Source organism: Hyperolius riggenbachi, chromosome 11 (genome assembly GCF_040937935.1).
Source record: "Hyperolius riggenbachi isolate aHypRig1 chromosome 11, aHypRig1.pri, whole genome shotgun sequence".
NCBI lineage: Eukaryota > Metazoa > Chordata > Amphibia > Anura > Hyperoliidae > Hyperolius > Hyperolius riggenbachi.
In genome coordinates this window covers 164273828-164418006 of record NC_090656.1, presented here as the reverse complement: position 1 = coordinate 164418006, position 144179 = coordinate 164273828, and the positions used below count along the sequence as shown (strand labels likewise).

The 144179-nt window shown below is 44.3% G+C and overlaps 1 pseudogene; it reads right to left on the bottom strand.

Moving 5' to 3' along the window:
- Window positions 1-127355: 127355 nt before the first annotated feature.
- On the bottom strand, window positions 127356-128113 carry LOC137537779 (proteasome subunit beta type-5 pseudogene; annotated as a pseudogene).
- Window positions 128114-144179: the final 16066 nt, after the last annotated feature.

The window sequence follows — 144179 nt, the reverse complement described above, 5'->3', positions numbered from 1 at the left end:
TCAGCCTACAGTTTCGAAAATCGTATGCAACAGAGCAAAGTTCTCCTCCCATTCATTATAACTATATCGCTACTTATCACAATTAATTGATCTATATCTTGTTTTTTCCACCACTAATTAAGCTTTCTTTGGGTGGTACATTTTGCTAAGAATTTCTTTTTTCTAAATCCATTTTAACAGGAAGATGAACAAAGAAATGGAAAAAATTCATTATTTCTCAGTTTTTGGCCATAATTAAAATTGATGTGTTTTATTTGCCCATTTGTCCCAGTTATTACACTGTTTAAATTATGTCCCTATCACAATTTATGGCGCCAATATTTTATTTAGAAATAAAGGTGCATTTTTTCAATTTGCGTCCATCACTATTTACAAGCTTATAATGTAAAAAAATATAATAAGATACTCTCTTGACATGTATATTTAAAAAGTTCAGACCCCTAGGTAACTATTTGTTTTTTTTATTGTAATTTTTTTTATTTTATTTTTTTATTTGGGTAAATTTTGGTGTGGGAGGGAAACAGGTAATTTTAAATGTAAAATATTGTAATGTAATGTAAAAAATGTATGTGGGGGTAGTTTACTATTTGGCCACAAGATGGCCACAGTCAAAAAAGTCCTGGAGCATATGATCATGCTACCAGGAAGTATAAGGAGGCTGTAATTTTTTTTTGTTTGCAGAAATACTGTGCTCTCTGATTAGAAAGCGTCAGTTTTTCCGTGGGAGAGTTAGATCGGTGAATGGGAATTATATTCCCAATCAGGAAATAATCATGCCACCAGAATGCCAGCAGCAGCCCCAGCGCTGCAATTTTACCTTTGTCCTTTGGGTGGCACTGTAACTCTTTGGAGAGATCAATGACAGCGATCTCACCAGAGTGGTTCAGAGCCTCCGAGGACAGGAAGGAGAACAGCCACCGATGTCTGGACCCCCGGGAGGTGAGTAAAAACTCCCACTGTGCGCTATACTCTTCATAGAGCTCCCGGCGGCTAGTCCAAGTTTTTCTCGGGATTACTGCCAGGGAGGTCAAGGAAGCCCCCGGTATGAATGGTACCTGAGATGATTTTCGTCTCAGGTTCTCTTTATGGGCCGATCCAAACAGCTTTGAGAGGACAGTATGAAATATGGACGGCTGCTGATATTTGTTTTTCTTATGTAAATGACTACAGTTTTTAGTTTTTTTTTGTAAATAAAGACTTTTTTTTAATATATTGTTTGGTCTGAGGGACATTTATGTTGATGCTGAAAAGGAGGTAGTGGAATCCTGAGGATGGCTTATGAGGGATCTCAATATTATGAATGATAGCAGGTTGGGAGGTCTGAGCTAACTGCTTGCTTAGCTGTTCTGTAATGAAACAGCGTTAGGGTGGAGCACGGTGTTTGAAGGTTATGCTACTGGTGCACACAAATAATTTATTTAATAGGCTCTCAAAAAGCCCCCTTAATGGGGCACAATCAGGGGTCGAGTCCTGGGAAAAGAAGTGCGTGGACTCACCTTGAAAAAATGGGCGTGGTCAAGCATAATGTGGGCGTGGTCATGGGTGGGGCCAAATGTACATGACCTTAGCAGTGGTGTAAAAGGTCTGCCGGAGAAGTTTGAGTTCTGCCGTAGTGTATCCCCCCAAAATAGATGCAATCTGACAGCATTTCACCAAAAAGACACATAATCTGGTAGAAGTTCCTCCAAAATACAGATAATATGGCAGTGGTTCCCCCAAAATAGACAATGTGGCCGCAGCAGTTCCTCCAACATACACATAATTTGGAAGCAGTTCCCCAAAATACGCAAAACCTGGCAGCGGATCACCCAAAATACACGTAACACCCAACATACATATAATCTGGCAGCAGTGGTCCCCCAAACATACACAATCTGGCATCAGTTCCCCAAAATATGCGTAATCTGGCAGCAGACGTCCCCCTAACATACACACAATCTGGCAGCTGTTCCCCAAAATACATAACAGCGGTTCCACAAAAATGCAGATAATCTGACAGCAGTTCCCCCAAAATAGGTACCCCCAGCATAGGTAGCCAGGTCTATAGGTGTCCCCATTATAAGTAGCCATGAGTATAGTAGTCCCAGTATATGTAGCCAGAGGTATATGTGCCTAGTATATGTAGCCAGAAGTATATGTCCCCAGTATATGTAGCCAGGGGTATACGTGCCCAGTATATGTAGCCAGGGGTATATGTGCCAGTATATGTAGTCAGGGGTATATGTCCCAGTATATGTAGCCAGGGGTATATGTGCCCAGTATATGTAGCCAGGGGTATGTGTCCCCAGTATATGTAGCCAGGGATGTATGTGTCCCCAGTATATGTAGCCAGGGGTATATGTGCCCCAGTATATGTAGCCAGGGGTATATGTGCCCCAGTATATGTAGGCAGGTGTATATGTGCCCAGTATATGTAGTCAGGGGGTATATGTGCCCAGTATATGTAGTCAGGGGTATATGTGCCCAGTATATGTAGTCAGGGGTAAATGTGCCCAGTATATGTAGGCAGAGCAGGTGTATATGTCCCCAGTATATGTAGGCAGGGGTATATGTGCCCAGTATATGTAGTCAGGGGTATATGTGCCCAGTATATGTAGTCAGGGGTATATGTGCCCAGTATATGTAGCCAGGGGTATATGTGCCCAGTATATGTAGCCAGGGGGTATATGTGCCCAGTATATGTAGTCAGGGGGTATATGTGCCCAGTATATGTAGTCAGGGGGTATATGTGCCCAAAATATGTAGCCAGAGGTATATGTGCCCAGTATATGTAGCCAGGGGGTATATGTGCCCAGTATATGTAGTCAGGGGGTATATGTGCCCAGTATATGTAGCCAGAGGTATATGTGCCCAGTATATGTAGCCAGGGGGTATATGTGCCCAGTATATGTAGGCAGGGGTACATGTGCCCACTATATGTAGTCAGGGGATATATGTGCCCAGTGTATCTATCTAGCCAGGGGGTATATGTGCCCAGTATATGTAGTCAGGGGGTATATGTGCCCAGTATATGTAGTCAGGGGTATATGTCCCCAGAATAAGTAGTCATGTGTCCCCCCAGCATGAGGGGAGCAGCGGAGTGGAAGGAGAGCTGTGAGCAGCGGTGGGGGAGGGCGGACGTCTCCCCCCTCCCTCACCTTGGGGCTCTCCTTCCCTCGCTCTCCCCTCCAGAAGTAATGTGCGGGCAGCCGGCAGCGGGCGGGACTTACCTCTCCTCGTCGTCGGAACACCGGATCTGTGTGCCGCAAGTCTGGTCTGGTCCAGACCAGAGCAGCGGCACGCAGATCCGGCACCGGAACGAGGAGAGGTAAGTCCCGCCCGCTGCCGGCTGCCCGCACATTACTTCTGGAGGGGAGAGCAAGGGAAGGAGAGCCCCAAGGTGAGGGAGGGGGCAAACATAGACAAATAAGTACGTTCTTTCCAGAGTAAAATGAGCCATAAATTACTTTTCTCCTATGTTGCTGTCACTTACAGTGGGTAGTAGAAATCTGACAAAAGCGACAGGTTTTAGATTAGTCCATCTCTTCATAGAGGATTCTCAGCAAGGTTTTTATTCTTTATAAAGAGATTCCCTAAAAAAGATTTAAACAAAGATGCTGGCCAGCCTCCATGCTCGCTACACAGTTTTTTGGTATTTGGATAGAGCAACTGCCATTCACTAAGTGCTTTTGAAAATACATAAATCCCTAAGAATCCCCCCATGAAGAGATGGACTAGTCCATGACCTGTGACTTTTGTTAGATTTGTACTATGTACTGTTAGTGACAGCAACATAGGAGAAAAGTAATTTATGGCTCATTTTACTCTGGAGAAAATGTACTTCTTATTTGCTTATGTTTGCACATATTTTACATTTTACATTTTTTGCCATAGTGCCCCTTTAATTATTATAACAACCCCATATATTAAAATGGTCACAACAGACCATGGTACAAGACACAACAGGATTGCTTGGACATATGTAGGAACATATCCTTGAAAGGCCTCTCCAGTTAATAGCAAACATTTGCTATAGCCAATCCGATGGGATAATGGTAAAGTGCTATGCAGAAACACTTATTTTTTTTTATGAAGTTCATCTTTAATAGCGCAATAATTGAATCTTTTTTTACACATTTCTAAAACGTGTGCAGACATTTGTTGAAGAAAGGTTGATAATCCTTATTAACAGAAGTATATTTCTTTTATGAGAAAAAAAAATAAGCTGAATAAAAATAATTACAGATTATACATTTTAAATCCTTAGTATCCTTTGACTGAATCTGGATTTACTTTGAGGGCTGCAGCACCCCTCCTAAATTTCCACTGCACAATCAAAAACACAACCATTCACCCTACCTCCCAGGCCTGTTGTCTTGGCGTCACCCCGGACTCTGCCCTCTCCTTCATGCCCTACATCCAAAACGTCACTAGGGCCTGCAATTTCCACCTCCGTAATATCTCCAAGATCCACCCCTTCTTGACCATGGACATGACCAAGCTGCTCATCCATGCCCTCATTATCTCCCACCTTGATTACTGCAACTCCCTCCTGTCCGGCCTCCCCTTGAAATGCATTGCCCCCCTTCAATCAGTTATGAACGTGGCTGCTAGACTCATCCATTCTTTTCACCGCTCCGCTTCCACATCTCCCCTCTGTAAAGCCCTGCACTGGCTCCCTATCTGATTCAGGATAAGTTTCAAGATTCTATGCCTGGTCTATAAATCTGTGCACAAAACCTGCCCTACCTACATCTCAAAGCTTGTTCACAGGTATACACGAGGTCATCCCCTCCAGTCCTCCAACGACCTTCGTCTAACTGCCACATGCATTTCCCACTCCCATGCGCCCCTGCAGGATTTCCTAAGAGCTGCTCCCACCCTGTGGAACTCCCGTCCACTGCCCATGAGACTTGCCTGGAGGAAACCCACACAGACACAGCTGTCCACCCTGAGATTTTTTTTTTCAACCACTTCACCTCACAGGCCATTTTACCCTTAATGCCAGAGCCATTTTCCCATCAGCGCTCCTCCCATTCATTTGGCCATAACTTTATCACTGCTATTCATTCACACCTGAGTTATTTATATTTTGTTTGTTCGCCACAAAATAGGCTTTTTGTGGATGATACTTGTTTTCAATAATTACGGTACTTAATTTTTCTATGCATTTTATAGGGAAAAACAAGAAAAAAAAAAGACACAATTTTTTCAATTCTATCCCTGATAGTTTTTAAATAAGCAATGCTGCTATAAATAAAACCCACCCATGTTATTTACCCATTTGTCCCGGTTATCACAACATTTAAATTATGTTCCTAGTACAATGTATGGTGACAATATATTATTTGGAAATAACGGTGTATTTTTTTTCCATCCACCCAATATTTACATGCTTATTTACCAATATAACAGTAATATTTCCCCCCTTAGGAGTCTTAGGGTTAGGCACCACCTGGGGGGCTAAACTTTTTCCATACCAAATTTATCGATTACAATAACCCACTATTTAACGAATACGGTAATTTCTAAAACTGTATAATTGTTTCTAAAACTGTTCCCTTTGGTTTCTCTGAAAAAAATAATTTACATTTCAACTTTTCGCATGAAAAGGAGCAGCTTCCGCAATTCTGGCCTATGTTACAAATTATCATTTGTCAACAAACTTACTTAACCAGTTCGCATTCAGTCGTTTTTCGCTTCATGCATCCGAACAATGTTCACCTCCCATTCATTAGCCTATAACTTTATTACTACTTATCACAATGAACTGATCTATATCTTGTTTTTTCCGCCACCAATTAGGCTTTCTTTGGGGGGTACATTTTACTAAGAGCCACTTTACTGTAAATGCATTTTAAAAGGAAGAATAAGAAGAAAACGGAAACAAATCATTATTTCTCACTTTTCGGCAATTATAGTTTTAAAATAATACATGCCTCCATAATTAAAACCCACGTATTGTATATGCCCATTTGTCCCGTTTATTACACTATTTAAATTATGTCCCTATCACAATGTATGGCGACAATATTTTATTTGGAAATAAAAGTGCATTTTTTCCGTTTTGCATTCATCACTATTTACAAGCTTATAATAAAAAAAAAAAAGAAATATTTCATCTTTACATAGATATTTAAAAAGTTTAGACCCTTAGGTAAATATTTGTGTTTTTTTTTTTTTTTAATTGTAATGTTTTTTTTTTTTTTAATTAAACATTTTATGTGAGTATTTTTGGGAGGGTGGGATTGAAATTGTATTTTTTTTGTAAATATATGTGTATTTTTATTTTTATTTAACATTTAGATGTAGTTTACTTTTTGGCCACAAGATGGCAGCCATGAGTTGTTTACAGTGACGTCACTCTAAGCGTACCACGTACGCTTAGAGCGACATAGGAAGCAGAAAAAGCGTAGCTTCCGAGAGAAGCTGTCGCTTTTTCTGCGGGGGAGAGGAATCAGTGATCGGGCACCGTTGCCCGATTCACTGATTCACTGACTAACAAACCGCCGGCCGATCGCGCGCGTGCACGCGCGCGATCGGCCGCGTGGACGCGCAGGAGCGCACATGGCTTCCTGGACGTGAGTTTCACGTCCAGGAATGTGAAATAGTTAAAGGGACACTGTAGGGGGGTCGGGGGAAAATGAGTTGAACTTACCCGGGGCTTCTAATGGTCCCCCGCAGACATCCTGTGCCCGCACAGCCACTCACCGATGCTCCGGCCCCGCCTCTGGTTCACTTCTGGAATTTCAGACTTTAAAGTCTGAAAACCACTGCGCCTGCGTAGCCTTGTCCTCGATCCCGCTGATGTAACCAGGAGCATACTGTGCAGGCCCAGTATGGTCTGTGTCTGCACAGTACGCTCCTGGTGACATCAGTGGGATTGAGGACATGGCAATGCAGGCGCAGTGGTTTTCAGACTTTAAAGTCTGAAATTCCAGAAGTGAACCGGAGGCGGGGTGGGAGGGAGCATCGGTGAGTGGCTGCGCGGGCACAGGATGTCTGCGGGGGACCGTTAGAAGCCCTGGGTAAGTTCAACTCATTTTCCCCCGCCCCCCCCCCCCCCCCTACAGTATCCCTTTAAACTCGGGCTCTTGAAGACTGCCGAGGCCTCCCGCAGTGGAAGAAAGGGCAGTCTCTGACTCATCAGTCGGCAACTGCTAACAGGTAAGCCAGCGGTGGAACGCAGGGATCGTAGGAGGAATGGGAAGGCTCTATAGGACCCAGAGCCTTCCCTCTCCTTAGGTGAGTATCTTTTTTTTGTATTTGCTTCAGACTCCCTTTAAAGAGGAAGTGTCACGAAAATCTTAAAATGTAAAACACATACAAATAAGAAGTACGTTTCTTCCTGAGTGAAATGAGCCATAAATTACTTTTCTCCTATGTTGCTGTCACTTATAGTAGGAAGTAGAAATCTGACATTACCGACAGGGTTGGGTTAGTCCATCTCTTCATGGAGGGTTCTTGGCATGGCCTTTATTGTTTATAAAGACATTCCCTGAAAAACATTTATACAAAGATACTGACCAGCCTCCCCGCTCACTGTTCATTTTTTTGGCAGTTGGACGGAGAAACTGCTATTCACTAAGTGCTTTCAAAAAATAAAGAAAACCCTGAGAACCCCCCATGAGAAGATTGGCTAGTTCAAAATCTGTCGGTAATGTCAAATTTCTACTACTTACTGTAAGTGACAGCAACATAGGAGAAAAGTAATTTATGGCTCATTATACTCTGGAAGAAATGTACTTCTTATTTGTATATGTTTACATGTATTTTACATTTTAAGATTTTCTTGACAGAGGTCCTTTAAGGTTAGGCAACCTCCAGGGGGGATTAAGGTTAGGCACCACCAAAAAGGGTTAATGTTAGGCACCACCAGGGGGGTCTTAGGGTTAGGCACCACCTGAGGGGTTAAGGTTAGGCACTGTCAGGGGCATCTTAAGGTTAACAACAACCATGAAGGTTAAGGTTAGGCACCACCAGGGGGTTTAAGGTTAGGCACCAACAGGTGAAGGTTCTTTGTGAGAGTAGGGAAAGATTAGGCTATAGTAAAATATCAGTAAGTATTAAAGATATTTTACTATATGAATGAAGTAGTACAATATCGGTAAATAAAACAACATTTTATCACTTTTAATGGTGCTTATTTTAGTAACATAAAAATAGATGTTACAGTGGGGAATAGTAGAATAACAGTATTATAAACAATATTTTATGGCATATCCTGGTGCCTATTTTACTAAAAAATTTGAATGTCGTTTATATATGGAGCCCTTTTTAACCAGATCCTTTATTACATGCAGATATATTTTTTTGCGGTAGAAGCACAATGTCCTTATTGCTTGGGCAGACCTGACACCTCTTTCTTTTAGAATAAGATGGCCTCAATGGTGTTGTACTCTTTGCGTTGTTGATGTTATGGATGGAGTGCTTGTTCAACTCTACATTGTCTGATCCAGGCCACTGCTATTGGACCTCAGGACACCCATTACCTTTGCACAAAGTGTGCCTTGACAAGGGAACTTCCTAGTTCCTCACATATTCTCCACTTGTTACTATTTGTTGAGTTTCATCCTGGTGCATTTTGGTCCATAACACAAATGCATCATATGCAGACACATCAAGGATGTTATAACACACAACCATCGGTCCTCTTTTGGTAATTTGCTGACAAGTGTAGGTAGCAGTCAACTTGTCCAGGCTATCCACTCCTGCTTTGTTTTTATTTTAATCCAGGATAATTGTGGGCTTTTTGTCACTTTTAGATGTAGCAGACTATTTTTGGGACAATATGAAACAGTAGTGGGGTCTGTAAAAGCGAATTATGAAGAAAGTAGAGCCCTGTCCTCCACCTGCAAAGTTTCAGTGGGCAGCTCAGGTTTTTTTTTTATTATTATTATTGGGCCTACAATGGTGAGTTTCCTCTTGAGAAGTGTTTGTCGTAGCTGGTAAAAAAAATAAAAATTGTCACACGTGATATTGTGACAGGTGGTCCAGTAGTCATATCAAAGACTACACGTTTTCTTGTTTTTTTTTCATGAATGCCACTTGCAGGTTTGCCTGTGTGAATCTGTAGCTTCCATGCATAGCTTGTTTTAGCATCACAGGCTGCCCAGATTTATGCAGCATTGCCTGGCTTACTGGGGATATCAGGGGCATTGCTAGCCCCAAAGATCAGTGGCACATGCCCCAGATCTATTCTGGAGTGCCCCGGATGTCACCCAGGCAGAGTCAGCTGTGTTACCTCAATGGTAGGTATGCTGGGAGCTGTGGTGCAACAATAGGGGGTATGCTGGGTGCTGTGGTGCTTCTATGTGGGCATATGGGTGCTGTGGTGCAATGCAGGCTGCTGTGATACCTTAATGTGGGCATGCAGGGAGCTGTGGTGCATCAATCGGGGGTATGCTGGGTGCTGTGGTGCCTCTATGTGGGCATACTGGGTGCTGTGGTGTCATGCTATGCACTGTAATGCCTTTATGGGGTATGCAGGGAGCTGTCATTCTCCTATGGGGGCATGCTGGGAGTTGTGGTGCCTGAATGAGAGGCTCATTGGAGCATAGGAGGGGGTCCACTAGAAGGTCAGGGAACGCTATGGGGGGACGGGCAGCAGGTCAGCCTGCCCAGCAGAAAGCCAGACTAGCCTGCACAGAAGCCAAGTAACTTTGCCTGCCTAGTTATGTTTAAGTGACACTGCCTATTCACATATGATGTGCTTCTTTTTTTTCTTTGTATTAGTGGAGAGGAGGGGGCTTCATCCAACATTTTGCTGGGCAGGCCTACTTAGACCGCTGTTAACTTCATGTAAATTTGGCCCCACCCATGACCACACCCACATTCTGGTGCATGGCAGCACCCATTTTCTAGCTGGAGTGCCCAAAAGTGCCCCAGATTTTTTTGGATCCTAGCAACGCCCCTGGGGGATATACTGCTGGAAGGGGCAATTTCCATGTAAAGAGACAAAACTTTCATCTACTGTTACCTAAAGCCCAGGGTGAAACATCAGTAGAAGGAGCTACAGCAGGAAAAGGAGCAGATTCAGCACTCTTGGCTTCCTCATCATACTCATCAAATGTGTCTGTGTATTCTATACTCTACTTCCTCTTCCTCCTCAGAAACCTGCTCATCCATATTACTATGCGGCTCTGTGTCCTCTGCCTCATTTTCATCCAAGATTAAATCCAGTATTTGGCTTCCTGTAAATCTTTGCAAGTCAGCAACTCTAAAATGTATTGGTCCAAATGCTTTACATGTCCATCTTTGTTTACTTTGTTTGTTCAAGCAAGGAGACAAGCAGGTAAAGATATAAGCCCCTCCCTTAGGCCACATACACACTGACAACTCATGTTGCCTGTATCGGATCAGGACCTGATCCCCTTAGGCAACATTGCTGGGCCGGGCTGCACACATGCATGTCAGCTGTGTAGATGACGATGTGCTGTGTTGCTATGTGGGGACGATGGAGGGACGATGAGCGGCACATCTGTGACATCACGCAGTGGGTGGAGGAGCGGTGCTAGCAATTGGATCAGTGGGGGGATCAGCATCACTGGGGTTGAGTAGATCCCCTCTGTGAATTGCTCGCAGGTTGGGGGTGGGGGGTTGCTGGGTACTGTACACAGGCCTGATTGTCTGCTGAGGTGGTCGATATTGGCCACCTCAGCCAATTTAAGTCAGTCATGTGTACGAGGCTTAACTATCGGGCATGGGGTTGAGAGTGGATTTGGATGTCAGTGGGATGTTGTCTGACAGTGTTACTGAGTTGAGAATGTGTTTATGATTTTAGTTTTGGCACTTATTATTGTCCTATAATCCTATATTATAACTTGGTCGGAATTGACCCTAACAACACAAAGGTCATAATTTTCAACATAGCTTTTTATAATGTAGTTAAAATGATGCTTTTTTTATGATTTTGTTTCAATAGAGGTTTGTGACAAAGTAAAAAAAACCTTGATGCAATAAACAAATATATGTGGTACTTATAGTCAGGACCGCCTAACACCGATTGGCGTAAGGTTCTGCAGGCCTGTTTTTCAGGAGATCACGCACGCTTATGTGCGCATTCCTGCTTGGATGGTGGAGTGGAGCTGTCCCCCAGGGACACAGAAGAGCGATCAGCTCTCATAGGCTGAAGCCTGTGACAGCCGATCGCCGTGATTGGCTGGCTGGGGGGAGGGAGTTTTTTTTCAAAATAATAAAGAACATAACGTAAATATTTATAAAAAACAAACAAACAAAAAAAAACAAACACTGGGGGAGCAATTTGACCCCAGCAACAGAAAGCTCTGTTGGTGGAGAATAAAAGGGGGTGGGGGTAGGGGGGGGGATCACTTGTGTGCTGAGTTGTGCGGCCTTAACGCTGCAATGGCCAATTTAGCAAAAAATGGCCTGGTCTTTACGCGGGTTTAACACTACAGTCCTCAAGTGGTTAACTACAATATAATGTATTTTTTTTTTTTGCATGATGAAGATGCATGCGCCATTTTAAGGTTCTTTGAGGAAGTGACTTAAAGGGACCCTGAGCAGGTTTTAAAATCACAATTTGAACTTTCCAGGGGCTTTCTCCACCCCACCGTAGTCAGCAAATCCCCCTGGCATCCTCATGGCTTCTCTCCCGGTCCCACTGGTGGCTCTGTTAATTGGCGACTTCTGTCTGAAGTTGCCAGTATGAGTCCTCACTGCAAACGTTATGTGGCATAACACCGGCTGGCGTGAGAGTCCTGCGCATGCGTGGTGACATGTTATGATGAGTAGCAGTTGGCGCTGGGAAGGGGAGGGCGAAGAAGAGCCAGGCAGATGTGAGTAGCACAAGGACACTTTTTTTCCTGCAGAAGAAGAGGTTTTTTTTCAGTTACACTTCCAGGCTTCTTCCCAGAAGCCTGCTAGTGCTAGCAGCCAGTGACTCATTCGCCCAGCCCCCCCTTAACAACACTGGAGAGTGGAGACCAGAGAGGATCAGCTTGTAATTAGCTGCTTGTAACTAGCAGCGCTGTCCCTGTCAGAGCTGAGAGAGGATTAGCCGGGAGTTTTAAATGCTGCATTCTCTAGCCAGCATGGACTACGGATAGAAGGCTGCCAGGCAGGGGCGTAACTAGAAATCACTGGGCCCCCCTGCGAATATTTGGATGGGGCCCCCCCCATAGGTGCCAAATAATCGTAATGGGGCAGCGTTTCACTGTAAATTAATTGTAAAGTGGGCAGCATTTTACCAGACAATCGTAATGTGGGCCAGAAAATCGTAATGTGGGCAGAGTTCACCAGAAAATCGTAATGTGGGCCTTTAGAAAATCGTAATGTGGGCAGAGTTCACCAGAAAATCGTAATGTGGGCACCAGTCACCATAAAATCGTAATGTGGGCAGAGTTCACCAGAAAATCGTAATGTGGGCACCAGTCACCAGAAAATCGTAACGCAAGCAGCAGTCACCAGAAAATTGTAACGTGGACAGCATTCACCAGACAATCGTAATGTGGGCAGTGTTCACCAGAATATCGTAATGTGGGACAGAAAATCGTAATGTGGGCAGAGTTCACCAGAAAATCGTAATGTGGGCAGCGTTCACCAGAAAATTGTAACATGGACAGCATTCACCAGACAATCGTAACGTGGGCAGTGTTCACCAGAAAATCGTAATGTGGGCCAGAAAATCGTAATGTGGGCAGCGTTCACCAGAAAATCGTAATGTGGACAGCATTCATCAGACAATCGTAACGTGGGCAGTGTTCACCAGAAAATCGTAATGTGGGACAGAAAATCGTAATGTGGGCAGAGTTCACCAGAAAATCGTAATGTGGGCAGCGTTCACCAGAAAATCGTAACGTGGACAGCATTCATCAGACAATCGTAACGTGGGCAGTGTTCACCAGAAAATCGTAATGTGGGCCAGAAAATCCTAATGTGGGCAGCAGTCACCAGAAAATCGCAATGTGGGCAGCAGTCACCAGAAAATCGCAATGTGGGCAGCAGTCACCAGAAAATCCTAATGTGGGCAGCATACACCAGAAAATCGCAATGTGGGCAGCAGTCACCAGAAAATCGCAATGTGGGCAGCAGTCACCAGAAAATCCTAATGTGGGCAGCAGACACCAGAAAATCGCAATGTGGGCAGCAGACACCTGAAAATCGCAATGTGGGCAGCAGACACCTGAAAATCGCAATGTGGGCAGCAGTCACCAGAAAATCGCAATGTGGGCAGCAGTGACCAGAAAATCGTAATGTGGGCAGCAGTCACCTGAAAATCGTAATGTGGGCAGCAGTCACCTGAAAATCCTAATGTGGGCAGCAGTCACCAGAAAATCGCAATGTGGGCAGCAGACACCAGAAAATAGTAATGTGGGCAGCAGACACCTGAAAATCCTAATGTGGGCAGCAGTGACCAGAAAATTGTAATGTGGGCAGCAGACACCTGAAAATCACAATGTAGGCAGCAGACACTAGAAAAAAAAATGCACCTGTGAAAAAAAAAACAATTCACTTACCTGACAGAAGTCTTCTCCTCTCCCGGCATCTGGCTCGCAGCTCCCCGAGTCCTCCTGCAGCACATCTCCCGCGCTGACAGGCAGAGTGCAGGGCTACGGCAAGATGGCTGCCGAAGCCCTGTACTAGAGACACAAATAGTCTCCAGAGCAGGGCTTCTTCGGCGGCCATCTTGCCGTAGCCCTGCTCTGCCTGCCGGAGACTATGCAGGCTACTGGAGCAGGGCTGCAGTGCGGGGAATGAACTGGCGTAGCGGCCAGTTGAGCACCTTGCTGGGGGGTCCAGAGCAGCGCTCCCCCCACGCACAGTGAGCGTGCCCCAGAGCAGCTCCGGGCCCCCCCTGCGGCTGAGGGGGTCGCATCCCCGGTAGGTACGCCGGTGCTGCCAGGTACTACACATAACATCCTCCAAACGGCTGTGATCTACTGAGTCAGTGTGCTATCTCCCATCTGCTCACACATGCTGTGCCTGCTGCCCCATCTCCCTGCATAAACACACAGCCTAGTCACAAATCCCCTCCACCCAGCTCCTTCACTTAGCTTTAACCACCCTCCAGCATTCACTTTACACTAGGTAGCATACAGTTTGCCCTTGCTCTCTCTGCACTACCAGTTATTTGCTTACTCACTCCCCAGCCTATCAGCGTCCTCAATTATAAGCTCCCTACATCCCTCCCCCCCCTACACACACGCACGCACGCACGCACGCACGCACACACACACACACACACACACAAACACACACGCTGGGGCCCTTTCCCACTTGCAATCTGCTTCAAATAGTGAATTACAGCCATTTTGCTGATTTACATTGCACTTTACATGTCTATTGCAGTGTGCTCTTTTCCTACTAGTGCGTGGCATTTTTTCCCAGAACGCAGATTGCCGGCTTGCGCATTGCTATATCCGCACGCTATTTGTCCTCATGCAAGGCCTGGGTTGCGTCTCAAAAAGCGTGGCCTTCTCCTCCTGCGCCTCCTCCTGTTCCATCACGTGTGCTGCTGCTGCTGCTGCTGGGTTAGCGTTGCCGGTCCCTGTTTATTGAACCTCTCATCTTTATTACATTTATGACTGCATGGCGGCAAAAAGCATTGCTATATCCGCACGCTATTTGTCCTCATGCAAGGCCTGGGATGTTGTGTCTCAAAAAGCGTGGTCTTCTCCTCCTGCGCCTCCTCCTGTTCCATTACGTGTTCTGCTGCTTGTGCTGGGTTAGCGTTACCGGTCCCTTTTCCTGGAACCTCTTCTCTGTATTACATTTATGACTGCATGGCGACAAAAAGCATGTTACCTGTGCAAAGAAACATGACATTTTCCACATTTAAAAGACAGTTTTTCCTTTGAAACTTTACAATCAATTTTCTCAAAAACTATAATCTCTTTTTCAAATATTTTTTTCCTCTTGTACCCACTCCCAAGGTGCACATACCCTGCAAATTTGGGGTATGTAGCATGTAAGGAAGCTTTACAAAGCACGAAAGTTCGGGTCCCCAATGACTTCCATTATGTTCGGAGTTCGGCGCGAACACCCGAACATCGCGGCGATGTTCGGCGAACATTCGCGAACCCGAACATCTAGGTGTTCGCCCAACACTACTTACAAACTGCTCATACAAAAGCGATTGCGATTAGTCATAGCGTTTTGTCGTGAGTTCCAGGCCTCAATCATGTGTTCACTCCCTCCCAGCACATCACTTCCCCCCAGCACCTACAATTATGTGCTTACTCCCTGTTCAGCCCACTACCACAGCACCTAAAATCATGTGCACAATATATAAGGCAATGTGAAGCACTAGGCTGGTTGAGGGAAATAAATGTACAATTTGATGGCAAGCTGGTAAATGTACACAGCATGATGCAGAAGAGAGGCTTGCCTCCTACAGTGTCCTTAGAAAAAAACTATGTCTGCTTTCTCATCATTGTAAAGACTGCAGGTGGTCAGCTAGATAAGGTATTACGCAGGTTGAAAAGTTTTCGACAGTCCCTAGACTCCATGTGGCTGCTGCAACCTTGTGTGAGAGACAGGCAGGACAGGAGTCACATTACAGGCAAGTCGCCTCTGTGTTATGTGGCTGCAATACAGATAAGTTCTCTGCTCCATGTCAGGCTATTCTCAGTCTCTCTCCACTCCTCCTTAGAGTTGGGCCGAACCTCCGATTTTAGGTTCGCGAACCGGGTTCGCGAACTTCCGCGGAAGGTTCGGTTCGCGTTAAAGTTCGCGAACCGCAATAGACTTCAATGGGGATGCGAACTTTAAAAAAAAAAAAATAATTATGCTGGCCACAAAAGTGATGGAAAAGATGTTTCAAGGGGTCTAACACCTGGAGGGGGGCATGGCGGAGTGGGATACACGCCAAAAGTCCCCGGGAAAAATCTGGATTTGACGAAAAGCAGCGTTTTAAGGGCAGAAATCACATTGAATGCTAAATGACAGGCCTAAAGTGCTTTAAAACATCTTGCATGTGTATACATCAATCAGGTAGTGTAATTAAGGTACTGCTTCACACTGACACATCAAACTCCACTGAACAGAACAGGTATGCAGTGGCGGGTTCACTAAACAGGTATACAGTGGCGGGTCCACTGAACAGAACAGGTATGCAGTGGCAGGTTCACTGAACAGGTATGCAGTGGTGGGTTCACAGAACAGGTATGCAGTGGTGGGTTCACAGAACAGGTATGCAGTGGCAGCAGGATCACTGAACAGGTATGCAGTGGTGGGTGGGTTCACAGAACAGGTATGCAGTGGTGGGTTCACAGAACAGGTATGCAGTGGCAGCAGGATCACTGAACAGGTATGCAGTGGTGGGTGGGTTCACAGAACAAGTATGCAGTGGTGGGTTCACAGAACAGGTATGCAGTGGCAGCAGGATCACTGAACAGGTATGCAGTGGTGGGTGTGTTCACAGAACAGGTATGCAGTGGCAGGATCACTGAACAGGTATGCAGTGGTGGTGGGTGGGTTCACAGAACAGGTATGCAGTGGCAGGATCACTGAACAGGTATGCAGTGGCAGGATCACAGTACAGGTATGCAGTGGGCTGAGGGCTCACTGAACAGAACAGGTATGCAGCCAGGAAGAAGTTAAGCCTAACTAATCTTTCCCTATATGAGAGACTGCAGCAGCTCGCCCTACTCTCACTAATGCAGGCACACGAGTGGCCGTAATGGCCGCCGCTGCCTGCCTTATATAAGGGGGGTGGGGCTCCAGGGGCTAGTGTAGCCTAATTGGCTACACTGGGCCTGCTGACTGTGATGTAGAGGGTCAAAGTTGACCCTCAGGTGCATTATGGGGCGAACCTAACTTCTTCCGCAAAACGTTCGCGTGCGGTACCCGCACGCGAACCACCTAAGTTCGCGCGAACCACGTTCGCCGGCGAACCGTTCGGCCCAACTCTACTCCTCCTCTCTCCCTCATTCACCTTTGTTTCCCCCCCTTCCCCTAGTGCTGGCTGTCTTTTCCTCCTCTCAAATCAAATCAAATCAAATCAAAGATAGCTTTATTGGCATGACCAAGATTAATTACAGTTATTGCCAAGCAAGGGGAAAAGGGGGACATGGAAGGGGGTGGGGTAGGGGGACAATGGCTAAGCAGTATGTGGACATTTTTTAGGTTTACAGTTCCGTTATGCTCCTCTCAGTCTGTGGCATGCGGTGACATAGTGTGCAGTGGTTGTCACTGTGGATTCCTCTTCTCCCAGTAGGATATATGTTTTTCTCTCATCTTCTAATGTGAGAAAGTCTGGGAATAGTTCCAACAATTTCTTAAAGTAAATGTCCCTGGTTGCGGTATATATTTGGGGCAGTGCAGCAGGAAGTGGCTTTAATCCTCAAGGGTCTTCTGCTCACAGTGTTGGCATAGTCTCTCCTCCCTGGGTTTGTACGTCTGTCTGTGTCTCCCAGACTCTATTTCGAGGTTGTGAGCACTCAATCTGTAGACACTCAGGATTTTCCTCTCTTGAGAGTTTTGGAGCTTTTCCAGGTATGGGGCCATTTTATATTCTCTTTGTAGAGACTGGTATATGGCTAGCTTTTGTGACTGTTTTATTTCACGCCTCCATTTTTCCACATAGTCCTCTTTGCTCTTGGCTTTCCTTGCCTTGCTTAGGTTTCCTTGCCTTGCTTAGGTTTCCTTGCCTGGAGTGACAAAATGGCCAGAGGCGCCCCTGTCACGGCCTATAGCCTACGGTGGGCTAGAGGAAGCCCGAGGTAAACTCAAATTGTTATTTTAAAACCTGCCCAGGGTCATTTTACATGTCTGACTGCTTGAACAGATAGGGAAAGGAATTTAGCCTAAGAACATAAGTAGCCAAAGGATCAGTCTTCATCTTATCAGTCACATGTCTCTATTCCAGACTGGCTACAGATGGAGGAAGACTAATTTTGGAAGATGAGGGGTTTGTAGGTGAAGGAGAAGAATATAAAGAGGAGAAGGCTAATCAAGGAATCACCACCACCAAATTTCTATGGGTGGGAGGAGCAAGCAAAGGAATCTGTAGTGCTTATTGGCCCACAGGAATTCAGGTCCTGGTCATTGTCAGCTTTGAGTACTTAGAGCTACATGAGTGGCTTCATGTTGTAGTGCTTCAAGAAGGAGTCGGATATCCGAGTTCAAAATTTTCCGATCAGAATTAGAATCGAATATCCAACCGCAGTATCCGGCGGATTCGGATATCCAGATAGAAAACCGGAAGTGGCCTTTAAATTGCTTTAAAAATGTTTTATTAGGGTATATGAGGCATGTAGCATCATTATTTTGTAAAGGGGAACACTAATTGATGATGTTGGGACTTAAAATCCCCCCCCCCAACAAAAAAAAACAAATGGTTGTCAATTAACATCAGGACAAGGTTCCAGGAAGCGTATTGCCGCAGTTGGGGCCTCCCCACAACTTGGACAGCACAGACACCTCCAAATAAATTACACAGCTATTGTGTTCATAGAATCGCTATGGCACCTAGTGTTGGTAGTACCACGGCACAGGTAAAACATTAAAAAAGGAGAGGTTCCAAGAAGCGGTCGTACTGCCGCAGTTGGGGCCTCCCCACAACTTGGACAGCACAGACACCTCCCAAAAAATTACACAGCTATTGTGTTCATAGAATCGCTATGGCATCTAGTGTTGGTAGTACCATGGCACAGGTAAAACATTAAAAAAGGAGAGGTTCCAGGAAGCGGTCGTACTGCCACAGTTGGGGCCTCCCCACAACTTGGACAGCACAGACACCTCCCCAAAAATTACACAGCTATTGTGTTCATAGAATCGCTATGGCACCTAGTGTTGGTAGTACCACGGCACAGGTAAAACATTAAAAAAGAAGAGGTTCCAGGAAGCGGTCATACTGCCGCAGTTGGGGCCTCCCCACAACTTGGACAGCACAGACACCTCCCAAAAATTACACAGCTATTGTGTTCATAGAATCGATATGGCACCTAGTGTTGGTAGTACCACGGCACAGGTAAAACATGAAAAAAGGAGAGGTTTCAGGAAGCGGTCATACTGCCGCAGTTGGGGCCTCCCCACAACTTGGACAGCACAGACACCTCCCAAAAAATTACACAGCTATCGTGTTCATAGAATTGCTATGGCACCTAGTGTTGGTAGTACCATGGCATAGGTAAAACATTAAAAAAGGAGAGGTTCCATGAAGAGGTCGTACTGCCGCAGTTGGGGCCTCCCCACAACTTGGACAGCACAGGCACCTCCCCAAAAATTACACAGCTATTGTGTTCATAGAATCGCTATGGCACCTAGTGTTGGTAGTACCACGGCACAGGTAAAACATTAAAAAAGAAAAGGTTCCAGGAAGCGGTCGTACTGCCGTAGTTGCCCACAACTTGGACAGCACAGACACCTCCAAAATAATTACACAGCTATTGTGTTCAGAGAATCGCTATGGCACCGAGTGTTGGTACACGGCTGTAAAAAAAATTTGAACCTGGCTTAATGAAGATGGAGCCAGGAAGTTATGGTGGTAAAGGGTGGTGAGGCAAGCATAGTGATTCCCACTCAGCTACTTCATTTCCCCCTCTTGCCAAAAACAGGGATCAGGAACTCACCAACCGCCCAAGCCTGGTTCATTTTTAGAAAAGTCAGTCTGTCCACAGACTGGGGGGACAGACAAGAGCGCTTCTCGGTGACCACGCCACCGGCCGCACTGAAGCACCTTTCTGACAGTACGCTGGAAGGCGGGCAGGAAAGCACTTCCAGGGGGTACTGTGCCAGCTCGCTCCAGATATCCAGGTGCTTGACCCAGTAATCCAAGGGGTCCACAGGGGTGTCGGTGTCAAGCTGTAGGACCCCATGTAGTCGGCCACCATCCGGGTCAGGTGCTGGTTCTGGCTTTGATAGCCAGATGCTGCTGCAGGCACCTTCTCAGTCGGCAGCGGTACTGGCGTGGTGTAGAGCGCCTTTGTCAGGGACAGCAGGTTTATTGGTTGCATGCTGCTTCTGGATGCAGGCACCTGCGGCTGTGGTGGCTGGACTGTGACAGCAGGGGCGTGGGAGTCTGGGGGAAGGCTTCCTCCAAGCGCCGAACCAGAATCTGCTGCAAGTCCCTCATTTGGTGCACACGGTCTCCTCCTACAGACAGGAACTGTGTCAGCTTCCCCTTCAGCTGTAGGTTCAACATCAGGGTGATCCAGATGTCCTCCCGAGCACGCATCTGCTTCACCTTTGGGTCTTTGCACAGGCACTGCAGCATGTGCACTGCCATGAGGAAGAAGGCTGCCATCTCTGCTGACACATACTCGTCTTCATCACCCCCAGTGCTGTCCTCCTCCTCTGATTCCTGCTCCTGCTCTCTCCACCCCCGCACCACTGCAGCTGCACTCCGCTGTGCCCCCTCCTCTTTAAGGTCATGGACCTCCAACTACTCCAAGTCCTCAAAATCCTCCTCCTGCCACACAAAGGTGGACTGTGAAGGTTGCTGCTGCTGCTCCTGCTGGATCAAGGCTCACCCAGTATATAAGTCAGGTGAAACTGGTAAGAAGCACACACCTCTGTTTCTCCCTTTGCAATGCAGAGTGTTCTTTTTTCTTGGGGGTGTTGTGTGCGGGGGGGGGCGCGGATGGGTCCCCCGGCAGTAGTGTTGCACCGGGGTGTGTGTCTGTGCTCCCCCCCCTCGCCCCTTTTGGTGTTTTTGCTCCCAGGATGCGCATGTGCACCACAGGTAAGCAAAATTCGCAAGATTAGGGCATCTATCCTTTGGGGGGCAGCATGGATGGTTCTCTCCGGGCGTAGGTCGCGTCTGGGGAGTATACCGTTCATGTGTTCTCGCCCCCCCCCCCTGTGGGGGGATGTTGCGGTGCTCCCGGGCAGTGGATGCTTTGTGGGGGCGTTTGGGCCCTTCATTTCCTGGGGGGTACAAGGAGGCCTACACGTGGCGCCCCTGTTGAGATGCAAGTATTTGCGTGGGCCAACTCCTGCAGGAATGTCAGGGAGTTAGCCTTAGATCCTGCATAATCTGGTAGGCGGTTGCAGTTTGCAACGCTTTGCCATTTTAATTAGACGAGAGTCAGTTAATATTCAAATTTGAATGAGTCAGTAGACTTGAGGCAGCCAGTATATAAGTCAGGTGAAACTGGTCAGAAGCACACACCTCTGTTTCTCCCTTTGCAATGCAGTGTGTTCTTTTTTCTTGGGGGTGTTGTGTGGGGGGGCGCGGATGGGTCTCCCGGCAGTAGTGTTGCACCGGGGGGTGTGTCTGTGCGCCCCCCCTCGCCCCTTTTGGTGTGTTTGCTCCCAGGATGCGCATATGCACCACAGGTAAGCAAAATTCGCAAGATTAGGGCATCTATCCTTTGGGGGGCAGCATGGATGGTTCTCTCCGGGCGTAGGTCGCGTCTGGGGAGTATACCGTTCATGCGTTCTCGCCCCCCCCCCTGTGGGGGGCAGTTGCGGCGCTCCCGAGCAGTGGATGCTTTGTGGGGGCGTTTGCGCTGCCCTTCATTTCCTGGGGGTACAAGGAGGCCTACACGCGGCGCCCCTGTTGAGATGCAAGTATTTGCGTGGGCCAACTCCTGCAGGAATGTCAGGGAGTTAGCCTTAGATCCTGTATAATCTGGTAGGCGATTGCAGTTTGCAACGCTTTGCCATTTTAATTAGACGAGAGTCAGTTAATATTCAAATTTGAATGAGTCAATAGACTTGAGGCAGCCAGTATATAAGTCAGGTGAAACTGGTCAGAAGCACACACCTCTGTTTCTCCCTTTGCAATGCAGTGTGTTCTTTTTTCTTGGGGGTGTTGTGTGTGTGGGGGCGCGGATGGGTCCCCCGGCAGTAGTGTTGCACCGGGGGGTGTGTCTGTGCTCCCCCCCACTTGCCCCTTTTGGTGTGTTTGCTCCCAGGATGCGCATATGCACCACAGGTAAGCAAAATTCGCAAGATTAGGGCATCTATCCTTTGGGGGGCAGCATGGATGGTTCTCTCTGGGTGTAGGTCGTGTCTGGGGAGTATACCATTCATGCGTTCTCGCCCCCCCTTTGGGGGGTAGTTGCGGCGCTCCCGGGCAGTGGATGCTTTGTGGGGGCGTTTGCGCTGCCCTTCATTTCCTGGGGGTACAAGGAGGGCTACACGCGGCGCCCCTGTTGAGATGCAAGTATTTGCGTGGGCCAACTCCTGCAGGAATGTCAGGGAGTTAGCCTTAGATCCTGCATAATCTGGTAGGCGATTGCAGTTTGCAACGCTTTGCCATTTTAATTAGACGAGAGTCAGTTAATATTCAAATTTGAATGAGTCAATAGACTTGAGGCAACCCGTATATAAGTCAGGTGAAACTGGTGAGAAGCACACACCTCTGTTTCTCCCTTTGCAATACAGTGTGTTCTTTCTTTTTTCTTGGGGGCGTTGTGTGTGTGTGTGTGTGTGTGTGTGGGGGGGGGGGGGGGCGCAGATGGGTCCCCCGGCAGTAGTATTGCACCGGGGGGTGTGTCTGTGCTCCCCCCCTCGCCCCTTTTGGTGTGTTTGCTCCCAGGATGCGCATATGCACCACAGGTAAGCAAAATTCGCAAGATTAGGGCATCTATCCTTTGGGGGGCAGCATGGATGGTTCTCTCCGGGCGTAGGTCGCGTCTGGGGAGTATACCGTTCATGCGTTCTCGCCCCCCCCCCCCCTGTGGGGGGCAGTTGCGGCGCTCCCGGGCAGTGGATGCTTTGTGGGGGCGTTTGGGCCCTTCATTTCCTGGGGGTACAAGGAGGCCTACATGTGGCGCCCCTGTTGAGATGCAAGTATTTGCGTGGGCCAACTCCTGCAGGAATGTCAGGGAGTTAGCCTTAGATCCTGCATAATCTGGTAGGCGATTGCAGTTTGCAATGCTTTGCCATTTTAATTAGACGAGAGTCAGTTAATATTCAAATTTGAATGAGTCAATAGACTTGAGGCAGCCAGTATATAAGTCAGGTGAAACTGGTCAGAAGCACACACCTCTGTTTCTCCCTTTGCAATGCAGTGTGCTCTTTTTTCTTGGGGGTGTTGTGTGTGTGGGGGCGCGGATGGGTCCCCCGGCAGTAGTGTTGCACCGGGGGGTGTGTCTGTGCTCCCCCCCCACTTGCCCCTTTTGGTGTGTTTGCTCCCAGGATGCGCATATGCACCACAGGTAAGCAAAATTCGCAAGATTAGGGCATCTATCCTTTGGGGGGCAGCATGGATGGTTCTCTCTGGGTGTAGGTCGTGTCTGGGGAGTATACCGTTCATGCGTTCTCGCCCCCCCTTTGGGGGGTAGTTGCGGCGCTCCCGGGCAGTGGATGCTTTGTGGGGGCGTTTGCGCTGCCCTTCATTTCCTGGGGGTACAAGAAGGGCTACACGCGGCGCCCCTGTTGAGATGCAAGTATTTGCGTGGGCCAACTCCTGCAGGAATGTCAGGGAGTTAGCCTTAGATCCTGCATAATCTGGTAGGCGATTGCAGTTTGCAACGCTTTGCCATTTTAATTAGACGAGAGTCAGTTAATATTCAAATTTGAATGAGTCAATAGACTTGAGGCAACCAGTATATAAGTCAGGTGAAACTGGTCAGAAGCACACACCTCTGTTTCTCCCTTTGCAATGCAGTGTGTTCTTTCTTTTTTCTTGGGGGCGTTGTGTGTGTGTGTGTGTGGGGGGGGGGCGCGGATGGGTCCCCCGGCAGTAGTATTGCACCGGGGTGTGTGTCTGTGCTCCCCCCCCTCGCCCCTTTTGGTGTGTTTGCTCCCAGGATGCGCATATGCACCACAGGTAAGCAAAATTCGCAAGATTAAGGCATCTATCCTTTGGGGGGCAGCATGGATGGTTCTCTCCGGGCGTAGGTCGCGTCTGGGGAGTATACCGTTCATGCGTTCTTGCCCCCCCTTTGGGGGGCAGTTGCGGCGCTCCCGGGCAGTGGATGCTTTGTGGGGGCGTTTGCGCTGCCCTTCATTTCCTGGGGGTACAAGGAGGCCTACACGCGGCGCCCCTGTTAAGATGCAAGTATTTGCGTGGGCCAACTCCTGCAGGAATGTCAGGGAGTTAGCCTTAGATCCTGCATAATCTGGTAGGCGATTGCAGTTTGCAACGCTTTGCCATTTTAATTAGACGAGAGTCAGTTAATATTCAAATTTGAATGAGTCAATAGACTTGAGGGGGCAGTTGTGGCAGTTGTGGCAGTTGCGGCGCTCCCGGGCAGTGGATGCTTTGTGGGGCCCTTCATTTCCTGGGGGTACAAGGAGGCCTACACGTGGCGCCCCTGTTGAGATGCAAGTATTTGCGTGGGCCAACTCCTGCAGGAATGTCAGGGAGTTAGCCTTAGATCCTGCATAATCTGGTAGGCGGTTGCAGTTTGCAACGCTTTGCCATTTTAATTAGACGAGAGTCAGTTAATATTCAAATTTGAATGAGTCAGTAGACTTGAGGCAGCCAGTATATAAGTCAGGTGAAACTGGTCAGAAGCACACACCTCTGTTTCTCCCTTTGCAATGCAGTGTGTTCTTTTTTCTTGGGGGTGTTGTGTGGGGGGCGCGGATGGGTCTCCCGGCAGTAGTGTTGCACCGGGGGGTGTGTCTGTGCTCCCCCCCTCGCCCCTTTTGGTGTGTTTGCTCCCAGGATGCGCATATGCACCACAGGTAAGCAAAATTCGCAAGATTAGGGCATCTATCCTTTGGGGGGCAGCATGGATGGTTCTCTCCGGGCGTAGGTCGCGTCTGGGGAGTATACCGTTCATGCGTTCTCGCCCCCCCCCCTGTGGGGGGCAGTTGCGGCGCTCCTGGGCAGTGGATGCTTTGTGGGGGCGTTTGCGCTGCCCTTCATTTCCTGGGGGTACAAGGAGGCCTACACGTGGCGCCCCTGTTGAGATGCAAGTATTTGCGTGGGCCAACTCCTGCAGGAATGTCAGGGAGTTAGCCTTAGATCCTGCATAATCTGGTAGGCGGTTGCAGTTTGCAACGCTTTGCCATTTTAATTAGACGAGAGTCAGTTAATATTCAAATTTGAATGAGTCAGTAGACTTGAGGCAGCCAGTATATAAGTCAGGTGAAACTGGTGAGAAGCACACACCTCTGTTTCTCCCTTTGCAATGCAGTGTGTTCTTTTTTCTTGGGGGTGTTGTGTGGGGGGGGCGCGGATGGATCTCCCGGCAGTAGTGTTGCACCGGGGGGTGTGTCTGTGCTCCCCCCCTCGCCCCTTTTGGTGTGTTTGCTCCCAGGATGCGCATATGCACCACGAAGGGTGCCAGCACCAAGCATTGTTCCCCACTCAGCAGGGCGGAGGATGTCCAGGAGGTAGGCGGTGCCGGTCCCGGAAAAGTTGGCCTTCATGGTGGCTTTGGCCAGGTAGCGGTTGACAACCTCTGTTCAACCAGATATTCCAACATTGCTAGGGGGGAAGTCCAGCGTGTTGGAACGTCTATGATGAGCCTGTGCCGTGGGAGGTTCAGCTCCAGCTGCACGGCTTCCAGGGACACTGTGGCACCACCCGAGCGGCGAAAATGACCCACGGTTTTCCTTGCTGCTCCCAAAAGAGTTTCCATCCCCTGGCAGGTGCGCAGGAATTTCTGCACCACCAGGTTCAGGACGTGGTCCAGACAGGGAATGTGGGTGAGGTTTCCCCAGTGGATGGCGGCAACCAGGTTTGCCCCATTGTCGGCCACCACCTCTCCAACTTTCAGGCCTCTGGGGGTCAGCCAACTCCTCTCCTGCTCTCGGAGCTTGGCCAGGACGTGGTCTGCCGACAGTCTATTCTTCCCCAGAGTGACCATCTGCAGCAGCGCTTGGCAGTGGCAGGCCTTCACGCTGCTGCTGAGGCGGGGCTGTTTGGCGGCGGGTTTGCCGAGGATGGAACCGGATCAGAGGTGGAACCTGCTGCACTTCCCCGACCCTGCTGTGGGGTTACACCAGCCACTGGGGTGATGATGCTGCTGTCCCCTCCTCACCCCCTTCCACCAAACTGACCCAGTGTGCTGTGAAGGACAGATAGCGGCCTGTCCCGAACCTGCTGCTCCAGGAGTCCATGGTAACATGGACCCTCTCACCCACCGCATGATCCAGCCCACGCTCCACGTTGGCCTTCACAAAGCAGTGCAGTGCTGGGATGGCCATGCATGCGAGGTAGTGCCAGCTGGGGATTGGCCAAACCGGCACTGCGCATTGCAGGAGCGCCCGCATCTGGCTCCCCCCCTGCACAAACATGTACGGGAGAGCTGGGAGGACATAGCCCGTGCAAGCAAGCCGTTCAGCTGGCGTATGCGATGGCTGCCGGGAGGCTGAGCCCTGAAAACAAATGAGTCACTCAGCAGGGTCTGGTGGTGGTGGTGGCATTTTTGGCTTGCACGGGAAGCCGAGGAGGGAGCAGAGGAGACCACTGAGGAGGACTGGCTGCCTGAACAGGTCTCAGTGTCGGCAGGAGTGGCAAAGTGGGTTATGGTGCTCTGACCACTGCAAGGGCCAGCGCCAGCTCCCTTCAGCCTCTTGAATTCCTCGTACTCTGTTTGGTGTTTATTGGCCAGATGGTTGATGAAGCTGGAGGTGCTATAATTGGAGGAGTTGGACCATCTGCTCATCTTCACATGGCACACATTACAAGTTACAAACTTGCTATCAAGTGAGGGCAGAACTGAAAAAAGTGAGGGCAGAGTGAAAAAACTGCCATATTGGGGATTGCAGCTTGCCCTTAAGTCACTCAGAATGGGATGCTGCTGCTGCTTTTCTCCCAGTGGTGGTTGGGGCCTGGGATTGAGTGGTGCAGCTGGTGGTAGTAGTGGCAGATGGAGCAGCAGGCTGTGGGTCACGCATTCCATGCCCACTGCTGCTCCTGCCAATCCCTGCAATGCTGATCCTCCGTGCCAGACCCACTGAATCATCCTCTTCCTCAGAGTCAGAGCTGACATGATCCCCCTCCTATGGATGGTAGTCCTGGTCCTTCATCTCGTCATCATCAACATCAAACTCCCCCTCCTCGAACAACTGCTGGGATGATGAGCCCGCCCCAAACTCCTCTTCTGCTGACACATCATGGACAATGGACTCCCCCCCCCCAACAATTACTGTCACCATCTCAGACTCTTCCACAAAGCCCATTGTGTCCAGAATGTGTTTTGTAGGGCTGGTGGTGGCCTGCTCGTCATTCACCATTAGCTGCATCACAGGCACGGTGTCTTTCTCCCCCAATTTGCACCGCTTACCCTGCTTGAAAATGGCCACTACACGCTGCTGCGTCTCTGCAGTGTGACTCCCCCTAACAGCTGGATGGCCAGTGGGTAGCGGCGGAATGGAGACTGATGCGGCAGAACTGCTGACGGAGGCCGCAATGTTGCTTCCTCTCTTCTTGGACTTGCTGCCCCTCCCCCGGCTGCCAGTGCCAGACATAGTACAAGATAATGTGATGTCACAGATGATGTGTGGGGTACTTGTCCTTTATTAGCGGGCTTGGACTGTGAATCAGCATAGAGTGACAGACAGCAGAGTACAACAAGACACACTGACACTGCTCACTGCTCAGTCAGCAGCACAGCAGCACTGCAATAATCTGTAGTAGCTAACACAGTACTACTCTCACTCTCTGACAACTATAGCACTGCACTAAATACACAATATAACACAGTAATCCTACCTACCTATACTGTAACTACTAGCTAGCTAAGGCTAATAGCAGGCCGGCCAGCAGCAGGAGGCCTAGACTGTGTACAGCACACACAGACACAGACACAGGACCTAGCAGGCAGCTGCTGCAGCTCAAAGTCTGACTGTCTGACACTAACAAATTATACAGACTAGTTAACTACAACACAATATAACAGTAGTGTAGTGAAGGTGTTTATGTGTAAAAACGCTGGGTTTATCACTGAGCTAATGCACTTGCTTTAGCCAAACACACTGGAGTTGTCTCTCAGTGTGCAGTCACAAAGCAAGGACGAGATTCTCATCATGGCCCCCCTCCTTATATACAGGAGGGACTGGCCAAGGTTCCCCTCTGTGATTGGTTGCTTGGGCTTAGGCTGGGAGCCCTCTGATTGGCTCAATGACGTCATGGATATCATCTCCATGGTAACAGTACCCGGATTAGGATATCGGACCGGTATCTGCGGATATCCGGGTATGCAACCAAATATCTGCGGTTTGCTATCCGGATTTTGGCCCAGGTATCCGGAATCCGAATCCGGTCGGATAGCGTAAAAAAGTTCGGACATCCGGGTTACCCGGATATCCGGAATCCTGATGAGCAGCCCTGCTGCCACGCAACTGATAGGAAAAAAGGAAATTAAAAAAAAAGGAAATACCGGTAAATACAGCAGCCCCCATATCCCATCTCTTTTCAGGACTCCTATAACAGTGTCCACAAGAAGTAAGGGACTTAGTTGAAGAAAGACCATATTGGTGTTTAAAACAAATCTGAAGCGAAAATAAACTTATGAGATAATAAATTGTATGTGTAGTACAAATACCAAATAGAACATTAGTATCAAAGAAAAAAATTGCATGTTGTTTTCCAGTACAGAAAAGTTAAAACACTTGAGTTATCTATGCAGAAGAACTTCTCTGAGCTATTCCAGCAACTCCAGTTTGGTTGAACACAGTCCTGTTTTCTAAATAGCTTAAACAGCCAAGAAATAGTGAGAGACAGCTTGAGATAAGGTTTTACTGCATGAAAGTTCAAAGGGTCATTCGTTCTGCTCAGTTTTACAGCTTAAAATACAGAAACTGCAAATATGACAGAATGGATGCAATGTTATAAATAAAGCTGTATAACTGAACATAAAAATATGACACTCTTTTCTTTGCTACTAATGTTCTATTTATTATCGATACTACACATACAATTCATTATCTCATAAGTTTATTTTTGTTTCAGTGTCACTTTAAGTCATAGAAAATTCCCCTCCAAAGGGATATAAGGAAACCACACACTTTTATTGCACAGTGTTCTGCACACATGTGAATGTCTTTCCACGCCTCTATTTTTTTATTTGGTTGCACAGTGTTCTGCACACACGTGAAAGTCTTCCCACGCCTCTATGTTTTTTTTATTTGGCTGCTGTACAAGTTCTCCAAAGGCCAGAACATGTACCAAAATCTTTCCCCTACTGGCATTGTGAGCAAATCAGGAAAACTGCTGTAAAAATGAACTGTGGCATATTCATTCAAGGCTATCAATCAGTACCTGGCAGTGGCATAGCTAGAGATGAAGGGTCCCATAGCAAAACTTTCATGGGGCCCTCAGATATAGGCACTCTTAAGCAATGCCACCTGCCCTTACGCTATAGATATGAGTTAATTGGGCAATTTACATTCTCATGCAATCAACACTGCACATAGTTCATGGGCACTGAGACAAATTCATTGGGTAAAGAAAGACAAGAAAGTTAATGGTGAATACATTAAGTACCACCTGGGCCCCCTATGCTCATGGGCCCCATAGCAGCTGCTATATCTGCTATGGCTATTGCTACGCCCCTGGTACCTGGGAAGAATATTATATTTGTAAATACATGTTGCCATTATAATGGGCCTGATCCAATTTACTTTTTCTCCTAGGTAAAATTTTCATATCTTAGCAATAAAATGGCTTTTAACCACTAATTGAATTTACGATAGTATATCTACGCACTGAGGGAGGACTGTTTCAGCTCCCGTGGCATTGATATACGTACCTCGCTGCATTGCCGTTTTGTGCACTGAAGGTCCTTTCTGACAGGACACTTTAGGCAGGACAAGACAGAAGTTGGATGGCAAATTGTGACAGCTCTGGCCACAGGTCAAGCCTGCGCACCCAGTAGTCCAGGGGTTCATCGCTGCTCAGAGTGTCTATATCCGCACTTATGGCCAGGTAGTCGGCTACCTGCCGGTCGAGGCGTTGGTTAAGGGTGGATCCGGAAGGGCTAAGGTGAGGCATTGGACTAAAGAATGTCCGCATGTCCGATATTACCACGAGATCGCTAGAGCATCCTATCCTTGCCTGCATGGACATGGGAGGAGGAGAAAGATTACTGGCAGTTGCACCTTTATTCCGTTGTGCTGTGACATCACCCTTAAACGCACTGTAAAGAATACTCGCCAGCTTGTTGTGCAAGTGCTGCATCCTTTCTGCCTTATGGTAGTTCGCACTTTGTGCTTATACCGAGGGTCTAGTAGCGTTGCCACCCAGTACAGGTCATTCCCCTTGAGTTTTTTTATACGGGGTTCCCTAAACGGGCTGGATAGCAGGAAAGACCCCATCTGCACAAAGTTGAATGCCAACCTACTAGCCATCTCCTCTTGCTCTTCCTCAGTGATGTCAGGTAAGTTCTCCTCCCCCCAGCCATGAACAATACCACAGGAAAGGTGAGCAGCACAAGCACCCTGCGTCATCTGCTGTGGTTGTTCTTCCGCCTCCTCCTCAAAAAAAACACCTTCCTCATCTGACTCCTCTTCCCCAGACAACTCCTCTGTGCTGCCGCAGTTGTTGACGAAACATCTGGTTCAGGTCGTGATGGCTCCAACAACTCTTCCTCCTCTTCCTGTTCATGCTCCTCTATGGCTTGATCCACCACTCTACGCATGGCATGCTCCAGGAAGGAAGCATATGGGGTCAAGTCGCTGATGGCGCCTTCACTGTGACTCACCAGGTTTGTCACCTCTCCTCAAATGGACGCATGAGCCTGCAGGCATTACATGAGTGTCCAGTACTTCGGCCAGAAAATGCCCTGCTCCCTAGAGCCTGTCCTTTGACCATAGCTGTACAGATACTCATTGACGGCGTTCTCCTGTTGTAGCAGGCTGTCAAACATGAGGAACATTGAATTCCAGCGAGTCGGGCTATCGCAAATCAAGCACCTCACCGGCAAGTTGTTTCCCTACTGAATATTGACCAAGCGTGCCATGGCCGTGTAGGAAGGCCTGAAATGCCCACGCACCTTCCTGGACTGCTTCAGGACCTCCTGTAAACCTGGGTACTTACACAAAAATCTTTGGATTATAGGATTCAGCACATGTGCCATGCAGGGTACTTGTGTCAATTTTCCCAAACTCAAAGCTGAAATGAGATTGCTGCCATTGTCATACACCACGTTGCCAATCTCCAGTTGGTGCGGGGTCAGCCACTGATCCACCTGTTTGTTCAGTGCAGCCAGGAGAGCTGCTCCAGTGTGACTCTCGGCTTTGAGGCAAGACACGTCCAAGATGGCGTGACACCGTCGTATCTGGCATGCAGCATAGGCCCTGGGGAGCTGGGGGTGTGCAGTTGGAGAGGATATCGCAGCATCAGTAGAGTAGCACTGCAACTTAGCCGAGGAGGAGGAGGAGGATGACAGTGAAGAGAATGTAGCAGGAGGAGTAGGAGGAGAAGGAGAGGAGGTGGCAGCAGGCCTGCCTGCAAGCCGTGGAGTTGTCACAACTAGGTCCGCTGCACAGCCACGTACTCCCTGCTTGCCAACGGTCACCAGGTTGATCCAATGTGCTGTATAAGTAATGTACCTGCCCTGACCGTGCTTTGCAGACCAGGCATCCATGGTCAGATGAACCCTTGACCCAACGCTGTGTGCCAGAGATGACACCACTTGTCTTTCAACTTTACGGTACAGTTTGGGTATCGCCTTTTTAGAAAAATAATTGCGGCCTTGTTTCTTCCACTGCGGTGTTCCAATCACCACAAATCTTTGGAGGCCTCACAGTCCACCAGCTGGTATGGTAACAGCTGGCGAGCTAACACTTCCACCAAGCCAGCTGTCAGATGCCGGGCAAGGGGGTGACTGGCAGACATTAGCTTCTTCCGCTCAAAGATTTCCTTAACAGACACGTGGCTGCTGTGGGCAGAGGAGCAGGAACCGCTCAAGGTCAGAGGCGGAGTGGAGGAGGGTGTCTGTGAAGGTGCAAGGGATAAAGCAACTGAGGGTGGCTTTGCGTTTGTGTGCTGCTTTTCCTCAGGTGCTCATCCCATTGCTGTTTGTGCTTTTTCATCATGTGCCTTCGTAAGGCAATTGTCCCTGCGTGGGTCTTGGTCTTTCCACGACATAATTTTTGGAGGCAGAGAGTACAGATGGCTCCGCTGTCATCTGATGCAGACACACAAAAAAATGTCCACACTGCTGAGCCCTGGGATGATGGCACTATGGTGGTGGCGGCAGCAGCTGACCTTGAAGGGCATGTTGGCTGGCTGTCCATAAGTGGCGATACATGCCGCCGGACACTGCCAAGAGCTGTTTCTGATGACGAGCTCCCCCTGCTTCTTTCAGCAACTCGTCCCCTCCTACTCCTCTCTGACTCCCCCTGTGAACTGTCCCCCTGTTCATCTCGTCTATTGGGTACCCACGTGACATCCATGGCATGATCATCATCATCATCATCATAATCATCCTCCACAGCTTCGCTTGTATCAGACACGTCCAAAACTGCACCAACAGTCACAGATGCAGTGAAATGTATGCACTGGTATCATACAGTGTGCAATCACACAGATGCAGTGAAAGGTATGCATTGACTGGTTTAATGCAATTTGCAGTCACACAGATGCAGTGAAAGGTATGCACTGACTGATATAATACAATGTGCAGTCATATAGATGCAGTGAAAGGTATGCACTGACTGGTATAATACAATGTGCAGTCACAGATGCAGTGAAAGGTATGCACTGGTATATTACAGTGTGCAGTCACACAGATGCAGTGAAAGGTATGCACTGACTGGTACAATACAGTGTGCAGTCACACAGATGCAGTGAAAGGTATGCCCTGACTAGTATAATACAATGTGCAGTCACAGAGATGCTGTGAAAGGTAAGTACTGACTGGTATAGTACAGTGTGCAGTCACAGAGATGCTGTGAAAGGTAAGTACTGACTGGTATAGTACAGTGTGCAGTCACACAGATGCAGTGAAAGGTATGCACTGACTGGTATAATACAATGTGCAGTCACACAGATGCAGTGAAAAAGTATGCAGTGACTGGTATAATACAATGTGCAGTCACACAGATGCAGTGAAAGGTGTGCACTGACTGTGCTGGGCCTGACACAGTATAGCAAGGGCCAGCTGTGACAGACAGGGCTGTATATGCAGTGTCAGTGGCGCACACACACACACACACACACACACACACACACACACACACACACACACACACACACACACACACACACCACATCACAAGAACATTAGCTCTCAAAAGAGCTTTTTTGTGGTGCTTTTCAGCAACAAATATCAGCAAGGAGCAAGCTCTTCCTTCTCTCACTAAGCAGGAAGCAAACAGAGTGAGAAATTTGCTGACGCAGCAGCGTTTTTATAGGAGGGGTGGGGTTCCAGGAGGGAGTGCAGGGATGTGTCTGCTGACTGTGATGTAGAGGATCAAAGTTTAGCCCATTGATGCGGTATAGGGGGCGGGTCAACCTCGCTATGTGTTCGCGGTTCGCTGCGAACACGAACCCCAAGGGTCCGCGCGAACAAGTTCCCCGGTGAACCGTTCGGGCCATCTCTAGAGGCCTGCGCACCTGACTATGCCTGTCTCCATTTAGGCCAGTAGGAGTTCCAGGACGTGTACCCTCTTCCGGAATTTAAATGGCATGTCCAGCTTTAGATATGTTTTATTGATGATGTGCTAGTGGTGTGGAGATTTTAGTGAACTAAGTTGTAATGAACACAACATTACAGGGGAATGTTTTGCATACTACCACATTCCGCAAGCCCACTACAGGCAACACCCTACTCCACGCCACGAGCCATCATCCTAAACATTTGAAAAATGGGATGCCATATGGTCAGTTGCAAATACATTCATTGGAGACTGATTTTAACAATGGAGCATTGTATGACCGATTTCGGGATACCAACATGAGGTATTGTGCTTGGGGTACGAGAAAGCCAAAAAATGCCCATGGGAGGAGCTGTTGGAGAAGAAGAAAAAACAAAACAAAAGGATAAGATGGTGAAGGGGAGTTTCCCTGCTTTATAACCCCTTTCAATTAAAATTGGGGGAAAATATGTGAGATTTTAGCCAAAAATTGACCCATACTACAAACGGATCCTATTTTGAGCCAGATTGTGGGTAGTTGACCCCTATTAGTGGCAAAACAGGCCCCAAACTTATGAAATGTATTGGTTCACTTACAATACGTTCCCACTGAAAAGACAACCTGGTTAGGCAAAAGTAAAACAGTGGGAATGTTTAGATGTGGTAGATGTGTAGCTTGTGACATGTTTGTACCCTCTAAAGTTTTCAGCGATGTTCATGGGGGAAAGGAGTGGAAAATAAAAAGTTTCATTAAGGTTGGAATGCCCCTGTCATAAAATTTATGTTGGGATGACAACTTGAAAATTGAAGACTTGGGTGATGTAACCATGGAGCGTGTCTCCAATATAAAAAGTGGATTGCAGGAGAATAGGGAATATATGAGTTCTGTAGCCGAACACTTCTGTATGTAACATAATGGTACACTATATTCTGCAAAGATAGGGAGCCATGGGTATAAACATATGCAAAATTTATTTACCAATAACAACATTCCATAATGTTGTTATTGGTGAATAAATTTTGCATATGTTTATACCCATGGCTCCCTATCTTTGCAGAATATAGTGTTTAATTAATCATAGGTGAGACGGGCTGATCTATTTAGAAAAGGTAGATATCCTGGGTTGTAGTATTTTTACGGTAACATAATGGTAACCTAGGAGGCTTGAAGATTATGGGTATATCACAGATCCTGAACAATAAGAACTCAAGTTAATGAAACAACAGGAAAGCAGATGGATTTATCTGTTGGGGGCTATGAGCCCAGATGGGATGAACAATGATTTAAATTACGCTCCTTTTTTGCCATAAAAAACAGTGTGGTATTATAAGGGACCTGCCTGTTGTAAATGGGGTTTCCGCCGAGACCTGGGCGGAATCCGTTGCTTCCGGGTCTTGGCGTTTGTTCCCCGCTGATGACGCTGCTGCTGATACACAGGCCGCACATTCTGTTAGGCGGAGGACGCGTTCCCAGTACGCCCTCTGGAGATGTAAACAATAGTCAGCTGACTACGTCAGGTTCCAGGCGAACTTCCGGTGGTTCGCGTTCACCATGTAAGGCGAACTTTCCCGGAAGTTCGGTTCGCCCCCATAGTGCACCATTAGGATCAACTTTGACCCTCTACATCACAGTCAGCAGGCACATTGTAGCCAATCAGGCTACACTCCCTCATGGAGCCACTCCCCCCCTTATAAAAGGCAGGCTCCACCAGCCATTACACTCACTCGTGTGCCTGCATTAATTAGAGAAGGGACAGCTGCATCAGACTCTCTCATAGGGAAAGATTAGTTAGGCTGTTGTAGGCTTGTTAGCTTGCTCCTTGCTTATTCTTATTGCTAAAATAGCACCCCACAACAGCTCTTTTGAGAGCTAATCTTGTTTTTGTGATAATTTTTTCTTTCTGTGTGTCCCACTGACACTTGTGTTGCATAGACAGCCTTGCTAATTCATCCTGTGTGTGTGCCACTGCCAGCCAGGCCCAGCACATTCAGTGACTACCTGTGTGTGTGACAGGTGCACATTGTATTACCCAGTACTGCATATACCTACTTGTTGTGTTCAGTGAACTCACCTCATCACTGCATATACCTACCTGTTGTGTTCAGTGAACCCACCTCATCACTGCATATACCTACCTGTTGTGTTCAGTGCACCCATATCATCACTGCATATACCTACCTGTTGTGTTCAGTGAACCCATCTCATCACTGCATATACCTACCTGTTGTGTGCAGTGGCATGCTTTGCGGACATTCAGTGGAGAAACAACTTGCCGGTGAGACGCTTGATATGTGATAGCCCGACTCGCTGGGATTCAACCCTGGTCCCCTCCACAAACGGCCTTCCTTGATGTGTGGTGGTAGCCGTTTCTTAGGCTCCAACTCCGGACCAGTTTTTAACTGATTTTTTTTAATGAGTGTTTTTTTTTAACTGGGGGGGGGGGGCTTTGGTAATGCAAGTTATTAATTTTATTAGTATTGGTTAAGTATGTATGTGTCTGTGTGTGTACTTTTACCATTAAAGAAAGTGAACACTTTACCATTAAAGAAAGTGTTAACTTTTTTTTTCTACATTTAAATACAATGTAAAAGCTTCCTGTTTTATGAATGGACGTGGCCGCTGATCGACGTCACGTCCATTCAGTCCAGGCATTGCTATTGGGTAGAAGACCTCTTCCCCAATCGCTCAACATGGAGTCCCGATGGAAACGGCGACGGGAGTGGCGCGCACATGTGCGGAGCGGTGTCGGGAATGTGCAACGTATTAAAATGTCATGTTGCCATTAACAGGCTAAAACATGACGTTTTAATACGTTAGAATGCTGGTAAATGGTTAAATGCACCAGGAGGCTCTACCTGCAGCCACTTCTAAGATAGGTGCTCTTTGTCAAGGTGCACTTAGCAGTCATGCATGCTGAGACACTTGGTTTTGGGCCTTGCAATATCTGATAATGCAAAAGTCCCTGCACGTGCTGTTGCTTTAAATGTATCAGGAGGCTCTTCCTGCAGCCACTTCTAAGACAGGTGCTCTATGTCAAAGTGCACTTAGGGGTCATGCATGCTGAGACACTTGGTTTTGGGCCTTCCAATATCTGATAATGAAAAGGTACCTGCTAGTGCTGTCACTTTAAATGTATCAGGAGGCTCTGGACTGGAACACAATTTTGAGAACGGTCAAATTTCAGTGTTAAACACAAAATTCTTATTTGTTTGTGTTACATAAACGATTGGAATTACGAAAAACAATCTTAACCACTTTACCCCCGCGCGTACGTATTTCTCGGCCCCTTTTTCCATCCTTTAAAAAACAGGGACGGAGAAACACGTACTTTCCGCGTTCCCGACGCTGCCCGCGCTCCCGCTCGTAAACACGCCGCCCACCGCTAGTAAACACGCCGCCGCCCGCTCGCCCAGAGATCAATGAACGGGAAAATCCATTCCCGTTCGTTGATCTAAGCCCTGCAATGATCAGCTGCTCTCCTATGGGCAGCGCGATCATTGTGAGAAAAAACTCACGTGTCCAGCCTCCTTATTCTTCCTCCAAGCTTCCGGAAGGAAGCTTGGAGGTCGCATTAAAACAAAAAGTTACTGTGGCCATCTTGTGGCCAAATAGTAAACTACACCCTACACATTTTTCACATACAAATAAATGACTTTTACACATAAAATTAACTCATTACCTCCCACACTCCCCATTTTTTTTTTTTTTTTGTAATTAAAAAAAATTAAAAAATTTACAATTAAAAAAAATACATAAATAGTTACCTTAGGGACTAAACTTTTTAAATATTTATGTCAAGAGGGTATAACACTGTTACTTTATAAACTATGGGCTTGTAATTAGGGATGGACGCAAAACTGAAAAAAATGCACCTTTATGTCCAAATAAAATATTGGCGCCAAACATTGTGATAGGGACATAATTTAAATGGTTTTATAACCGGGACAAAAGGGCAAATACGTTTCATGGGTTTTAATTACAGTAGCATGCATTATTTAAAAACTATAATGGCCGAAAACTGAAAAATAATTATTTTTTTTCCCACATTTTTCCTATTTTCCCATTAAAACACATTTAGAAAAAAATAATTCTTGGCATAATGTCCCACCTAAAGAAAGCCTAATTGGTGGCGAAAAAAACAAGATATACCGTATATACTCGCAAGCAAGCCGACCCGCATGTAAGCCGACCCCCCCACTTTTACCCCAAAAAAAGGGAAAAAATGATTGACCCTCATGTAAGCCGGGGGTAGGAAACGCTGGCCGCGTGATCCCCCCAGTATGTCCCAGTATAGCTAGTATAGTGCCCAGTATAGGTAGGTAGTGCTCAGTATAGCTAGTAAAATGCCCCAGTATAGCTAGTATAGTGCTCAGTATAGCTAGTATAGTGCTCAGTATAGCTAGTATAGTGCTCAGTATAGCTAGTATAGTGCTCAGTATAGCTAGTATAGTGCTCAGTATAGCTAGTATAGTGCTCAGTATAGCCAGTATAGTGCTCAGTATAGCCAGTATAGTGCTCAGTATAGCCAGTATAGTGCTCAGTATAGCTAGTATAGTGCTCAGTATAGCTAGTATAGTGCCCCAGTTTAGCTAGTATAGTGCCCCATTATAGCTAGTATAGTGCCCCATTATAGCTAGCATAGTGCCCCATTATAGCTAGTATAGTGCCCCATTATAGCTAGTATAGTGCCCCATTATAGCTAGTATAGTGCCCCATTATAGCTAGTATAGTGCCCCATTATAGCTAGCATAGTGCCCCATATAGCTAGCATAGTGCCCCAGTATGGGTGGGTAGGTGGGTGGGTAGGTGCTGTCCCTCCCCGCGGCTGCCGCTGCTATTACCTTAAGCGGCGCCGCTTCCTCTATCCCCGTCCTCCTCCGGTAAGTAACTCATTCACAGCAGCGCGCCTCTCGCTGCTGTGATGACGAGGAAACCATAGAGAGCGGCTTCCTGTAGCGGCGATGCCGTTACTATGGGAACCGCTCTCTATGGTTTCCTGCGTCATCACAGCAGCGGGGGGCGCGCTGCTGTGAATGAGTTACTTACCGGAGGAGGACGGGGATAGAGGAAGCGGCGCCGCTTAAGGTAATAGCAGCGGCAGCCGCGGGGGGAGCGGGGAGGGACAGCACCTATCCACCCATGACTCGCAAGCAAGCCGACCCCCCAACTTTTGGCCCACTTTTGGGGGGTCAAAAATTCGGCTTGCTTGCGAGTATATACGGTAGTTCATTTCATTGCGATAAGTAATAATAAAGTTATAGACGAATGAATGGAAGGAGCGCTGAAAGGTGAAAATTGCTCTGGTGCTCAGGGGGTAAAACCCCTCAGTGGTGAAGTAGTTAATTAAGAAATTCCCCATAAACACGAAATTTAGCATAATTTCATGAAATTCGCAAAATTTCGATTACAGCCATAATAGTAATTTCAGGAATTACGCAAAATTTTGTGTAATCGTAATTAGGTCATTACGCTCATCACCAGAATAGATGCACATTACCCTAAGAAAATGCTTTGCTGTTTGAAATGCAGTTCGCAGGGTTATGTCCAGAAGGAGGATGGAGGGAGTAAGTGTGTAGAGCAACCCTCCTCCCAGTACTGGAAGTAGGATAAAGAGGGCAGCCCAGTCAATCCCAAGCCGCGCATATCCTGACGAAGCTCGCAAGTGGGTGGGCGTAACGCGTAGGTGGGCGGGTTCAAGTTACGTGGCCTGGAGGAGGTTTGTCTGCACGCAGTGCCAGCTTCTGCTCCCTGGTATAGATGCAACATACAGGACGGGTTGAGCTAGCGTCTGCGGCGCTGAATACCGGATGAGTATGGTGCTAATCTCAAGGACATACGTGTAAATGGAGTTACCCTGAAGTGGGCGAATCTGGACAGCGTCTGTGCCACCATCTCCAGGAGGCGATATATGGGTGGTTGGATCTACACATATTTGTATGCAAATCCCTTATGCTTGTAAGCTGAAGAAAATGTTGCTACCTTGATTATCTGAATCTGCACTGCAGCCCTCTCCCCCTCTCTGAAGATCTGGAAATATTGGTACCGGTACCAGAAGAGGTGTATGAGTGCGGGTGTGTGTGGTGACAAGTGAGGTGTGTGAGAGTGCTCATAGATGGCCCATTTTAATTGTTTTAACTGGTTGGTCTGCATGTCTATATTTTCCCTAATAAAGCTGTTTTGTAACTTTGATATTCCTATGAGCGACCATGTTATATTTATTTATGGATACCTTTACAAGTTTTGTATGTAGTCTCTCCCTCAGTAATAGTGAGGTGTGGGTGTTTTGAAGAAGGTGGTGGTTGAGTCAGGCAATCCTTTCTTTATATATGATGGTGGATGGCAGTGTTGCCGATAGTGATATGCATATCTGAGAGGGGTGCAGTGGGGCGGGAATATCAGGCGCTCAGTCTTGTACAAATTAGAGCTTCAGGAATCTGGTGGCCATCCATGAGGAAATGGATGTGAGGCAGGAGGGGACAATGTCCATGGTGGAGCAGAAGAGATCTGGGTTGTGGAGGTATATCTGGGTGTCGTCAGCATACAGATGGTAGTCGAAGCCCATGGAGGATGATTTTCCCAATTGAGGCAGTGTAGAGTGAGAAGAGTAAAGGTCCTAGGACAGAACTTTGGGGAACACCAACTGAGAGGGGCATGGGAGTGGATGAGGAGCCAAGGATGTTGTGAAGGAGCGGTTGGAGAGCTAGGAGGAGATCCAGGCTAAGGCTAGGTCCATTGACTGCAAGAAGTGGAGGAGGAGGAGGGAGCGGTCAACAGTGTCAAATGCAGTGGAGAGGTCCAGGAGGAGTAGGATGGAGTATTTTTCTTCGGCTTTGGCAAGGGATAGGCCATTGACCACTTTGGTGAGGGCTGTTTCTGTAGAACGCCCTGGACAAAAAACAGATTGCAGTGGATTGAGAAGGGAGTTGGAACTGAGGAAGTGGGTCAAGTGTTGGTGGGCCAGGCATTCCAGAATTTTCAAGGCAAAGGGGAGGAGGGAGATTGGGTGGTAGTTGGATGGCAGTTTGGGGGTCGAGTGAAGGTGTCTTCAGCAGTGGAAGCAAAGTGGCCTGTATGAATATGGACGGGAAGGTGCTGGTGGAGAAGGAGAGGTTGAACAGGTGGGTGAAGACAGGTGCCAGATCAAGAAAATGTGGGCAAAGGGAATAGGATGGGACCAGATCTAGGGGGCAGGAAGTGGTGGGTGAAATTGCCAGCAGCTCGTTGATTTCCTCCACTGTGACAGGAGTGAGTGAGGTAAGTTGGAGGAAAGAAGCAGGAGTAGGGTGGGGGGAGGAGGAGGGGTTGATGGAGTGGAAGAGGGAGATATTCCTCGGATGGTAGTCATTTTTTTGATAAAGTAGTTTGATAGGTCAGTATCGTTTTCCGAAGGGGATAGCAGGCGCCCGTGTAGTGTATTAGGTGTTCTCTTTATACAAAGAGACTCCACTTGGTAAAGGTTTAAGAGGGTTTATTTAGCACAATAGACAACGCGTTTCGCGGTCCAAGCCACTTCCTCAGGTCAATGACAGGTGCTTAAGATAGAGTCTGGAGAGCCTGAGCGCTCAGGCTCTCCAGACTCTATCTTAAGCACCTGTCATTGACCTGAGGAAGCGGCTTGGACCGCGAAACGCGTTGTCTATTGTGCTAAATAAACCCTCTTAAACCTTTACCAAGTGGAGTCTCTTTGTATAAAGATCACACTTAATACACTACACGGGCGCCTCCTATCCCCTTCGGAAAACGATCTTGTATTACCCCATTCGTGGGGTTCTTCGTGACTTACGAGAAGCGAAGCCTTTTTCTAAGGAGCAGCGACCAACGATCATAAAGACCGAGTGGGGACGGGACTTCCCTACACGCCTATACAAGTGGTTGCCTTAAAGCAACCTACACTTGTGAGTATACTTACTCTTAATTTTAATTTCCTTATCTGAAGATAATACACCATAAGGGCTCCTGGTACCCCTGCTGTTTTTTCTTTTCATTTCTCTATACTGACCAGATTGATAGGTCAGTGGCTGAGAGGGTGGAAGTTGGGGAGAGGGGGGTGTTGGGTTGAGTAGGGCATTGAAGGTGGCAAAAAGACGACATGGGTTGGAGGCTTGGGTAGCAGACCAGTGAAGTATTTCTGTTTGCTATCAGCGAGGGCAGTATGGTACATCTGCAACTTGGTTTTTGTTTTCTGCAGCTCATGTCTCTTTATGTAGTTTTTTTTAGTGAGGGTAGCAAGCTAAGGTTGGGGGTTGGGTACGATGGTTCATATGAAAGGTCAAGAGAGTAACATGATCTAAGGCTGCTGAGTGGTTGCGATTGTATTGAGCTGCCGCTTGGTTGGGGCAGGTTAGCCTGGTGTCATTAACCACTTTTCTGATGCCAAACATCACCTTCCCCCTGAACATTAATGCTTTTTTACACTATCGCCCCTGCAAGGGATGCAGCCATGGGGGGTGGGGGTGGGGGGGGGTTGGATTTATTGGGGCATGGGGGAGAAGCCAAGCCTGTGGGGGGCCCTGGGCCATTTTTAAAGGCAGGAGGTTGGGGCATTACACAGGAGAGGGAGCAGCGGGCACACAACAGCGGGGAGGGAGGCCTGGCTCCCCACCTCCCTCACCTCGGCCCTCCTTAAGAGCTCCTCCCTCCAGCAATTAGCGCAGCAGGGTGGACAGGCAGGAGATGCTAACTCACCTCTTCCTGGCTCCAGACGACAGAGCTCAGCGTGCATCTTCTATGTCTCTGTAATGCCGCTGAGTTTCTCTACTTCCTGATTAGTGGTAATCAGGAAGTAGCATAAGTGGCATTGGGGAGACGTAGAAGATGCATGCAGTGCTCAGTCACCTCGAGCCAGGAAGAGGCTAGTTAATGTCCCCTGCCTTCCCGCACCACTCCACTAATGACTGGAGGGGGGAGCGCTGAAGTTTTGCATGGGGGCCCAGTGATTTCTAGTTATGCCCCCGTCTGATACCTAGCTTTATCCTTCCCATTTAATAGCTACTCCTACCAACTGTAACACTTAGCCTTAACCTACTAACAACCAAAGAAAATATCCCCCTGCTCTATCCTGTGACACCAAACCTATCCCTAATCCTAACCAATTCTCACCTTTCATCTTAAATTTGGATATATCTGGCTATATAATCCCCCCAGCAAAGTAGAAAGGAAGACTGGGTCTCTATCTGGATTTGTGCAACTATAGCAAAACATTTATTTTGATAAAGGCCTCTGGTCAAAACATTGTGTTTCTAGCTGCTATGGCACAATAAAAGTTTTGCTATAATTGTACATATCCAGGTAGAGACCCAGTCTTCCTTTCTACTTTGCTTGGCTATTCATGTACCTTGCTGGATCCAGGTGCTGACTGGTTGACTCCCTGGTGCTGATTTATGGCTCAGCAGTTGAGCTACTGGACTTTTCTTCGACTAAATAATCCCCGTCACCTGATTCCAAAATTAACCCCATAGGACCAATTGTGTGCTGTGAATTTTTGCTACATAAGTGAATTGCCTGATATCACTACCCCCGGCAGCCAAAATCAGCATTTAGCAAATATACAGCTGAATACCAGTTGCTTTGCCAATGTACTGACACTAAAATTACCCATTGCCATTTTCAAATGTTCCGGTTCAAAATTTCTCAGATCTCACATCTTAGTGACACCAAATCATTTATAATTGTATCACTGGTCAGAGAAAATCTGAGTGATGCATTACAAGTTTAAAGTACACTTAAAGGACTTACGAGGCCAGATTTGTAAAAAATACATAAAAAAAGTTAGATACCTGTGTGTGTTTGCAAGGCACGGAGGACGCCGTCCGCGCGCTCCGTGCCGTTCCGCCTGGTCCATGCTGCTTAATATGCCCCCCAACGGTCCCCGACCGCGCGTCCCGGGTCGTGCTCCCCAGCCTGTACCAAGATGGCCGCCGGAGCTGGCCGCGGCTGCGCAGTCCGCATAGCCGCGAGTGCGGCTGCGCAGCTCTAAGGCCAACCCCCCGATCCACGTAACAGTAGCGTGGATCGGGGAGTTGGCCTTAGAGCTGCGCAGCCGCACTCGCGGCTATGCGGACTGCGCAGCCGCGGCCAGCTCCGGCGGCCATCTTTGTGAAGGCTGGAGAGCCCGACCCGGGCCGTGCGGTCGGGGGTCGTTCGGGGGCATATTAAGCAGCGGGGACCAGGCGGAACGGCACGGAGGGCGCGGACGGCGTCCTCCGTGCCTTGCAAACACACACAGGTATCTAACTTTTTTTATGTATTTTTTACAAATCTGGCCTCGTAAGTCCTTTAACCACTACAATTCTTTTTACAGCAAGTTGCATAAAATTGCAAGTAGAAGGAGCTCCCAACATTGCTGTCTGCCTGGACAGAAAATCACCAATCCCAAAGCAAAATGTGTATTGCATTATAACATTAATCTGAACAGTGACAGATTCGGAAGAAACATTCTGGCTTAATTAGTGAGCAGCAGCATGTGCAAGCACTATTTTGCTAGTGAGACTACATTTTAGCTTGTGAAATGTCAGATAAACAGTCCCCCCCTTCTTTAGGGTAACATAATATACTGGTTTTCCATTTTCAACCTGAATAGGAGTTGTGAGCTGAAAACCAACATAAATTTGGTGTGGAAATGTATATATTTCAATCACTGTATACTATTTGCGGGCTAAAATATATATGTTTTGTGATCTATTTTGACTACAATGGAAAAATAATAACATGACAATGATGAAAGAGTCTTCACTGTCAGGCATCTCTGGAGGGCAAAGTGTTAAGTCCTTGCTTAGCTTGCTTCTGTGCTGATCACATCAGCCATTTGAAATCACTTTGAATTATTGGTAAAAAAGAAATAAATAATGATGAGAGCTATTAGCAGGGGTGGACCCCCACAATCATTAGCCATACCCACTGTGCACTCTCTGTCTGACTAAGTGATTAATGATCCGAGAGGAAGAGACGATTGCATTAAGGAAATGAAGGCATATTTCAAGCAGAGGTCTTGTTTAATTTTATTTTTAAACACACAACATTTTATTGTAGCAAATTATTACCAATATTAACAATGAAGCATTGTGCTTGCTGTTCTAATTATAAGGCTTAGCCAATGATATATTCACCACGGCATACAAATTGAAGTAGATTATAAATATTGAACTATAATTATTATAAATGGAATAATTTATTTTGTGTGTAATAGGGTGACATAATATGTATCTGTATTGCCAACTCTGTACTATCAATGTTATTAATTACAGAATTGCCTTTTTTCCTGAAGGGTTAATTTGAACCGTACAGTCATAACAGCTTTTGGAGAGGCAGGAAGAGAACCTTCTAACGTAAAATCAATAGAAACTGTCCTTTGTCAGACATAAGAAGCTGAATGGATTTTGTGTAAGATGGAATAATTTACTAAAAACATCTCTTAACATCAGGGTAGCTATTTGCAGGGATATGAAATGAGTGCTCAGCACAGTGGATTATTTAAAGCACTGCATGTGTCTATAATCGTGTAAATATATATATAAATATATATACACATTATTATATATTGAAAAACTGTCTACTTTACTCATCAGCTTCTTCTAATCTATGGCGGTAGGACACTTAGGGGTTCCCTTGTGGAAATTTAGCAAAGAAAAATTAGTAATGCGCTTAGATTTAAACAATAAATCCTGAACTTATTTGCAAGCACATTTAATTAAATATTTTGAAAAGAAAACCCCAGGTGATTGATTTGCCCAGTGTATTGATCTACTATTGATCTCCGCTAACCCAGCTGTGGTATGCCTTAAACAACACTGCTGTGTTCCAGATGCCTGCCTGTTAATTCTGTTTCAAAATGCTGGCTGCAAATGAAGTAATCTTAAGTGTTTTACACTTTTCTGTGTGAAAAAAAAACATCCTCACAGCTACCAGTGCTCTACAGTATTCAAGGTATTTTCGCAATAAAAGGTGGGAAATATTATATCCTACTTTAACTTAATTCAATGACAGACTGGTTCAAAGTTACGTGTTGCCATAATTGTTTATTGAAAGTTGGGTTTAGCTTGACATTTGTATTTTAACAATTTTTACAATCCTCTAGATGAAAATTGCCAGTTTGTTTAGTGCGAAACTTCCCAAATTAGTATTTTGTTCATACCTAATAATAATAACAACAACATATCTATTGGTCTTTTTGTAATTATGAAATGATATTTCAAAACCACAAGAATGACTACAAATAAAAATAATATGTTGTATATTCTTGCTATATAGATTACTTTCAATGTATTCAAAAATTCTGAATAAACAATAAATTCCGTATACTCCAGTCAAGCAATTAGCAAAAATAAACAACAACATGTATCTCTAGATTTGTGTATTTAACCCTAAACTAAAATAGTTTTCCAATCCCTGAAGCAGAGTTAATGAGACGTAGATGAAACACCGCCATTTGAATCTGAGCCCTGCATTGCATTTGAGAAAATAAAAATAAGCAATGCATTGAAACACAGCTAGCTCTGTCTTTTGTGTATGAAGTCACCAAACAGTAAATTTAAACTGTTCCATATAAGATTGGGTAATGTTTCCAAAAGGCATATAGCAATTTGTTTAACCTACATACTGCAATGCACAACGTGCATTCATCAGGCAAGCTGTGCAGCTCTTTGTTTATTAGAATATATTGTTTTATTTCAGCACTATCAAAGCAGCATAAATCAAATAACTGATGAACTCCTTTGTGTATTATTTTCAGTCTTAACTCCTTACCTGACTGAAGGCCTGTTAAACACATGGTTTTTCTAAAAACAATGTTCCTTACCATTGCAGCAATAGCCCAAGAGGACCAGTCAGTAAATGTTTTTTTTTTATTCTTTTTTTTTTTGCCAAAACCCTTTCTGTCTTCTATTTACAGAATAAAAGCCTTGATAAACTCAGTGGCTTCAGGGATTCAGATTCCTATCAAGGTTTTATCAATCCTATTTTAGTGCTGCATTGATCCTTACTGAGAATCTAATCTAAACTATGAAGACCAAATAACAACTTCATTACCTGTGTGGTTCTGATTGGAGATCTCTAATGCCAAGATTAGTGGCAGTCAGCCTAACCTGCCACCATTGATTTGCTCTGTGAAATCACTTGTTAAAAAAAGAAGAAGAAAAGGCATGTTTGCTTGGTAATTGAACAATTTTCATTTTTCCTCCTTTTTTCAGGGCACTCTTCAAAGCAATGATTAAATGTCTGCATCTCGGGAAAAAATAAGCTTAGATATATATATATTTTTTATTTCAAATCTTTTGTACGGGCAGCGGTGTGAGAAAAGAAAAATCAATGTCTCTTTTCTATTTTAGCCCTGAAAAATGCTGCCTGTTGTGGGCAAGGAATGATGGTTTCACAGCTAGTTAGCTGAAAGTAAAAGATACATTAAGCCTATCCTGCAAGAATAGACAGCTCATTTATATAGTTTTTCAGTGCAGATTACCCAGGTTAAATAAATGAAACAGACTCTTATGCTTGGCCATCACAAACAGGCAGAGAAATGGATGAATCCATTTTGCTTAATGCATACATGAATGTTACACCAGTTCCCCCCATGGTAAGGTGAGAGGTTAATGAAATGCTCATTTCACTGAGCCATATTGTTTTGTTTTCCTGCAAAGTTCTGATAAGTAGCTAACCAACCAAGCTTGTAATTACAATCTTACAGAAACCAGGCAGATCTGTATATAAATCTCACCATCCAATTACAAGATGTAATAATTTTGCACTCAAGCTGGTAATGAGGTCTAATACGCGAGCATTTGATAATCCCTACTGGATGCTGCCTTGATCAGATGTTGGCTTTGTAATTAGACTGGCAGAAAATCATTATTTCATGTTCAAATAGAAAATGAGGTTGGTGGGAAGTTAATTTCTCTACGCTCTGCGAAGCGTAGACAAGAATTTAATGATTTAATTACAATTGTAAGCTCTTTGCATGAGACTTAAATTGAGCTAAGAATTTTTTTTTCACACTGTGTCATGTTAGTAAGTGGCCGTATGAAAGCTTTTGACATCGCTTTGTAATGACAAGGCTGCCCAGTATTTTGACTTGACGACAAAAAAAAAAATCCTCTCTTGTCTGCGTTTCACAGGTACTACAGAAACATTCGTGAGAGAGACATACGACCTGACTACCTACATAACAATAGCTATTACTCTGTGTTCCTGGGGATAATTTATTGCTTCCTCATATTTCATCATTTGGTTATCCATTTTTTTCTTAATTTACAAAGGATTGAATTGATAATCTCACACTAAGCACTCATAAATTTATATTCCATAGGAATGTATTATTTAAATTGATTCACATACCATTCTCAGCCGCTTGTGCATAACTCTCAATAGATACACATGTCATCATAAGGTGTACTGGGTGTTTTAAAGTTTTTTTCCCTCCTTCTCCCCCCCCCCCCCCCTCCTCCCAACTCCTCACATAAGGTAACCAGGTATCTGATATCATGATGATAATCCAAGTAAGTTCTTTGTTGTTCAAAAACTACTATTTAAATTTAACACAATTTTTCTTTTCCAAAGCTGAAGGTGTAAGTGTACTGAATTATCTCTGTTTTTCCACAGCTATTTACAAAGCTCTGTTCTCTGCATAATTGTGATGCGGATTTATCAGATGCACATGGTAAGCAGTAAAGAGAATTTTTAGGCAAAAAACAGCACCGACCTATACATCCATTCTTGTAAAGTGCATCAAAAACAGGCGAAAGAAGAATGTGGATCAGGAAGCACCAAAGAAGACACTCATACATCAATGTGTGCATTACAGAATATAATTAAGTTAATAATCCTACTTAATAATAGGCATGTGTCCCTGCGTCTGTCCGTGTGTCAGTGCTTTTTAGCACTGCGCATGTGCAGGGACAAGACGCAGAGACACTGCCGAGAACCTGAGGAGGAAGGGGTGGGACATCTAGCTAACTGGGGGGGGAGGGGGGATTGTATAATAGTAAGGCACATCTGGTTACCTTGGGGGGGGGGGAATCTAGTACCGGGGGCATATTTGGCTATGATGGGGGGCCGGTGCTAATCCTGGAGGCATATCTGGCTAAAATGGGGGATTTCTGATCCCAGGGGCACATCTGGCTATAATTAAGGGCACTATTCTTAGGGGCGCATCTGACGATCTATGCTGGGGGTGGCAAATGCAGGGGTCACATCTGACTATACTGAGGGGGCTTATATTGGGGACATATCTGACTATCTGGGGGGGGGGCTGATACTGGGGACACATCTGGCTATCTATTCTGGGGGACATAATACTAGTAGCATGGTTTTTATGACAGTAGCACTTTTTATTTTTAAGCTGGAACCGATAAAAACTGAGAAATCATGCATTTTTATTTTTTTTCCTCTTTTTTTCCAATTAAAATGAATAGAAAACAACTATTTTCTTAGTACAAAATACCCCCCAATGAAAGCCTTGTTTGTCTTGAAAAAAAAGGTATATAGATCATTTAAGTGTCATGAGTAGGGATAAAGTTATTGCTGATTAACTAGGGTCATGGCTAAAACATCAAAACGGCTCTGGTCCATAAGGGGGAAACAAGGTCTGGATGCAAAGTGGTTAATTGTCAAAGATGGTGTCTGTTGTATATTAGTTTTTCAAGGAAAAAAAAACAACCAGCAAGAACATACAGTCATGGCCAAAACTATTGGCACCCTGGCATTTATGTCAGAAAACACAACTCTTCTCTTGTATGTCTATTAAGTTCAAACACAAAATATGGTACAGCTCTAGCCTCCACCCTTAGGGCTCATTTCCACTATGTATGGATACACAGCATTTCCCTGCATCTGAGCCAGATGGGGAAATACTACATATTCCCTACAATAGTATGCCATCCAGTTTGCATGCCGTTGAAATTCTGGATTATGCAGAAAAAGAGTTTGCCCCATACAAAGTAGCACCACTCATTGGTATGGTCAAAGATATAATAATACTTTAATATTAAATTTGCAACTACAATATATCTTCCAATTAAAAACATCCCTAAATGGCTGTTCTATTAGCAAAACTATCAGGTTTTGATTGCACATTGATTTGTATGCACTTTATTGCATTCAGTGATTTTCATAATAGCACTTGCACTTTGCTTTAATTTAATTCGCAAAAAGTTCACCGGCAGAAAGTTCCCGGTGAACTTGGGTTGTTTGCCATTCGTGTTTAACGTGAATTTTTTTGAAAATAATTTGCTTTCGTATTTAACATTAAAGTCAATGGCCGCAGACTTTAGCAGTTTTTCAAAAAGACCTTATAGTTTTTGAGAAAATAGATTTTAAAGTTCTCGTTCTGAGTGTAGGAAATATTTCAACAGCTTCCAACTTTAGCCGTTAATAGTAAAGCCCCCTTACATGCTAGAAACACCAAATTTGCAGGGTATATTGAAGAAGGCAGTGGGAATAAGAGTAAAAAAAATCCAAAAAGACGCTATAGTTTTTAAGAAAACTGATGTTAAAGTTAGAGGAAAAAAGTAGCAGAGTTACTGCAGTAAAATGACAGATAATGTATTAACCCCCCCCCCCCCCCCCCCGAGTTTCAATTTCCCCAGGATTTCTATGCAATAAGTGGTTCAATTAATTGGAAATAATTTTCAAGCATTTTTTTTTGTAATCAATTTTGTTTGTATTTTTAATTCAATACAGGTTATTGCATTGAATTTAATACAAAAAATGTTTGCCGCCAGATGTTGATGATGCTGCGTGACCCTGGTGTCATCAACACCGATCATCAGGGGACATTCATCGAGGGAGAAGCAAATCTGCCAAGGGACATGGAAGAAGATGCTTGGGAAGCTATCAGAAGTACGTGATGAGGGATCAGCCCGCCAAAGGTTAGTAAAAGACCCCACCAAGTCTATCCCATGTTCATGATGCAGGGTGCGCATTGGAAGGGAAGCTTATGTGGGACCCCACTGCTACCAGTCACCCATTTAAATATGATCCATTAAACACAACACAGATTCTTCCCCAGTCATTGTATCCTCACCTTCTGCCCCAGACTGTTGTGGAGAACAGTATCAAAGATCTTTGCACCATCCACATATATCACATCTAAAGCATTTCCAATATCCTAATTAGCATTCATTACTTCATAAAAGATGAGCACATAAGTCAAACAAGAACTGTCTTTAAAAAACCCATGTTGATGCTGATAAATTAGATTAATCTCTACTATTAAGTCTTGTATAGCATTTTTAAGGAAACTCTCAATTAGTTTACACAACTGATGTTAAGCTTATTGGTCTATAATATCCCACTGATCTGTTTTGTGCCCTTCTTAACCTCTTGCTGACCGCGTCACGCCGATGGGCGTGGCCGCGGCGGCAGCCCCAGGACCGCCTAACGCCGATTGGCGTAAAGTCCTGGGGCTCTGTTTTGCAGGAGATCGTGTGCAGGCTGCGCGTGCATCTCCTGCTTGGGGGGGTGAAGACTGATAGACGGTGTGATCGCCATCTATTTACACAGTACAGCGCTGCGATCAGCAGCAGCGCTGTACTGGGGACAGCCGTGTCACACGGCTGTCCCTCTGGGGGACAAGAGAGCGATCGGCTCTCATAGGCAGAAGCCTATGACAGCCGATCGCCGCAATTGGCTGGCTGTGGGGAGGGAGGAAAGAAATTTAAAGAAACAGGGTTTTTTATAAAAAAAACCTGACATAAATATTTATATAAAAAAAATAAACATGGGGGGGAGCGATCAGACCCCACCAACAGAGAGCTCTGTTGGTGGGGAGAAAGGGGGGGGGGATGACTTGTGTGCTGTATTGTGCGGCCCTGCAGCTTGGCCTTAAAGCTGCAGTGGCCAATTTTACTAAAAATGGCCTGGTCACTAGAGATGGGCCGAACGGTTCGCCGGCGAATAGTTCCAGGCGAACATTGGTGGTTCGCGTTCGCCTGGACCAGGCGAACTTTTGCGGAAGTTTGATTCGCCCCATAATGCACTATGAGGGTCAACTTTGTCCCACTGTATCACAGTCAGCAGGCACATTGTAGCCATTCAGTCTACACTAAGCCCTGGAGCCCCACCCCCCCTTATATAAGGCAGGCTCGCCGGCTATTACACTCACTCGTGTGCCTGCTAGATACAGACTAGGAACAGCTGCTGCAGACTTGTTCTCCTAGGGACAGATTAGTTAGGTTCTTGGCTGCTTAGCTTGCTTCTGGCTGATTATTATTGCTTTTATAGCACCCCTCAACAGCTCTTTTCAGAGCTAATCCTGTACTTTTTTTTTCTGTGTGTCAAACTGACACTTTTGTTGCATGCACAGCCTTGCTAATTCATAGTGTGTGTGCCACTGCCAGCAGCCCAGCACATTCAGTGACTACCTGTGTGTGTGACAGGGAACTGCACATTGTACAACCCAGTACTGCATATATCCAGTACCTGTTGTGTTTACTTAACCCACCTCATCACTGCATATACCTAGCTTTGTGTTGAGTGAACCCAGCTCACTCCATCTAACTACCTGTTGTGTTGAGTGAACCCAGCTCACTGCATCTAACTACCTGTTGTGTTCAGTGAACCCAGCTCACTGCAGCTAACTACCTGTTGTGTTGAGTGAACCCACCTCACTGCATAGATATAACTACCTTTACTGTTGAGTGAACCCACCTCACTGCATCTAACTACCTGTTGTGTTCAGTGAACCCAGCTCACTGCATCTAACTACCTGTTGTGTTCAGTGAACCCACCTCACTGTATATACCTAGCTGTTCTGTTGAGTGAACCCACCTCACTGCATATAATTACCTTTACTGTTGAGTGAACCCACCTCTTTCATCTAACTACCTGTTGTGTTCAGTGAACCAAGCTCACTGCATCTAACTACCTGTTGTGTTCAGTGAACCCACCTCACTGCATATACCTAGCTGTTGTGTTGAGTGAACCCACCTCACTGCATATACCTAGCTGTTCTGCGGAGTGAAGCCACCTCACTGCATATAACTACCTTTACTGTTGAGTGAACCCACCTCACTACATCTAACTACCTGTTGTGTTCAGTGAACCCAGCTCACTGCAGCTAACTACCTTTACTGTTCAGTGAACCCACCTCACTGCATCTAACTACCTTTACTGTTCAGTGAACCCACCTCACTGCATCTAACTACCTGTTGTGTTGAGTGAACCCACCTCACTGCATCTAACTACCTGTTGTGTTCAGTGAACCCAGCTCACTGCATTTAAGTACCTTTACTGTTCAGTGAACCCACCTCACTGCATCTAACTACCTTTACTGTTCAGTGAACCCACCTCACTGCATCTAACTACCTGTTGTGTTGAGTGAACCCACCTCACTGCATATAACTACCTGTTGTGTTCAGTGAACCCAGCTCACTGCATTTAAGTACCTTTACTGTTCAGTGAACCCACCTCACTGCATCTAACTACCTTTACTGTTCAGTGAACCCACCTCACTGCATCTAACTACCTGTTGTGTTGAGTGAACCCACCTCACTGCATATAACTACCTTTACTGTTCAGTGAACTTACCTCACTGCATACAACTACCTTTGTGTTGAGTGAACTCACCTGACTGCATCTAACTACCTTTTGTGTTCAGTGAACCCACCTCACTGCATATAATTACCTTTGTGTTCAGTGAACCCACCTCACTGCATATAACTACCTGTGGTGTTGAGTGAACCCAGCTCACTGCATATACCTAGCATCCCCCCGAGATGGACAAAATGGACAAACCAGATAGAGGAAGAGGTAGAGGCAGACCCAGAGGAAGGCCACCAGGCACCGGCAGGTCTGTGCGAGGTGGTGTTGCTGTGATTTCGTGCGGACCTGGTCCAAAATACAGTGCTCAGAAGCATCTAACTACCTGTTGTGTTCAGTGAACCCACCTCACTGCATATACCTAGCTGTTGTGTTGAGTGAACCCACCTCACTGCATATACCTAGCTGTTCTGTTGAGTGAACCCACCTCTCTGCATATAACTACCTTTACTGTTGAGTGAACCCACCTCACTACATCTAACTACCTGTTGTGTTCAGTGAACCCAGCTCACTGCATCTAACTACCTTTACTGTTCAGTGAACCCACCTCACTGCATCTAACTACCTTTACTGTTCAGTGAACCCACCTCTCTGCATCTAACTACCTGTTGTGTTGAGTGAACCCACCTCACTGCATATAACTACCTGTGGTGTTAAGTGAACCCAGCTCACTGCATATACCTAGCATCCCCCCGAGATGGACAAAATGGACAAACCAGGTAGAGGAAGAGGTAGAGGCAGACCCAGAGGAAGGCCACCAGGCACCGGCAGGTCTGTGCGAGGTGGTGTTGCTGTGATTTCGTGCGGACCTGGTCCAAAATACAGTGCTCAGAAGAAGGCACGTGCCATCACTTCCCAAAATTGTGAGGACGTGCTTGAGTATTTAACACAGAGCACCTCATCTCCCGCAGCCACCAGCGCTACAACAAGCACCACATCCGCTGCATTTGACACTTCGCAGGAGTTATTTGGTGGTGGTGAAATTACTGTTTCCCAGCCACTACTGCAACAACAAGAAGAAGGCGCAGGTACACCACCTCATACATCTGAGTTAGGTGGCGATAGTATGGACGTAACGTGTGAGGAGGGGGATGATGAACCACCTGAAGTTGGTGCAGTTGAGTAGGTATCTGAGGAAAGCGAAGCTGGGCAGGAGGATTATGATGACGATTATACGGATGCCACGTATGTTCCCAGTAGAGGAGATGACCAGGGGGACAGTCAGAGGGAGAGTCAGAGGAGTAGGAGGAGACGACTCCATGATAGAAGCAGAGGGAGCTCATCCTCAGAAACAGCTGGGGGCAGTGTCCGGCGCCATGTATCGCCAGCTATGGCCAGCCAGCCAACATGCCCTTCAACGTCAGCTGCTGATACCACCGTAGCGCCATCACCCCAGGGGGGCTCAGCGGTTTGAACATTTTTTAACATGTGTGTCTCAGATCGGAGCAAAGCCATCTGTTCTCTCTGCCAGCACAAATTGAGCCGTGGAAAGGCCAACTCTCACGTAAGGACAAGTTCCTTACGAAGGCACCTGGAGAAAAGGCACAAACAGCTATGGCAAGAACACCTGAGGAAAAGCAGCACCCCTCAAAAGACAAGCCACCCTCCTTCTCCTCTCACACCTTCAGGTGCATCGTCCTCATCCGCTTTCTCCCTTGCACCTTCACAGCCACCCTCCTCCACACCGCCTCTTCCCTTGAGCGGTTCCTTCTCCTCTGCCCACAGCAGTACCCAGCTGTCCGTAAAGGAAGTATTTGAGCATAAGAGGCAAATGTCTGCCAGTCACCCTCTTGCCCGGTGTCTGACAGCTGGCATGGCCGAACTATTAGCTCTCCAGCTATTACCATACAAGCTGGTGGAGTCAGAGGTTTTCCGTAAATTTGTGGCCATTGGGACACCGCAGTTGAAGATACCAGGCCGCACTTATTTTTCACGAAAGACCATACCCAAACTGCACCGTGCAGTTGAGAGGCATGTGGTGTCAACTATTGCGAAGAGCGTTGGGTCTAGGGTCCACCTGACCATGGATGCCTGGTCTGCCAAGCACGGGCAGGGCCGCTACATTACGTACACAGCCCATTGGGTCAACCTGGTGACCAATGGCAGCAAGCAGGGAGTACGTGGCTGCGCAGCGGACCGACTTGTCACACCTCCACGGCTTGCAGGCAGGCCTCCAGCCACCTCCTCTCTGCCTGCTACCACCTCTTCACTGTCGTCATCCTCCTCCTCCTCCTTGGCTGGTGCCGTGATCTCCTCTCCAGCTACACAGCCCCCGCACCCCAGGGCCTATGCTGCATGCCAGGTACGACAGTGTCACGCAGTGTTAGACATGTTTTGCCTCAAAGCGGAGAGTCACACTGGAGCAGCTCTCCTGGTTGCTCTTAACAAACAGGTGGAGCAATGGCTGACCCCGCACAAGCTTGTGATCGACAACGTGGTGTGTGACAACGGCAGCAATCTCATTTCCGCGTTGAATTTGGGAAAGCTGACACACGTACCCTGCATGGCACATGTGCTGAATCTGGTCGTGCAAAGATTTGCGTCCAAGTACCCAGGCTTAGAGGACGTCCTGAAGCAGGCCAGGAAGTTGTGTGGGCATTTCAGGTGGCTAACACGGCCATGGCACGCTTTGCGGACATTCAGCGTAGAAACAACTTGCTGGAATTCCACCCTGCTGATGTTCTCTCGCCTGCTAGACCAGGAGAAAGCCGTCACCCAGTACCTGTATCATTACAGTACAAGGACACAATCTGGGAGGATGGGGATGTTGTGGTCCAACAACTGGACACTGATGCGAAATGCATGCAGGGTCATGGAGCCCTTTGAGGAGGTGACCAAACTGGTGAGTCGCGCTGAGGGCACCATCAGTGACTTGATCCCCTACGCCTACTTCCTGGAGCGTGCCGTGCGTAGAGTGGTGGATACAGCTGTGGAGGAGCGTGAACGAGAACAGTTACAGCAGCAGGAGTCGTGGGAGCGCTTTACATCCGAACCCGATGTTTCCACAACACCTGCGGCAGCACAGAGGGGGGAGGAGGAGGAGGAGGAAGAAGAGGAGTCATGTGGGGAAGGAGAGGAGTCAGACTCTGATGATGATGATGAGGAAGGTGTTTCTGTGGAGGAGGAAGAGGCGGCGGAAGAAGAACAACCGCGGCAGCCGTCACAGGGGGCTTCTGCTGCTCCACATTCCCATGGTATTGTTCGTGGCTGGGGGGAGGAAGAGGAGTTGCGTCCCATCACTGAGGAAGAGCAAGAGGAGATGGAGAGTACGTCTGCATCCAGCTTTGTGCAGATGGCCTCTTTCATGTTGTCCAGCCTGTTGAGGGACCCCCGTATCAAAAAACTCAAGGCGAATGACCTGTACTGGGTGGCACCCTCGGTACAGGCACAAAGTGGCGGACCTGTTACCAACTCAACACAAGGCGGAAAGGATGCAGCACTTGCAGAACAAGATGTCGATGATGCTTTAGAATGCGTTTAAGGGTGATGTGGCTGCACAACGCAATCAAGGTACCACTGGCATTAACCCTCCTCCTCCCAAGTCCCGCAGGCAAGGACAGGACGCTCCAGCGATTTCAGGGTGATGTCAGACATGCGGACATTCTTTAGTCCAACGCCTCGCCATAGTCCTTCCGGATCCACCCACCACCAACGCCTGGACTGGCAGGTAGCCGACTACCTGGCCTTGAGTGGGGATGTAGACACTGCGAGCAGCGACGATGAACCCTTGGACTACTGGTTGCGCAGGCTTGACCTGTGGCCAGAGCTGTCCCAATTTGCCATACAACTTCTCTCTTGCCCTGCCATAAGCGTCCTGTCAGAAAGGACCTTCAGTGCAGCTGGAGGCATTGTCACTGAGAAGAGAAGTCGCCTAAGTCACGACAGTGTTCAGTACCTGACCTTTATCAAAATGAATGAGGAATGGATCATGGAGGGCTACTGCATGACCGAAGACTACGTCAGTCCCCACACACAGCATCTCTGCCTGCACTTTCGCCACGGTGCGCACCAGTCCAGCACGGCCGTCACTACGCAAACAGCTGTTTGCGGTGTGTTATGCAGTGAGTTTGGTGTGTCAGTGTGAAGCAGAACTCTAATTACACTCCCTGATCCATGTATACACATGCAAGATGTTTGAAAGCACTTTAGGCCTGCAATTTAGCATTCAATGTGATTTCTGCCCTTAAAACGCTGCTTTGCGTCACATCCAGATTTTTCCCCGGGACTTTGGCCATGTATCCCACTCTGCCATGCCCCCTCCAGGTGTTAGACCCCTTGAAACATCTTTTCCATCACTTTTGTGGCCAGCATAATTTTTTCTATTTTTCAAAGTTCGCATCCCCTTTGAAGTCTATCGCGGTTCGCGAACCTTTCAGCGAACCGAACCTTCCGCGAAGGTTCGCGAACGGGGTTCGCGAACCTAAAATCGGAGGTTCGGCCCATCTCTACTGGTCACTTGGGGGGTTTAGCCCTGCAGTCCTCAAGAGGTTAAACAATGGGTAAATGTGGTCTGTATGCCTTTCCACTTGAAATAGATTCAGAAAAGATAAGATAAAGGGTTTTATCAGTGCTGGGCCGAAATTACGCATTAACGTAATTACGCATCGTAATTCACTACAAATGCACCGTAAGCATTACGTGTAAGGTTACGGTATTACACGTAATTAATTACGCGTAGACCGTAGGTTACGTTATTACGCGTAACAAATTACGCGTAAGACAGTAAACTCTTATTGAAATTACACAGTCTGCCATAATCGCGTAATATTACGCTCCCGTATAATATAAAAAAGCCGCCGACTTTAAGGGTTAATAGCAAAGCCCCCTTAAGTGCTAAGGGCCTCAAATTTGGAGAATATATTAAGGAGATCAGAAGGAATAAGAGGAAAAATTTTTTTTTCAAAAAGACCTTATAGTTTTTGAGAAAATCGCTGTTAAAGTTTCAAAGGAAAAATATATACATTTAAAAACCCGCCGCCTTTAACGGTTAATAGCAAAGCCTGCTTAACATTTAGGAACACCAAATTCCCAGGGTATATTAAGGGGATCAGTGGAAATAAGAGGGTTCATTCAAATCACGCCCACGTCATTTTTTTTTTATATTTCCCACATTCAGAACGAAGTAAGTAAAACTCTTCCCACTTGGGGGAATCTATGAAAATAATACACTATTGTTACCTGTGCAAAAAAAACTGACATTTTCCGCATTTAAAAGACATTTTTGCCCTTGAAACTTAAAAATCGATTTTCTCAAAAACTATAAGGTCTTTTTGAAAAAAATGTTTTCCTCTTATTCCCACTGATCCCCTTAATATACCCGAGGAATTTGGTGTTCCTAAATTTTAAGCAGGCTTTGCTATTAACCGTTAAAGTCGGCGGGTTTTTAAATGTATATATTTTTCCTTTGAAACTTTAACATCGATTTTCTCAAAAACTATAAGATCTTTTTGAAAAATGTTTTTTCCTCTTATTCCTTCTGATCTCCTTAATATATTCTCAAAATTTGAGGCTCTCAGCAATTAAGGGGGCTTTACTATTAACCCTTAAAGTCGGCGGCTACCTAACATTGATCCATGCGTCAACTTTTCCGCTTGGGAGCATTGCCTTACGCATTAATTGCTAGTAGGAAATTATGCGTAAGGCAGTAACGTAACAACCTGCATTACGGTATTCTTATGCATAATTGCGTAAGGGCCATGCGTAATTACAGACATGAACTGTAGATAAATGTCTACGCCGTAAGCGTAATTCCGTAATGCGTAATAGCGTAAAATTACGCGTAATGATCCGTAAGCGTAGATTTTTCCATTACGACCAGCACTGGGTTCTATCAACTAACTAAACGTATTTCCCTTAACATCCAAGTATGCTTTGGTATTGTCATGTTTATCTCTTTGGTTGGTACTGGGAGAATACAAAAAAACAAAACAAAAAAAAAAACAGAGACACAATACAAAAACTAAATAATCTGAGACATTCCACAAAACGTCAAAAACAGCCTGGACAAAATTATTGGCCCCTTTTCAGAATTGTACAAAATATCTTAATATTTTTGAGACTCAGATTTTTTTTTATTTTCTTCTCAACTAAAGATATAAACATGGCAACAACAAAGAATTTGTATTGCAAAAAGTTTCTGTAAAAAGTGATGCATTTTTGACATAAATGCAAGAGTGCCAATAGTTTTGGCCATAATTGTATATACTAGTTCATACATTAATTAAGTTGCATTTTGTATTTTACATTTTCTTTTTTGCAACACTTAAAAGAAAGATAAGTAAAGGCAGATATCAGGTGTAAGGTGTAAGAGGGGTACAGGAAGCACTCCATAAACTGTGCAATAACTAAGTTCTTGTGTCTATATGATGTTACTCATAAGGATATGATATGTAGTTACATAGTTACATAGTTACATAGTTATTTGGGTTGAAAAAAAACATACGTCCATCGAGTTCAACCAGAGAACAAAGTACAACACCAGCCTGCTCCCTCACATATCCCTGTTGATCCAGAGGAAGGCGAAAAACCCTTACAAGGCATGGTCCCATTAGCCCCAAAAGGGAAAAAATTCCTTCCTGACTCCAGATGGCAATCAGATAAAATCCCTGGATCAACATCATTAGGCATTACCTAGTAATTGTGTTGATCCAGGGATTTTATCTGATTGCCATCTGGAGTCGGGAAGGAATTTTTTGTAAACCTAATATGGTTGCTTCCTCAATATCGCAACGTGGGTACAGGCACACAACCACGCGAACGTTGCTTAGCATCGCAACGCAATAATGACCGTCATGGTGGATTGGATCTTTGAGATTCTTGACGGCTCCCGTACAAAGTACTGCGGTCGCTTGAAGTCTCTTTCGTACGCAGCGGGTAACGTCACATGATGTTGTGCATACCCGCCGGCAGAAAGAGGCATCACTAAATGACCTTCATCAAGGGGATGTTGCTGGACCCATGGTGGTGAGTACAGAGCTTTAGACTAACCCCCTTCTACTGCTTAACACCAAGGTTGGATAGACATATGACTATGGCAGGGATTAGATTGTGAAACCCTCTGAAGGACAGTTAAGTGACAAGGCAATACACTCTGTACAGCACTGTGGAAGACTTCTGCACTACTTAAATACTAAATTATAATAATACAAAATAATAACACTAACCTCCCCCTCCTAATACCTAACACTAACCCCCACCACTCAAACCACTGCTACTTATAGCCAATCATCTACAAAGTAGATCATCTTTTTTTTTTTAATGTATCCCTCTTTAGTAGCTACATCTAGCATCTAACTCATTGTTTGGGTGCCCCAATTGCTGATATTGGTTTCTATTAAACTCCTGCCAATTCCAGTACCCAAATCACCTGATCCAGTATCTAGGTACTACTATTTGTGTAGTTACTCAAAGTAAGCTTTAGACACTTCTTTTCAAAAGGATGTTAGCAATGGCACTCCAAGAAGATAGTTGTGTTTCCTGTTGGTTGTAGTTCCTCCACCATAGCAGGGAGTTATGCTGTGAAAAGGAGGCAAATTTGCAGAGGTACAGAGATTCCATACAGAATGAAAGTGCTATGTTTTAAATATGTAAGATCATTTTCTTTTACAAAAAAAAACCAAAAAAAAAAACAACCTTATACATGTTAAAAACCTGAACGCAAACCTCAACTGAAAATAAACTGATGAGCTTTACAATTGTGTCTGTAGTTCTACTCATAAATATGATTTTCTTGGAAGCTCACAGTATTATTTTGTGTTTATAATCTAAAAAATAAAATACAATATAATGAAAGTTTTAGATATGTTACTGTCATCTTAAACTATTGACCTTTTTAATCTATTCCCTTCACTCAGAATTGACTTTTCGCTATGCAAGTTTTATCACCTGTAATTAGTTACTGAAGTCAGACTGGAGAGAAGCTGTCTTTCTGAGCACTGGAAATTTACCAATTGCAGTAACAAAAACAAGAAAGTAACAACACTGCCTTGGCACTGTACGTACACATGTTTATTTAATCTAGTCACATTTTAGTTCATGTACCCTTTAAATATTACTTTGCAGTGGCTGCCCCCTCTCTTCCCTCTTAAAATGTCAGTCATCTAGCTGTCAAGTTGATGTTATGGCTTAATTAGGAAGTCATATGTATAAAAGAAGGGTGCAGCCCATGGGTCAGAGCAAAGTCAGAACACATGTCTATTCTCCTTCAGATTTTGAAATTCATAGTCTTAGAGACAAAGGAAAAAACAAAAAAAAAACAACAACAGCAAGATATGTAGTATTTTTAAAGGGCAGTAATGGCACATTGTGTCATGTGCTCAGTTTATGTGCTCCCTGGTGCCCGTGCATTTAGGCTCGGTTCACATTTGTTTTAAAAATGTATCCGTGGCTCCGTTTTTGGGTCTGGAGCAAAACCGGAGCCACAAATACAAATGTTAAAAATAGCGGCAGTCTTCACCCACTTCAAAACAGATCTGTGGGCGATCCAGGGGATCCGCTTTGAAAAACTGAATGGAGGGTCTGGATTTGCAGGGTTTTTACAGACCCCGCGTACATGCAGGGGTAGTGAAAACCAATGCAAAAACGGATCTCCCTCTACACAGACTGCTTTGGACACAGAAATGGATCAGTTTCCAGTGTCGCAACCCTGTTTTAGCAGGCAAGAAGGAGGGCAGTGGGCACTGCGGCAGACACAGCTCCCCCTCCAGCTTGTTTCTTTTAAAATCAATTCAGCAGCGAGCAGGGAACTCACTCACTTCCTTGCCCTCTGTACTTCAATGGGTGGCATTGCAGGAAGTGACGCGGTGGGCAGTGGAACAAGGACGTGAGTGAGTTCCCTGCTTACTGCTGAATTGATTTTAAAAGAAACTAGCTGAAGGGGGAGCATGGAAGGAGGCACCCAGGTGAGGGAGGGGGGTCCTACCCCCCATCCCCGCAACTGTGCCCGCTGCTCACTTCCTGCCTGCTACCCCCTCCAGCATGGTGGCCCTCCCACCCATGGCCACTGGATGATTAAACGGACTGGAAACATGCTGCACAAATGCAACACGGATCTGTTTTTTAATCCCTTACATTCTGTTTTTTGAAAACCGGACCACGGATTGCATTTTGCAACCGCATGCAGTGTGGACCGAGCCTTATACTTTACCTGTCACGCTACCCCCAAGTGTCCATGGTACTTCCACTTTGGCGCTCCACATGGCTTACGGCATTATAGCACATAGGGCATGTGTGTGACAGCACACACACAACCTACATGTTGTATGCCGTAGTGTGGGATCTGAATGAGGAAGTACGGCAGACACTAGCGGGTGGCGTGACAGGAAAAGTAAAAATGCACACTCATTGGGGGCACATAAACATTTAGGAGAGACAGCAGCCGGGGTTCTATCATGTTTGTTGTTGTGATTATTGCACACTGTTACAGCTGCACAGTCAATATACCACATCAGCCCAAGATTTCTCAACATGTCCAATCGATGCATTCTACCAATTTTGTCCCTAAATCTGTCAAATCGTTGATCAGGCATGCTTGTGGTGGCACTGATTTTCATCTGATTCAATAAAAATGATTGAATCAGATGGATGATCGGCTGCCAAGCCGCTAGGTGTATGGCCACCTTAAAGGCACTCCTATTCATATAAGCGTTAATAGAAGAATTTAATCGAAGTGATACAAGTTCACTTAGCTCAAAAAAACTAAATATCTTGTAAATGACAGCATTAACAAAGAAAAGAAAAAAAAACACGTGACGGATCTTGTAAGTGTTCTGCTGTAATAACTAACCCAAGAATTAAAAAAAAAAAAGAATGCATTAGTGTATTTAAAGTGAAATGCTAAAATTCTGCCAAAGTAGTTACTGTGCAAATATGGTGGATTGTTTATTTGCATATGAATAGAACTTCTGCTTAGATCTGACATTCAGTTTCTCAGCAACAGAGAATCATTAAGGAATGCTCAAACCATGTGGTTCAAGAAATATTTGAACGATTTTTGGAATCTAGTAGTGTTGGGCGAACAGTGTTCGCCACTGTTCGGGTTCTGCAGAACATCACCCTGTTCGGGTGATGTTCGAGTTCGGCCGAACACCTGACGGTGCTCGGCCAAACCGTTCGGCCATATGGCCGAACTAAGAGCGCATGGCCGAACGTTCCCCGAACGTTCGGCTAGCGCTGTGATTGGCCGAACGGGTCACGTGGTTCGGACCCGAACGCGCTCTGATTGGCCGAACGGTCACGTGGTTCGGGTAAATAAATACCCGAACCACGTCATATCTCCGCCATTTGTCTGTGGGTTTAGCTTTGGGTAGGCAGGCAGGGTAGTTCGCGCTCCAGCCACGCTAGCCAGGGTCCCCCCTGTCATTGTGTCACTGCTGGGAACAGTAGTACACCGCTTGCTCAGCCACACTATATAGCATTCTGTTTACTGCCACTCTGTGTACCTCGCTCAGCCACACTATATAGCATTCTGTTTACTGCCACTCTGTGTCTGCTGGGAATAGTAGTACACCGCTTGCTCAGCCACACTATATAGCATTCTGTTTACTGCCACTCTGTGTACCTCGCTCAGCCACACTATATAGCATTCTGTTTACTGCCACTCTGTGTCTGCTGGGAATAGTGGTACACCGCTCGCTCAGCCACACTATATAGCATTCTGTTCACTGTTCTGTGTCTGCTTGGAATAGTGGTACACCGCTCGCTCAGCCACACTATATAGCATTCTGTTTACTGTTCTGTGTCTGCTGGGAATAGTGGTACACCGCTCGCTCAGCCACACTATATAGCATTCTGTTTACTGTTCTGTGTCTGCTGGGAATAGTGGTACACCGCTCGCTCAGCCACACTATATAGCATTCTGTTCACTGTTCTGTGTCTGCTGGGAATAGTGGTACACCGCTCGCTCAGCCACACTATATAGCATTCTGTTCACTGTTCTGTGTCTGCTGGGAATAGTGGTACACCGCTCGCTCAGCCACACTATATAGCATTCTGTTTACTGTTCTGTGTCTGCTGGGAATAGTGGTACACCGCTCGCTCATCCACACTATATAGCATTCTGTTCACTGTTCTGTGTCTGCTGGGAATAGTGGTACACCGCTCGCTCAGCCACACTATATAGCATTCTGTTCACTGTTCTGTGTCTGCTGGGAATAGTGGTACACCGCTCGCTCAGCCACACTATATAGCATTCTGTTCACTGTTCTGTGTCTGCTGGGAATAGTGGTACACCACTCGCTCAGCCACACTATATAGCATTCTGTTTACTGTTCTGTGTCTGCTGGGAATAGTGGTACACCGCTCGCTCAGCCACACTATATAGCATTCTGTTTACTGTTCTGTGTCTGCTGGGAATAGTGGTACACCGCTCGCTCAGCCACACTATATAGCATTCTGTTTACTGTTCTGTGTCTGCTGGGAACAGTAGTACACCGCTCGCTCAGCCAGAGTATATAGCATTGTGTTTACTGCCACTCTGTGTACACCGCTCAGCCAGACTATATACCATTGTTTACTGACACTCTGTGTACACCGCTCAGCCAGACTATATACCATTGTTTACTGACACTCTGTGTACACCGCTCAGCCAGACTATATACCATTGTTTACTGCCACTCTGATTCTGCTGGGAACAGTAGTACACCGCTCGCTCAGCCAGACTATATAGCATTGTGTTTACTGCCACTCTGTGTACACCGCTCAGCCAGACTATATACCATTGTTTACTGACACTCTGTGTACACCGCTCAGCCAGACTATATACCATTGTTTACTGAAACTCTGTGTACACCGCTCAGCCAGACTATATACCATTGTTTACTGCCACTCTGATTCTGCTGGGAACAGTAGTACACCGCTCGCTCAGCCAGACTATATACCATTGTTTACTGACACTATATAGCAGACTATATAGCATTGTGTGTACACCGCTCAGCCAGACTATATACCATTGTTTACTGACACTCTGTGTACACCGCTCAGCCAGACTATATACCATTGTTTACTGCCACTCTGATTCTGCTGGGAACAGTAGTACACCGCTCGCTCAGCCAGACTATATACCATTGTTTACTGACACTCTGTGTACACCGCTCAGCCAGACTATATACCATTGTTTACTGCCACTCTGATTCTGCTGGGAACAGTAGTACACCGCTCGCTCAGCCAGACTATATACCATTGTTTACTGACACTATATAGCAGACTATATAGCATTGTGTGTACACCGCTCAGCCAGACTATATACCATTGTTTACTGACACTCTGTGTACACCGCTCAGCCAGACTATATACCATTGTTTACTGCCACTCTGATTCTGCTGGGAACAGTAGTACACCGCTCGCTCAGCCAGACTATATACCATTGTTTACTGACACTCTATGTACACCGCTCAGCCAGACTATATACCATTGTTTACTGCCACTCTGATTCTGCTGGGAACAGTAGTACACCGCTCGCTCAGCCAGACTATATACCATTGTTTACTGACACTATATAGCAGACTATATAGCATTGTGTGTACACCGCTCAGCCAGACTATATACCATTGTTTACTGACACTCTGTGTACACCGCTCAGCCAGACTATATACCATTGTTTACTGCCACTCTGATTCTGCTGGGAACAGTAGTACACCGCTCGCTCAGCCAGACTATATACCATTGTTTACTGACACTCTATGTACACCGCTCAGCCAGACTATATACCATTGTTTACTGCCACTCTGATTCTGCTGGGAACAGTAGTACACCGCTCGCTCAGCCAGACTATATAGCATTGTGTTTACTGCCACTCTGTGTACACCGCTCAGCCACACTATATAGCATTGCGTACTCTGCCAGTCAGTGTGTATATTGCTGGGATCAGTAATACTCCACTCACCGTCAACCACTATATGAGCTCAACATGAGTTCCCCAGAGACCTCCGCTGTGAGCAGCACTCCCAACAACAGCAACAGCCAACGCCCCACGCAAGCTATAACATTCACCCCAGCAGCCAGTGGTCAGCAGCAGCCCTCCCCGGAGGAGAACGTTGTGTCCATCAGTCCGTCGCCAGAGCGATTAATGAGGGCTGCCATTGAGGAGATGATGGGGCCTGATGTGGAGGAGGAGGTCTGGCTCAGGCCAGCATCCCAAGTTAATGTTGAGGACGATGAGGGGTCTGTGTCTGGGGATGTTGGGGTGGCAGAGGTGGTGGGTGGGTCAGACTCAGGAGAAGAGTTGTATGATGAGGATGATGATCGGGACCATCTGTATGTGCCTCAGAGTCCGACCCCGGAAAACATGTTGTATCGTGTGTTTAGGTACTAAAATCTGCGTTCCCTCCCAGTAGTGTTGGGCGAACAGTGTTTGCCACTGTTTGGGTTCTGCAGAACATCACCCTGTTCGGGGTGACTATATAGCAGACTATATAGCATTGTGTTTAATGCCACTCTGTGTACACGGCTCAGCCACACTATATAGCATTGTGTTTACTTCCACTCTGTGTCTGCTGGGAACAGTAGTACACCGCTCACCCGCCACTGTATAGCATTGTGCTCTGTGTCACTGCTGACAATAGTGGTACACCGCTCACCCACCACTGTATAGCATTTCTGTACTGCCACTGTACTGCTGCCAGTCAGCGTGTACTTTAAGGATAAGTGAAATGAGGAAGAAATCCGGTGAAAGAGGGAGGGGCAAGGGAAGAGGTGTTTCCCCTGACGGTTCACGTACAGGCCACAGGGGAGCACCCAAGAAAACCCACTCAATACTGCCCATGTTGTCCAGGACAACAACCCTCACAGATCCAAAAGAACAGGACCAGATAATTACTTGGATGACCTCTCAAGCGTCCAGCAGTGGGTTAAGCAGCACCAGCACATCACGCACGAGGTCCGAGTCCTCAGCCAGTTAAAGTCTGGGCTTTCTTTGAAGACTGCACTGAGGATGTTACCATGGCGATTTGCAAGGTGTGCAAGACCCGCCTGAGCAGGGGGAAAAGTATTAACAACCTCTCCACCACCAGCATGAGCCGCCACATTCTATCCAAACATCCCACTCTGTGGGCAAACGCGGCAGGACAGGGTACCACCAGCAACACTGTCTCCCTTGGGTTCACCAGACTCACCACCAGACCCGCCTCAGCAGCAGCAGTAGCCCAGCCATTGCGTGGTTCACAACATTCACAAACATCAGACGATGCTGACACTGTCACTTTCCGGACTAGTGCTCTTGAGGTCTCCCAGTGTTCATCAAACACAACAACCAACAGCCCTTCGGTGTGCAGCGCTACGGTTGAGTTGTCTGTCTCTGAGATGTTTGAGCACAAGAGGAAATTGCCAGCAAATGACCCCCGGGCCGTGGCAGTAACAGCCAGCCAGCATAGCCAAGCTTCTGGCCTGCGAAATGCTGCCATATCGAGTGGTGGAGACAAACAGCTTCAAGGGCATGATGTCAGTGGCCATCCCACGTTACGTGGTTCCCAGCCACTACCACTTTGCGCGCTCTGCAGTGCCTGAGTTGCATGAGCACGTGGTCAGCTAAATAACCCGAAGCTTGAAGAATGCCGTTGCCTGCAAGGTTCACCTCACCACTGACACCTGGACGAGTGCGTTCGGCCAGGGTCGATACATCTCCCTTACCGCGCACTGGGTGAACCTTGTGGAGCCTGGCAGCGATTCCTCACCTGCTACGGCGCGGGTGTTGCCCACGCCGCAAACAGCTGGATAACAACAGCAGCACCTACCTCTCTGACTCCTTCTCCTCCAACGCATCTCAAAGCTGTACCTCATCCGGAAATGCTAACCCAGCACCAGCAGCAGTAGGATCGTGGAAGCAGTGCAGCACAGCTGTTGGCATGCGTCAGCAAGCGTTGCTGAAGCTGATCTGCCTTGGGGATAAGCAGCACACAGGGGAGGAAATTTGGAGGGGAATAAAGGAACAGACGGATTTGTGGCTGGCACCGCTGGACCTGAAACCGGGCATGAAGCTAGACACCTGGCACGAACTGGCAATGTACGCAATAGAGGTGCTGGCTTGCCCGGCAGCCAGCGTTATGTCGGAACGCTGTTTCAGTGCTGCCGGAGGCATCATCACAGATCGGCGTATCCGCCTCTCCACAGAAAATGCAGACCGTCTGACTCAAATTAAAATGAATCAATCCTGGATTGGAAACGACTACGCAACACTCCTGGACCCCAACCAAGTAACATGACCGATGAACATCTGGGATGGTTTAGCGTTTCCGGTCCCTGTTTATTGAACCTCTCATCTGTATTACATTTATGACTGCATGGCGGCAAAAAGCATTGCTGCTATATCCGCACGCTTTTTGTCCTCATGCAAGGCCTGGGTTGTTGTGTCTCACAAAGCGTGGCCTTCTCCTCCTGCGCCTCCTCCTGTTCCATCACGTGTGCTGCTGCTGCTGCTGCTGGGTTACCGTTGCCGGTCCCTGTTTATGGAACCTCTTATCTTTATTACATTTATGACTACATGGCGGTACAAAGCATGCTATCCGCACGCTTTTTGTCCTCATGCAAGGCCTGGGTTGTTGTGTCTCACAAAGCGTGGCCTTCTCCTCCTGCGCCTCCTCCTGTTCCATCACGTGTGCTGCTGCTGCTGCTGCTGCTGCTGGGTTACCGTTGCCGGTCCCTGTTTATGGAACCTCTTATCTTTATTACATTTATGACTACATGGCGGTACAAAGCATGCTATCCGCACGCTTTTTGTCCTCATGCAAGGCCTGGGTTGTTGTGTCTCACAAAGCGTGGCCTTCTCCTCCTGCGCCTCCTCCTGTTCCATCACGTGTGCTGCTGCTGCTGCTGCTGGGTTACCGTTGCCGGTCCCTGTTTATGGAACCTCTTATCTTTATTACATTTATGACTACATGGCGGTACAAAGCATGCTATCCGCACGCTTTTTGTCCTCATGCAAGGCCTGGGTTGTTGTGTCTCACAAAGCGTGGCCTTCTCCTCCTGCGCCTCCTCCTGTTCCATCACGTGTGCTGCTGCTGCTGCTGCTGCTGCTGGGTTAGCGTTGCCGCGTGGTCCCTGTTTATTGAACCTCTTATCTTTATTACATTTATGACTACATGGCGGTACAAAGCATGCTATCCGCACGCTTTTTGTCCTCATGCAAGGCCTGGGTTGTTGTGTCTCACAAAGCGTGGCCTTCTCCTCCTGCGCCTCCTCCTGTTCCATCACGTGTGCTGCTGCTGGGTTAGCGTTGCCGCGTGGTCCCTGTTTATTGAACCACTTATCTTTATTACATTTATGACTGCATGGTGGTACAAAGCATGCTATCCGCACGCTTCTTGTCCTCATGCAAGGCCTGGGTTGTTGTGTCTCAAAGCGTGGCCTTCTCCTCCTGCGCCACCCTCCTCCTGTTCCATCACGTGTGCTGCTGCTGGGTTAGCATTACCGGTCCCTTTTCCTGGAACCTCTTATATGTATTACATTTATGACTGCATGCCGACAAAAAGCATGTTACCTGTGCAAAGAAAACAGACATTTCCCGCATTTAAAAGACAGTTTTCCCTTTGAAACTTTAAAATCGATTTTCTCAAAAACTATAAGCTCTTTTTGCTAAAATTTTTTTTCCTCTTGTACCCACTCCCAAGGTGCACATACCCTGTAAATTTGGGGTATGTAGCATGTAAGGAGGCTTTACAAACCACAAAAGTTCGGGTCCCCATTGACTTCCATTATGTTCGGAGTTCGGGTCGAACACCCGAACATCGCGGCCATGTTCGGCCTGTTCGGCCCGAACCCGAACATCTAGATGTTCGCCCAACACTAGAATCTAGCAAAGATAAGTTAGAAAAAACCCTGCAAGGCTAACTGAGGGACAGAGAAATCTCTAAGGATCTGAAATGGAAAACTAAAATTTTACAAAAAACAGAATTATAGATTGAACAGCCAACTGGTTCTCATCATATAATGAAGAACCAGGCCCTGATTTACATCACAGGAGCTTATGGGAACAGATGTCCTGGCACCCTAGACTTTGCCCTTCATGAACCTTCAATCCCCCTCCGAACTTGCCCGTCATAGCTACAGGTGTCCCTTAACATTAGGCACTAGGGGAGGGGAGTGAGCTGCCTTTCTATTATCAGGTGCCTGTAGGCATATTCCTATAGTGCCTTATGGTAAATCAAGCCCTGTGAAGAACAAGGATTTAGTCACCGCCTACTATATGTGCTGTTGTTTGAATTTGGAACTATGTTATGTGGTACCCAAAGACAAGAATTCAGCACCATTTCGGCACCAAACAGCAGTGTGGTGGGGTGTGTTTCATTTATTGGAGTTAAATGAAACACGCCCCATCCTGCTGAAATTGTTGAGAATATGTATTTGAGCACTGGACCATGTGTTCCCGATTTCAAGCACTGACACTACCTGCTATCATTTGAATTTAGCTTCATCCTCTGATAAGCAGTACAACTGTGATATACATAAATATGTGTGGTGCTATTCTATTTTGGACTTGAATTGAAGTAAATTCCAATTATTCACTACCATGCACTCATGCCGTCTTCGCTGTTCCATCACTGCACCCGCTCACTTTGCTGTCTCAGTGACAGCAGAGGTTCCAAATTTTTTTGGCTTCTGACCCGTGATCAGTGACCAATGGGTGCAGCCCCAAGGGGGGCCAGATGCTGATTAAGAAAGCAGTGGCCAGGGTGTGAGGGGTCATTATCCTCAACACTCTGGAGCACAGTCTGGAGTTGTAGAGGAGGCAGTGTGGATTTACCATAAGGCACTGTAGGCCTGTCCCTACAGGCATCTTATGTAACAAAGGCTGCTCCCATCAGAGTGATGCCGAAGGAGTCCACTGGCAGCCGCACAGCAACTGAGCAAGTATCCCCAGAGCAGAGGCCGTATACATTGGTAAGCAAACTGCTGTGTCCCCACGTGTGCATCAGGAGGCAGTGCATGCTGACTTTTTAAAAACTTTTTTTTCCCTCCTACTCAGCTGCGGTGATCCCTGGGATCAGGGAACGTCCATGAAGGGGGGTATTGAATGAAGGTAGGCAATGCAATTAACAATCAATTGAAAATGCTCCAACCCCCTTCCCTTCCCAGTGCAGGCCAGTCCAGCGGGCAGAAGAGATTCAACGTGGGGATGCAGCATGGAAAGTATCTGTGTGGTGGTGCAGCTCCAGCCGAAGTGCGATGTGATCACAGTTGTGAAGCAGGGACATGTCATGGCAGTGGCAATGCATTTTTTTCCCTCCTAGCTCTAAGCTTGCTACCTGAATGTCCGGAGGCGGAGGGAGGTGTGTGTGTGTTTACAGTGTCTGCGTGTGTGTATAGTGTCTGTATGTGTATGTGTACAGTGTGTGTGTGTGTACAGTGTCTATGTGTGTGTACAGTGTGTGTGTTTGTGTGTGTGTGTGTGCGTGTACTATGTGTGTGTGTGTGCGTGTGTGTGTGTGTGTGTGTGTGTACAGTGTATGTGTGTGTGTGTGTGTATACAGTGTCTTTGTGTGTACTGTGTGTGTGTGTACAGTGTGTGTGTCTGTGTGTGTGTACAGTGTATGTGAGTGTGTGTATATTATGTGTGTGCGTACAGTGTGTATGTACAGTATGTATGTGTGCGTACAGTGTGTGTGTACAGTATGTATACAGTGTGTGTAAGTGTGTGTCTGTGTGTGTATATACACTGTGTGTGTACAGTGTGTGTGTAGAGTGTGTGTGTACAGTATGTATGTGTGTACAGTGTGTGTGTGTTTTTCAGGGACCGTTTCCACTGGGCGTCCCTTTCTTAAGCCACAGCCAAATCACTTAGCTGTGCACTACGCTATAAGGATTCGGACAAGTACTGAAAAACTGCAGCAGACTGTCCAGAATCACAATGGTATGTGATTCAGAGTGCAAATCCTTTGACCAAATAGGCAGCGTTTCCCCATCCGACTCATCTGGAGGGAAACACTGCTTATTCAGAATAGATTCTGATCTACTGGAAAATGGAACCTTACTGCTAAAAAGGCATGCTCTATGTGGTGAGGAGGGTAGGTCTGGAATGGTTATTGCCCAGGCAACAGTCTGCCTGGGGGAAGGGTTTTTTTTTCTAGGCCAGGGGCTGCTTGAGAGCAGTGCCAGAAGGGGGAGGGGGGGGTAGGTGTTAGTCTTTATCGGGTTGTTTTTACATAGGCCACAAGTGGGCTTTTTACAGGGTGGTGCATAAAAGAACGGCCCTGCTACCTGTCTTATGCACAAGTTTACAGGTAGGCCATGCACCTCTTGCTTAATCCCTTCTGTGTGTGCCCTCTGGGAGTCTCTGTCTATGTTTCCTGTATTTACTGCTGTATGAATAATGCTCTCATGTAAGTGCAGGAATCACATGCTTCGATAATGCTGGAGAGGACACACACAGCAGGAATAGAGCAAGATTTGCATGAGGACATTCTGGCCAGCGTTTGCCTGTATACTTGTGTCAGCCAGCTGGGCCTGCATTTGGTGCTCCACCCTGTTCTTCATAAAGGCAGGGAAGGGGGTTATTGTCTAGGCCACAGTCAGGCTTTATAAGAGGCAGGGATTGTCTAGCCTGCAGCAGGGGTGCAGCTATGGTTTTGGTGGCCTCAGGCAGTCCATGACTTGAGCCCCGTCCCAAAGTGAACGACACGCCAGCCAAATACTAGCAAAATACAGGTAGTCCCTGGTTAACATATGAGATAGGGTACAGGTGGTGCCCTCAGTATAGGCAGCCAGCTATAGGTGCTGCAGTAATGGTAGCCAGGTAAATGTGGTGCTCTCAGTATAGGTAGCAAGCTATAGGTGCTGCAGGATAGGTAGTCAGGTACATGTGGTGCCCTCAGTATAGGTAGTGAGCTATCAGTGCTGCAGTATAGATAGCCAGGTACATGTGGGGCCCTCAGTATAGGTAGCAAGCTATGGGTGCTGCAGTATAGGTAGCCAGGTACATGTGGTGCCCTCAGTATAGCTAGTGAGCTATAGGTGCTGCAGTATAGGTAGCCAGGTACATGTGGTGCCCCTGAATAGGTAGTGAGCTATAGGTGCTGCAGTATAGGTCGCCAGGTACATGTGTGGCCCTTGGTATAGGTAGCAAGCTATAGGTGCTGCAGTAATGGTAGCCAGGTACATGTGGTGCCCCTGAATAGGTAGTGAGCTATAGGTGCTGCAGTATAGGTAGCCAGGTACATGTGGGGCCCCTGAATAGGTAGTGAGCTATAGGTGCTGCAGTATAGGTAGCCAGGTACATGTGGGGCCCTTGGTATAGGTAGCAAGCTATAGGTTCTGCAGTAATGGTAGCCAGGTAAATGTGGTCCCCTCAGTATAGGTAATGAGCTATAGGTGCTGCAGTAAAGGTAGCCAGGTACATGTGGTGCCCCAGAATAGGTAGTGAGCTATAGGTGCTCCATTCTATGTAGCCAGGTACAGGTTGTGCCTTCAGTATAGGTAGTGAGCTTTTAGTGCTTCAGTATAGGTAACCGTTTTCTGATTCCAATTTCCAAGAAGTCTATTTTTGGTAATTTTTTGCATTCTCTGATTGGAAAAGTACTTCCAAGTTGAGTCTTCATTCTCTGATTGATCTAATACTTCCAAGCTCTTTGATTGGGCTAAAATTACCGAGTTGCGATAATGCAGTATTTCTGCAGAAATCCAAATTCCTTTTCCGGTCGTAAATGCAGATTTGCTGTCACTATTCTACAAGATGAAGAACCACTATACTTAGAAAAAAATGGAAATAAGTTACAGTATGTGCACGCAGATAGCCAAGTAAAATGAGAGCTCTTATCAACTTATCATTTTGATCAGTTCTGACCTAAGCATCATGTTACAACAGCACAGGTAAGTCAGTTTCATCTGTGCACTTTACACACAGGGAACATAAGCATAGCAAACAATGTAATATTAAGCATCAAACATGGTACAAATGTAGAAAAAACAAATCTCAGCAACCAAAAAACAATGTGCAAACCCAATAATCCTATGCCTATATAAACAACTAAATAAAACCCAGGCATGGCAAGGCACAGGTCAGGCAGATTAGAGTAAGAGCAAAATAAAGTACAGGTAAGATGGATCAAAGAAGACAGGACAAGAAAATGGTTAAGTTCACGGCAATAGCATACTTGATTAGCAGACTCATAAAACTGATTCATTGTGAGGACAGCTTCTCAATACTTCAACTAGATTATAAAATCAAAGTAAGGAAAACAACATAGTAAGTAAAAGCATAAATTGTGCTGGATAAATCTGGTACAAAAAATGACTTTGTACTCAAATATACATAAATATACGTAACAGGAACAAGAGTGATTTTGGTCATATAACTACAGTGTAAAGTGCAGTGCCAAAATAGACAATGTGAAATACACTTGTAAATAAAATAATAAGATAAATAAAGTACAATACATTACAAATATTATGAAAGTAATATCTTAACCACTTCACAACTGAGGGGTTTTACCCCTTGAGCACCAGAGCAATTTTCACCTTTCAGCGCTCCTTCCATTCATTCGTCTATAACTTTACCATTACTTGTTGCAATGAAATGAACTATATCTTGTTTTTTTTGCCACCAATTAGGCTTTCTTTAGGTGGGACATTATGCCAAGAATTATTTTATTCTAAATGTGTTTTAATGGGAAAATAGGAAAAAATGGGGGGAAAAAATCATTATTTTTCAGTTTTCGGCCATTATAGTTTTTAAATAATGCATGCTACTGTAATTAAAGTCCATGAAATGTATTTGCCCATTTGTCCCAGTTATTATGCCATTTAAATTATGTCCCTATCACAATGTTTGGCGCCAATATTTTATTTGGAAATAAAGGTGCATTTTTCCAGTTTTGCATCCATCCCTAATTACAAGCCCATAGTTTATAAAGTAACAGTTATACCCTCTTGACATAAATATTTAAAGAGTTCAGTCCCTAAGGTAACTATTTATGTATTTTTTTAATTGTAATTTATTTTCTTTTTATTTAAAAAAAAAAATGGGGAGTGTGGTAGGTAATGAGTTAATTTATAATGTAACACTGTGTATTTATATATGAAAAATGTTTTTGGTTGTAGTTTTACTATTTGGCCACAAGATGGCACAGTAATTTTTTGTGCAAGCGTCATAGAAGCAGCCGATCATTGGTGGGGGGCTTAGATCAACGAATGGGAACGTTTTCTCCCATACATTGATCTCCGGCCTAGCGGACAGCGGCGTGCACGAGCGCGGGAGCGCACGGATGAGCAAGCAGGAGCGCGGACAGCGGTGGTAGCGCCAGGGTGTGCGTTTATCTACGCCCCTGGTGGGGAAAGGGTGTTAAAAGGGGCGTAGATACACTCACCCGTGGTGGTTAAGTGGTTAAGTAGCTATGCACAATGTCCTATATAATAAAACCCCTGTGTCCCTGCATCCTCCTTTTTGTCCCTGTGTCCGTGTGTTTAGCCTAGCATGCATACAAGGCATGTGGGCGGACTTGGGACAGCAGTAGGAGGGTGGGCGTGCAGGATGTAGGAGGGCAAGCGTGTGTGCATACAAGCTCATAGTGGAGCGTGGCCATGCACACATCGGGGAGCAAGGGCGGACATGCAGGGGGGAAGAAAGGGGTTGCGGCAGAGCCCCAGTGCCCGTTTTTAAATGGCAGGCTTATTACTAGAATAAGATGAAATACACTGGGATAATTGGTTTTCCTAAAAATGCACAAGAATGGGCAAGGATTTAGGTCTCTAGATGTGCAAAGCTGGTAGAGACACACCCTAAAAGACTGGTAGCTGTAATTGCAGCAAAAGGTGGTTCTACAAAGTATTGACTCAGGGGGCTGAATAATTACGCACACCCCACTTTGCAGTTATTTATTTCTAAAAAATGTTTGGAATCATGTATGATTTTCATGTACACCACTTTGTGTTGGTCTTTCACGTGGAATTCCAATACAATTAATTCCTGTTTGTGGCAGTAATGTGACAAAATGTGGAAAACTTCAAGGGGGCTGAATACTTTTGCAAGCCACTGTATCCATAGAGATGGCCCGAACCTCCGATTTTTGGTTCGCAAACTTCTGCAAAAGATCGGTTTGCGCGAACTTTCGCAAACGCCGCGGCAATAGACTTCAATGGGGAGGCGAACTTTGAAAAGTAGAAACACTTATGCTGGCCACAGAAGTGATAGAAAAGATATTTCAAGGGGTCTAACATCTGAGTTTTTGCATGGAGGAGTGGGATAGACGCCAAAAGTCCCGGGGAAAAATCTGGATTTGACGCAAAGCAGCGTTTAAGGGCAGAAATCACATTGAATGCTAAATTGCAGGCCTAAAGTGCTTTAAAACATCTTGCATGTGTATAGAGTACATCAATCAGGGAGTGTAATTAGAGTACTGCTTCACACTGACACACCATACTCACTGTGTAATGCACCGCAAACAGCTGTTTGTGTTGTGATGGCCGTGCTGGACTGGTGCGCACCATGGAGAGATTGCTCTTCCTCAGTGATATCAGGTAATGTCTGACTGCCTTATCAACTTTCGATGGTTCTTTCTCTACTATTGTTAAAGCTTACATCTATTTTTTAAAATTACATTTTCTGCTGGCTGTTAAGTACCTGTAACGAGAATCTGTTATGGAGGGCAAGTCTGCCATTGTGAGTAACCACAGGTAATGGGCGGGAAATCAGGGTTCGATTCCGGTCCGGAGTGGGAGCCTAAGAAACGGCTACCCCAACCTTACATCCAAGTAAGGACCCATTTGCTGTATAAGTAATGTACCTGCCCTGACCGTGCTTTGCAGACCCAACGCTGTGTGCCAGAGATGACACCACTTGCCTTTAACGAGAATCTGTTATGGAGGGCAAGTCTGCCATTCATTCAACTGTGTGAAACTTTCGATGGTACTATCTCAGTAGCATGGTGACCACTGGTAATGGCCGGGGAATCCTGGTTCGATTCCAGACCGGAGTGGGAGCCTAAGAAATGGCTACCACCACCACACATCCAAGGAAGGCAGCAGGCATGCTGTGGGCAAATGAGCAGGAACGGCTACCACCACACATTCAAGGAAGGCAGCAGGCATGGTATGCACATCTCGAGGAAGTGACCAAAAATAACAATACACCACTTGCCTCTCAACTTCATGGTACAGTTTGGGTATTGCCTTTTTAGTGAAAAAATTGCAGCCTGGTATCTTCCACTGCAGTGTCCCAATGGCCACAAATTTACGGAAGGCCTCAGAGTCCACCAGCTGGTATGGTAACAGCTGGCGAGCAGGGCCGGATTTCTACTTTTCAACACCCAAGGCCAGCGATCACCAGCCGCCCCCCCCCCCTATCTAAATGAAGCATTACATGTGTTTGATTATAGCGCATGGCATGCTCTGTCAGTTGTATTTTCCCCCTTCATCCCCGACAATGTTAAGTTGGTCCCACCACAAAAACTGGCCTAACTATGACTACGGTAGAGATAAGATTTTGAGCTCCTCTGAGGACAGTCAGTGACATGACTATGTACTCTGTAATGTGCTGCAGAAGATGTCAGTGCTATATAAATACATAATAATAATATGGTAGGACATTAGACTGACTATGGTAGGATTAGATTGTAAGCTCCTCCGAGGAAAGTCAGTGACATGACTCTGTACTCTGTGATGTGCTGCAGAAGATGCCAGTGCTATATAAATACATAATAATGATATGGTAGGACATTAGACTATGACTATGGTAGGATTAGATTGTAAGCTCCTCTGAGGACAGTCAGTGACATGACTATGTACTCTGTGCTGTGCTGCAGAAGATGTCAGTGCTATATAAATACATAATAATATCTTATTTTGTACCCAGCTCTGGTACACTTTAAATATATTGGCAGAAGTTCACAGATAAGCATGACAGAGAAAGTGGATAGAGAAAGCAACAAGAGTGGGTTGGCAGGGAAAGTGAGACAGGACAGTGGGCATAGAGATAGTGAGAGGGATAATGAGAGCACTAGCCTAGAGAGAGAGAAGAGACAGGGTGGGCAGTGCAATAATACAACTATTTTGTCAGCCTAGTTAGATTACAAGTATATGTCATATGAAAAAGTATATTTGCAGAACATAATGATTCTGCCTTTGCAGCCCCCACCAACATCCCACACACAGCACACAGGGACAATGCCTGCACCCCCAGTGTTCTCTCCCCAAACATTGCCTTGTCCCTGGTAAGTTTCAGAATGCAGCCATGCAAGACAGACAGCAGATTCGTATTGCAGAGCAGCCAGTCAGCCAGTCTTATCTGACATTCCTGACGCTGCCTGCAGAGACCATGAAGGAAAGGCTGCAGCACGATTGGTTACAAGTACACAGTGTACTTGCACAGATGTTGCAGACACACTATCCCCCGTGCAGAGCTGACAGTGGCATTGCAGGCAGAGGCTTTTTCCTATTTACCTCTCCGTGCAGGCACTATTGTCTTCCTCCTCCAGCATGTCTGCTCGGCTGGCTCTAGGCAGCTCCATACTTTGGTACCATGATGCTGAAGGAAGGGGCGGAGAGCCGAGCAAACCTTCTGGAGGAAGGAAGGAAATAGTGGGTGCACAAAGGGGTAAATATGATAGAGCCTCTGCAAAAAGGGTCAGAAGCCTGTGACCCCCCTGCTCGCTCCCCGTTTGGTCAAATCTAAAGCTCACCCTCCTCTAGAGCTGATGAGGGAATAAGGGCAGAGGCTCCATCTGATCGCTGCCTGCCTGAGCCTCTCGTGTACCACCAGGACTTTTCATCCCTGCCGCTATGTGTGACGAGTGAGTCACATGTAACCAGACCCAGCCGTCCAGCCTGCCCACGGCCGCCCGCTGCTAGCCTATTATCTGCAAACTAATGCTGGGCGGTTGCGGATGTGCTGGGTCTGGCTGCCTTTAGCAGAGTGTGGGAACTGGCGAGAGGAAGTGGAGGAGAGTGCAGAGGAGGCCAGACGGGCGGCATGAATAGCGCGGTCAGACGCTTTGATGTTGCTTGCTCACTGTGTGCACTGTAAACACTTTACTACCCCCCAGCCGCCCTAAAAGATTCTGAAATTCTGGCACCCTAGGCCTTGGCCTAGGTGGCCTTGCCATAAATCCGGCCCTGCTGGCGAGCTAACAGTTCCGCCAAGCCAGCTGTCAGACGCCGGGCTAGGGGGTGACTGGCATAAATTGGCTTCTTCCGCTCAAAGATTTCCTTCGCAGACACCTGGCTGCTGTGGGCAGAGGAGCTGTAACCGCTTAAGGTTAGAGGCGGAGTGGAGGAGGGTGGCTGTGAAGGTGCAAGGGAGAAAGCGGCTGAAGATGCTGCACCTTAAGGAGGAAGAGGAGAAGGAGGGTGGCTTTTCTTTTGTGTGCTGCTTTTCCTCTGGTGCTCTTCCCATTGCAGTTTGTGCCTTTTCTGCATGTGCCTTCGTAAGGCAGTTGTCCCTACGTGGGTGTTTGCCTTTCCACGGCTCAATTTTTGGAGGCAGAGAGAACAGATGGCATTGCTCTGATCTGAGGCAGACACATAAAAAAATGTCCAAACCACTGAACCCCCCCTGGGGTGATGGCACTATGGTGGCATCAGCAGCTGACGTTGAAGGGCATGTTGGCTGGCTGTCCATAGGTGGTGATACTTGGCGCCGGACATTGCTACCAGCGGTTTCTGAGGACAAGCTCCCCCTGCTTCTTTCAGGAACTCGTCTCCTCGTACTCCTCTCTGACTCCCCCTCTGAACTGTTCCCCTGTTCATCTCCTCTATTGGGAACACATGTGGCATCCATATCATCGTCATCATCATAATTATACTGCCCAGCTTCACTTGCCTCTGACACCTCCAAAACTGCACCAACAGCAGGTACTTCATCATCCTCCTCCTCACACGTTACGTCCATAGTGTCGCCTAACTCAGTCATATGAGGTGGTGTAACTTGCTTAGTGCCTTCATCTGGTTGTAACAATAATGGCTGTGCATCAGTGATTTCTCCACCAAATAACTCCTGCAAACTGTCAAATGCAGCGGATGTGGTGCTTTTAGTAGCACTGGTGGCTGCGGAAGATGAGGTGTTCTGTGTTAAATAGTCAACCACGTCCTGACAATCTTGGGAGTTGATGGGACGTGCCTTCTTTTAAGCACTGTACTTTGGTCCAGGCCCGCACGAAATCACATCAGCATGACCTCGCACAGACCTACCGGGTGGCCTTCCTCTGGGTCTGCCTCTACCCCTGCCCTCTACCGTTTCTTTCCGTTTTGTCCATAGAGGGGGGGATGAAGTGAAAGGTATGCACTGACTTGACTAATACAATGTGCAGTCACACAGGTGCAGTTAACAGGTATGCACAGAGTGGTATATCACACTGCGTGCACTCACGCAGGTAGGTGGGTGCACTGAACAACAGTGCAAACTAGGGTGCTAAGTAGTTTGCACTCTAGTTTGCACGTGAAGCTTTTAGGAATGATAACTGAGTTTTTAGGCGTGAAAACTGAGTTATCACACTTTTGTGAATCAAGCCCTAAATGTGCAGCTGTCACACTCACGTACCGTGAACAGGTTTAGTGACTGGTGGTATTAAATATCACACTGTGTGCACTCACGTAGGCAGGTGGGTGTACTGAAGTGAACAACAGGTAGTAGGTATATGCAGTGATGGGTATTACAATGTGCACCTGTCACACACAGACAGGTACTGGACAGGCACAGTGACACTGCGTGCGCTCACGTAGGTAGGTGGGTGTACTGAAGTGAACAACAGGTAGGTATATGCAGTGATGGGTATTACAATGTGCACCTGTCACACACAGACAGGTAGTGGACAGGTACAGTGACACTGCGTGTGCTCACGTAAGTAGGTGGGTGCACTTTGAACAACAGGTAGGTATACGCAGTGATGGGTATTACAATGAGCACCTGGCACAGTGGTAATAATTATACCACCAAGGGGCCAAAGGCCAGCTGAGACTGACTGACAGGGCTGTATATAATGCAAGTGGGCCACAAAAAAAAAAATAGATCACAAGAACAAGATTAGCTCTCAAAAGAGCTGTTGAGGGGTGCTTTTTAGAATCAGCAAGGAGCAAGCTAAGAAGCCTACAAGAGCCTAACTAAGCTTTCCCTATAGGTCTCTGCACAGCAGCTCTCCCTTCTCTAATTACTGCAGGCACACGAGTGAGTCCAATGCCTGACTCTGCCTGCCACACACAGACAGGTACCGGACAGGCACAGTGACACTGCGTGGGCTCACGCAGGTAGGTGGGTGCACTGTGAACTATTGTTCACAGTGCACCCACCTACTTACGCAGGTAGGTATATGCAGTGATGGGTATTACAATGTGCACCTGTCACACACAGACAGGTACCGGACAGGCACAGGATTCTGAGTAGCTTGCTGAGACTTAGTTCTCGCCATACACCTTCTGGTGGATTGTGGATCTGCAATATAAATACTGCTATACAATTTTTACTGGATTATACTGTATACTGTGGAGCTGTTTGCCTTTAAGCTTTTTTTTACACTAATCTCTTCCCCAACAGCTGCGATTGGGCTGTCTGGGGGACTCCTAGACATATGCACTAATTAACCTCCTTAGCGGTATGCCCGACACTGTGTTGGGCAAACCTCTTGCTGGCTTCAGGAGTCCCCCATGCATAATGAATGTGATCCAATGGCTGTAAAACGTTTAGCTAGCACTAGGCTAGCTAGTACAAGTGTCCAGCTCCCCCCAATTGCCTGCAATCCCCCCGATCTCCTCGTTATTACATTACCCAGCCTGGATCCAGCCTCCCCGCACAGCTTCGGTCACTCTATGGGGAGGATCGGGTTTGTGCAAGACGTCGGCGCCGTCACGCCGTTATGTGCGATCCTCCCCATAGTGAAGACCGGAGCTGTGCCTGGAGGCTGTGCCGACCCAGGCTGGGTAATGTATAAACGGGGGATAAGGGGGTGCCGGACACTTGTACTAGCTAGCCTAGTGCTAGCTAAACATTTTACAGCCATTTGATCACATTAATTAACTTTGGGGACACAAACTGGCAAAACCTTCTGAGCGGCGTAACGCTCAGGAGGTTAATGTGTGATACACGTTACAATTTTTCTATATTTATGTTTGTAGGATTCTTATGTATAATGTTAGATTACCCAGCAAATGTATTCATGTTAAGTCCTCCACTTTTACCAGTGTTTATAGTTTTTTAATAAATCTTTTAAAAAACGTCTTCCCTTTTGATAAAGTATATACACTTTTATGCAAAAAATCCTGTGACCTCCCAATTTTTTCATGCTGCTAATATTGTCAGATCTGACGATAATGTCAGAAACACACATGCATATGGTTGTTCAGGGTCTATGGCTAAAAGTATTAGAGGCAGAGGATCAGCAGGATAGCCAGGCAACTGGTATTATTTAAAAGGAAATAAATATGGCAACCTCTATATTCCTCCTGTCAGGACTAGTTCTAGCTACAATGGGGCCCTGGGGCAAAAGTAACTTGGGGGGGCCCACCCCTCACCCCCCTTCCAAAGAATCAACCCCAGGGCCCCTGGGCCGGCTGTCGGGCCTGATCCAACCCCCCCCCCCCTCTCTCCGTCACACAATATCATTAGGTGTCCATCATATGTCCCCTAAAATACATTTTTGGGGTTATTATTATTCACCTCCTTCTTTTCCTATACAGAGTAAACACACAGCTTCCCCACTGCCATGGATCATCATAGTTGGAGGAGCAGAGGAGCACCTTCAGGGGCCCCCTTTGCCTCTATGGAAGCGCTAGCCCTGCCTCTCGTTTCAGTTGTTCTTTAAGAAACAAAAACTCAGCACTGTGTAGGGTGGAATGTCATCTGTCTGAGATCATTATTTTAATGCAGGTCCTAATAAAGCTGCCACACATGAAAATAGCTAGTCAGAAATGTATGTTAGTAAAACATATGGGGCTCAGTTCACTAACCAGTGATAACTGAATTATCACGTGATAAGGCTTTGCACGTGTAAACTAGGGTGCTAAGTAGTTTGCACTGCATGGTATTTTAGCGCACGCACTACGTAATGCCATACGTTCCGTTCGCATGCAAAATCAGCCGATTTGCATGCAAAGTATGCTTATCACGCTACTTAGCACGCAAAGCGGCTGATTTTGCATGAGAAGCGCTGTGGGCAAAACTTTACGTGCGAAGCGCTAAAGTTTACGAGAACAAACTCTTATGCACATATTAGCGCTTGAAGTTAGCATGTGCTAAGCGGCTTTTCACTGGCGTGCTAACACTTAGCACGCTGATGTGAATCAAGCTCAAGGACTTTGTCATGTGATAGTTAAAAGCCAGAAGCATACCAATTAGGTCAGTGTGCAAAATAGCTGCTAAGGTGTGTTTCCATGCTTACAGAGAGATGGACTTCTCAGAACTGTGGAAAAAAGGTTCAGATCCTTACATTTTATGTCAACAGCAGAGACATGTGACTCATACTGCTGCTGCTTATTTCCCTCCCCCCACCGCCGTCACTTGCGCCAATACATCAACTTTTATGCTGGATACACACTGTGCGTTCCCGCACTCGATTTCCCGCTCGATTCCCGTCGATTCGTTTATTTCCTACATGTCCGATTTGCATTTCGATGGATCGTTAGGTCGATTTGGCATACTTTACATGCGAATCGACCTAACGATCCATCGAAATGCAAATTGAACATGTTGGAAATAAACGAATCGACGGCAATCGAGCGGGAAATCGAGTGCAGGCACGCACCGTGTGTATCCAGCATTAGAAGGAGCAGTGGCTGACCTTTGCACTTATCCTTTCCCCAATTGTAGTCAATGGGGCATGGCCACTGTAGGGGATACTATTATTAACAGACAGACTTTTGGAGAGTGTGGGAAAGAGTCTGAGTCTTATTTAAAAAATATTTTTAAAGCCCAACTAAGCCCCAAAAGTTGGTATATTCCAGAATCAAACATGTTGTTTAATAAAAAATATTTTGACACTGCATTTTTAATTATAGAAATTGATTTAAATAATGATTGCTTGCAGCTGCATAACTGTCCAGACCTCTGCACTGGCTGCTTTCCTGTTCAGAAATAGGGGTCTGAAATCAGTATCACACTTCCTGAAATGCTCATGAGACTGAGACTGATCTAAAAGGTGCCCTTGCCCCAAACGACTTCTATTTAAGTTTACTTGTTTGTACTGACGTGAGGAAGCGGACTGAAACCCGTGAAACGCATTGTCTACAATTAACCACTTGATAATAAAGACTCCTTACGTTATATTCGAGTGAGTCTTCTTTGGAGGTAAGACACCTTTTTTTTTATAATACCGTACAGTAATATACTCAGACCAATTAGTAGAGAATCTGGGCGCCTCCCCAAACCTTTTTAACAGTTATTAGAAATATTAGAATATGTTAGGTAAAGCAAATAAAGTTAAGTTTCTAAAATTATGGTTAGAGTAAGAAATATACTGAAGAGTTAGAAAACTTCCCTTACTGTTAAAAGCAAACTGATTTTTAGAAGAAGGGTTGCTACGTATGAAGTGGAGAAATATACATATTAATTTAAAATACATGATTGGACAACCTTTAAAAATAATAAGTAACTTAGCACATACCCATTATTAACAATATGATTAGCCTGTTAATTCTGAGGTTAGTCGAAGATTAGCTATGTCTCTCTGATGTGTGAATTCAATGGGAAAAACATATTTTCAGGTGCCAAGTCTGGACATATAGCCTGCTGTAATTCTTCCCGATTTTAATGTATATACATCTGTTGGTGAGTAACCTGCATTTCTCTTGAAACTAACTTCTGCTATAAATTTTTAGCAGCACCATTATACTATTTATTAGAGATGGGGTCTCACAGATGTGTTAACCTTTCTATGGTCCAAATCCATGCTTTTCTATCTCTGCTAACAGTAAGTCTAGAGATATTAAAGTAAGGAAAGAAAAGTGAATTTTAGCAAATTTTTTTTATGTGTAGATAAAAGCCACACTCTTTGTGGTTGTAAACTGGCTCTGTATGATTTGGATTCATTTCATTCAGTCTCTCTGACTGTTAGATGCCTCATCAGTTAAGATGCACAAAATGTCACTCAACATTAGACTGTTTTTTTATTCCCTGCTTAGCATTTCCACTTGGTTACCTATGTGCCATTGCTGCCCCCGTTATTATGCCATATAGCCGAAAGATAAATATGTCTAAAGCTGGACAGCAGAAGAGGAGTCTGTAAGGTTTGATAATCAGGCATTTTATTCATGTATATTGAGGAGATGGTAATGAGGGGGCTTTGCATTGTTGTGTGAAAATAGTCAATTCCCAGCAGTTTTGATAGAAATCGATAACTAAGTGTCTGATGATAGCACAGCTGTGCTTAGAAATGGTATTTCCACTTAGCATAGCATTCAGCCTTTTAAATAAGTGGTGATTTGAACTTCTGCCACAATATTTAAACTAACTGTTTTATTAAGTAGTATTTATACCAGCAAATGAGATGCTTACTACTGTAACTCTGTGGTACAGAAATCTAGTCATCAGTATGATCTCAGTGTGTCAGTTGATGTAGGTTTAAAAAGAAACATAAAACCTTTAAAATCTGTGTTCACAGTGCGTTTTGCCTTAAATAGATTATTGCAATTGACTGATCCAATGCATTAATAACAAATTGTATCGTGTTAGGCATCAATTTAAGTAAAAATGTAAAGATAATACCATTTATTGTCTAAAAAAAATAAATATTAAATGCACTATAGTATGCACTCATTTAAGGTAGGTAATGTACTTATTCTAGGTCACAGTGTCCACAACACTACATATATGTCAGTTAGCACAATAAACTTTCACTCAATATTCTTCCAAATATATGGTCCCCAATTTGCAATTTGCACAATAAGCTTTCACTCAATGGCCTATATGCAATTCCATTTTTCACCTGATTTTTCTCCTAGGTGATATTTTGAAACTTGTCAATAAAGTGATTTTTAAACCACCAGCAAGCAAAAAATGCTCAAAATAATTTTGATAGTGCTTTTTACCTACTTGTTGATACTTTTTTCAATTGCAAAGTGCTAAAATTTTTTGAAAATGAAAATTTCTTGTAGGAGAAGTTGGTGACGTCATCCCGCCCCGTCACCAAGGCGACCGGGGAAGCCCTGCAGGAAATCACGTTCTGAACGGGATTTCCTGCTTATTCTGATCGCCGAAGGCGATCGAAGTGGGTGGGGGGATGCCGCCGCTCAGCAGCTATCATGTAGCGAGCCCTAGGCTCGCTACGTGATTTAAAAAAAAAAAACCTCCTGCGCTGCCTCCTTGCCGGAGGAATTGAACCGGCGAGGAGGTTAAGCCACCAGCAAGCAAGAAAATAATTTTGATACTATGTTTTCACCTACTTTTTGGTACTTTTTCAGTTGCAAAGTGCTAAAAGTTATTTTAAATAGAATATGGACAATTATCTCCAAGGAGAAAACTCAGGAGGCAAAGTTAATTTCATATGGGCCTTGGTCTCGTGTATTAAACTGGTAGACCTTCTTATCAGGCTTCCATAAAGAAAAATGTAATATCAGTATAAATACACTTTCAAAAGTCACTCTTGAGGGAGCCAGCAACTGTCCTGTTCCTGCAGGAGTGCTTGTTCATACATGCATACATACATACATATATATATATATATATATATATATATATATATATATATATATATATATATATATATATACATGCATACATACATACACACACATACATTGAACTATACTTATTAAAGAGAATCTGTACTCTAATATTCTTACAATAAAAAGCATACCATTCTATTCATTATTTTCTCCTGTGCCCCTCTGTGCTGTTTCTGCCACTCTCTGCTGCAATCCTGGCTTGTAATTAACAGTTTTAGGCAGTGTTTACAAACAAACTAACCAGCTTCTAATAGGCTCAGCTAAGCATAGAGTGTGAGTCATTTAGAGTATGCAGGGGGCCTGCAGAGGGTGTGTATCGCTTCTACCAATCACAAGCAGCCCTGCACATTCCACACAATCAAGCTTTAGCCCGACAAACAGGACAGAGGAAAGATACATTGATTTATTACAGAGACAGTGCAGTTAGGAAAGACTGCAGTAAGCCAGAGCAGATTAGAACAGGCATAGGAACTTATAGGATAGAAGAACTAAGGCTGAAAAATTTGTTACAGAGTCTCTTTAAAGTGGACCCAAATAAAAAATACAAGATTTCAGACATAAAATCTATTTTCTAAATTATAATAATAAATAGCAGCCTTTTTTCAGCTGCATGATGACAAATATAAAATATTTTACATTTATTGGAAGAACCCCTCCCTTCCTTTCATATTGCCGGGACAGAATCCGGCAAACAGATGGGGTAGATGGTGTCCGGCAATGGAGGAATTGCTAATGGCTGCCACCTGTATATCCCTAGTTATGAAAAAAGAAGGGTGAAAAGCATGCAGTTAAATGCTCATAGGCTTGAAGGAGTGTTTATTTATCTTTGTATGTGTCAGAGTAGTGCAACTAAATATTTTGAATTAAAAAAAATGTTTGGTTTGGGTCCGCTTTAAGGCACTTCCCAGTGAGGACATTGAGCAATTCAATCAGAAACTATTACATGATGGGAGTTGGCTCACAAAGGTAAACTTTGTCTTTCCATCAGCAGCATCATTTATGGTTTTGTTTAGCTCTTTACTCTAAAAATGAAAACCATCCTCCTTTCTTATTTTCACATGAAATGTGATCAATAGTATTTTTCTTTTTAGATATTTTATCTAGCTGATTCTAGCTTGATTCTAGCTGCCCTGACAGACTTTTGTGTTCTCAACTATATGCCAAACAGCACATTAACTGGCTTGTTATGTTTGTTATTTTCAGTTTTATAAAAAACCTTAAAGTGAACCTCCGGACTAAAAATCTACTCAGCAGAACTGAAAAGGCTTGGTGTTTCTTTAACAGTTTCACAGCATCAGAACTTTGTTTTTCTTACCAAAGCACCATTTTTAGCTGCATTTTTAGCTAAGCTCCACCCATCAAAGAGACCTGCCTGGGCGGTTTTTCCCTGATGCTGTGCAAAGCATGATGGGATTTCCTATGTTGTTATTCACGTTGCCTAGAAAGTGGGGCTGATCAGCACACAGGACAGTTGGAACTGTGTCTCATGCTCCCTGTCACCTCCTTTCAACCAAAAAGATGGCTGCCCTTATGAAATCAAACATTTGCCTGTTCTTTTAAAACAGGGTGGGTAAAAGATTATATTACCTATCTATTTTAATTAACATAACTAATGTAACTAAATAACAGTATGTTTGTTTAGGCTGGAGTTCCTCTTTTATATGGTGCAACACATGCAGTTAATCCATTTTGTATCTAGCTCACTAAAGAATCTGTTGGTGAACTCTGCAACCAACATATGCACTTGGACAGACAATTATCTGTCTATTCAGCCACATCTTCTATACAACATCTCTCTAAAATATGCCTCGTTGATATATGCCTCTCTAATATGTTAACTTAACATGTCATGGTGCCCTGTTTTATTGCACTATGCTAAATGAGGCACTCCTACTGAGAGCAAATAACTACATAGCAAAAAAAAAAAATCATAGAGAAAGTATATTTAGTGTGACCTTCAACAGGATCTATTTTATTTAATAGTTTTGATTCTAGTACCATGCATTTTGGGATATATCCAATGGTAATAAATGTTATGTGTAATCTACAATAAGAAATGCTGCGCTGAATGAACATTGTACCAGTCTTTTAGTGAATTATATATTTTTCTGAATATAAAGAACACCTTTATATAACCTCTGGAAATATCCTCTTCTGGTTTACAGAGAAAAGAGGAAACATTCTTTAAAACTTTTCAAAATCTTCCCTTTAACAGTTTTCAAATTTACTCGAAAATGCATAAGAGTATTAAATTTCATTTCTTCAGCTGACTCCAATCAGCAATCAAACAAGATAGGTGGACAATTAAGATGTAACACTTTTAACTAGTTACTCTATCTTGTGCAGTATATCTGTATCCCGCAGGACTTCATCTGAAGTGCCAGGGCGTAGATACACACTGCCGCTGCCAGCTCTTGTGCTTGCTCCCATGCTTGCTCCCGCACTCACTCCCTTGCTTGCTCCCACACACGTTCTACTAACAGTACGCACAGGAAGATAAAGTGGGGGGACTTGTGGATGAATAGTAAAATTACAACTACATACATTTTTTAAATAAAAATACACACATATACCATTAAAATTAACCCCTTACCTCCCACACTCTCCCATAGTTACTTAAGACATTTGCATATATATATATATATATATATATATATATATATATATATATATATATATATATATATATATATATAAATACCAAGGGGTAAGCAGCACTGTGTGTGCTGCTTACCCCTTGGTATTTATTTATAATTTTCCCCTGTAAGCTTGCATAACCACACCCACCTCTAGCACAGTTAAGCATATAAATTAGTGCATTGCACATGTTCAGAGAGTTCATTTGGTAGCTAGTGAAAGGTAAGGTGTTTTTAATTTCCTTTTTTTCCCATTTAGTTGACTCTTGGGTTTTTGGTTTAGTTCCCACTAGACTGCTTATAAAAACTGGCATTTTGCATGGTAGAGTAGGACTCACCAGATCGGGGACACTTTGGCGCAGTTGGTGAGCTTAAGCGCGTTAAAGCGTAACCAAGAGCCCCTGTCACTGTTTTCCTGTTGTGTGCTGCAGCCCCTCTGTAATTATATATATATATATATATATATATATATATATATATATATATATATATATATATATATATATATATATATATATATATATATATACTGTATGATATAAAATACATAAATATTTATCTTAGGGCCTGACATTTTTTTTTATATGTATGTCATGAGGGTATATTATTCTTGCAAATATGGGCTTGTAATTAGTGATGGATGTATTTCCAAATATAATATTGTCATCATATATTGCAGTAGAGAAACATTTTAAATGTTGTAATAACTGGGACAAATGTGCAAATAAAATGTGGGGGTTTTATCCGCAGTAGAACATTTTATTTTAAAACTATAATGGACAAAACTGAGAAAACATGATTTTTTTTAAAAAAAATTCTTATTATGCCCGTTAAAATGCATTTCGAATAAAATAATTCTTAGCAAAATGTGCCACCCAAAGAAAGCCTTATTGGTTTCTAAAAAAAACAAGATATAGATCATTTTGTTGTGATAAGTAGTGATTAACTTATTGGTGAATGAAAGGGAGGAGCACTGAAATGTGAAAATTGCTCTGGCCCTTAAGGGAAAAAAAACTCTCAGTGGTTACATAGTTACATAGTTATTTTGGCTGAAAAAAGACATACGTCCATCAAGTTCAACCAGTACAAAGTACAACTCCAGCCCGTCCCCCACATACCCCTGTTGATCCAGAGGAAGGCGAAAAAACCCCACCAGGCATGGTCCAATTAGCCCCAAATGGGAAAAATTCCTTCCTGACTCCAGATGGCAATCAGATAAAATCCCTGGATCAACATCATTAGGCATAACCTAGTAATTGTAGCCATGGATGTCTTTCAACGCAAGGAAAGCATCTAAGCCCCCTTTAAATGCAGGTATAGAGTTTGCCATAACGACTTCCTGTGGCAATGCATTCCACATCTTAACCACTCTTACTGTAAAGAACCCTTTCCTAAATAAATGGCTAAAACGTTTTTCCTCCATGCGCAGCTCATGTCCTCTAGTCCTTTGAGAAGGCCTAGGGACAAAAAGCTCATCCGCCAAGCTATTATATTGCCCTCTAATGTATTTATACATGTTAATTAGATCTCCTCTAAGGCGTCTTTTCTCTAGACTAAATAAACCCAGTTTATCTAACCTTTCTTGGTAAGCGAGACCTTCCATCCCACGTATCAATTTTGTAGCTCGTCTCTGCACCTGCTCTAAAACTGCAATATCTTTTTTGTAATGTGGTGCCCAGAACTGAATTCCATATTCCAGATGTGGCCTTACTAGAGAGTTAAACAGGGGCAATATTATGCTAGCATCTCGAGTTTTTATTTCCCTTTTAATGCATCCCAAAATTTTGTTCGCTTTAGCTGCAGCGGCTTGGCATTGAGTACGATTATTTAACTTGTTGTCGATGAGTACTCCTAAGTCCTTCTCCAAGTTTGATGTTCCCAACTGTATCCCATTTATTTTGTATGGTGCTAGACCATTGGTACGACCAAAATGCATGACTTTACATTTGTCAACATTGAATTTCATCTGCCATGTATGTGCCCATATAGCCATCCTATCCAGATCCTGTTGCAATATGACACTATCTTCCTGAGAGTTGATGATTCTGCACAATTTTGTATCATCTGCAAAAATAGCAACATTGCTCACTACTGCATCTACTAGGTCATTAATAAATAAATTGAAGAGCACTGGACCCAGTACAGACCCCTGTGGGACCCCACTGCTAACAGTCTCCCATTTTGAGTACGATCCATTGACCACAACTCTTTGTTTTCTGTCCATTAGCCAGTTCCCTATCCATGCACACAAACTCTTCCCCAGTCCTTGCATCCTCAACTTTTGCACCAGACTTCTGTGGGGAACAGTGTCGAAGGCCTTTGCAAAGTCCAAGTATATCACATCTACAGCATTCCCAATATCCATATTAGCATTCACTACCTCATAAAAGCTGAGCATGTTAGTCAAACAGGACCTGTCTTTAGTAAACCCATGTTGATGCTGAGAAATAAGATTATTTTCTACTATGAAGTCATGTATAGTATCTCTTAGTAACCCCTCAAATAGTTTGCATACAACTGATGTTAAGCTTACAGGTCTATAATTTCCTGGATCAGATTTTTTGCCCTTCTTAAATAATGGGAAAACGTGGGCTGTACGCCAATCCACTGGGACTCTGCTAGTTGCAAGAGAGTCACAAAAGATAAGATAAAGGGGCTTAGCTATAACTGAACTTAATTCTCTTAGGACCCGAGGATGCATGCCATCCGGGCCAGGTGCCTTGTCTATTTTTAATTTATTTAGTCTTGCCTTTACTTCTTCCTGCGTTAAGTATTTAATAACTAGTTAAAGCATTTATTCAGTCAAGGTACTATATATACAACAATGTTTATTTGTAGGTAGCATGATAAATAATTGGCTGGTACTCTTGCCTTACAGTTGTTGTACAGTAAAGTGCTTTATCTACTTTAGCCTTTTGGATGTTGTTATTACGTCCAAAAGGCTGCTGCTGTGCTGCTGCACACTCCCGTGCGCCCGCACACTCCCATGTCACCATTAGCCCGGAGATCAATGAATGGGAACATAGTTCGCATTCATTGATCTAAGTCCCCAGTAGAAAGGCTGATAGCTTCTATTAGAAGCCATGGTCTTTCTGGAAAAAAAACTTCCATGTCCTCCCTATACTTACGCTCACTTACAGGACTAGAAAAAGAAAAGTGACAAATAGTAAAACTACATCTACACACATTTTTTTTCTTAAATAAACACAATTTATTACATTTAAAATTAATGGTTTACCCCCCACACCAAAAATTACCAAATAAAATTTTTAATTGAAAAAAAAAATTACAATAAAAACAAACATAAATAGTTACCTAAGGGTCTGAACTTTTTTTTAATATGCATGTGAAAAGAGTATATTACTATTATTTTTTAAATTATAAGCTTGTATATAGTGATGGACGCAAATCTGAAAAAATGCACCTTTGTTTCCAAATAAAATATTGGCGCCATACATTGTGATAGGGCCATAATTTAAATTGTGTAATAACCGGGACAAATGGGCAAATTAAATATGTGGGTTTAAACTATCGTAGCATGTATTATTTTAAAGCTATAATGGCCGAAAACTGAGAAATGATTTTTTTCCATTTTTTTTCCAGTAAAACGCATTTAGAAAAAAAATAATTCTTAGCAAAATGTACCACCCAATGAAAGCCTAATTAGTGGCGGAAAAACAAGATATAGATAAATTCATTTTGTGTAAGTGGTAATAAAGTTATTGGCGAATGAATGGGAGGTGAAAATTGCTCGAATGCATAAGGTGAAAAAACACTGAAGGCTGAACTGGTTAATCCTGCCTGAGATACTATCTGCATTTTATATACTGTATATGTATCTGATAATTATGTTCTTAATGATGATGAGACATAGATTATACTATTGTTGATCTATTGTAAGTAACCATGAGGAGTACATTTGTTTTTATTTTGAATTGTTTAATCTGTATGGCTTTCTAAGTGCACATATACTGTGCAACTAATAACTCTTTGTTTAGTGATGATCTGGCTCAGATATTTTAATATTTTATTGCAGACCTAGTTTAAGGAACCGAGAGTTTTACATTTGGTTCTGAGAACCAAAGCAAACTCAGAAGCCTGCTATAGTGGGTCTGCTGTTGTACTCAGCTGGACATAAATATTAGGGATGTGCAGGTAACTTTTTAAACTTTGATCCCGTGGCAAAGTGGGAGCTATTTTTGTTTTTCAAACTTCTTTGTGGAATTGATGTGTATATCACTTAATACATTTTTACAAATTTGCTAGCACATTTAAGAATACCTCCAACTTTATATGCCTCCACTCGTGTTAAAGAGACTTGGGAGGGGGGACACCCAAATAAGTTTTTTATTTTTTTAAATGCAAATCATATGTATATTATACATCAGTATTGCAACTGTGCAGAGATCCTACACAGAAGCATTGGAACTTGCCCCAGGACTTCCCTGGCAGGAAATTCACCGCTGTTTCTGTCGATATATGCAATGTTTTAAAACCGGTGGGTAGATACATTATCTGTCATTATTTTCCCATTGTAGCAGTAAAATCAATTTTCTTTAAATCTGCAAGATCTTTTTTTATGTCCCCCTTATTTCTACTAAACTCCATAGAGTTACTAGCAATTTTTTTTCTTCAAAAATTCATGGAACCACCCGAAGTCAGAGGAAATTCTTGCAAGACTGCCAGAGACTAAATTATTTTTGGGCACAGCAAAAGTAATGACAGCTTTAGTGCCACAGTACAGCATAGTTAAATTGGATGATTCAGCAAAGTGCCAGTCTCCGTACTGGGTAGAAATAAATAGGCTCTACAGCGCTGCGTAATATGTTGGCGCTATATAAATACTAAATAATAATAAAAATAATACTCAGGGGACATTTGTCCATGACCACCTTAAAGAGGATCCATAATGACTCACAGAGAATAAAAATGATACAGACACCCACTTTTACATTAATTATCTTGGTTTCAGCATCAGGGACAATTCTTTGAACAATATATTTCTGTAAATTGGTATGTATCCTGGTGATGTTTAGCATGGAATATGATATCACACAGCCTCTTGCCCCAAAGGCACGGAGACCATTATACAGAAGAAAGAAAAAAAAATATTACACAACAGTGCCCCTTGCCAGCAGTAAAGAAGCCAGCATCACTAATACATTTAGGAATGTGAATTAAGGAGTGAGGTAAGATTTTACAATGGGTAAACATTGACTAAATATTTTAAAAATAAATATTATAGAAATAAGCTATTCAATAAGCTATATTCACTAACCTTCCACTTTAAAGCATAGATAAAAACATCTAATATAGTTTGATTTCTTTTCATTAATAAACATGTTTAAGAAAATATCAGTTTTTTTGATAAAAATAAGTTGTGTCTACAGGTCTGACATAATGGCTTCAATTCACTAAGGGCAGGTCGGTAAAATCCTTTTGGTCGGTAAAATACCTCATTCTGTATTTTATACTTTTTTCCAAATTCCCCAAAGATCTTCTGCATTAGGTAGAAGTTTGGTAATTTACCGAACAAACATGCCTCAATTCTCCATCTCCAAGCCCTGCTCGGTAAGTGTCACTTACCAGCCATGGAGCAGGTCAGCGGTGAGGCCGGGAGCTGTGGGTATGACTCAGGGTTTTCCTTCCGGTGCATCTCCAACATCCCTTTAGATGTGCTTCAGCCACCAGTGGGAGCTCTTCTGTATGCCAGAATACAGATTTTCAAATCTAAAGGATGCAGGAAGCCCCTAAAATGTCACCTTCCTCTGATCTGATACAGTGAAAGACCCACCGCAATCCCTGTCTCATCAAATCACCTGAGGAGCAGGGCTGTGTGGCTCTCCCTTTTGGCTGCCTGCCTCTCTCTAAAGTTTGTCAAGTTACCGCACAGAGAGCATGGAAAAAGTAAGTTACTGGCTGCTATAAGCTGGCAAAAAATATCGAACACTTTTGCCTGATTTACCGAACAGGTAAATCTTTGTGAATTGCTATTTCTTGACATTTCCAGAGGCAATTACCGCACAAGTCGATAATTTACCTCACTAGTCGGTAACTCTTATTTTCATGGCAATAACAGGTTTAGTGAATTGGAATTAGGAAAGATGATCTGTAAAATCAGCTGTTTTCAGCATTACCAAATGCGGTAATGCTTAGTGAATTGAGGCCAATGTATACTGTATACAGGTAGTCCTCGGTTAACGAACAAAGTAGGGATTGTAGGTTTGTTCTTAACCTGAATACATTCTTAAGTCGGGACTCTGTGCCATTTCTGTCCTTTGCGCCTCCAGTGTCCCCCTCTGCTCATGTCTGGCCCTCATGTCTCCTTGGTCTCCACTGTGTCTCCCTCGTGCCTCCTTGTGTATCTCACATGTGCCTCCTTGTGTCTCCCATATGCCTCCTTGTGTCTCCCATATGCCTCCTTGTGTCTCTCATATGCCTCTTTGAGTGCCTCATGTGTCTCCCATATGCCTCCTTGTGTGTCCCATGTGTCTCCCATATGCCTCCTTGTGTGTCCCATGTGTCTACCATGGGCCACCTTTGCCCCCATTCTTTAAGCAGAGTAGGCGCAGCGGAAGCCATATCAGGGACATCTCACCTGTTCCATGGTGGTGTAAAGTCCCAGCGTGCTGCCTGGAAGCTGCGCGACCCATCCACTCTCCATTCACTGCCCCCCCCCCCCCCCGGCGGCTTCTCATGCGTTGCATAATGACGCAATCAGGAGAAGCCCCCTAGTGGCAACTCCTCCTGATGCGTCATTACGCGATGCATGAGAAGCCGCCGGGGGGACAGTGAATGGAGAGAAGACGGGCCGCGCAGCTTCCGGGCAGCACGCTGGGATCTTACACCACCATGGAACAGGTGAAATGTCCCTGATATGGCTTCCACTGCGCCTACTCTGCTTAAAAAACGGCAGCAGAAGAGGTAGTCCCTGGCTGTGTAATCACGGCGGATCAGCGGGCGTTCATAGCGGCGGGTCGTAAGTCGGGCATTCGTAAGTCAGGGACTACCTGTATTACAAAAATGTAACCTCTTTATGTTCACTATGCACTGAAACAGGCTATTCCAATGAATTCTAGACAGAAAGTTCCTGCAAGCTGCAAGTCTGCTCATTGTAACTGCATGAAGAAGCAACTCACTTGACCTATGTAGATGCAATTAAACTACGGTTCACCTACTGGTGGCATCTCAACTCATTCCTTACACTATATGCAGACAAGTTGGACATCCTGAGAACCAATTATACATGCACTGACAGAAAAAATCATGCCGTTCTTTTATTCAAATGAAGGAGTATTGCCACAGCTGTAGTCACAAAAATTGTATTTTTTTTCAGGCTTATCAATCACAGAAGGTGGCTAGTAATATCTTCTAATAACATAAAACTTAGTTTTAGGCACTTTTTTTGTTTCCACTAAAAAGGAAACTACCTGCTGAACCATCCAGTGCTGGTCGTAATGGAAAAAGCTACGCTTACGGATCATTACGCGTAATTTTACGCTATTACGCATTACGAAATTACGCTTACGGCATAGACAATCAATTTCAGTACATGTCTGTAATTACGCATTGCCCTTACGCAATTACGCGTAAGAATACCGTAATTCAGGTTGTTACGTTATAGGCTTACGCGTAAATTCCTACTAGCAATTAATGCGTAAGGTCATGCTGCCAAGCGGAAAAGTTGACGCATGGATCAATGTTAGGTAGCCGCCGACTTTAAGGGTTAATAGCAAAGCCCCCTTAAGTGCTAAGAGCCTCAAATTTGGAGAATATATTAAGGAGATCAGAAGGAATAAGAGGAAAAATTTTTTTTTCAAAAAGACCTTATAGTTTTTGCGAAAATCGATGTTAAAGTTTCAAAGGAAAAATATATACATTTAAAAACCCGCCGACTTTAACGGTTAATAGCAAAGCCTGCTTAAAATTTAGAAACACCAAATTCACAGGGTATATTAAGGGGATCAGTGGGAATAAGAGGAAAATTTTTTTTTTCAAAAAGACCTTATAGTTTTTGAGAAAATCGATTTTTAAGTTTCAAGGGCAAAAATGTCTTTTAAATGCGGAAAATGTCAGTTTTTTTTGCACAGGTAACAATAGTGTTTTATTTTCATAGATTCCCCCAAGTGGGAAGAGTTTTACTTACTTCGTTCTGAGTGTGGGAAATATTGAAAAAAAAACGACGTGGGGTCCCCCCTCCCAGACCTCTTTAACCCCTTGTCCCCCATGCAGACTGGGATAGCCAGAATGCGGAGCACCGGCCACGTTGGGCTCCGCACCCTGACTATACCAGCCCGCATGGTCCATGGATTGGGGGGTCTCGGAAGGGGAGGGGCAGCCAAGCTTTCCCCTCCCCCTCCGAGCCCTTGTCCAATCCAAGGACAAGGGGCTCTTCTCCACCTCCGATGGGCGGTGGAGGTGGAGGCCGCGATTTCCTGGGGGCGGGGTTAATGGTGGCATCTGGGAGTCCCCTTTAAAAAGGGGTCCCCCAGATGCCCACCCCCCCTCCCAGGAGAAATGAGTATAGAGGTACTTGTACCCCTTACCCATTTCCTTTAAGAGTTAAAAGTAAATAAACACACAAACACATAGAAAAAGTATTTTAATTGAACAAAAAACATAACCACGAAAAAAGTCCTTTAATATTCTTAATTAACCATTAATACATACCTGTCCCTTTAAAAGCCAGTTCCCACGCAATATCCTCGGAAATATACTAATCAGTTACAATGTAACAAAGTTATTACAATGTAACAACTTTTTTACTTTGTAAGACCACCGCACCCGACGTCACTCGCCGCTCACCCGCCGGCCGCCGCATACACGCTAAGTCCCCGCCGGCTCCCGCCGTCCACTCCGCCCACACCTGTCACCCATATACATGCTGGCACCCATGGGTGCCAGCATGTATATAGGTGACATGTGGGAGAGGCGGGGAGGGCAGCGGAGCCGGCGGGGACTTAGCGTCCCTTCACCCGACAGAGCTCTGAGCTATAGCTCAGAGCTCTCGAAAGCATCTTTGTATTTGGGCTCCAAGGAGCCCCATTGGTCCTTAGCAGACCAATGGGGTTCCTTCAAATCAGAAGGAACCCCATTGGTCTGCTAAGGACCAATGGGGCTCCTTGAAGCCCAAATACAAAGATGCTTTCGAGAGCTCTGAGCTATAGCTCAGAGCTCTGTCGGGTGAAGGGACGCTAAGTCCCCGCCGGCTCCGCTGCCCTCCCCGCCTCTCCCACATGTCACCTATATACATGCTGGCACCCATGGGTGCCAGCATGTATATGGGTGACAGGTGTGGGCGGAGTGGACGGCGGGAGCCGGCGGGGACTTAGCGTGTATGCGGCGGCCGGCGGGTGAGCGGCGAGTGACATCGGGTGCGGTGGTGTTACAAAGTAACAAAGTTGTTACATTGTAATAACTTTGTTACATTGTAACTGATTAGTATATTTCCGAGGATATTGCGTGGGAACTGGCTTTTAAAGGGACAGGTAAGTATTAATGGTTAATTAAGAATATTAAAGGACTTTTTTCGTGGTTATGTTTTTTGTTCAATTAAAATACTTTTTCTATGTGTTTGTGTGTTTATTTACTTTTAACTCTTAAAGAAAATGGGTAAGGGGTACAAGTACCTCTATACTCATTTCTCCTGGGAGGGGGGGGTGGGCATCTGGGGGACCCCTTTTTAAAGGGGACTCCCAGATGCCACCATGAACCCCGCCCCCAGGAAATCGCAGCCTCCACCTCCACCGCCCATCGGAGGTGGAGAAGAGCCCCTTGTCCTTGGATTGGACAAGGGCTCGGAGGGGGAGGGGAAAGCTTGGCTCCCCCTCCCCTTCCGAGACCCCCCAATCCATGGACCATGCAATATTTCCCACACTCAGAACGAAGTAAGTAAAACTCTTCCCACTTGGGGGAATCTATGAAAATAAAACACTATTGTTACCTGTGCAAAAAAAACTGACATTTTCCGCATTTAAAAGACATTTTTGCCCTTGAAACTTAAAAATCGATTTTCTCAAAAACTATAAGGTCTTTTTGAAAAAAAAATGTTTTCCTCTTATTCCTTCTGATCTCCTTAATATATTCTCCAAATTTGAGGCTCTTAGCACTTAAGGGGGCTTTGCTATTAACCCTTAAAGTCAGCGGCTTTTTTATATTATACGGGAGCGTAATATTAGGCGATTACGGCAGACTGTGTAATTTCAATGGGAGTTTACTGTCTTACGCGTAATTTGTTACGCGTAAAAACGTAACCCACGGTCTACGCGTAATTAATTACACGTAATACCGTAACCTTACACGTAACGCTTACGGTGCATTTGTAGTGAATTACGATGCGTAATTACGCTAATGCGTAATTTCGGCCCAGCACTGGAACCATCTTATGGATCACTGATTAGCAGCCCGTTCACGTTGAGCCAGTGTAAGACATCCCTCTTTACAAGGTTACATGGGCATGCAATGGAAAGTGTGATTGCTTTATCAGATGAAGCCATGTCTTTCTACTGGCTCATAGCCTATCATGGCTATCATTTTTTCAGTATGGACACATCACTTGAGACTGGGACATGCATATATATATATATATATATATATATATATATATATATATAGTTACATAGTTACTATACTGTATAGATATATATAAAGAGATTGCTGAGGTGGAAATTAGGAGCTTTGTATCAGGTATTTTAAATGTAACAACATATGCAATGTGTATTGTGTTATACGAAGTAATTCCCAGAACTTAGGTTTAGCCCCTAACTCTAGAAATACCTTCCATACTCTCCCTCAACATCACTGCTTCCAAATTCTCATATTAACAGTAAAATTAAAAAAGGCCAATTTATGACCTTCTGCTATTCTTAAAGATGAAATAAAGGACGTTACTAATGCAACTCTTATTTCTTAGCAAGAATTGCTTTGCCACCTAAAGTGTGGCACTAATTATTTTATTCTAGTATTTGGGGCCACAGAGGAATTTATGATTGACAGTTATCACAAGCCCCTCCCTTTAAAGTGGCTGAACCTTGCTGTAAGAAGGCAGGATATTCACATCGAATGCATTTTAAATATCACATGACTCAGTTAACCCAATTGGAATCCGAAAACAGGAAGAAAAACATCCCTGCACATTGCATTGGTATTAAATATTGCAAACTGGGTTTAGACTTTTATAATTTAAAGAGAGACTTAACTGAATAAAACTTAATGAATAAAATTGTTTATTATTTACAATGATACTCCATACATTTATTAGTCAATGGTCAAAATTCGCTAAGCTTATGTCTTGTTTAATAACTATTATGATCTGTATTTCCTGTTATTGCCTTGGTAATAAATCATGTATTATTCACTTAGCAATTTACCTAATGAAATCTCTAAATGAAGGATTAAATTCTGAGTTAAGTATTTAATCCTTAACTAAAGGATTTGATCCTTAAGTTAAGTTTTCAATCTCAAACTTAAAGTTAGGATGTTAATTCACAGAGAGGAATGCAAGTGATAACAATTCTAAAGTGTGTGAGGATTTATCAATTGGCCTCAGCAGTCCCAAAGTGAAGTGTTATTAGAGACTGCAATGAAAATGCAGTGTTCTGAGCTGTGTGCTTTATTTTCTAGTATTTTATGCAGAAGGTGACATTGTATACAGAGAAATACACAAAGCAGGTGCACAGAGAGGGAGGAAGAGAAAGACATCAAGTGTATGTATACACACGCTCACACATTCACAGAAATTCACCCAGACACACAGATACAGACAAACAGACACACTGATACAAACAGCCACTCTCACTCCCTTTACTTCCCTGGCTGCCATACAAAGGATCCTTCATCATGCTTGCTGTAATCTTCATTCTGTCTGTGTGTGCTTTACCCCTACCTACTTAATGCATGGAAGAATAACTACAGATGTCTTTTTTTATTTTAAACAATGCAAGTTGCCTGGTTGTCCCCTTGATCCTGTGTACTCTTAGCTATAGACCCTGAACAAGCATGCAAATAAAGTGTTCGGACTCAGGTCGGACTGGATTAGCAACATTCATGTTTTGTCATTGTGGCTCAGACGCCACTGACGTTAAAAGATTAGCGGGACTGCCAGGCAATTTGTATTGTTTAAAAAGATACAAATATGACAGCCTCTATATCACTCTCACCTCAGGTTTACTTTAACTATTTGACATTCCTGGACGTGAAACTCACATCCAGGAAACCATGTGCGCTCCTGCGCATTCCCGCGGCCGATCGCACGCATTCACGCGCGCTCCTGGCCCGCGGTTTATTAGCCAGCGAATCAGAGAATCGGGCAATGGTGCCCGATCACTGATTCCTCTCCCCCGCAGAAAAAGCGAAAGCGACGTGTTACGCTTAGAGTGATGTCAATGTAAACAAACTCATGGCTGCCATCTTGTGGCCAAAAAGTAAACTACAGCTAAATGTTAAATAAAAATAAAATACACATATTTACAAAAAAAAATACAATTTCAATCCCACCCTCCCAAAAATACCCACATAAAATGTTTAATAAAAAAACCAAAAAACATTACAATAAAAAACAAAAACAAAAACACAAATATTTACCTAAGGGTCTAAACTTTTTAAATATCTATGTAAAGATGAAATATTTCTTTTTTTTTTTTATTATAAGCTTGTAAATAGTGATGAATGCAAAACGGAAAAAATGCACTTTTATTTCCAAATAAAATATTGTCGCATACATTATGATAGGGACATAATTTAAACGGTGTAATAACCGGGACAAATGGGCATATACAATACGTGGGTTTTAATTATGGAGGCTTGTATTATTTTAAAACTATAATTGCCGAAAAGTGAGAAATAATGTTTTTTTTCCGTTTTTTTCTAATTCTTCCTTTTAAAATGCATTTACAGTAAAGTGGCTCTTAGTAAAATGTACCCTCCAAAGAAAGCCTAATTGGTGGCGGAAAAAACAAGATATAGATCAGTTTATTGTGATAAGTAGTAATAAAGTTATAGGCTAATGAATGGGAGGTGAACATAGCTCGGATGCATAAAGTGAAAAACGACTGAATGCGAACTGGTTAAGGACTGAAGTGATACTGTGAAAACTTATCACAAAACCTTAAAAAGGGCTACATACTGAAACCAAGATAATTCACATAAAAATTGGTATCCTAAATATTGTAGTACTTTCTACTATATGTTATTGTGGTTCCTCTTTAGTTAATGTTTTGTTTTGTAGTGTGCTGTGATGAGAGGCAATGAGGGGTTAACTATAAACCTGCAACCTATTGCATCTTTCTAAATAAACCTCTCATTTAAATAAACTGTTAAATGTACTCTATAACGCACTGGGTAATTTGTCAGTGCTGTATAAACATAATAAATAAACATTTACTTCTATCACCCTCCATACAGTTCACTAAGAATGTACTTGATAAACAATCAACCACTCATCCCAAAACCTGAACAACCATAGCTGAATAAATATTTAATTTTGTAACCATTTTGAAACTCAAATTCATAAAATATAAGAAACTAAAAAAAAACAAAAAAAGTATACAGACTCAAGATGTTTTTGTGGATGAGCAAGTGATACAATGTGATGTGCACCAGCATAGTAATGAACTGAAGCCATGTAAACATGAATACTCCAATATCATTCTTATTAATTCAAAGCACCCACCTTGTTTTATTTTATTTCTTGTGGTCTATAAAACAAATCAATACTTGGCAAGGAAAACATGACATTTAAATGTGCCACAGAGAGCAAACTAATAAGATATGTGTTATTTACCAACAGCTCACTACAGCTCCACTCCTACACTGATAAAGAAGGTTTCTGTGTCCTGGCTCTGCAAATGTCATTAGGGGTAATTTTTGCCAAAGCTAGTGCTTGTACATAGACCATGCTTTGCTGATTTGTGTATGTTGTCAGCTCACTGACAAGCTAAATTAGTAGAATAAATACAACAACTCTGAAAGTTAACATGTTGCATGCAAATCTGTCAGTTACTCAGATCCCCTCATTTAGCATTTTATGTGGTTTATTTATGAATTGTTGAGAGGAATCTTGAATGCTTCATTATGGCTCTTACTAGGCATCCACACTTAAAACTAGACTTACATTCTCATGATGATCTAAATCTAAGGATCTTCTCATTGACAGACCTTAAGGAATAAAAGAGAATATATATATATATATATATATATATATATATATATATATATATACAGTATATATATTACTTATACACAGTATAGATTGTATGTGTGTGGGTAATAACATTACTTAGGTATATTACGTGTTTACATACAACACACAGGCAAAACGTGCACACAGTAATGACTTCATAACAGAGCAATAGATAGTACTATACGCACTATGCAAATGAATGGGTAAACTAACCTATACCTTCTGTGGATTTATCAGAATTGGATTGGATTGGGTGCCAGATTTTGGACTAGACCATCTTCTCATGGAGGGGTTCTCAGGGTTTTCTTTATTTTTAAAAGCACTTAGTGAATAGCAGTTGCTCCATCCAACTGCCAAAGAAGTGTACGGTGAGCAGGGAGGCTGTCCAGCGTCAGTGTATAAATCTTTTTCAGGGAGTGTCTTTATAAAGAATAAGGCCATGCTGAGAATCCCCCATGAAGAGATGGACTAACCCAAAACCTGTTGGTAATGTCAGATTTCTACTACCTACTGTAAGTGACAGCAACATAGGAGAAAAGAAATGTATGGCTCATTTTACTCTGGACTTTTTATTATTATTATTATTATTTAGTATTTATATAGCGCCGACATCTTACGCAGCGCTGTACAGTATATATTGTCTTGTCACTAACTGTCCCTCAAAGGAGCTCACAATCTAATCCCTACTATTATTATATGTCTATGTATGTATTATGTAGTGTAAGTACTGTAGTCTAGGGCCAATTTAGGAATGAGCCAATTAACTTATCTGTATGTTTTTGGGATGCGGGAGGAAACCGGAGTACCCGGAGGAAACCCACGCAGACACGGGGAGAACATACAAACTCCTTGCAGATGGTGCCAGCGCTGCAAGGCGAGAGTGCTAACCACTACGCCACCGTGCTTCTTAGTACTTCTTATTTGTCTGTGTTTTACATTTTAAGATGTTCGCAACAGTTCCTCTTTAAGTAGCTGTAAGTTAGGGATGGATATAGATAAGGAAATTTAGGTGCTACCGTATGGGTGGAGGAAGTTTTATTGGTTAAAGGGGCACTACAGCAAAAATTGTAAAATTGAAAATATGTGTAAACATATACAAATAAGAAGTACATTTTTTCCAGAGTAAAATGAGCCATAAATTACTTTTCTCCTATGTTGCTGTCACTTACAATAGGTAGAAGAAATCTGACAGAAGTGACAGGTTTTGGACTAGTCCATCTCTTTATAGGGAATTCTCAGGGATATATTTATTTTCAAAAGCACTTAGTGAATGGCAGTTGCTCTGTCCAACTGCCAAAAAACTGTGTTGTGACCAGGGAAGCAGGCCAGCATCTTTGTTTAAATCCTTTTTTTTAGGGAATATTTTTATAAAGAATAAAAGCCTTGCTGAGAATCCCCTATGAAGAGATGGGCTAGTCCAAAACCTGTCGCTTCTGTCAGATTTCTACTACTTACTGTAAGTGACAGCAACATAGGAGAAAAGTAATTTTTTTTGCTCTGGAAAAAATGTACTTCTTATTTGTATATGTTTGCACATATTTTAAATTTTACAGTTTTTCGCTGTAGTGCCCCTTTAAGGTTAAAAAGTTAGGGTTATGCATCATTTAATGGAATCAATTACAGTTGTGCAATTTTTTTAGGAAGAGGGGTTTGAAGGGAGAAGAACTTAATAAGAATTGGCCTTCCTTTACTAGCGTGAAAACCGGGCCGAATTCTGAGAGTTTCCCCGCAGGCAAACTGCGCGGGGAAACTCTGCCATAGGAAACTATGGCGCCACCGGCCGAATCACTTACCTTAGCGATTCGGCCAACATTGCCGCCAGTTTCCGTGCGGGAGGCTGCAAATCCCATAGCCGTGCATGGCACAGCTTTTGGGATTCGTCAGCGTTCCCGCTGACCAGGAAGTGCCATTGCGCGTCTCGCAGCCGTGCACGGTGGCTAGTGGAAACGGGCCCTTAACCACTTCAGGCCGCGGGTTGTTTTCACCTTATGGACAAGAGCAATTTTCACATTTCAGTACTCCTCCCTTTCATTCCCCAATAACTTTATCACTACTTATCAAAACTAAATGATCTACAACTAAATATCTATATATACCTTGTTTTTTTCCGCCACTAATTAGGTTTTTTTTGGGTGGTACATTTTGCTAAGAATTATTTTATTTTAAAGAAGACTTCTGGTGTTCTGTGTTATGGTCAGATGAAACAAAAATGGAATTGTTTGATCACAATGATGTTTCCTTCATTTTGCATAAAAAAGGAGAAGCCTTCAACCCAAAGAACATCATCCCCACTATCAAACATGGTGCTGGGAACCTAAGGCTTTGGGGTTGTTTTTCAGCTTAAAGACCGAGTAACCTAATCACAGTAAACAGCACCATGAAAAAAGAGCAATACATGAGGATTCTCAACGACAACATCAGGCAGTCTGCAGAGAAACTTGGCCTTCAGCACCAGTGGACATTTGAGCATGACAACAACCCCAAAAACACAGCAAAAGTGGTGAAGAAATGGTTAGCAGACAACAACATTAACATTTTGAAGTGGCCCAGCCAGAGTTCTGACTTGAATCCAATTGAGAATCTGTTGTAGGAGCTAATGATCAGGGTGATGGCAAGAAGAGAAGCAGTAAAAAAGGGCACCGGCAGCTAATGGACAAAAAGGGCGCTGCCATTCACTCCTATAATAAATATCGTTTGATGGGCGCCAAAGAGGAAAAAGGGGAGCCGGAGATTATTAACTTTTTATAACTGCACCCTGGAGATTATTAACGTTTTCAAACTGCGCCGTTACAAATTACGTTTACAAATATACTAAACATATCTTAATGTATTTAACTAAACCGTTATTTAAAATTTTATCACTTACTGTTTGTAAAACATTATTATCCACATAAAAAATTTATCAGTAAGTAAATCGTAATATATTTTTACAGTCACTATTTGTAAAACATTATTATCCACACAATAAAGAAATCACTAAAGGGGGGGTCTTAGGGTTAGGCACCACCAGGGGGTCTAAGGGTTAGGAATAGGTAGAGGGAGGGTTCTGTGTGAGAGTAGGGTTAGGCTTAGTTGTAGTAAAATGTTAGTAATATTTACTAATGTTTTACTACAGTTATTTTTCATTTGTAAAACATTATTATACGTCCAGCGCTGCAAGGAGACAGCGCTAACCACTATGCCATCATGCTGCCCTAAAATAAAATTAAAAAAAAGTAAAGAAATAAGGGAGGCCTAGATGCCCTAACCTGTACTACTATTACATTAGTATTCACTTAATCAGAATTCTCAAATGGCAGAAAACCAATGACAAGAAAACATGGGCACTGCTTTAAGCATCTTTTGTGAATCTTAAGCAGGCACTTTCATGGCATCACTCTGTCATAAATCTGCTATCACAAGAATGTTACTATTCATTAATACCCTCTTTCCCTGAAATTCCCCGAAAGAAAGCCCTAGCAGGAATTTCAAGCATGCTCAAAATAAAAGCCCTACCCTGAAAGTAAGCCCTAGCTGTAGTAAGGGGAAAAAGTATGGCAACTTGTGTTTCTACTGGAGCCGATGGTATCACGGGCATGACCAAAACTCTGTCACTGGGCCAATCACTGCACTCGCTGCTACTCAGCGAGTGCAGGGATCAGCCCAATAACAGAGCCATTGTCCTGCCTACAAAGCTGTGTCCCTATAGGCTGAAGATTGGGGACACAGCAGCATGGAGATGGAAGGAAAAAGAGGATTAGAAGGACATTGCAGGATACAAAGGACAGCGCGACATGGAGTTAGGAGTAAGAGGAGGATGCAGGGAGACATCAGAGGACACAGGGTAAACCAGGAGAACATATGGTTACATGGGACACAGGAGTTTAGGGGATAGAGAAGGACACGGGTACAGAGGGAGAAACTAGGAGGACACTAAAGGTACAAGGGGGAACACAGGGGCACACAAGAGGTGGATACAGCAGAGGAAGAGGTGGAACAGTGGGGAAGGCAGGACGACACACAGCACAGAAACTTGTATGTTCATAGAAATATAAGACATACACTGAAAATAAGCCCTAGCACAACATTTGGAGCAAAAATTAATATAGGACACTGTCTAATTTTAGGGGGAACACAGTAATACTCTCGTTAGAGGCATTATTGACACTCATTGAAACACTGGCACCAAACAAAGGTTTTCTCAGTACTTTGCCAAACAATACTACTTTACCCCGAGGTATGGATAAAGAATGGTATAAAACAAAATCATTTTGACCTAAAAATCACAATAAAAATATTCTAGATGTAAAAGAACAAAACCAGTGTGCAGGACCACATTAGATGAACTTCAAGTGGAAAGCTACATTAAAACAAAAAAAAAAACATCTTCGGATATTGAATTTGGAAAAGTGGTTCGCTGAAAAAAAGTCATTCTAGAGAAAGTATTTTATTAGCAGATAGGAAAAGGAATTGGATGAAAAAATTAACGCTGAACATGTATATGAATAGGTAAAACTATATGGGTCACATCATGTAATTCAGAATATTGGAAGCGAAACTAGAAATAAAAAAACAGATAGTATCTACTCCAGATAGTATTTTTTTTTTAAAGTCAGCAAGGATAACCAGCTCTGTTAGGGATGCAATCAAATATTCTGCTAGGTACACACAATACAATTTACTTTCAGATCGATTTTTTCCAAAAGGTTGGGCCTGTTGGAAATAATCGATCTGACAGTAAATCTGCCATAAAATTGTATTATGTGTACCTAACATTAGGCTCATATTCACATATCAAGAAATCCTGTACTATAATAGTCCCTGTTAGAATTTAAGAATGATATGCTTGAATTCATAGGCCTCAGTTACTTTACCTAACTAGGTTTAGTAAAAGGACTTGCTCTGCAGAGTGTCTATTTAAGTGACATAAAGGTATTTCTAGAAGCAGTAGAACATTGTCCTGTGTCTCACACAAGGCTGTAGGGCTTATCAGGCCGAGATGTACAGACCTCCAGGCTGCAGCAGGATAAACCCGAGCCAATGTTATGAAAACATGCTTCTGGACCAAGATACAATATTTCAACTAATCATCCCAAACACTGTTGTCAACAACACTCATCATCTTTGATGAAACAGAAGAATTGGGATTCAAATCTTCAGAAAAAAATATGATCACCATAGGCACAATAGTAGCAAAAACTGATAGCAGGGAATTGGCATAAACACACGCCTAAGCCTAAACACAAAGCCGGCAAAATAGATAAACCGCCAGAATGAAAAAGCTGCAGTGGTCCTAAAAACCAATATACTTACAAATGATAATCAGCACTGACTTCATTCTTCAGGTGCTTTGCACAGGGTGATGCAGTAATCACCTGTGAAGGTACATCTTCCTAATGCTTTAATAGCTTTGTGCCCAACTCATGAACATCGGTTTATAACTATAGGTGTATGGCCATGGTATCTTATTTGCATTAGTGAGAGATGCAAAGCAAATAAAGTCCAAGGGTGCTCTTGCAATACTCTAGATTCTTACGTGTCATCCAATAGTTATAACAATAGATCATCAAAGTAAAGTCAACATCCTGCTATCCTTGTGGTAAGCCTATAGATACTATAATGGTAGGCACCCAAGAAGAGTAAAGTTACCATGGTTCAACTAAAATTGGAGTGCAGGTTGGTATGAAGGAAAAGCATTTACCAAGTCTTTAAAAAAAATAGCTGAACCAGACAACCTGATGGCTCCTATGTGTTGTTTGCCCGGATCACTCAGCAACTTTAGGGAGTGTGGTGTGTGCTCATGGCCTGCATCACTGACAGAGATGTGTCACTAAATTGCTTCTTTAATAAGGAGGAGACAGCTTTAGCAGCGTACGTCAAAAAAGGGCGTTGGGAAAAAAGGGTGCAGGGTTTAAACGGTAAGCATGAATAACGTTTAAAAAAAATATTGTGCTATATTTCGTTAAAAAATAATGTTTTATAAAGTTTTAAATCATTAAATAATGTGTATGAAATCGGCAATTGTGAAAACGTTAATCTTCCCTGTTTCAAAAGTTAAACGTATAATAACGTTTTGTGAAAAATTAGTAAGTATTACTAAAATGTTACTAAAACTATACCTAACCCTACTCTTACACAGAACCCTCCCTGTACCTACCCCTAGACCCCCCTGGTGGTGCCTAAACCTAAGACCCCCTGGTGGTGCCTAACCCTAAGACCCCCCCTAGTGGTGCCTAACCCTAAGACCCCCTGGTGGTACCTAACCCTAAGACCCCCCTGGTGATGCCTAACCCTAAGACCCCCCTGGTGGTGCCTAACCCTAAGACCCCCCTGGTGGTGCCTAAACCTAAGACCCCCCTTTATTGTGTGTAGAATAATGTTTTACAAACAGTAAGGGATAAAATATATTACAAATTACATTACGTAGCAATCGTTTTATTTTATCAATAATAATGTTTTACAAACAGTAAGGGATACAATTTTAAATAATGTTTTATTTGAATAGAATAAATATGTTTAGTACTTTTATAAAACGTTATTCGTCACGGGTGCTTTTTCTAAATGTAAATAATCACAAGCAGTTATAAAACATAAAACGTTATTATTATCCGGCGCCCTTTTTTCCTGTTCGGCGCCCATTAAACGATATTTATAATGGGAGTGAATGGTGGCGCCCAATTTGTCCACAAGCTGCCTGCGCCCTTTTTTCCTGTTCCCGCCTTAGCAGCTTGAAAACCTGGGCTCCATACCCCCCCGCCTCCCAACACACACACTCACACAAGGTGGAGGGATGCACGCATACAGTGAAAGGCTTCTGACCATGTATAGATCAAAAATCAGAAATCACCCACCAATTTGCAAGGTTATAATAATGAAGGGTTGATAGATTTCAAAGTATCAGATGACAAATGTGGAAACTTGATATTGTAGATATTATGGTTATAAAGAGAGATTTTGGGGGAACCATACTCTGTTGCATAAAACGTGAAGGGTTTTTAGTGGATCTAAGCCCTATGTCCTTAGAGTAAATGATTCAGAAAATCAGGAAGACATTTGGAAACTGAAGACTACATTTGCAAAAATGCAGCACTCCATTGATAGTTTCATAAAGTTTGGTGTTGTTTATGTCTGGGTAATGGGCACAAGAAATGAAACAAGCTTCATTTACAAAGCTGCAAAGCATAAATCTAACTCCAAATGCTGTTTCAGACACAGCTTCACAAAATGCAGATCTAATGTACACAAGCCTTATGAGCAGAATGATTTACTTGCAGATTGGGCAGAGTTACAAAGTATTTCAAAGTCTTGTACATTATACAAGAAGAGTATATATATATATATATATATATATATATATATATATATACATCATCATCATCAGGGGATGAGCAGCACAAACCAAATTTTGTGCAATACTATGCAAAGCATGCACGCAGCACTGGAGAACCCCAATCTCCATAAGAAATATATAAATACAGAGGGTGCTGCAGCACACAACAGGAAAACAGTGACAGGGGCTCTTGGTTACGCTTTAACACGTTTAAGCTCACCAACTGTGCCAAAGTGTCCCCGATCTGGTGAGTCCTACTCTAACCAGGCAAAAATGCTAGTTTTTATCAGCGTTCTAGTGGGAACCATCCCAAAAGCCCAGGGGTCAACTAAATGGGAGAAATGAAATTAAAAACACCTCACCTTCTACTAGCTACTAACTGAACTATGAGCTCCGCTGATTTATATGCTTAACTGTGGTAGAGGTGGGCATGGTTATGCACGCTCACAGGGGAAAAAATATATATATCAGGGGATGAGCAGCAAAAACCAAATTTTATTCAATACTATGCAAAGCATGCAAGCAGCACTGGAGAACCCCAATCTCCATAAGAAATATATAAATACAGAGGGGCTGCAGCACACGTCAGGAAAACAGTGACAGGGGCTCTTGGTTACGCTTTAACGCGTTTAAGCTCACCAACTGCACCAAAGTGAAATTAAAAACACCTCCTCATCTTCTACTAACTACTAACCCTCTGTATTTAATATTAATGGAAATTCAACAACTAAAAATTCACCAAACTCTCCTATTCACTTGTAAATTAGTGAAGTGTCTGAAGCTCTATGGCAAAAGCCCACCCCCAGCTCATGGCCGCTTAACAGGGGTTTCAGAGACTTAATTAATTTATGGGTGAGCAAGTCTGTTGAATGAGTTTTTAATTCTGATTCTTCATTAATATTAAATGTGGAACACTTCACATTTAGTGCTGAGCAAGCTTGGGGTGCTCTTTAAATGGTACACTAGATTATGTTTACCTTTATTTTTAGCTTGTTGAATTCAAATTGCTACTGTATTTTAGGAGTATTTGTGACTCCTACAAAACCTGTAGGCATTTGTTGTGTCTATTTGTGTGCGCATGTGGGGTGGTGGGTTATTTCTGTCTCTTCCACAAAATATGTTTCAAAATATTTTAATAATAATTAATAAATAGTTTAAGTCAAAGGAGCAGATAAAATGGCTGATGGTCTTTAATTATAGTTTATAATGACAGAACAAGACAGCAAAGTCACAGTAGAATCCATTTGGCATAGACACTGGAGCTTATTTGGTGGAAGCGCTATTGATATTTGATAATACTTGCGTAAAGAAACAGTGATCTTGAAGCAATAGTGCACCTAAAACTCTAACACATAGCACGGTCGCGATATTCGTTTAGCGTATAAGGAGACGTGCGTACATGTTTAGGCATGTAAAGGTTTGCGCTCGCTTGCTAACAAAGGTCTTTGCGTGTTAAAGCGACAGTTAACACGTGAAGACGTTTGTTAGTGAGCGAGCGCAAACCTTTACGCGTAAACATGTACGAGCTTCACATTGCGCGCTAAATTAATAGCACGACCGTGCTATCTGTTAACATGGTATAGTGAATCAACCCCAATGTGTTATCAACTGATTGATTAATTGATTGAAGGGTAAAGGTGGCCATACATCTAGTGATGATCTCAGCACACTCCTTGATCTATACACATGCCCCACATGGCTACCGGCATAGACGTGGGTGCATGCTTGACATCATACACGCTCCCCGTTTCTCCGGCAACCACGTGGGGAATGTGTATGGCGTAAGGAGTGCATCCAGGGACAGTGGAGGACAAGCGGCAGCTACAGACAGGTAATGTATAGTTCACCGGGTGCCATGGGGATACATTGCACATTAGGGGGAGAGCGTTGGGGGTCTCATCTCGTTGCTCGTCCCGATATCGCTCGCCGATACCGCTGCACACACGATCGAACAAGTTGGCCCTACATCTTGCAGCTTTTCCAACTGATTAATGCATTGTCGATCAAGCATGCACTTGGCAGCACTGATTTGGCGGCACTGATTTTAATCCAATTCCAATTATAATAATCAAATCGCATGGTTGATCGGCCACCAAGTCACCTAATGTATGGCCACCTTAGCATTACAGGAGCACAGTGAGATTTTTTCAATTGTGTGTTGTTCTTCAATCTCCATTAATGGTCAAACATTTCCACTTCAGTCTTGACTATCCAAAGACCAATCATTGGCCAATCAAAAATTAAGGTGTGTAGTGTACCAGGCTTAATACTGTAAGATGAGTTAACTCTGCCAAGTCAATTCACAGGAAAGTTATGAGGGGCAAGGCTTTCGCAATCCGCACACTCCACTCTTGAAAAGAAAGGCTGGGTTATATACAAATAGAGCTCAAGGCCAAGAGGGTAAGGATAAAGCCTGCTCATTCAAATGACTGTTATGAGCTCACCTACACACCTTTTTAAGGAATACTGGAAGCAATGGATATGCATAAGTCTAGATCTAGATCTCGTTAGCGAGGCTCCTTTTGCTGATCGGCTATTTTCAATTGCCACTATTATTGGCCTGAGGAAGCGGGCTTAGACCCATGAAAAGCATTGCCTGTGCTAGATAAATATTTCTTTGTTTATCCAAAGATCTCATAATTGAGGTAATCCACCTCATTTTATTTTATCTTGTTTTTAATCCAATTATATTCCCGCTGAGGCCCTCTTTGCCCAAATTGTGATATACTTATATATAATACTGTATTATCTCTGTGGGGTTTCCTTTTTAGAGTCCTATGGCCACATTTTGATCTGTAATTAAAAGGGAACCCAGATGTAAGTGCAAGAGAGAGAGAGAGAGAGAGAGAGAGAGAGAGAGAGAGAGAGAGAGAGACTTTTGGAAGGATTTTAAGCCATTTTTCAGGTCACTTCCGGTTTTCTATCCGGAAATCCGAATCCGGACGGAAACTGGGGTCGGATATCCATTTCAGATCCAGATTGGAAAGTGTTAAACTCGGATATCCGACCCGGATCGGATATCTAGGTATCCGGATCCGAATTAGATCCAGATAGTGAAAAGTGGTATAGGAGCAGCACTGTGTACCAGCTACGTGTGAAGTGTGCTTATTAATAGTCTTTTCTACATCGACATTTACTAAAGTCCACACATTAGTCAGAAGGGATTGCTACTGAGATGATTGAGAATCATGCTAATTATTATGATTAGAGTTGGGCCGAACCTCCGATTTTCGGTTCGCGAACCGGGTTCGCGAACTTTCGCGAAAGGTTCGGTTCGCGTTAAAGTTCGCGAACCGCAATAGACTTCAATGGGGATGCGAACTTTGAAAAAAAAAAATAATTATGCTGGCCACAAAAGTGATGGAAAAGATGTTTCAAGGGGTCTAACACCTGGAGGGGGGGATGGCGGAGTGGGATACATGCCAAAAGTCCCCGGGAAAAATCTGGATTTGACGCAAAGCAGCGTTTTAAGGGCAGAAATCACATTGAATGCTAAATGACAGGCCTAAAGTGCTTTCAAACATCTTGCATGTGTATACATCAATCAGGTAGTGTAATTAAGGTACTGCTTCACACTGACACACCAAACTCATCGTGTAACGCACCGCAAACAGCTGTTTGTGTAGTGACGGCCGTGCTTTACTGGTGCGCACCATGGCGAGAGTGCAGGTTTTGGTGGCTTTACAGCCCATATGGTCACCTGGCTGATGTAGCTGAATGACAGAACAGTGACTGTCCAGCTGATCAAATTTGGTCTGACCACAATGAGGCAACGACCTTATTATCGTGGGTGTGCCCCCCGAGACACTCATCTAGGCGCCGGTCATTGCTCCATTGTGATACGCAAGCCCCTTCACCACGGCAAGGTAATGATCACGAAGGGGAATGGGCGCATGTACATGCCTTTTCTTTTGTTGTTGCAGCTGCCCGCAGTGCAGCCAGAAAAATTAGGCAGTCATGTACACGCACCCGAAAAATTATTACAGCGGCCGCTGCTAGCAGCGGCCTAAAAAATTCAGCAATCCGCCTGGAGTCCCGGACCCTGTTGGTGGTGGCGGAGAAGGTAGTCAAGCGGCCTGCAGGCAGACATGCTGTGTGGAGGGACTGGGAGCGACTTAGTCTTCTTGGGGCAGGCCAGGCAGCCAGTCACACGGCGTGCAGGCAGAGATGCTGTATGTGTGGGGACTGACTTAGTCTTGGGGCGGGCAGCAGCCCTCCGGGATCCATGCCTCATTCATTTTGATAAAGGTGAGGTACTTAACACTTTTGTGACTTAGGCGACTTCTCTTCTCTGTGACAATGCCTCCAGCTGCACTGAAGGTCCTTTCTGAGAGGACGCTTGCGGCAGGGCAGGAGAGAAGTTGGATGGCAAATTGGGACAGCTCTGGCCACAGGTCAAGCCTGCGCACCCAGTAGTTCAAGGGTTCCTCATCGCTGTTCACAGCAGTGTCTACATCCACACTTAAGGCCAGGTAGTCGGCTACCTGCCGTTCCAGGCGTTGGTGGAGGGTGGATCCGGAAGGGCTACGGCGAGGCGTTGGACTAAAGAACGTCCGCATGTCCGACATCACCATGAGATCGCTGGAGCGTCCTGTCTTTGACTGTGTGAACACGGGAGGAGGATTAGTGGCAGTGGTACCTTGCTGGCGTTGTGCCGTCACATCACCCTTAAAGGCATTGTAAAGCATAGTTGACAGCTGGTTCTGCATGTGCTGCATCCTTTCCACCTTCCGGTGAGTTGGTAACAGGTCCGCCACTTTGTGCCTGTACCGAGGGTCTAGTAGTGTGGCCACCCAGTACAGCTCATTCCCCTTGAGGTTTTTTATACGGGGGTCCCTCAACAGGCAGGACAGCATAAAAGACGACATCTGCACAAAGTCGGATCCAGTACCCTCCATCTCCTCTTGCTCTTCCTCAGTGACGTCAGGTAAGTCAACCTCCTCCCCCCAGCAGCGAACAATACCACGGGAAGGTTGAGCAGCACAAGCCCCTTGCGATGCCTGCTGAGGTTGTTCTCCTGCCGCTGTCCCCTCCTCCTCCTCCTCCTCCCCCAAAGAAACACCTTGCTCATCATCCTCTGAGTCTGATTCGTCTTCTGCACACAACTTCTCTTCTTCCTCCTCCTCCCCCCTCTGTGCTGCTGCAGGTGTTGAGGAAACAGCTGGGTCTGATGAAAATTGGTCCCATGCCTGTTCCTGCCGTAACGGTTCCTGGTCACGCTCATTCGCAGCTTCATCCGCCACTCTACGCACAGCACGCTCCAAGAAGTAAGCGTAGGGAATTAAGTCGCTGATGGTGCCCTCACTGCGGCTCACCAGGTTGGTCACCTCCTCAAACGGCCGCATGAGCCTGCATGCATTCTCCATCAGTGTCCAGTTGTCGGGCCAGAACATCCCCATCTTCCCAGACTGTTTCATTCTACTCCAGTTGTAGAGGTAGTGGGTCACGGCTTTCTTCTGTTCTAGCAGGCGGGAGAACATAAGCAGGGTCGAGTTCCAGCGAGTCGGGCTATCGCAAATGAGGCGTCTCACCGGCATGTTGTTTTTGCGCTGAATTTCCGCAAAGCGTGCCATGGCTGTGTAAGACCGCCTCAAATGCCCACAGAACTTCCTGGCCTGCTTCAGGACATTCGCTAAGCCAGGGTACTTTGCCACAAATCTTTGAACCACTAGATTCATGACATGTGCCATGCAGGGTATGTGTGTCAGCTTCCCCATATGCAAAGCGGCAAGCAGATTGCTGCCGTTGTCGCACACCACGTTGCCTATCTCCAGGTGGTGCGGGGTCAGCCACTCATCCACCTGTTTCTTAAGAGCAGCCAGGAGAGCTGCTCCAGTGTGACTCTCCGCTTTGAGACAAGCCATGTCTAAGATGGCGTGACACCGTCGTACCTGGCATGCAGCATAGGCCCTGCGGAGCTGGGGCTGTGTAGCTGGAGAGGAGAACTGCCACTCAGCCAAGGAGGAGGAGGACAGCGAAGAGCATGTAGCAGGAGGAGAGGAGGTGGCAGGAGGCCTGCCTGCAAGCCGTGGAGGTGTCACAATTTGGTCCGCTGCGCCCTGCTTGCCATCGTTCACCACCAGGTTCACCCAATGGGCTGTGTAGGTAATGTAGCGGCCCTGCCCGTGCTTGGCAGACCAGGCATCCGTGGTCAGGTGTACCCTTGACCCAACGCTCTTCGCAAGAGATGACACCACTTGCCTCTCAACTTCACGGTGCAGTTGGGGTATGGCCTTTCTCGAAAAATAAGTGCGGCCTGGCATCTTCCACTGCGGTGTTCCGATGGCCACAAATTTACGGAAGGCCTCAGAGTCCACCAGCCGGTATGGTAACAGCTGCCGAGCTAACAGTTCCGCCACGCCAGCTGTCAGACGGCGGGCAAGGGGGTGACTGGCCGAAATTGGCTTCTTCCGCTCAAACATTTCCTTCACGGACACCTGACTGCTGCTGTGGGCAGAGGAGCAGGAAGCGCTCAAGGGCAGAGGCGGAGTGGAGGAGGGTGCCTGTGAAGGTGGAAGGGAGAAAGCGGCAGAAGCAGATAATGCACCTGATGGAGGAGGAAGAGGAGAAGGAGGGTGGCTTTGCTTTTGTGTGCTGCTGCTGCTTTTGCTCAGGTGGCCATCCCATTGCTGTTTGTGCCTTTTCTCCAGGTGCCTTCGTAAGGCACTTGTCCCTACGTGAGTGTTGGCCTTTCCACGGCTCAATTTTTGTTGGCAGAGCGAGCAGATGGCTTTGGTCCGATCTGAGGCCCACACATTAAAAAATTTCCACACCGCTGAGCCACCCTGGGATGTGGGCACTATGGGGACCTCAGCAGCTGATGCTGAAGGGCAAGTTGGCTGGCTGTACATAGGTGGCAATACATGGTGCCGGACACTGCCACCAGCTGTTTCTGACGAAGAGCTGCCCCAGCTTCTTTCAGCAACTTCTCTCCTCCTCCTACTCTCTGACTCCCCCTCTGAACTGTCCCCCTCTTCATCTCCTCTATTGGGTACATACAGAGGATCCCTATCATCGTCATCATCGTAATCATCCTGCCCAGCTTCGCTTGCCTCAGACAAATCCAAACATGCACCAACATCAGTAGGTCCTTCATCCTCCTTACACGTTACATCCATAATGTTGCCGCGTAACTCAGACATATGAGCTGGTGAAAATTCATCTGGCTGTAACAACAATGGCTGTGCATCAGTGATTTCACCACTAAATAATTCTTGCGAAGTGTCAAATGCAGCGGAAGTGGTGCTAGTAGTAGCACTGGTGGCTGAGCAAGATGAGGTGTTCTGTGTCGCTAAATACTCAACCACGTCCTGACAATCTTGGGAGGTGATGGGACGTGCCTTCTTCCGAGCACTGTACTGTGGGCCAGGTCCACACGAAATTACATTTACACGACCTTGCGCAGACCTGCCGGGTGGCCTTCCTCTGGCTCTGCCACTACCTCTTCCTCTACCTGTTTTGTCCATATCGGGTATGCACGGAGTGGTATATCACACTGCGTGCACTCACGTAGGTAGGTGGGTTCACTTAACTGCACAGGTATGCGCACTGATGCGGTGGGTTCACTGAACAGAACAGGTATACAGTGGCGGGTTCACAGAACAGGTATGCAGTGGCGGGTCCACTAAACAGAACAGGTAAGCAGTGGTGGGTCCACTGAACAGAACAGGTATGCAGTGGCGGGTTCACTAAACAGAACAGGTATGCAGTGGCGGGTTCACTAAACAGAACAGGTATACAGTGGCGGTTCACTAAACAGAACACGTATGCAGTGGCGGGTCCAATGAACAGAACAGGTATGCAGTGGCGGGTTCACTTAACTGCACAGGTATGCACACTGATGCGGTGGGTTCACTGAACAGAACAGGTATGCAGTGGCGGGTTCACTTAACTGCACAGGTATGCGCACTGATGCGGTGGGTTCACTGAACAGAACAGGTATGCAGTGGCGGGTTCACTTAACTGCACAGGTATGCGCACTGATGCGGTGGGTCCACTGAACAGAACAGGTATGCAGTGGCGGGTTCACTAAACAGAACAGGTATACAGTGGCGGGTCCACTGAACAGAACAGGTATGCAGTGGCGGGTTCACTAAACAGAACAGGTATGCAGTGGCGGGTCCACTGAACAGAACAGGTATGCAGTGGCGGGTTCACTAAACAGAACAGGTATACAGTGGCGGTTCACTAAACAGAACAGGTATACAGTGGCGGTTCACTAAACAGAACAGGTATGCAGTGGCGGGTCCACTGAACAGAACAGGTATGCGCACTGATGCGGTGGGTTCACTGAACAGAACAGGTATGCAGTGGCGGGTTCACTAAACAGAACAGGTATACAGTGGCGGTTCACTAAACAGAACAGGTATACAGTGGCGGTTCACTAAACAGAACAGGTATGCAGTGGCGGGTCCACTGAACAGAACAGGTATGCGCACTGATGCGGTGGGTTCACTGAACAGAACAGGTATGCAGTGGCGGGTTCACTAAACAGAACAGGTATACAGTGGCGGGTCCACTGAACAGAACAGGTATGCAGTGGTGGGTTCACAGCACAGGTATGCAGTGGTGGGTTCACAGCACAGGTATGCAGTGGTGGGTTCAATGAACAGGTATACAGTGGCGGGTCCACTGAACAGAACAGGTATGCAGTGGTGGGTTCACAGCACAGGTATGCAGTGGTGGGTTCACAGCACAGGTATGCAGTGGTGGGTTCACAGAACAGGTATGCAGCCAGACAGGAACAAGCTAAGCCTAACTAATCTTTCCCTGAGAGACAGTCTGCAGCAGCTCGCCCTACTCTGACTAATGCAGGCACACGAGTGGCCGTAATGGCCGCCGCTGCCTGCCTTATATAAGGGGGGGTGGGGCTCCAGGGGCTAGTGTAGCCTAATTGGCTACACTGGGCCTGCTGACTGTGATGTAGAGGGTCAAAGTTGACCCTCCATGTGCATTATGGGGCGAACCGAACTTCCGCAAAGGTTCGCCTGCGGGACGCGAACGCGAACCACTGAAGTTCGCATGGAACCGTTCGCAGGCGAACCGTTCGGCCCAACTCTAATTATGATACACAATTATGCTAATTAGGAAAATCTAAACTGTAAATGGACTACTCAAATATTGCAGTAAAATAATTGAATTGGTCAATTTTCAAGCTGCATAGATTTGCAGCAACATTTGTAAAGCAAGTAAAGTATGGTGCGGTGTTAGTCGAAGAGCAGAAATACAAACATCAAAGAAACAAGCCTTGAGGCCTGGAACCCACTAGCAGTATGTTACTAAGCAGTTACTAAACAGTTGTGATTTGAAAAGCTCTTACAAATGTAATTCTAAGGGAGTGATCCCACTTGAGCAATTTGATTTTATAAAAAGTCCCCATAGCAAGAGCTTTTTCAAATTACTAGTGCTTAGAAAATGCTGCTAGTGGGTTTGAGCCTTTATTCCAGTAATACCTTTAATGACTAACTGTACATGGTTTATTGCAAGCTTTCAAAACTTAAAGTTTCTTCTTCAAGCATTATACAAAACTGGGTCAGAACTTTACAATCCAGTTCTGTATAATGCCTGAAGAAGAAACTTAAAGTTTCAAAAGCTTGAAATGAACCATGTACAGTTAGTCATTAAAGGTATAACCAGAATCAATGCTTGTCAGCAACATTTGTATAATTGTGCATCAACTTACAATTATTTGCATATTATCATCTTTCATTATTTACCAGCAAATTCAATTGCAAGCTTTACCTGAGCAATCTCTGAGAGAAAAGAGCCTCACTCTAGCTATTTGCCTAAGCATTGCTTGTGGCTGCTGGGCGATGGAAAGCAAGGTATTTGTGCTGTGGTGCTGTCCTTAGCCTCTTCCCATTTATGGACGTACCTCGTACATCCAGATCTGTGCCTAGCTGTATTCCTGGACGTATGAGGTACATCAAGTGCAGAATGCCGCTGATCGCGCACACCCTCATCTGCGTGCATGTGTCCACCCATGTCGGGAGTGCACATGCACTCTCGTGTACTCTTCTGATAGTGAATGATTGTTGCTACCAGCAATCATTCACATAAAGTTAGGTGTGAATTTTTTTAAATATTTTCTTTGAGCCCAGTGAGCCTATTAAAAAATAAGGGGCTTGATTCACTAAGACAAATAGCATGCCTTAGCAGAGTTAATTGTCCCAATAGGCTGCCTGTCACTTGATAGGACACTTGACAGGCAGCCTATTGGGCCAATCAAAGTGTGGGGATAATGTCCTTTAAAGTGATTGGACCCGCAGGGGCTCAGGGCAGGACGAGTGGAGTAGAAATGGCCCGAACCTCCGATTTTCGGTTCACGAACCGTGAACGTGAACTTCCGCAAAAGTTTGAATAGCGCAAACTTCCGCGAACCGCAATAGACTTCAATGGGGAGGCGAACTTTGAAAACTAGAAACGTTTATGCTGGCCACAAAAGTGATGGAGAAGATGTTTCAAGGGGTCTAACACCTGAGTTTTTGCATAGATGAGTGGGATAGACGCCAAAAGTCCGGGAGAAAAATCGCAAAGCAGCATTTTAAAGGCAGAAATCCAATTGCATGCTAAATTGGAGGCCTAAAGTGCTTTAAAACATCTTGCATGTGTATACATCAATCAGGGAGTAATTAGAGTACTGCTTCACACTGATACACCAAACTCACTGTGTAACGCACTGCAAACAGCTGTTTGTGTTGTGACGGCCATGCTGGACTGGTGCGCACCATGGCAAGAGTGCAGGCGATATCGGTTTTCCAGCCCATATGGTCACCAGGCTGAGGTAGTTCAATGACAGAACAACAGTGATTGTCCAGCTGATCAAATTTGGTCTGTCCACAATGAAGCAACAACCTTATTATCTTTGGTGTGCCACCACCTCATATAGCCGTCGGTCATTGCTTCATTGTGATACGCAAGCCCCTTCACCGCGGCAAGGTAACGATCACAAAGAGGAATTGACACATGTAGATGCCTTTTGTGTTGTTGTTGCAGCCGCAGTGCAGCCAGAAAAATTAGGCAGGCATGTAGACGCACCAGAAAAATTATTATACCGGACACTGCTAGCAGCGGCCTTAAAAATTCAGGAATCCGCCTGGAGTCCCGGACCCTGTTGGTGGTGGCGGAGAAGGCAGTCAAGTGGCCTGCAGGCAGAGATGCTGTGTGGGGACCGACTTAGTCATGGGGCAGGCAGTCACATGGCCTGCAGGCAGAGATGCTGTGTGCGGGGACTGACTTATTCTTCGGGCGGGCAGTAGCCCTCCGGGATCCATGCCTCCTTCATTTTGGTAAAGGTGAGGTACTGAACACTTTTGTGACTTAGGCTGTGCTGAAGGTTCTTTCTGACAGGACGCTTGAGGCAGGGCAAGACAGAAGTTGGGTGGCAAATTGTGACAGCTTTGGTCACAGTTCAATCCTGCGCACCCAGTAGTCCAAGGGTTCATCGCTGCTCACAGTGTCTACATCCACACTTAAAGAGAACCTGTACTCAGTAAAAATATTTAAAATAAACACATGAGGTAACTTCAAATGAACATTGCATAGTTACCTTGCCATCAGTTCCTCTCAGAAGCTCACCATTTTCTTCTGACAATAATCCCTTCCAGTTCTGACAATATTTTGTCAGATCTGAAATATATCAGTTGCTGTCAGTAAAATATCAGTTGCTGTCAGTTAAAGCTGAGAGGAAAACTGATGTACCAGGTAATATCCATGTTTCCCTATGGCTCAAGTGGGCGATGTTACAGTTTAACTGTGTGCTGACAAGAAAGCTGTTATGGGTAATGGCTATTTTCAAAATGGAGGACGAAAAATTCCCTTGATCACAGTGAAGAAACAGGACGCGGGACAGGAGAAAGACACTGAGGAGTAGACTACATGGAAGGTAAGTATGACTTGTGTATGCTTATTATGACTTTTAATTTTCAGTTCAAGTTTTCTTTAAGGCCAGGTAGTCGGCTACCGGCCGGTCCAGGCATTGGTGGAGGGTGGATCCAGAAGCATTGGACTAAAGAATGTCCGCATGTCCAACATCACCATGAGATTTCTGGAGTGTCCTGTCCTTGCCTGCATGGACATGGGAGAAGGATTACTGGCAGTGGTACCTTTATTGCGTTGTGCTGTGACATCACCCTTAAACACATTGTAAAGCATAGTTGCCAGCTTGATCTGCATGTGCTGCATCCTTTCTGCCTTCTGGTGATTTGGAAACATCTCCACCAGTTTGTGCCTATACCGAGGGTCTAGTAGCATGGCCACCCAGTACAGCTCATTCCCCTTGAGTTTTTTTATACGGGGCTCCCACAACAGGCTGGACAGCATGAAAGATGCCATCTGCACAAAGTTGGATGCAGACATACTATCCATCTCCTCTTGCTCTTCCTCAGTGATGTCAGCTAATTTCTTCTCCTCCCCCCAGCCACGAACAATACCACGGGTATTGAGCAAAACCAGCCCCCTGCGACACCTGCTGCGGTTGTTCTTCCACCTCCTCCTCCAAATCAACACCTTCTTCATCATCTGACTCCTCTTCCCCAAACGACTCTTCCTCCTCCTCCTCCCCCCTCTGTGTTGCCGCAGGTGTTGAGGAATCATCTGCTTCTGCTGAGAATTGATCCCACAACTCTTCCCCCCGTTCCTGTTCCTGTTCACGCTCCTCCACAGTTTGATCCACCACTCTATGCACGGCACACTCCAGGAAGAAGGCATATGGGATCAAGTCGCTGATGGCGCCTTCACTGTGACTCATCAGGTTTGTCACCTCCTCAAACGGCCGCATGAGCCTGCAGGCAGTTCGCATGAGTATCCAGTACTTTGGCCAGAACATCCCCATCTCCCCAGACTGTGTCCTTTGACTGTAGTTGTAGAGATACTGTTTGATGGCTTTCTCCTGTTGTAGCAGGCTGTTGAACATCAGGAGGGTTGAATTCCAGCGAGTCGGGCTATCGCAAATCAAGCCTCTCACCAGCAAGTTGTTTCTCCGCTGAATATCGACAAATTGTGCCATGGCCGTGGAAGACTTCCTGAAATGCCCACACACCTTCCTGGACTGCTTTAAGACGTCCTGCAAGCCTTGGTACTTAGACACAAATCTCTGAATTACGAGATTGAGCACATGTGCCATGCAGGGTACATGTGTCAACTTTCCCAAATTCAAAGCCATAATGAGATTGCTGCCGTTGTCATGCACCACGTTGCCAATGTCCAGTTGGTGCGGGGTCAGCCACTGATCCACCTGTTTGTTAAGAGCAGCCAGGAGAGCTGCTCCAGTGTAACTCTCCACTTTGAGGCAAGACATGTCTAAGATGGCGTGACACTGTCGTACCTGGCAGGCAGCATAGGCCCTGGGGAGCTGGTGCTGTGTAGCTGGAGAGGAGATTGCAGCACCAGTAGAGTTGAACTGCCACTCAGCCAAGGAGGAGGAGGAGGACGACAGCGAAGAGGATGTAGCAGGAGGAGAGGAGGTGGCAGCAGGCCTGCCTGCAAGTCGTGGAGGTGTCACAAGTTCCACTGCACAGCCACAAACTCCATGCTTGCCATCGGTCACCAGGTTGACCCAATGGGCTGTGTAAGTAATGTACCTGCCCTGACCATGCTTGGCAGACCAGGCATCCGTGGTCAGATAAACCCTTGACGCAACGCTGTGTGCCAGAGATGACACCACTTGCCTCTCAACTTCATGGTACAGTTTGGGTATCGCCTTTTTTGAGAAATAATTACGGCCTGGTATCTTCCACTGCGGTGTCCCAATGCCCACAAATTTTCTGAAGACCTCAGAGTCCACCAGCTGGTATGGTAACAGCTGGTGAGCTAACAGTTCCGCCAAGCCAGCTGTCAAACTCTGGGCAAGGGGGTGACTGGCAGACATTGTCTTCTTCCGCTCAAAGATTTCCCTTACGGACACCTGGCTGCTGCTGTGGGCAGAGGAGCAGGAACCGCTCAAGGTGAGAGGCAGAGTGGAGGAGGGTGGCTGTGATTGTGAAGGTGCAAGAGAGAAAGCGGCTGAAGATGATGCACCTGAAGGAGGAAGAAAAGAAGGAGGGTGGCTTTTCTTTTGTGTGCTGCTTTTCCTCAGGTGGTCTTCCCATTGCAGTTTGTGCCTTTTCAGCATGTGCCTTCATAAGACACTTGTCCCTACGTGGGTGTTGGCCTTTCCATGGCTCAATTTTTGGAAGCAGAGAGAACAGATGGCATTGTTCTGATCTACGGCAGACACATTAAAAAAATTTCCAAACTGCTGAGCCCTCCTATGGTGCCATCAGCAGCTGACGTTGAAGGGCATGTTGGCTGGCTTTCCATAGGTGGTGATACATGGCGCCGGACACTGCCACCAGCTGTTTCTGACGACGAGATCCCCCTGCTTCTTTCAGCAACTTGTCTCCTCATACTCCTCTCTGATTCACCCTCTGAACTGTTCCCCTGTTCATCTCCTCTATTGGGAACCCACGTGGCATCCGTATCATCATAATCATCCTCCCCAGCTTCGCTTGCCTCAGACACCTCATAAACTGCACCAACAGCAGGTACTTCATCATCCTCCTCCTCACACGTTACGTCCATAATGTCGCCTAACTCAGACATACGAGGTGGTGTAACTTGCTTAGCGCCTTCATCTTGTTGTAACAAGAATGGCTGTGCATTAGTGATTTCCCCAACAAATAACTCCTGCGAAGTGTCAAATGCATCGGATGTGGTGCTAGTAGTAGCACTGGTGGCTGCAGAAGATGAGGTGTTCTGTGTTAAATAGTCAACCACGTCCTGACAATCTTGGGAGTTGATGGGACGTGCCTTCTTTTGAGCACGGTACTTTGGCCCAAGGCCGCACAAAATCACGTCAGCACGACCTCGAACAGACCTGCCAGGTGGCCTGTCTCTGGGTCTGCCCCTACCTCTACCTGTTTTGTCCATATCGGGGGGGATGAAGTGAAAGGTATGCACTGACTTGACTAATACAATGTGCAGTCACACAGGTGCAGTGAAAGGTATGCAGTGACTGGTATTACAATACAATACAATGTGCAGCTGTCACACAGGTGCAGTTAACAGGTATTACAAATGTGCACCTGTCTCTCACACACACACACACACACACACACACACACACACACACACACACACACACACACACACACACACACACACACACACAGGTACCGGACAGGCACAGTGACACTGCGTGCGCTCACGTATGTAGGTGGGTGCACTAAAGAGAACAACAGGTAGGTATATGCAGTGATGGGTATTACAATGTGCACCTGTCACACACACACAGGTAGCGGACAAGCACAGTGACACTGCGTGCACTCACATAGGTAGGTGGGTGCACTGAAGTTAACAACAGGTAGGTATATGCAGTGATGGGTATTATAATGTGCACCTGTCACACACAGACAGGTACCGGACAGGCTCAGTGACACTGCGTGCGCTCATGTAGGTAGGTGGGTGCACTGAAGTGAACAACAGGTAGGTATATGCAGTGATGGGCATTACAATGTGCACCTGTCACACACAGACAGGTGCTGGACAGGCACAGTGACACTGCGTGCGCTCACGTAGGTAGGTGGATGCACTGTGAACAACAGGTAGTTATATGCAGTGATGGGTATTACAAATCTGCACCTGGCACAGTAGTAATTATACCACCAAGGGGCCAAAGGCCAGCTGCGACTGACTAACAGGGCTGTATATAAATATAATTCAAGTGGGCCACACACACACAAAAAAAAATAGATCACAAGAACAAGATTATCTCTCAAAAGAGCTGTTGAGGGGTGCTTTTTTAGCAATAAGAATCAGCAAGGAAGAACAAGAACCTAACTAAGCTTTCCCTATAGCTCTCTCTGCAGCAGCAACAACAGCAGCTCTCCCTTATCTAATTACTGCAGGCACACGAGTGAGTCCAATGCCTGATGCTGCCTGCCTTTTATAAGGGGGGTGGGGCTCCCGGAGTGAGTGTAGGCTGATTGGCTACGATGTGCCTGCTGACTGTGATGTAGAGGGTCAAAGTTGACCCTAATGATGCACTATGGGGGCAAATCGAACTTCCAGAAAAGTTTGCGGTTCTCCGCGATTGCGAACCCTGGAAGCTCGCCGGGGAACAGTTCGGGCCATCTCTAGAGTGGAGCTCTCATCATTGCCAATTAGCAGGTTCATAGCACTCGCTATGCTACTCTGATAAGGAATGTTAACTTTAATAAAGCTTGTTAACTCTGATTAGACATGTGAACTCTGATAAGGTGTGTTGAGTCTGATAAGGCATGCTATTTGTCTTAGTGAATTAACCCCCAGGTGTTTTTTTTTAAGTTTTACCCCTAGTAGATCACGTATACTTGGCTCTAAGATTCATGAACACCTATAATGACCACCCATAGTGATCGGATGCGATCACTAGGGTGACAGCTCGGGGACCCAACACTATATAGAATTATCAAAATGTTGTTGCCTAGCAATGCATCCATACTGGGGTCCCTAAACTGTGCGTCCTAGCGATCGCATGCAATCGCTACAGATGCACAGGCTGGTGATAATGGTACGCTACATGCCCAACTAGTGATGAAATATGGCATGTATAGTATTGTTTTAAAGGAGATAAGCAAAATAAAGTATCTTTTTTACATTTTATTTTTTTTATTTAGCATTGCCAAGATCCATCCAAAAATCACATTTTACACAAGGGTAGAATTCTACCCCCTTCAGTTGTAAAGAGAAAAAAAAAATCCATTAACTGTATGGTTGACACACACAACATTCCTATACAGTAGTGTATCAGCTGTCAGTCATCCTTATGTATTTTTCATGCAAAACCGCCACATCATCCTGTGACACCTTCTCCCATCCATGCTCAAGCATGTGGTACAGGTTCACTATGCCACCAGAGTAAGCATCACAGTATGTAGCCTTCTATATGGAGCGTTTTGCCAGTTCCCGAGCTACTTCCAGGTCTTAGCTGTAGCCTCTGTCCAGAACACCATAGGCATACATGGAACCAGCACCCACTGAGAATACAGAGCCAGACACATGGTTCCCTGCACTGTCCACATATTAAAGACCAGGCCTCCTTTTGTCCCATCTGCAGATCATAGTTCCCATAGACAGCCCCATGCCTTTGTACTGATACACCATATTGGCGAGGAGCTTGGAAGCTGCTGCCACAGATATGCGCTCCTTGTTCTGTAGCTCATAGATGCGGCACTGGTGGGCCAGAAGCCTCTCCTAGAAACTACAGTCAGCAGCTCCTCCAACCATAGTGCCCAACAGGTAAGGATTGACCCTCTTCACCGTCTGTGAGCCAATATACTGTATGAGCCTGCTGTAGAACGGGAGTCAATGGCCACAATAACTCCATGGCGAAACTTGAAGACCAATGTAGTGGTCCCATGCAGAAACTTGATCCCAGGCTCTGCCACGCCTTGTGCCACCATCTGAAAGCTCAGTCCCTTGGCATCCAGGCTGCAGGTTATCGGATTTTCCTGGTGCTGATTCCACAACAGGCCCTCCGATCTCACAACACTAGCCAGCGCCATGTTTACTCCTGGCCAAGCCAAATAATGTATTTTGAGGTGTGTTACAATAGTGGCACTTGTCATATAAAAATTAGGAAAGGGGAAACATTAAAAAATGCGTAATTTTTGCATTTACTCCTAATTTTCTTTGATTAAGTGCCTGTTAAATTAAAAAAAATATTGGAAAAAATATTATGTAAAGAAAACCTAGAATCTTCTGAAAAAAACAACAATGTATTAGTTTGATGGCATAGCCAATAAAAAGTTATTGCTGTATCAATAGTGACACAGCTGATATGTCAAAATTGCCAGGAACCTTAAAGAGACACTGAAGCGAGAATAAATCTCGCTTCAGTGCTTATATTCAGCAGGGGCATGTGTGCCCCTGCTAAAACGCCGATATCCCACGGCTGAACGGGGGTCCCTTCACCCCCAAACCCCCCCTGCAAAATCAACGACCAACATGGTGGTAGATTTTACTGCTCTTCAGGCAGGGCTAACGGCTGCAGCCCTGCCTCTCAGCGCCGTCTATCAGCGGCGCATTGCCGCCTCTCCCCCGCCCCTCTCACTGAAGGAAGACTGAGAGGGGCGGGGGAGAGGCAGAGATACGCGATGACAGAAGTGCGTGAGGCAGGGCTGCGGCCATTAGCCCTGCCTGAATGCGGAAGTGATCCCCCGCTGCACGGAAAGGATATAGGAGGTAAGGGACCCCCGTTTAGCGGCGCGATAGCGGCGGTTTAGCAGTGGCACACGTGCCCCTGCTGAATATAAGCACTGAAGCGAGAATTATTCTCGCTTCAGCGTCTCTTTAAGAAGGTAATAACCTTGGAATGTGAAGTGGTTAAGCATCATGGCATTATGGCACTGCAGTCTCACTTCCCCTGGAGATCTGCTGAATAATCACACTTGCTGCTAGATCCAGAAAGCTCCCTTACACTCACCTGACTCTCACAACTTTGTATGATTGTGTCTTCATTTGAGATAAGCCACCTCAACTTTTTTCTTTTTAATTGGTTTTTAACTTGGTTTTATCATACCATGGGTGCCTCTTTTCCACTTGTACCACCAAGAGAGGGTTGACGTGCTTTGGTGTGATTAGGTCACACTCCAATAAAAAAGGGTAGTAGATGTAAAAAGGTAAAAGAAACAATTGCACAAACTAAAAACTGACACCCAAAGAGGTAACATGATTCAAAACCATTTAAAGAGTAACTGTCAGGCTACAAAAGCTAATTTAAACCTCTATTCTCCTGTGTTAAACAGTTTAGAAGGAAGCCAAAAAGGCAATACTGAAATTAAAAATCCCTCTTACTTTTGATGTGTGCTGAACAGCAAGGCTGTTATTCCCAAGCTCTTAAAAGGACGTGAGGCCGCATGACATACTGCAAAGCATTCTTGGGCTGCTTCTCCCCACCTTGGGTCCTCCCCTCGGCTGCTAGTGAGAAGTTACAGGCTCATGTTACAGCAGCTTGTAATGCAGCCCAGCTCACAGCACTGAAAAATCACAGGGCAGAGTATACTGCATGAGTCCGCTATTGTTTCTAGCCACATGGCTAATTAATATTCACTGCACAGTAGTGTTGTCCATTAGGATCTTTACTGTGAGTCGAATCATCAGGAAGCAGGGAGGACATGACGACACAATTGGCTTCATAGGAGACAGACAAACATGGAACCTATTTAGCTACTGATATATGTGTTTTTTTTCTCTGAGACCTTATACCTAACAGCTCCTCTTTAAAAGGCAAGAAAAACTTACCCCAAGAAAAGGACCGATTTTAAGTTACAAAAATAATTTATTCAGAAACACTGGTCAATGTCTATTGCGGGCAAACACCGGCCTCCTCAGCTCAATAAAACAGTTTCTCATGTTAAGAGTGATTTGGCTTGGATCGCCCAATAGCTTAAAACATCCAAGAATGGCTAAGAACAAAACAATGGTTTATTTTGAAGTGACCTTCATATGAGCTTTGATGCAAATCTTTTTGAACATCTATGGAAAGAACTAATACATACAACCTGAAGATGATGCACTTCAAACCAGACAGAGATGGAGCACAATGCTCAGGAATCATAGGTCAAACTACCTGTGCATTGGTGCAGAAGTCTCATTGAAAGTTGTCACGTCAACAGTCACTTGTTTGCAGTAATTGCCTCTAAACACTGAGAAGGAAAATATTAAGTTTGGGGGTCCATAGTTTTTGCACATGCCATTTTCATTTGTTTTATTGTTTGTAATATTCAGCAGAATCAAAACTCTAAAACAAAGACTGATTTCTTTTTGTTAAATATGGAAATAAAAATGTGAGGGATAATTTTGTTCATGTATTTATATATTTATATTTATTATATATACACTTGAACACTTTTTGTGGCCTGATACCAACAAATCTGCACAAAATTGTGTGTGTGTGTGTGCGTGCGTGCGTGCGTGCGTGCGTACGTGCGTGTGTGTGTGTGTGTGTGTGTGTGTGTGTGTGCGTGTGTGTGTGTGTGTGTGTGTTTGTGTGTGTTTGTGTTTTCATATAAATGTAATTTTCACTTCACAGGGCTACTACCCATCTGCATGACACTTGTGGGCTTTAAGTTTTCACAAACGTTTCCATAGAATGTGAGCAGGATAAAGTGGTTTTATCTGCTCCAGCGCATATCATCCTCTTGTCTGGGCATCAGTAATATCCCTATGCAAATATCTCATCTTACTGGTCAGAGCCTCTTTAAAACTTCCATAAATGCTTATAATTACAGCATTAAACTCTAGTTTATTATTTTTCACAGGTGCAGGTGTACAGCTGATAGCAAACCGTACCACATTTACATACAAATTGAAGATTTTTTTCCCTCTCCTCTCTTAACTAATCAGCCAAGTAAAAGGAATGAAGCCTTAGAGCGCGATCAGGTCCTTAAATACATCTGGTGACATTTTTACCATGCATTAGAATGATAGGGCAAGCAGAAATATAATGTAGCAATGATTGCTTTTCCATTGAAAGCACAAACTGTTTCATTTTTCCTGTCATCTCAAATAAGTGTTAAAGAGGGATTTGAGGCTATTGTGTGTGTTCCTTATGCCAGAAACTTACAAACACTGATGGGCGCATTAAATACCCATTAGTGTCTCCACTGAAATCATGGCCACATATCTGCTCTTCAGAATGTATTCTTTGATTTAAAGTGAAATTGGCCTATGTTATGCTTCCCATTCCCTGCTCTAAAAGCAACAGCTCCAATTACCTAGGGTGTAAATTAATTTCTCGTTTTCAGATTGCATTTGACTGTAATTCTTCATGCGGGTCACATGCTACGATGTCAGATTGTAAACCATCAGTGATGATATGATAGTGGCATTACCAAAAATCTGGAAGGTTTCCAATAATGAAAAACAGACAGAGAGGGAAGACAATGAACCCAGAATGGCACTTCACATACTTTGTTGATTTAAATAATGGCTTTAATTATTTTTGTTTCATTTCTGTGGAGACAAAATTATAGCCTGTGGAGACATAAGCGGCTGTGCTCTTAATAGTAACATTTTACAATGAAAATAGACAAATTAGTGGTAAATAGAATGGGATGGGGGAAAGAGAATCAGTCACTTTTGTAGTCTGTTTTTTGTGTTTTTATGAGCTCATAGTTTTATTCCATAAGACACTAGGCTTAAATGGCCTTCAAAATACTGTACAGTAAATAACTGTTAACTCGACCTTTATGTCCACCCAAAAGAACAAAAGCCAAAAGGCCCATGCTGAGTTGTTAAACTTGGTGTACTGTGTGTGCATTGTTATTCATAGATCTAGGCAAAACTATAGTCGACCACAGTGGGTACTGAAACACAACAGGTTAGTAAGAAAGTTCAACAAATACACATAGGTAACACAAGTAATTTGTATAGATCACTATCCATAGGAATTTGTAAACTGTTGTACTGAAAGGGATATACAGTACATGTTACTACAGTAATATTAGTTTTTCGTTTTCTTTTTTTTAACAAGATACCCATACTATATGCTATTGAAGCTCACATTGTCATAACTTTGGCCACATTTGGCAATTTGATTGAGCACCCTCATTCTGAAGACCTACTTTAACAATGTTTTACAATATTTAATCTACCTTACTTATGCACTGCATGGTTGTTGCTAATTTCAAGAATTAAGCCATGTGCAGATATCAGATTGTAATTGAGCCTTGAATTTCAAAATAGGACTATTATTGGAATTGTTATTGATGATACCCATACAAAATGCACAATCAGAATAAACAATATTGCTTCAAAGTTAAAGAAGCACTGTAATGAAATATAGAAAATGCAGTAAATTATTCAGGATACCCACTTTTATATTAATTGTCACACTTCCTATATCTAAATATCTAAAAAACACTTCCTATATCTAAATATTGCTTTGCACTATATCTATATATTGCCGTACAGTATATATATATATATATATATATATATATATATATATATATATATATATTGCTGGTTAAGAACCATTGATACAGAGTATTGTATACTAAAACAGGCCTAACGACCCTGTTATGACTGGAATGCTATTGTTATCTTGATTCTGCCTTTATATACCCATTGAACTGAATCACTCATCTGCCTGAACCAACACCTAGTATATACCATTGTCTTAAGTGTGATCCATTCAGCACTGCTGATCCAAAGTTCCGCATGAATGGAGTTTTGGATCACCACTTTGGGGTACTTACACTAGGTGATCAAAACACCAATTGTGACCAAAAATGTTAGAACTCTCCTTTATAAATACAGTATGTCCACAGGAAAGGTTGCACTCCACATGGAAATCAAAGTAGCCAATGCCAGGGGTTCACAGTTATCACAAAGTCACCGTCTCTTTGTTCCACCCAATTCAACCAAAATCACTGGAGCCTGGAGACTGATCACTGTGGGACCAGGCGGGGACCGGAGTTGAAGTGCTTTTAGTACTGACATGTAAAACTAAAAGCAGCCTGATGGTGAGTGCATACCCTGAGGGAGGATTATGTGAATAGTATCCATGTATGTGGGCACATCCCGGTGGAGTGCAGAATGTGGTGGCAAGGGCTTTTGAGTCCATCCGTTATTCAGCACTATGTGCATTTTGTAATCTATTCCTAGGGCTGATCTCTAACACCTCTGCAGTGGGGGTTTGAGGATCGTGGAGTGCAGTGATTTTGGCTTTTTAAATATGGAGATCTTAAAACAAGCCAATATGATTTTTTAAACTGGAGAACAAGGAAGTATTGAGAAAGTAGTATATAAATAGGTCCCATTGTGTTGTAATTTGTTCTGTTCACTTCACTTCTCCTTTAGGAGTTAGAGCCCCACACCAGTGGGCTACGAATTCCCTGCATCCGACCAGCCACATGGGGTACAAGGAGTTAATAGGGTTTAGGGAAGGGAAACATTATTTTTAAAGATTTATTTGAATAATATAATATTTGAATAATAATAATACTAGTAATAATAATAATAATAATAATAATAATAATAATAATAATAATAATATCTTTAAAATTCCACTTTGACATACCGTGCATGCACAACACAATATCCAGCCACTGAAATCAATTTCAAATTGAAAATGGTCTTTAAGCTTTCTTTGAAATTTCATGAAAATATCACTGTTGGAATAATTTATTTCTGCAGTTCAGAGCTGGATTATTCTCCTGTTTTAAACTGATAATGTCTCACTGAAGAGTATCATTGGTTAGTCAAAGTCAAAGGGTTGTTTCTCTGCTGTAAATAAAAGTATGTCTTGTTTTGCTTTCTGTTTGGTGCAGTATGACTCCCATCAGCTGCACATATAATAATTCCTTTTTTTTTGTATAGCGCCTTTCTCCTGTCGGACTCAAAGCGCTTATGAGGCAGCCACTAGAGCGCACTCAGTAGGCAGTAGCAGTGTTAGGGAGTCTCGCCCAAAGAACTCCTTACTGAATAGGTGCTGACTTACTGAACAGGCAGAGCCGAGTATCGAACCCAGGTCTCTATATACTATATGTGGCTGGCAGACCCCTATGAAGATTTATTTTAAAAAATTAAAAATTAATTGTGCCAAGCCGGTAATATGATACCAATTCCGAGTGTCGATCTCTACCTCCTTACAGATTTGGAAACGGTAATATGATACACCCCGAGAAATAAGAGAACACTGCAAATATGATCTGTTTCTCAAGTTCTCTCTTTTATAGTTGCAAGTACTGAACTGAAAAGCTTTGCCTTTGTTTTTTTTAGAACTACTAGCACTATTTCATCTTAATTACAGAATACAAATATTTGTAGTACATAATTGTAAAGGAAATGACAACACATTAACATAAGAGAAGCTATGCAGTGTTTGCAGAACTTGAATAATTGAAAGAAAACAAATCTCCAGTTCACTCTTAAACAAAATGGCAGTAATGTTCAGAATTCAGTACTTGGGGAAATAGCTCTGAGTTGCAATCACAATATTTATATGTTTTGGCATTTTCTCAATCAGTTTTTCTCAACCAGCTCTGAGTTGCAATCACAATATTCATATGTTTTGGCATTTTCTCAACCAGTTTTTCACATTGCTTTTGGGTAACTTCATACCACTCTATCTGCAAAGAATTCAAACAGTTCAGTTGTGCTTGATGGTTTGTGATCATCCCTCCTCCTCTTGAAGTCAATGCAGAATTTGTCAATATAGTTTATATCTTGAGATTGGACTGGCTAAGACAAACTCTAAATTTGGTGATCCTCCATCCAGACCTTGATTCCCCGGGCTGTATGGCATGGAGCATTGTCCTGCTGGAACTATCAATCATCTGAGTTGGTTGAGGAACATAGTATTAACAGAACGAAGCACATTTTTTCTAGGAGAACCTTGTATATGACTTGATTAATGTATTCTTTGCAAAGACATTTGTGCCTAATTCCAACGACCCCAATCATCACTGACCCACCTTCATATTTTAAAGTTTGTGTGAGACACTGTGGGTTTTAGGTTTTTCAGACCAATATCTAACCATAAAATGACCCAGCATTTGGCAATGCTAAAAATTGGACTCATCAGAGAAGATGACCTTTCCTCTATTCATCTACAGTCCAATTCCTGTGGTTTTTAGCAAGCCTTAACCTGACTCTTCTTTGCTTCTCAATAATGAATGGATTTTTTCTGGCTTTGCATGACTTCAGCCCTGCCTGTAGGTGCCTGTTTTCAACTTTTATTGCCATGCACTTTGTCCCAGTCTCAGTTTTCCACTGTGTTTGAAGGTCTCTTCATGTCAGTCTATGGTTCCTAATTTGAGTGGCAATCAAATTAGTTTATGGACATCTTTTTGCATGCTGTTCTCCATCTTCCTGACTTATCCACCATTACACCTGCACTTACATAGATGATATTGACACTGAATGTGATATGTATGAGAAGGCTAACCTAGAGAATATGTGAAAAAAAATGTATTTCAAAAAACCCTACACTTTTTCGGACAATTGATTTTACAATTCAGAGTAGAAACATACTTTTAAACAAGTGTATTGAAGGACATTTTGTCTTATTGTAAAGCAATATAAATACCTGAAAAGCTGAATGAGAATATAAGTATATGTTTGTGCTTGGGTGCAGGCTGGTTGCCAAAGCACAAGACACTCCTGGCCATGGCTGCTGTGTACAGCCATATGAGAGCACTATCTAAGAGGTCAATTGAAATTGACATAGCATATGACCTTGCTCTGCCTGTGTCCAGTCAGAGTTTTGTATGGGGGGCATAACTCCAACATTGAGGGGGGGGACAGTGAAGTGGGGGGGCACACAGTATATGGGGACACTAAAAAAAAACACACGTATGGCTACCTCATAAATTTTGATACAGTGCAGTGTGCTTTAATGTTCCACTGTCTTTGTTATTTGTGTGTTTTTTTGTTAGTAGGTTGGTGTGTGTGACTGAATTTTTCCATCAGCCATTACATGTGGGGTGTGACTTGGTTGAAGGCAGTACAGATCTCTTCAATTAGTGTGTCTGAATCTGTAGTGTGAGCATGTACATAATTAGAAATTTTGTTTTTTGGACATTGACTCATCGTCAACATTTTACAAATAGGTAACATATTCATTAGGCATAAAATAAAGACCCATACAAATTTGAATGTAAAATGTTTAACCTGTTCAGCTTTCAGTGTTTTTTCACCTTATACATTCGAGCAATTTTCACCTCCCATTCATTCGCCAATAACTTTATCACTACTTATCACAATGAATTGATCTATATCTTTTTTTGTTTCCGACACCAATTAGGCTTTCTTTGAGTGGTACATTTTGCTAAGAATTATTTTTTTCCAAATGCATTTTAATGGAAATATTAAGAAAAAAAGGAAAAAAATCATTATTTCTCATCTTTCGGCCATTATACCTTTAAAAGAATACATGCTACCACAATTAAAACCCACATATTGTATTTGCTGATTTGTCCCAGTTATTACACAATTTAAATTGTGTCCCTATCACAGTGTATGGCGCCAATATTTTATCTGGAAATAAAGGTGCATTTTTTAAGTTTTGCGTCCATCACTATTTACAAGCTTATAATTTTAAAAAATAATCGTAATATACCCTCCTCACATGCATATTAAAAAAGTTCAGAACCTTAGGTAACTGTTTATGTTTTTTTTTCTTTATTGTAATTTTTTTAATTAAATATTTGGGTAATTTTTGGTGTGGGAGGTAAACAGTTAACTTTAAATGTAATAAATTGTGTTTATTTAATAAAATATATGTAGATGTAGTTTTATTATTTGGCCACAAGATGGCCATAGTCAATGTTTTATTTTTTAGTCCTGTAAGCAAGCGCTCTCGCTTCCAAGAAGTATAGGGTGGACAGGAAACTTTTTTTTTTCTTTAGAGAGATCACATCTTCTCAAAGAAGGCGTTGGTCTTTCTACCGGGGACTTAGATCAATGAATGTGACCTATGTTCCTATTCATTGATGTCTGGGCTAACAGTCGGCAGCATGGGCACACACAGGAGAACAACAGCAGCCTTTTGAATGCAGTAGCAACATCCAAAAGGCTAAAGTAGTTAAAAAAGCACAGCCATTTTGAATGTAGGAAAGTTCCAGACCTCCTATCATGGATTCATGAGCACATACAATTCTTGGTAATAATAAGGTTCAAATTAAGATCAAGCATTCATTTGAGCTGAATTTCATGGATTCATATTCTACAAACATTTTACATTTTCATTTAAATTTGAAATGCACATATTGGCTTTGATAGAATTCTGCATTATCTGAAGTATGGAAAAGATTCTTGGTGTTGAATAAAAATATGTATTTAGTATATGCATGTGCTAAACACAGTGTGGCTATCTACCTAGCTCCATTAACCTCCTGGCCGGTCTAATTCCCGCCGGCAAGGAGGCAGCGCAGAACTTTTTATTTTTTTTTAAAATCATGTAGCAAGCCCAGGGCTCGCTACATGATAGCCGCTGAGCGGCGGCATCCCCCCACCCACTCCGATCGCCTTCGGCGATCAGAATAAGCAGGAAATCCCGTTCAGAACGGGATTTCGTGCAGGGCTTCCCCGGTCGCCATGGCAACGGTGCGGGATGACATTACCGACGTCATGGACGTTGGGACGTCACAGGGAATCCCGATCCGCCCCTCAGCGCTGCCTGGCACTGATTGGCCAGGCTGCGCAGGGGTCTGGGGCAGGGGGGGTGGCGGGTAGCGGCGAATCGGCAGGTAGCGGCGGCGATCGCATACTACACGCAGCTAGCAAAATGCAAAATGCAAAATGCTAGCTGCGTGTAGGAAAAAAAAAGTTATGCAAATTGGCCCAGCGGGGCCTGAGAAATCCTCCTGCGCAGGTTACCCCGAGCTGAGCTCGGGATAACTGGCAAGGAGGTTAAAGACTACCAAGGCTGAATAACCCACCTGTTTGCTGGGAAATGTGCATTAATCTTAAACCCCATCCCCATGGCAAAACTGCAAAGGCTGTTTTTGCCCAAAGCCTCATTGAAGAAGTTCAGCGCTCCGTAGCCACCCCCACTTGTGTTGCTGTGGTGTGCCCCCAGCTTGGCAGTTGGCAGGCGACTATAAGAATAATGTCAATTTCTCAGCAAATTGGTGACTTATTCACCCGTCTTTAAGTATGTGGACGCATAACACATACAACCCTCAATTATTATTAGACACTGGGCCTACACAAAGGGGATGCTCAAAGCATTGATACCTATCAGCATTTGGCACTAGTGGTTTATAAGGCAAGGATTAATTTTTCACTCTACTAACAAGGTATCCACTTAGTGCTGACTGGTATGCAGGCTAGAAGGATTATCTGGGAGAGATATCCTCACTGGCTTTTTTCCTGCAAACCATCAATTTGCACAACCAGTTTACAAGATGGCTGAAATTTCTAGTGGGGAGAGGAGGAGTTAAACACACCATGTTCTTTATCTGTGCTACTTCTCTTTAAATGTTCCTGTTTTATGTTTTGCCTTCCTAGGTGCTGTTCAAGTTTTCTTTTTGCATTATTACGGATGAGGGTACCTCTATCCCAATATCTCACCTAAGAGTCTTTTAATGGTGTAAGATGCAATTATAAAAAAAAAAAAAAAACGACATCAATTTAAATAATTAAATGGTTTCAGGTAAAAAAACATTTAAATAGATTTAAGGGGATCGGTTGAAAAGGGTGCCCGAGCTGCCTGTATGAAAAGGGCGCTGCCATAGACATCAATGTTATTTCTGGAAATATGGGCTACAAGGTGTAGAAAAGGGCGCCCGAGTTTTGATATAGGCTACAAGTGGGCTCCCCTTTGTAGCCCATATTTTTTCGGCTACAAGGTTTTCGGCTACAAGCGGGCTCCCCTTTGTAGCCCATATTTTATTCGGCTACACTAAGGTGCCCCTCTGTAGCCCATATTATTGACTTTTTTTTGTAGCCGAAGTTTTTATATGGGCTACAAGCACTGTAAGCCGAATTATTTCATTCCCCCACTATCCATGGCGGCCTGGAGGGGGAATAGTAATTAACACATCCCGGAGTTTTTTTCTAGCCAAAATTTTTATATGGGCTACAAGCGCTGGAAGCCGAATTATTTCATTCCCCCACTATCCATGGCGGCCTGGAGGGGGAATAGTAATTAACACATCCCGGAGTTTTTTTCTAGCCGAAGTTTTTATATGGGCTACAAGCGCTGGAAGCCGAATTATTTCATTCCCCCACTATCCATGGCGGCCTGGAGGGGGAATAGTAATTAACACATCCCGGAGATTTTTTTGTAGCCGAAGTTTTTATATGGGCTACACCAGGCGCCTTTTTTTTGTAGCCGAAGTTTTTATATGGGCTACACCAAGCGTCTTTTTTGTAGCTGAAGTTTATATGGGCTACACCAGGTGCCTTTTTTGGAGCCGAAGTTTATATAGGCTACACCAGGCGCCTTTTTTGTAGCCGAAGTTGGTATATATATGGGCTCCACCAGGCGCCCTTTTTTACTGGCGCCCTTTTCATGTAGACCCGATTTAAGTTACCCTAAGCTGTATGTTTATCTTCAAGAGACAGGGTATGATTTTGTGGCAGTGGGTCAGGTGAGAATTTACACTACGTCAGCCAATGCAATATCGAACACTGTTACTACCATGCACCTAAATGAACACCTTTGACCAAGAATTTTCAACGCATTTGCAACGCATTTTACCAAATTCTCCCTGAAGTTGATTGAATTGTGAATTAGGTGGACATGCTGTAGCACCAATTGCTAAATGTAAAGCCCCCTTTACACTTACATGTCTTCCTAGGCAAAAAAGCCTTGATAGTTGCTATGGCTTTACTAATGCTTTGGACATTACTCCTGAGGATATTGGCATGAGATCATCAACTAAAGGTAAGTATTTAATGTTAATTAAGAACATTACTTTTATTGTGTTTTTATTTAACTCTTGTGAAAATGGGTAAGGAGTACATTAGTACTACTATATCTATTTCACCTAGGGGGAAGACATCTGGGGGTTCCCTTTAATAATTTGATCATAGGCCACATACTTTAGGGCTTACACTCACAGACATAGGGGCTGTTACAACCACCTCCTCCTGGGCACTAGAGGTGGTGATGAGTCCCTTGTCTATAGTATGGACTAGGTCTTTTGGGGAGAGGGAAGGCTTCACCACCACTCTCTCCCAAAGCCCGCTATATCATGGACCATGTGTGCTGTTTCAGCTCAGGGTGCAAAGACCCACATACTCCAGCTCAGAATTCTGGCTATACCAACCTGCATGGGTGACAATAATGGAGGGGCTCCTTCATTTTCTTTTTTAGTGCTGCAAATAATAGGTACAATTGCCATGGATCCTTATATAGCATTATTGCAGATGTACAGCGATCCTCTGCCAAAGCATTGCAGCTTGCCCCAAGGTTTCCTGTTGCGTCATTACACTGTCACTGTACTGACCATCAGGATACCCTGGAGGCAATTTACACTGCTTTTGCTAAATGCATCAGATGCCTTAAAGAGACTCCGTAACAAAAATTGCATCCTGTTTTTTATCATCATGCAAGTTCCAAAAGCTATTCTAATGTGTTCTGGCTTACTGCAACATTTTCTGCTATCACAGTCTCTGTAATAAATCAATGTATCTTTCCCCTGTCAGACTTGTCGGCCTGTGTCTGGAAGGCTGCCAAGTTCTTCAGTGTTGTTGTTCTGCTATGAACTCCCCCTTTCAGGCCCCTCTCTGCACACTGCCTGTGTGATATTTAGATTAGTGCAGCTTCTCTCTGCTCTCTTATCTTTTACAAGCTGGATAAATCCTCCTCTGAGCTGGCTGGGCTTTCACATACTGAGGAAATTCAGACAAGGGCAAAGCTGTTTGCAGGAAGAAAAGAGCAGCCTGAAACTTCAGTACATGAGAGATGCAGGGGGAATGAAACACACAAATGATCTCTTGAGATTCAAAAGGAAAGCTGTATACAGCCTGCTTGTGTATGGATGTATTTTCTATGTGTGGACATACTGTACATCAACCTACTTCCTGTTTTGGTGGCCATTTTGTTTGTTTATAAACAAACTTTTTAAAACTGTTTTTAACCACTTTTAATGCAGCGGGGAGCGGCGAAATTGTGACAGAGGGTAATAGGAGATGTCCCCTAACACACTGGTATGTTTACTTTTGTTTGATTTTAACAATACAGATTCTCTTTAAAGTGAACCTCCAGACTAAAAATCTGCTCAGCAGAACTGAAAAGGCTTTGTGTTTATTTAACAGTTTCACAACATCAGAACTTTGTTTTTCTTATAGAAGTCTCATTTTTAGCTGCATTTTTAGCTAAGCTCTGCCCCATCAAAAAAAACTGTCCAGGCTTTTTCCCCCTGATGCTGTGCAAAGCATGATGGTATTTCCTATGTTGTTTTTCACATTGTCTAGCAACTGGGAGGGGTGATAAGGACACAGGACAGTTGGAACTGTGTCTCATGCTCCCTGTCACCTCCTTTCAACCAAAAAGATGGCTGCCCTTATGAAATCAAAAACCTTTGCCTGTTCTTTTAAAACAGAGTGGGTAAGAGATTATATTACCTATCTATTTTAATTAACATAACTAATGTAATTTAATGACAGTATGTTTGTTTAGGTTGAAGTTCCTCTTTAAGTACTTATGGAATCATACTTAATTTGTCTTGGGGTGGGGAGGATTTACTATATACAGTACATCTGCAGTGTAAGGCAGTCACACTGTTTACCACTTAAGTCTATCTGGGTGAATATATTTATCCAGATAGGCTGTGCTGCTTCCAGGGAGCGGTGTGTGCGAATACGTGTGCTCCCGCTGCCTGCTATTAGCCCCGCGATCAATGAATGGGAATATAATTCCCATTCATTGATCTAAGTCCCCTGCAGAAAAACAGACGGTCTCTTATCAGAGGCCAGGGTCTTTCTGCAAAAAAAAAAAGTTTCCCGTCCTCCTAATGGTTCCTGGAAGTGAAATTGTTCGCTTCCAGGACGTTTTGACTGTGGCCATCTTGTTGCCAAATAGTAAAGCTACACCCAAATACATTTTTCATTAAATAAATACATTCAATTACATTTAAAATTAGCTGTTTACCTCCCACACCAAAAATTACCCAAATAACATTTTTAATAAAAATAAAAAAAAATTACAATAAAAAAACACATACATAGTTACCTAGGGGTCTGAACTTTTTGAATATGGATGTCATACCTTGCACCTGCATGTCATAATATGCATGTCATAATATGCATGTCATAATATGCATGTCATACCTTGCACCTGCGCAGTATGCATATGTATCTAGTAGTACACGTACGTAGTACACGTACTGCGCAGGCGCAAGATGGCCATAGGGATGGGAATGCAATTGAGGGCACACACGGCCATAGCCACGCAGGTACACTGCCAAAGATAAAACGGAGCCATGGCGGGGGACCGGATGATCGGTGACTGACGGTGTGGGCACAGGATGTCTGCAGGGGACTGATGGAAGCCTTGGGTAAGTGAACCTTTTTTTTGTACTCATTTAAGTTAAAGCTCACTTTGCAACTTTGTATATTTTCTTAAAGTGTACCAGAGCTGTTGTAACTAAAACATTTTATGCATACCTGGGGATTCTTCCAGCCCCATATGCAAGGATCTCTCCCACGCCGCCGGCCTCAGTCTTCTCGCAGCTCCGATACCGGGTCCCAGCATTTCCATCAGTCGAAGCCAGTCTGACATAAGTGAAGTGCGCTGTTTGCGTATCTCTCCAGCAGTTTCTGGAAAGATACATAGAGGGCACACTTCTCCTGCGTAGACTGGCCCGACTGAAGGAAGTGCGGGGACCCGGTATTGGAGCTGCGAGAAGAGGGCTGGAGGAATCCTCAGGTATGTATAAAACGTTTTAGTTACAACAGCTCTGGTTTCCTTTAAATGTATTCAATGTACTGTGTGTTTTTAGATCAAAGTAGTTTATAGTTTTGTTTTAAATGTCAGCTATAATAACTTGCATTTCCTTACAAACATGAGCATTTGCAAAGTACTATTTATAATTGGACTATGCAATTAATTAGCTATTTTTTTTGTTCTTTTTATTTACATCATTGCAGCCATGCACTGTGATACATGCAAAACGTGTGAAACAAAGTTTTCAAAGTGGCATTTGTATCATATAAATTTTCTTTAATACACTAGTAGTGCACAGAGAGAACTAAGGGCCAGCCAGTAAATCTGAACTGAAAGTATGGTATTAATTTAGGCTGGTCTCAGGAGAAAAGAAAATGATGGTTGACACCTCATCAACCACTTTAATCTTCAGTAAACTAACAATCTTGAATGAATTTAAAAAGCAAAAATGATGGCCCAGTGGTTTCTGGGTGAAATGTCAAAGGAAGTGAGAAGGTCACATCTCGAGTGTATATGTATACCAAGGGAATTACCAGCTCCTATAATGTCACTAGTACAGCTTTATAAATGTTAATTGATAAAAGACTAAAATAACGTAATTTCGGACGTATGTTGCAAGCCTCACATAAAAGTAGAGCTGCAGTAATATACAGTAAACACTTCTAATCTTGACTATATAGTTATACAGGGATGGCATACTTACTTGTCTGATGTCCCCTAAAGTTTATTGATTTTAACTACAGATTGATGCTGTTATTATTGCTACTTCATTAAAAAAAAAAAAAAAAAAAAAAAAAAAAAACAGACACAAGAGAGCAGAAAGACAAAAAGGCCATGAATTGCTGTCAAACTTACAATAAGTCTCCATTCACTCAATACAAACTGCAATCTGTACAATCTATGCAATCGCAAGGCAACATAGCTGAAAAGTCACATCACGCAGGTACCATTGCAGTGCTACCATACAATATGATAGTATACCTTACTACTGCCACTGCAAACATACACATTGCCCTGTAAATGCACTGCTAGCTGTGCCATATCCCGATGGAACTAGATGTGCCGCATCACACCATAGGAATACTTTTGCATCATATGGTAGGGACTAGATTGTGAGTCCCTCTGAGGGACAGTTAGTGACAAGACAATACACTCTGCGTAATATGTCAGCACTGTATATATACTTAAATAAATAATTAAATGTTGTGGTGGCAACGGACATA